The sequence below is a fragment of the Callorhinus ursinus genome, unplaced genomic scaffold (genome assembly GCF_003265705.2).
Source record: "Callorhinus ursinus isolate GAN/ISIS: 27379988/994484 unplaced genomic scaffold, GSC_fseal_2.0 scaffold5, whole genome shotgun sequence".
NCBI lineage: Eukaryota > Metazoa > Chordata > Mammalia > Carnivora > Otariidae > Callorhinus > Callorhinus ursinus.
In genome coordinates, this window is record NW_027397067.1 from 41669278 (window position 1) to 41813456 (window position 144179).

The following is a 144179-nucleotide window of genomic DNA, read 5'->3' on the forward strand; positions in this document are numbered from 1 at the left end:
CTTCCCGCAGAGCAGGGAGCCCGATGTGGGGCTTGATCCCAGGATCCTGGGATCCTTACCTGAGCCGAAGGCAGATGCTTAACAACTGAGCCACCCAGGCGCCCCAGCCAGTTTACTTTCTAATTTATTTGGTAAAAGTTTTCCGATAGGACTAGGAGAAAAGATAAAATAATCTTTAGTATGGGGTTATAGTTTTCTTGGTTATGAATGTAATTTTTTTATAACTTAAATATTTAGTGCTACAAATGCAAACTGGAATTCAGCATACAATGAAGTGATACCAGAATATTGTAGTAATACAATATCAAACAGTGTGGTAATAATGGAGAAGTGTCATATAATTTGTGTTGGTGGGAATGATTATAACCAAGGTTTTTCAGTTTGACAGTTCTGAATCATACAAGCAAGAACTGCTGTGGGCAGTTGACTCTACTGTCAGGAATTTAGTATAGCTTTCATGGAAGAAGTAGTCATCTGCTAGGCTGAAGACTATTCATGTAATAAGCAGTTCAGGGATTTAAAATGCAAATATGCTTACCATTCTTTTTAGCATGGCAGAAAATTATAGTGCAGTGAACATCAAGGAAAAATAACCATTCAGAACACCTGATACAATTTGTTCTGATTTATAAATTTGTTTTTCTAAGAATTTTTTCTTAAATTTGAATCATGTTACTTTCGAGCATGTTAAGAAAACTCTATTATAGAAATTTTCAAACTCAAGAGATTCTATTTTCCCTACTTGTGACAATATCAATGTTTTGCCCGTCTTGTTTCATCTATTTCAGTTTACCCTATACTCCTCTCCTGGAATTATTTTTTATATATTTTATTTTTTCTTTTAGTAGGCTGCACATTCTACCCACTGGGCCTGCTAGGCGCACGCAAACCCCCCCTCCCCCAACATTTTGAAGTAGAAAACCTAGGGGTAATTTCTTCTTTTCTTTTCTTTTTTCTTTTTTTTTTTTTTAAGATTTTATTTATTTGACAGCACAAGCAGGGGGAGAAGCAGGCTCCCCGCAGAGCAGGGAGCCCCATGTGGGACCTCATCCCAGGATTCTGGGATCATGACCTGAGTCAAAGGTGGAGGCTTAACCGAACTCCCCCAGGCGCCCCCTAGAGGTCATTTCTTTCACCTATTATTTGTGTGCCAAGTATATCGTTAAGCACCTTATTCTCAAAGCACTAATGACTTTAAAGCAGGCAATTTAGTTAAAACACATGTGTCAATGTTGATAACCCTCTTTTACCTTTATTGCCTTAAACATTTCATTGTTATATCTTTAAGAGATTACACTGAAGGAGACCTAAAGGAAGAATTGACATTCGTCTATGAATTTTTATTTAACATTTTAGATTAATGATTTTTGATTTTCCTTAGGTCTTTTATTTATTTATTTTAAACATTTTTATTTTTAAGTAATCTCTACACCCACCATGGTGCTCAAACTCAAAACCCTGAGATCAAAAGTCACGTGCTCCACCAACTGAGCCAGCCAGGCTCCCCAAGTTAATGAGGTCTTTTAAACTACCTTTTTGTTTTTCCCAGCAAAAGCAAAATGCCTTTAATAGGAAGCATTTTCCATTTAAATTCAAAATAACTAATAAACTGTCTCTAGAAATATAGCCAGTAATAACCAAGCTGGAATAGGGTTGCTTCTGGAGAGGAATTCTCATTTGCTGGGTGAAAAGAGTGTGGTGGAGTTACATACTAAATTTGTACCTTCCAATAGAGTTGTACTCTATTCCCATTCAACAATAAGACAAAAGTGTATTTAAAAAACAGTAACCCAAAAATACCTTTAAAAAATAAAAACTTTTGGGGCGCCTGGGTGGCTCAGATGGTTGGACGTCTGCCTTCGGCTCAGGTCATGATCCCAGGGTCCTGGGATTGAGTCCCGCATCAGGCTTCCTGATGGGTGGAGAGCCTGCTTCTCCCTCTGCCTCTCTCTCTCTCTGACTCTCATGAATAAATAAAAACATTTTAGGGCGCCTGGGTGGCTCAGTTGGTTAAGCAACTGCCTTCGGCTCAGGTCATGATCCTGGAGTCCCTGGATCGAGTTCCGCATCAGGCTCCCTGCTCGGCAGGGAGTCTGCTTCTCCCTCTGACCCTCCTCCCTCTCATGTGCTCGCTCTCTCTCTCTCTCTCTCTCAAATAAATAAATAAAATCTTAAAAAAAATTCTTTAAAAAAAACATTAAAAAAAAATAAAGATAATAACTTTTGGGGGCACCTGACTGGCTGAGTCGGTGGAGCATGTGACTCTTGATCTCAGGGTTATAGGTGCAAGCCCCACGTTGGGTGCAGAGATTACTTAAAAATAAACTCTTAGTAACTTTTGTGAATATGCCTCTTTGGAAATTATCTTCTGTTTCTTTGCTGAAGAGCAGAAAATACCCACAATCACAGTGCATTTTACTTGCTTCATCTAGATTTTTTTTTTAAAGTAAAATCAGTGGCCCATGTGGGGCTCCAACTCATGACCTTGAGATCAAGAGTCACATGCTCTACTGATAGCCAGCAAGGCACCCCTCAAATATTATTTTTAAAAATGTTTTATTCTAGGGGCGCCTGGGTGGCTCAGTCAGTTAAGTGTCTGCCTTCAGCTCAGGTCATGATCCCAGCGTCCTGGAATGCAGCCCCGGGTTGGGCTCCCTGTCTCCCTCTCCCTCTGCCCTCACTGCCCCCTCCCCCGCCCTTTCTCTGGCAGGCGCTCGCTCTCTCTCTCTCTCTCTCTCTCTCTCAAAATCTTTAAAAAGAAAGTTTCTCTTCTAAGAGGATCAGTTATGTTGTTGTTTTGTACTTTCATTTGAGCAATAAGATTCCCTTCAAAATAATTACTAGGGGCACCTGGGTGGCTCAGTTGGTTAAGCACTGACTCTTGATCTCAGCTCAGGTCTTGATCTCAGGATCATGAGTTCAAGCCCCATGTTGTGCCCCGTGAGCTTAGAAAAAAAATTTTTTTAGAAAAAAAATGTCCTACATGAAAATTGACTCCAGCCTTTACACTTACTGGGATTCCAAGTGTTTCTCCACTTTCCAAATACATGGTCTTTGTAACGCAGTGGTGTTAGGAACGTTAATACAAAGGCTCTGCAATAATTTTGCAAGGCGGTGTGTGTTTCCTGTGTTAATGTGTTGTGACTCATCAGAGGGGAGAACATAGTTCTCTAATCTTTTCACTTAATCTATTTCTCTAACAGCTTAGATAATACTTTGATCCTCTCTTTTCCAGAGAAATACGGCAAGTCTTCAGATTATGCATATTGTCATACTACAACTACCTCTATTTTGAATGTCATCTGATAATATTAATTAGTATTACCAATGTTTAGTAGTTTGTAATTAATACATGAAGGAAGTGTATTATAAGGCTTGTTTTCAGTAGTGTGTATTATGAGTATTCTGATGTGGTAGGCACCTTGGCCCCCAGTATTTTCATATATCTTTCCCTGTTCTGCAAAGAAAGAAATTTTTTTTTTTTTGAGGGGGGAGAGAGAGAGGAGTGGGGGCAGAGGGAGAATCACAAGCAGGCTCTCCACCCAGCATGAAACCTGAGGGTCTCTTGACCCTGAGATCATGACCTCAGCTGAAACCAAGAGTCAGACTCAACTGACTAAGCCATCAGGTGCCCCTTTAAGATTTTATTTTACTTATTTATTTTATTATTTATTTGACAGAGACAAAGCGAGAAAAGGAACACAAGCAGGGGGAGTGGGAGAGGGAGAAGCAGGCTTCCCAGCGAGCAGGGAGCCCGATGTGGGGCTCGATCCTAGGACCTTGGGACCATGACCTGAGCCAAAGGCAGATGCTTAACAACTGAGCCACCCAGGTGCCCCTTTAAGATTTTATTTTTAAGCAATCTCTACACCTGACATGGGGCTGGAACCCACAACCTGGAGACCAAGAGTCGCACGTTCCACTGACTGGACCAACTAGGCATCCCTCCATTTTACATTTCTAACCAGGAATGTATGAGAGTTCAATTTGTCCACAACCTTTTAAACTTCTTATTTTCTTTTAACCATTTTATTGGGTATGGATTTGATTCCTCATGGTTTTGATTTACATTTCCTTAATGACTATTGATTTCGAGCATCTTAATATGTGCTTTTTAGCCATTTGTACATTTTCTTTGGAAAAATGTTAATCCTTTGTACGTTTTAAAACTGGATTAGTTTTCTTTTTTTTTTAAGATTTTCTTTCTTTGACAGAGATAGAGAGCCAGAGAGCACAAGCTGGGGGAATGGTAGAGGGAGAAGCAGGCTCCCTGGGGAGCCTGATGTGGGGCTTGATCCCAGGACCCGGGATCATGACCTGAGCTGAAAGATGCTTAATGACTGAGCTACCCAGATGCCAGTTTTCTTTCTTTCTTTCCTTTTTTAAAGATTTTATTTATGTATTGGAGAGAGAGAGCACAAGTGGGGAGAGGGGGTGCAGAGGCAGAGGGAGAAGCAGGCTTCCCACTGAGCAGGGAGCCCAACACGGGCTCCATCCTAGGACCCTGGGACCATAACCCGAGCCGAAGGCAGACACTTAATGACTGAGCTACACAGGTGCCCCTAGTTTTCTTATTTTTCAGTTGTAAAATTTCTTTATATATTCTAGATGAGGGACCTTATGAGATGATTTATAGATAACTTTTCCCAGTCTGTGGGTTATCTTCCTTTTCTTGATGGTGTTTTTATTTTTTTTTAAGATTTTATTTATTTGACAGAGAGAGACACAGCGAGCAAGAGAGAACACAAGCAGGGGGAGTGGGAGAGGGAAAGCAGGCTTCCCGTGGAGCAGGGAGCCCGATGCAGGGCTCAATCCCAAAACCCTGGGATCATGATCTGAGCCGAAGGCAGACGCCTAATGACTGAGCCACCCAGGCGTCCCTTGATGGTGTTCTTTAAAGCACAAAGTTTGAAATTGTGATGAAGTCCAGTTTATCAGTGTCTCATTTTCTCATTTATAGTTCTATTGTAATATATAACCCAAGGTTGTGGAGATTTACTACATATTCTTTTTTTTTTTTAAGATTTTATTTATTTGAGAGAGAGAAAGAGCACATGGGGGGGGGGGGTCAGAGGGAGAAGCAGACTCCCCGCCGGGCAGGGAGCCCGATGCGGGACTTGATCCAGGGACTCTAGGTTCATGACCTGAGCCGAAGGCAATCGCTTAACCAACTGAGCCACCCAGGCGCGCTTTACTACATATTTTTGTAAGAGTTTTGTAATTTTAGCTCTTATATTTAGGTATCTTCAACTTGGATTAATTTTTTTTATATAGTGTGAGATAGAGGTCTCAATTCATTCTTTTGCATGTGGATATTACATTATTCCAGCACTATTTTTGGAAAGACAACAGGCATATCTTGTTTTATTGTGCTTTGCTTTACTGCACTTTGTAGATACTGGGTTTTTTACAAATTGAAGGTTTATGGCAATCCTGCACCATCTTTTTCACAGCATTTACTTCATTTCTCTGTTGCATTTTGGCAGTTTTTGAAATATTTCATAGTATTTTGTTATGATCTGTGATCAGTAATTATAACTAGCTGAAACTTCAAGTGGTACTTTGCATTTTTTAGCAATAAAGTATTTTCAAGATATTTCCACTGTGTTTTTTAGGCCTAAAGCTGTTGCACACTTAAGACATTACAGTATAGTCTAGACAAAACATTGTGCACTGGGAAACCAGAAACTTCATTTGACTGGCTGTATTGTGATACTTTATTGCAGTGGTCTGGAAATCCACAACATCTCCCAGGGTTTGCTTTTACATTCTTTCCTCACTGAATTGTCTAGAACTCTTGTCAAAACTCGAATGAACCATAAATACAAGGGTTTATTTCTGGTTACTCAGTTGTATTCCGTTGATCATTACCTACCTTTATGGAAGTAACACACCGTCTTGATTACTGTAGTTTTATAGTAAGTTTTGAATTCAGCAAATGTAACTCCTGCTTTGTTCATTTTCAAGAGAGTGTGGCTCTTCTGAGTCCTTTGCATTTCCTTGTACGTTTTAGGTTCAGTTTTTTTTTATTCTTGTTAAAAAAAACAGTTGGAATTTTGATAGCTACTGAATTGAATCTTTAGGTGCATTTAGACAGTATTGTCATTTTAACAATATAAAGTCTTCTGTTTGTGAACATGGGCTGTCTTTCCCTGTATTTAGATTATCTTTTATTTTTAAGCAATGTCTTTTAGTTTTCAGTGTACAAGTCTAGCTATTCCTATGTTAATTTTTTTCCTAAGTGTTTTTTATGCTATGGTGAATGGAATTACTTTCTTATTGTCATTTGTGTTTTCACTGTAGGGTATAGAAATGAAATTGATCTATTTTATGTGTTGATCTTGTATATTAACTTTACTGAACTGGCTTTTTGATTTTAGTTTTTTTTAATAAATTATTTTCTACATAGGGGTTTACCTTGTCTACATCTTGTCATTTTTTATTTTATAAATTATTTTTGTTGATTCTTCAGTAATCTGAAAGACTTCGGTATTTAGGTTGTTAGAAAAATTCTTAGTCTCATGTCCTGTCAGATACACAATTGTTTAATTTTCCTTAATATGCCTTGTGTATAGCAGGAATCCTAATACAAAAAACAAGGATATGATTCCAAGTTTAGGCTTCATGAGACTGGGTGCTACCTTATAGATGCTGAACATAGTTGTCACTTAAAACCTTACATTTCCAGTTGGATAACTTTTTTCTATTTTGTCTTTGTATTTTGAATGTATTTGACACCTAGATTTAATTTATAGAAGATCTTTAGCCAAAGGACTAGACTGTCAGGACAGAGCATGGAAGTAAGTTGTATACTGTGGAAACAATCTGAGTCTCATAGTCAGTGTGGAAAGTCTAATAACTCAAATACACAGAGAAGGCTTGGTGGTCTTTGTGAATTAGGGTTAGTATCTATCAGGCATTTGACATGAGCAAAATACGGTCTTTGAATGAGTGAATGGTGGTTGAAAAATCTGGGTGGTTCTTCTGGTTTGTTGAAGAGCTAACTGGTTGTGTGACCTTTGGGAAATTATTTAACTCTTGGTTTCTGTTTCTACATCTGTAAAAATAGGAGGTGTGTCTGAGTGATGGCTAAATTTCTGCTCAGGTGTAAAGTTCAGCATTCCCTCTGACTCTGCTCTCCTAGTTGCACATAGATTGACTGTTAGCCTCTAATAAATAGGCTCTCCTCATACAAAGTTGTAAACATCTCGCAAATGACTCATGCAAACAAGTTGAGGATCACTGCTTTATAGATTTAAAAGGTTAAGGGCGGCTTGATGTCAAGTAATATTTTCAGGCTCTAATATTTAAAAAATGATGAAATGGAATGATGGTTATGGAAATAACATAAATTACTTCATTTTATGGTTTATGGAGTAATTTGGTATGTTATATCATTGAATCTGAAGAACAGTTCTGTGAAACTAAGAAGGTGCTATTATCCCCGTTTTGCAAATGATGAAATTGAAGTTCAGAGAAATTAAGTGACTTGCTCAAAGTTAATGTGCTAATAAAAAAAGTGGAATCTGGAACTATATGCACATCTGGCACCATTCCTATTAACCCATCAGTTAGGATTATGTAGGAGAAATAATCTCAAAGATTTTTAGTCCCTTCCATTATGTGTTTACTTGTCTTTGAAATTGGATAATTACCTAGATTTATAAGATTTAATAATCTAAAGCTGTGGGTCTTTATTGCCTTTAAGGTAATAAGGTCCTTTCCCCTGTATATTTGCAGTTACGGCTATCTGGCCACTAATTGTAATGGAAAACAGATTGGGTGGGGTACAGGATGAAACTAATTTCATAATATGGTAATCACTTGAGTTGCCACATGAAGAATGATTATGTATTCACCTGGCTTGTTCTCCTTGGAGGTAATTGCTGCAGATACGCAAGAGGACACAAGCATCAATTTTCCCCTTGTGTTAATGGTGATTGATTTAATTTGTTATGTGTCCCTTCCAATTTACTTACTTCACTACCTTTTTTTCCAGTCAGGTTGGAAGAACTAACTCATGAGTGCTCTAGTACTTTGTGTTTTGTACAATTGCTTGTACATATGGGTAGAACAGTCTATTCTTTGGAGCAATAACTGGATACTTTCTGTCTCTGTGGCTATGGTTCCTAGGAATCCTTTGAATTCATGCCTTTTCATGCCTTACTATTCTGGTAACTAGCCAGTTAATCATCAATGAACTGGGCTTTGGAAGTGGTGCTTTGTGGTTGAGTGACTGTGAAGGTTTAATTCTCTCCTTCCTGTCCCTTTAAGAAACTCAGAACTGGATTTCTGGGGAAGCCTTGCACTTAACTCTATATTGACTGTTCTACTTTTCAACTTTTGACTTTTGTGGAAATGTGGGACAGATCAGCTATGGTGTTCTTACCTGTCTTGGGAGAGATAACTGAGAATTCTAAGAAAGATCATCTTGAGAATATGTTTCCTTAAATAACCAATGTTTTTAGAGTAAATATTGGACATTGTCTATTCCTATTGGTTTACTGTGCTTTCTCTCCCTTTAGCCCCCCAGGTTCGCCCAATAGTCTTGGCTACTTCCCTACAGCTGCTAATCTTAGCGGTGTCCCTCCACAGCCTGGCACGGTGGTCAGAATGCAGGGCCTGGCCTACAATACTGGAGTTAAGGAAATTCTTAACTTCTTCCAAGGTTACCAGGTCAGTAGCTTAAAGAAGAAAAATACACAGTGCCCTTATTACTTAAGTTGATTTGCCTGAAGAATGCAGCCAGGAAAGAAGCAGATTCTCTGAACCTCATGTGTACATGTGCTGATAGATTTGCTTACAGAGGCAAAAAGAACCAGAGGCAATGTCAGAGGGACTAGTCATGTGAGTGCTAACTTCAAACTCAGCCCTTTGACAAGATGAGGGCTTTTCTGTGCTGTTCTACTTGTGTCAACATAATCTGTTGGTGCTCTTTTTGAAAATCGGGCTACTTTGGGAAAGCTCTTCAGAGCACACAGCAGTGTGGGTCTTTTCATCCAGAATAGGGTTGGCTGCTAAGGAGTTTTCCTCAAATTAGTCAAATTCTTGACTAACAACAACAAAAATCTACTTAAACATGAAGTTTGAGTATTTTAAAAAGTGATTAGAGGCCTCTCTGCCTAACCTAGAAAAAAACAAAGGAGACTCAATGAATCTTTAGATGCTAACTTATTAAAATGAGCTGTAGGATAATTAGCCTTTTATGAAATGATCTGCTGTAATTCTTGTAAAACGAGTATTCAATCTTACCGGATTTTTCTACAACTGCCGGTGTCCATCAGTTGTTTTCTGGCTCAAGCTAAAAAATGAGATGTTTCTTGATAAGAGCTCTTTAACAGGAAGCAAAATCTCCTCAGTGCCATCACATCTGAACAATCTTTCTTTCCACAAATGACATAATTACCTAGAACCTGAATTCCTTTCCTGCAATGTCTAAAAATCCGTATCCTGAAGCTTTTTTATTGCATCAATAGGAAAAATTATCTTTCTTCTTGGAGCTGAACTTTGCTTGAGTCTCTAGAGTTGAAAAGTGTTTATAGACATAATTGTCAAATCCTAAAATAAGCCTTGAGCGTTTACAGTACAGCGTTGTCCAGGTTGTGCCTGCAGAGGCTGTTTTCGCTGTTAGAACGGGTTTACAAGCTTGATATCCATGAATCATGGAGGACTGTGGAGCTCAGCTAAAATGATCTCAGTGGAAATACCACAAACCCACCAAGTTACTGTAATGGTCTTATGGGCTTTTAACATAGAGTATTTTCTGGCAAATGAAGAAAATCTAATGAAGGTTGGACAAAAGTATCTTTTTGTTACTGCCTGGCTTAATGCCTATGTGGTGAGAGGAATTGAGGTGAATGACTTAGGCATCGTGATGTCGCATTAGGACCCTCTGCTTCCTGTGGAGGGTAACTGAAACTGCTGATAAGGCGGACTATTGGAGAGACTTTGCTTCTTCCTTAATCCATTATGCTGCCTCTTGGGAGCTCCTGCAGGACTAAACAAAGTTACTTTCTGAAGTTCATATGAGATTATGAAAGGAATAGAGAATTTTACTGAAGGCTATTGAAGAAATTGCTTAATGTGACCAAGATAAACATTTGAGTTTCAATATTTTCTTCCAATGTTTTCCAATTCTGGAAAGTTACAAGCAAAGTTTCAGGTTTTAGGGGTCAGCTGAATTAATTTTCTTTTTTGTTTTGACTAATCAACTTTTCACCTTCAACTGAATAGAGAAGTAAGTGATCATATACATAAATTGGTTATGACATTAAGCAAAATTGCTCTTATTGTGAAGAGTTCTATGGCTGGCTTTTATGGGTATTTATTCTACCAAAAACAAATAAGAGCAGTTATTTCTAGATTTATAGCTAAAAGATGGACATGCTTCAGAGTTGAGATCAAATAAGTTTGTAGCAGTTTATTTTCTAGTAGCTTCTTGGGAATCATTGAAGGTTAGAGTTATCTGGTATAATCAGAAGTAAGAAGATTGTGCAAAATTATTTCATCTCAAGGCATTTGGGCTTCATTCCTGAAGTGCTTGAGTTTATGAACTGGATCAACGAATTAGGATTATGTAGGAACCCGGGGTGCTTGGCTGGCTCAGTTGGTAGACCATGCTACTCTTGATCTCACGGTGGTGAGTTCAAGCCCCAGGTTGGGCCGAAAGCTTATACTTAAAGATTACATAGGAACCTCACCCAATAAGTATATCAAATTATTCCAATGTCTTTAGTAATTTCAGCTTTAAGGCAGTAACTGTGCATGCATCCGAAATCTTTTGTATCACATCACTCTTACGTAAAGGCTCATATTTTCTGTCTTTGAGAGTCCATGTCGCCTTTTTTTTTTTTTCTTTTTCCTGTACTCCATTATTTTGGTAATAGCCACTAGCTATAAGATTTCAGATTGTTTAGACATAGCCTTACTGTAAGAAAAAATCAGTGGAAGATGACTTAAAACTGTGTTCTCTTAAGTGTATTCTGTGTTTGTCTTTATTTACGGTGTATTTCTTGCTATTTTTTATCTAATGGGAGGTTTTCATTTGATTTCTGGTTATTTATGATTATTATATGGTTATGTAAGATATAATTTAAACAAATAGGTGGTAATAATTGGTTGAGTGAATGAAATCTTTTGATAGTTTCTGATTCTGCCTTTAAAAAATATCTTGAGGTAGGGGTGCCTGGGTGACTTAGTCGTTAAGCGTCTGCCTTCGGCTCAGGTCAGGATCCCAGGGTCCCTGGGATCGAGCCCACATCGGGCTCCCTGCTCTGCGGGAAGCCTGCTTCTCCCTCTCCCACTCCCCCTGCTTGTGTTCCCTCTCTCGCTGTGTCTCTCTCTGTCAAATAAGTAAATAAAATCTTTTAAAAAAATATCTTGAGGTAATAATGGCATATGTCATTTTCTATAAACATTATATTTAAATATAATTTTGGATGTATGTTTCTCCTACCCTTAGCAAAATTACTTGTACTGCAGTTTGTTTGTTTTTTTTAAGATTTTATTTATTTGTCAGGGAAAGAGAGAGAGCGCACAAGCAGGGGGAGTGGCAGGCAGAGAGAGAGGGAGAAGCAGACTCCCTGCTGAGCAGGGAGCCCATGCGGCGCTCGATCCCAGGACCCTGAGATCATGACCTGAGCCGAAGGCAGACGCTTAACCGACTGAGCCACCCAGGTGCCCCTTTGTACCACAATTTAATGTTTCTGTACTTCATACTTGGAGAGGGGGTGTGAAGCCAGAAAGGTCGAGGATTTACAAAGAAGGAAGAATTCTGATGGCCAAAGGAAAATGCAGGAAATGGATGCTGCTATCAAATCTGTAATTTTGTAGGGTCACCTGACTGGCTCAGTTGGAAGAGCATGTGACTCTTGATCTCGGGGTTGTGAGTTTGAACCCCACATTGGGTGTGGAGATTTTAAAATATATATGAAAAAGTCTATAATTTTATAAAGTTAAAGTGCCTGGGTTGGGTCCATTTTGATAAATGAGATTTATAGAATAAGAACAGACTATATCAAGACAAGCTACCATGAAAATATTTGGTCAGGAGAATGTCATTCTGGTTATGAAAATAAACCCGTATCTATATTTTAGTTGATGGGCCTCTTTTTCTGGACTGTCTGGTATCCTTTCATAATTCCTTTAACTTTATTTCCTCTTTGCTGGTATCCTTTCATAATTCCTTTAACTTTATTTGCTCTTTGCTTTACCATTTACTGTTAATGGGTTTGCATTTTCAATAGTGCTAGTTTTTGTTTCTTCTCAAAATACTCTAATCAGTATCTCTTTGGGCTTCTCACTGCTGATATTTTTACTTGCTGTCCTCCTGAGAGAATTAGGCTGATATTCCGAGTAACAGCTAATATTTAAAGTTCACAGAGTTGTTTGCAGAGGCTGGGCGTATTGTACAATACCTTGCAAATAGTTGGTACTCAACTCTTTCGCATCTAGTCACACCTGTGGTATCATGGAAACTGTACCCTTAGCAAGATCTGAAAGGTTTGGTGTTTATCGTGTTAGGGTATTCTTTTCTTATCCCTATGTTCAATCGAACGAACTTCTTAAAAGGAAGTTTTATGGTATTTAGACATGTTAAGTAGAATGTGGCGACTTGGGATTTGTGGTTATGTATGTGGCTTATACCAGTGTTTTAACTTGTTTCCCACAGTCTAAATATAGTATAATACTGTTAGTAGATCTATTCAGTTGAAATACTAATCATCCATAGTGGCAGTTTGTCCATCTTTTGATCCTGTTTGTTCTAACTTGCATTTTAGTATGCAGCCGATGATGGATTTGTACACACAAATGACCAGGCCAGGACTCTACCCAAAGAATGGGTTTGTATTTAAGGGCCCCACCAGTTAGACCATCCTCAGAAAAGAAGGTAAGGTACTATGATGTGAAAGCTAAAGCATAAAGTGTCAAACAAAAAGAGAGAGAATCTGAAAGTATTTTTTATGAGTTGGGTGAGAAGTTTCCCCTTTTCTTTAGTATGATGTAGGAGGGTCAGAAATCCTGGAAGAAATGGGAGACTGGAATTCAGTGTGTCACCCAAGGAGACAGTATCTAAGCAACATTTATGGATAATAGTTGTATGTTATTTTGGGCTCAAGGGAAAACTTTTCCATCTGGAAATCCATTTTGCTGTATTTCATGTGGAATGCAGGTTGGGTATGCTTTTTGTTTTTGTTTTAACTGTAGTAAAAATCACATAACAAAATCCATCATTTTAAGTCTACAATTCATTGACATTTAGTGTATTCACAACATGTGTAACCACCATTTCTATCTAGTTCCAAAACCTCATAATCACCCAAAGGAAACCCCATGCTCATTAAGCAGTATCTCTCCTATTTTCTTTCCCCATCGACCCTGGCACCCAGTATGCTTCCTGTCTGCATGGATTTGCCTATACTAGATATTTCATATAAATGGAATCCTACAGTATGTGACTCTTGTGACTGGCTGCTTTTCACTTCACGTGTTTTTGAGGTTCATCCTTGTTGTGGCATGTATCAGTACTTCATTCTGTTTTATGGCTGAATAATATTCCATTGTATGGATATGCCACATTTTGTTCATTTCTCTGATAGACACTTGGGCTGTTTCCACCTTCTTGCTATTGTAAATAGTGCTGAGATGAATATTTATGTACAAATCTTTGAGTACCTGTTTTTAATTCTCTTGGGCATGTATCTAGGAGTGGAATCACTGAGTCCTATGGTAATTCTATTGAGTTGGGTGTACTTTTTTCCCATTTTTTTTTTTCTTTAATAGTGGTAAGTATAGATAACATAAAATTAACCATTTTTAAGTGTATAGTTCAGTGGCATTAAGTACATTCACATTATTATGTAACCATCACCACCATCTAACTTCGTCTTCTCGAACTGGATCTCCCCTTTCCCTCTTCCCTCAGCCCCTGGCAACTACCTTTCTATTTCTGTTTCTATGCATTTGACTATTCTTGGTACCTCATAAATAACACAATATTTGTCTTTTCATGATTAGCTTATTTCTGTTAGCATAGTGTTTTTAAGGTTCATTGTCTAAATCTAGAGGGAAGGAACCCTGATAGTTTTTGAAAATAGTTTTTTAATTGGTAAACTTTTCTTAAAGGATACTGGCTTTCTGTGTGAGACTGCTTGTGAGAGAATGTATTGTGGGGACATGGTCAGGAATTGGTGTGGCTTAATTTCTTCATATTTTATTATTGAGTTTGCTGAAATTGGTTTCCTGGCATACCATCTTCAAATTTTGTTACCATTTTTATGGCTGCGGATCCTATGGGCCTTAACCATATGGATTCTAAATTGGAAAATGTGGTTACTAGTAGTAGAATGTTTACCTTGAAAAATGACAGTTGGGGTCTTACACTCTCCTTCTGAAGTTTTAGAAACCTCAGTTTTGGGGTGGAGGTGATGATTCTCTGCCATTTTCTGTGAGGTTTCAAGATCTCTTGGGTCCCAGAGAGCACCATGCCCAGATACTTTGCAGTGGGAAGTGGGGTATTTTCTAGTCTAGTTCACAGTAATGGGAGCACATTAATCTAGCCTTCTGATACTCTTTTTGGTCCATACTTTGTCATTTGAAATGTTCTTTATTTAACCTCTAAATGTTGTTTATGAATTTGATAAGCATACTATCTATATAGTAAAATGAATATATTGAATTAGAAATGAAACTTTTTGCCATTACATTAGAAATACCCTAAATTGAGTATAACCATTACTCACCTTTGATTCTGTCTTGTGCTTGGGGTCATGACAGAATAGCAAATCAGGTGCTCTGTTAAAACCCGGATTTTTGGGACGCCTGGGTGGCTCAGTCGGTTAAGCATATGCCTTTGGCTTAGGTCATGATCCCAGGGTCCTGGGATCGAGTCCCACATTGGGCTTCTTCCTCAGCAAGGAGCCTGCTTCTCCCTCTGCCTGCAACTCCCCCTACTTGTACTTGCTCTCTCTCTCTCTCTCTCTCTGACAAATAAATTTTATTTATTTACTTGACAGAGAGACACAGCGAGAGAGGGAACACAAGCAGGGGGAGTGGGAGAGGGAGAAGCAGGCTTCCCGCTGAGCAGGGAGCCTGATGCAGGGCTCCATCCCAGGACCCTGAGATCATGACCTGAGCTGAAGGCGATGCTTAACCACTGAACCACCCAGGCGCCCCTAAATAAAATCTTAAAAAAAAAAAATTTTTTTTTGCATTTTATTCTAATATCAGATTAATCTGCTTTTATATTGAGAATTATAAAAAATTTACATGGGGTATTTTGTGAAACACTTGGCATAAGTCATAAGTTATTTAATGATTTCAGCAACTCTGGGAGGTAAGGATCACAAAAGTATTGTGTGCTCATTTTAAAGAATTTGGAACATATAGACAGGTACAAAGAAGTCTAATAATTCCATCCTCCAGAAATAACCACAACGAATATTTCCTTTCAGCTTTTTTGTATGCCCTCATGCAGTTTGGACCTAGTTTCTTTTCCCCTTAACCTTGTAGTATGACTATTGTTTTCAACTCATCTATATTAATAATCAGATTTATCATCACCAGTCATCTCTTACACCAATAGAGTGCCTTATGCTCTTAAACATTTTATACCTCCAGTGCCTCTTGAGTCTTATCACAGCACTGTGAGGTATCGGGGCGGGTGCCCCATGGTTCCATATGACAGATGAGGAAGTGAAACCCAGGAGGCTGGGTAACTTTCAGAGTCATACATCTTATGACCAAGCTGACCAAAAGATCCATCACTTCTAGTTTCAGTCTTGGTACTCTTTTTCATTGAGCAAATAAGAGCATGGCAGAGTAAGTACTCGTAGTCGGCTGAACGGCGGTCCCAAATATATATCCATGTCCCAATCCCTGGAACCTGTGACTGTTACCTTATCTGGCAAAAATGTAAATTAAGGATCTTCAGAGAAGGAATTTATCCTGCATTATCTGGGTGGGCCCTTAATGCAAGAGGCAGAAGGAGAATGGGCAGATAAAGGAGAAGAGGGGGCAGTACAACCATGGAGGCAGAGACTGGGATGATGCAGACATAAGCCAAAAAGCACCTGCAGCCATCAGAAGGTGGAAGAGGCAAAGAATGTTCCCAAGAGCCTCTGGAGGGTATGCATCCTGGCTGATAACCTTGATTTCTGACTTTTGGCTGTCAGAATTGTGAGAGAATAAGTTTCTGTTGTTTTAAGTCACCAAATTGTAGTAATTTTTTAAAAAAGATTTTATTTGTTAGAGAACACAAGCGGGGGGCGGGGGAGGAGGAGTGGCAGACAGTGGGACAAGCAGGCTCCCTGCTCTGTTTAACCAACTGCCACCCAGGCATCCCATAGTAATTTTTAAAAAAGACTTGTTTGTTTGAGCGAGAGAGAGAACGCGCTCTTGCGGGCATGAGCAGGGAAAGCAGGAGAGGGAGAGAGGATCTCCAGCAGATTCCCTGCGGAGCATGGAGCCCAAGTGTGTTGTATAAGTGAAATAGCATAGTGGAACCAATCTGTGTTCAAATTCTGGACTTGCTGATTACTGGTTTAATTGCTCTATGCCTCCATTTCCCCATCTGCCTAATGGGGATGACATGGTAATCTTATAGGGTGGTTGTGTGGATAAATGAATTAATCCACATAAAGGTTGTTAATCAGCAACTCACATGTAGAGTTCATGTTTCCTATAATGTCATGCCTCATTGCCTTTTTTTTTTTTTTTTTAAGATTTTATTTATTTATTTGACAGAGAGGGGCAGCGAGAGAGGGAACACAAGCCGGGGGCGGGGGGTGGGAGAGGGAGAAGCAGGCTCCCCGCTGAGCAGGGAGCCCGATGCGGGGCTCGATCCCGGGACCCTGGGATCATGACCTGAGCCGAAGGCAGATGCTCAATGGACTGAGCCACCCAGGCGCCCCGCCTCATTGCTGCTTATTCAAATATTTTTGTTTCACATTATTTGAAATTTCTTATATTAGAATTTAATTTTTAAAAATTGTCAATGGTTTTAATAGTAGTATCGAGCCTCTAATATCAGAAGAATGCTGTGGTAACTTGGGAACCCAGACTGAGGAATGTCTGTGTGCGTATAGACGTTGTAAAATGGTCTCTCCACAAAGGAGCTGAGTGAAGTATGGAGGTGAAAACATACACATTATCATGCATGGTAATACATAGGGTAGGGAGTTGTGGAAATTCCAGTTATCACAAACTTCACTTACCAGCACTGTACTCTGAGAACTTGCCTTGTGAATGCCAGCTATGTATAAAATAAAAATTTGGACTACCTAAGGCTTTTTTTTAAGACCTTGTGTCATTCAAAATAATTTTTTATAGCTCCCAATAATTGAAAAATTTGGAGACTATAATATTTCATTTTTTTTTTCAGTGTTTGAAAGATGTATGGTGATCCTGAAACCGTCAGATATGACAACTTCTAGCAACTTCAGGGGAAGTTTGTCTATACTCAGGCTGCAGTATTCTCGGCAAACATGATTGGACAGTGGGCTTTTGCCCTATCTTTTGGTATAGAGTAAAAAATTTGAGCCAGTGAAGCCAAATCCTTGTAGCAAGCAGCATGCCTGGCTCCTTGCTGATTGCAAATAGGCATTTAAAATGTGAATTTGAAATCGGGTGACTCCATTACTTCCAGCTAACATGGCATCATTGGTGTTTCCTAAGTTTTAAGTCTTGGACAAAAAAAATACTAGTGTCTACCATCTCCATCAAGAACTCTGTTGTGGAAGCTTCATTTGTGCGTTTCCATTTTTCATTCTCCATCTCCCTGTCTTCTGCACAAGTGTGCCCTCTCACTAAGTAATTCAAGAATAAGGTCTTAGAATCCTTAAGTCACAAACTTAAATAAAAATCGTATTTTCCCACTCTCTTGGCCCTCATGATGTCTTAAGAGTTAAACCAATGAAACTGCCTTTTAAAACACCTTGGGATAAATCAGAAGACCTCACGCACCCACCATCAAACACTCCTAGCTTCAAAGTTCCATCTTTTTTTCTCAGCAGGTACCATTGTAAATAAAAATGAACTAGGGGCCAAAATGCAAAACCAAAAATGAAGCAGCTATGTATAGTTAGTAATTTCTAGTTTAAACTGTAACTGAACATTGTGGCTTCATATGTATTATTTTATATTGTACTTTTCCCATTACTGATGGTTTGGACTTTAATAAGAGAAATTCCATAGTTTTTAATATCGAAAATGAGAGTATTTGAAGTGTATTCTAGAAAGCAAGATACTAACTGAAGTGAATGCTTGTATATATTAAGATAGAGCCTTAAATTTTTCTCTCTAATGCCTTAACTGTCAAATAATTAAGACTTTTGAAAGCCTAGGATTGTAGTCAGCATGCTGGACCAAGCGGTAGACACTAAAGCCGTTATAGCAGGTACTGATACTGTCAGTGTTCAGCACTGTGTGTTTAGCTGTGTTTATGCTAAAAAGTGCAATATTAGACACTAGCTAGTTAGTACGGCTGTCTCCTACAACTCCAGAGAGGAAAACAGGATTTGATAAAGTGCACACGTGTCTTTAAGGTACCCCTGTTGTCCTTGGTTTGGATGCAATGCTCTGCAGATTCCTGTGGCTGCTATTTTTATTTCCTTTGCGTTACTTTGATTAACACCTTGAACGGAGAGCCAAACATTCCCTCTTCCCGGGACCAGCCACGGCCCTCTAACTGCAGTAGGAAAAAAACCAAATACCATTTGGTGTGAAAATTGGTGACACCTGGCACTTAAGATCAGAAAAAGAGTTGTTTATACTTGATGCCTTAAGATGCTGTCTGCCCAAAGCTCTGAAAGACTTTAAGAAAGTAATACCACACTACTGAGTTTTCGTAGAATTGTTACATTTGATAATAAAACCCACCTGTTTAATCTCAAAGTGTGTGTGCTTTTTTTTATTCCTGGAAGAGTTGGGGTCATGGCGGGAGGGCATGGGTAAGCCATCTTTTTCCGAGGTGGTAGGGTTTTTTCTGTTTGCCATAAGGATTTGTAAAAGCCACCAAGGATAAATGCACTCCAGATATAGTTCAAACAACCACACTTTTTTTTAAGATTGATTTATTTGACAGAGCACAAGCAGGGGGAGTGGCAGGCAGAGGGGGAAGCAGGCTAACTGCTGAGCAGAGAGCCCGATGTGGGGCTTGATCCCAGGACCCTGAGATCATGACCTGAGTCAAAGGCAGACGCTTACCCAACTGAGCCACCCAGGTGCCCCCAAACAACCATCCTTTAAAAACATAAATCACTGAAACTTTGATTTTGAAACGTTTAACTGTTAAAGCAGTCAGATCATTTTGTCCTTGCATTTTATTACTGGTGCTCTACTTGACAATTTAAAAACCTAATGTAAGCCACAGAAAACTAAGAAGACGTAGCACTTTGTTTCTGAACCCCACACAGTCCTTTATTCCAATTACTCTTTCTTTGCCCATATGGAGTTGTGCAATATTCTCAAATCCAAATTCTTTCCAGTCTTCAGGCTACAGTCAAGTCTTGGCTGAGGTCTGCTATTTCAGAACTGTTGTGTATTGTCAGGATCACTTGACATACATAATCTTGTTACAGAGCTCAAGTGTATCAATTCTGAATTTAGATTACAACCTCACGGCAGGAAGTATACCTGTATTTCCCTCTGTCTAGCATATTTCCGTTCACTCTGCCCTTGTGAAGCATTCACAGGATAGGAAGTTTAGTTCACCTGGAAAGTTTTTCAGTCCCGGCGATTGCCAATGTCATTTAAAAAAATGGAGTCATTGCTTTCAGGTTTGTACTTCACCTTTGGGTGTCTCTGCCATCATCCACAAGGAGGTGGCAGAGTTCTCTAGGCAAGCTGAGATTCTGATCCACATTCTCTTGTCTCTGGCAGGCTTTTAACATTGCCCAGTCTATTCCCTGCCTTAACCAAAATGTTGCCTGTGCTAAACTTGTTTTTCTATTTACCTCCCTGAGATAGCACACATGTAGCTGATATTCCCATGGCAGATAAAAAATAGGATGTGGAGTAAGGGAAGGAAGAAAAAATGAGCACAAAGAAGACCAGAATATGTAAAAGACCTTAAAGGTCCATCTCTTAGGTTTATAGCTGATTACACAATTTCTCATCTCCCTACTTTCCCCAGCTATTGGGGACATAAAAGTAGAATGATGAACACTGCACCCTTTACCCAGCTTCAACAATGATGAACTCCAGGCCCATCTTGCTTTATATCCCTTTCCATTTTCCCCATTGTATTATTTTGAAGCAAATCCTTTGGGTCAAGTCTAAAATGGATCCTCCAAGGTGCTTGGCTGGCTCAGTAGGAAGAGCGTGGGACTCTTGATCTTGCGGTCGTGAGTTCGAGTCTCATTTTGGGTAGACGTTACTAAATAAATGGGCACCTGGGTGGCTCAGTCGTTAAGCGTCTTCCTTCGGCTCAAGTCATGATCCCAAGGTCCTGGGATTGAGCCCTACATCGGGGTCCCTGCTCCGCGGGAAGCCTGCTTTTCTTCTCCCTCTCCCACTCCCCCTGCTTGTGTTCCCTTTCTCTCTGTCAAATAAATAAAATCTTTAAAAAAATATTGATCTCCAAATTTAAAATTAAGCCACTGTAGGAGGTGATGTTCTTGAGAAGAGTAGAAGAATAGAACTGAACTGGTTGGCGGGTTGGGGGGGCCCGCCTGGATGGCTCAGTTGGTTAAGCGACTGCCTTCGGCTCAGGTCATGATCCTGGAGTCCCGGGATCGAGTCCCACTACGGGCTGGAGTCTGTCTCTCCCTCTGACCCTCCCCCCTCTCATGCGCTCTCTCTCATTCTCTCTCTCAAATAAATAAATAAAATCTTAAAAAAAAAAACGGGTGGGGATGCCTGGGTGGCACAGTTGGTTAAGTGTCTGACTTAGGCTCAGGTCATGATCTTGGGGTCTGGGATCAAGACTTGTGTGGAGCCCCATGCAGAGTCCTGTGTCAGGCTCTGTGCTCAGTGGAGTTGGCTTCCCCCTCTCCTTCTGCCCCTGCCCCTGCCCCTGCTCATGCACGCGCTCTCTCTCTCTCAAAGAGATAAATAAAATCTTAAAAAAAAACAAAAACAAAAACTGGGGATGCCCGAGTGGCTCAGTTGGTTAAGCCTCTGCCTTCTGCTCAGGTCATGATCCCAGGACCCTGGGATGGAGCCCCACATTGGACTTCTTGCTCAGCGGGGAGCCTGCTTCTCCTCTGCCTGCTGCTCCCCCTGCTTGTGCGCTCTCTCTCTCTCTCTCCGTCTCTGACAAATAAATAAACTTTGAAGACCAGAAGGCCACCAGGATGAAATTTGGAAATAAGAGCACTGAGTGGGAGCCTTAAGGAGAAAACCGTTTTTCTACATTTTTACTGCTTCGTTTGTGTTGAGTGAGATAGTAAAAGCCAAGATACCAAAGTGTTGGCCTAGGGAAAAAAGGTTCAGAAGCAAATTACTTGACTTGCCCCAATCTCAGACCTAAATTTTGTCCTTATTTCATTGTAGTTCAACACAATTCCATTATATGGGATGTGGAGGGATATTTGGAGCCAAAAACCAAGCTGGAACTCATTACATGGGAAGAATATACTGTAAACTACAACAAAACAAGCACTGAGAATGTGTATGTCCAACAATAATAAGCATTATATTGGTTAAATGAATCTTCATAACAACCTATTATAGTAGGTACTGCTATTATGATAGACTAGGAAATGGTCAAGTAAAACTTCACATTGCACAGAAAGTAAAGGAAGGGATGTGGAAAATTAGATTTGGAGACTGGATGACGTGGTTAATACTCTCATAGCTGCTCCCTTATCCGCTTTGGCTCTTTTTCCGAGCCCAGCACAAATACCTTTCGTTGTTTATAGTGTCACAAAGTTGGGCTCCAGAGTATTCCTTGAGTCTGCCTTTCTACTTTATTGCCAGCATGCCACTAATTCAGCACCTGAATTATTCAGTAGCTGCATATTGTTGCTGTTCTGAAAGTGAATGTAGATAAATGAGTAACAAAGCTTCTGGTTACACACTTGAATTTGAGGCAGTGTTTTATAACCGCAACCTGTATGATAGTAGAATTAAACACCAAAAACAGGGGTGCCTGGGTGGCTCAGTTGGTTAGTGTCTGGCTTCCACTCAGGTCGTGATCCCAGGATTCGATGCTCTGCGGGAAGCCTGCTTCTCCCCCTCCCACTGCTGCTCCCCCTGCTTGTACTCTGTCAAATAAGTAAATAAATAAAATATTTAAACACCAAAAACGGGTGCCTGGGTAGCTCAGTCATTAAGCATCTGCCTTCAGCTCAGGTCATGATCCCAGGGTCCTTGGATCGAGCCCGGCATCGGGCTCCCTGCTCTGTGGGAGGCCTGCTTCTCCCTCTTCCACTCCTCTGCTTGTGTTCCCTCTCTCTGTGTGTCAAATGAGTAAATAAAATCTTTAAAAAAAAAAAAACACCAAAAACACATTTTAAAAAATTAATGGAGGGGCGCCTGGGTGGCTCAGTTGGTTAAGTGTCCAACTCTTGATTTTGGCTCAGGTCATGATCTCATGGATTGTGAGATTGAGCCCCAAGATGGGCTCTGTGCTGAGCGTGGAGTCTGCTTGAGATTCTCTCTCCCTCTCTCTCTCTAAAATAAATAAAAAATTTTAAAATTTTTAAAAAAATCAATGTGGGGGTGCTTGAGTGGCTCAGTCGTTAAGCGTCTGCCTTCAGCTCAGGTCATGATCCCGGGGTCCTGGGATCAAGCCCCACATCGGGCTCCCTGCTCTGCGGGAAGCCTGCTTCTCCCTCTCCCACTCCCCCTGCTTGTGTTCTCTCTCTCGCTGTCTCTCTCTGTCAAATAAATAAATAAAATCCTTTTTAAAAAGTCAATGTGAATCGCTTCTCAGCCTTTTGGCTAAGATCAGGAGTAGTATCTGTTCCTATCAGTTTAATATCTGATATGTCTTCTATCCAAGGACAATATATTAAATGGACTTTTGGAGTAGGGAGACTACAGGAGTTTGCTCTGTCCACTCCACACATCAACCTGGTATTGCAGTACTTCCAGGAATGGTGCACCTGCCTCCAAGGCAACAGTAGAAAAAAAAAAATCAATGTGAAATTCTCAGCTTATTCTGCTTCTAGCCCCCCTGGTGATTCATCCTTTCCTGCCTGGTGGTATTTCTCACAGTTCCTTCCTCAGCTACCTTTTCCTTCTATTCATTCTCTGGGCAAACTCATTTTCTTCCACACTCTTCTGTGGAGCTACAGACTTCTGTATCCAACACTATAATGGACATTTCCATCTGGACATCTCCCCTGGCAATTCAAATTCGACATGCTTAAAACAGAACTTCTCTCTCTATGATCTCTATGATCTGCTACTCCTGTATTCTTTTTACTTCAGGAAGCAGTGCCGCATACCACTGGATGCCAAAGTTAAGAAAGTCATTCTTTAACTTCCTCTTTCACGGGTTTTTGCCTCAATACTGCACTCCATGTATCAAATTCTGCTTTCTTCTATTGCCGAAATGCTTTTTAGAAAACCTTTTTAAATGACCACAGATCTGATTATATGTTCTTTAAAGATTTTATTTATTTATTTGAGAGAGCAAGAGAGAGTGTGAGTGGTGGGGGGTGGAGGGGAATGGCAGGGGGAGGGATAGAGGGAGAGACAGAGGATTTCAAGCAGATTCTGCACTGAGCACGGAGCCCAACATGAACTGAAACAGAGTCAGACACCTACCAGCTGAGCCACCCAGGAGCCCCCAATTACATGTTCTTTAAAAAAAAAAAAAAGAGAAGCAGTAATTGAGGTATGACTGAGATACGAAAAGCTGCCCATATTTAACATATACAAACTTGATGAACTTGGAGTTAAGTATACACAGGTGAAACCATAACCACAATCCATGCCACAAATATCCATCCCCTCCAAAAGTTTCCTCCTGGCCTCTTTATTTTTCAATGTGTGTGATAATAACACACATAATGATTACATGTTCTTAAAAATCTTCTGATTGAAGGTTCCCATTTGCTGTAGGAAAAAACCCACACATGTATGGCTGAATGATATTGCATGGGCTGAGCATTTTTCAAGGCACTCGTTTCGTGTGCTACATTTTGTTGTACTTTTTCTAATTCTTTGCCATCTTTGAAACAATTTTTTCCCCTCTTACTCCTCTCTTCACTAACTGCTACTCAGAAATAGTTTTCTGAGGAGGGTGTTTCCTGATTCACTGAGATCTCCCTGTAACCAGCTCCCCATACATCGTAACTTTCATCAGAGCAGTGTGTATCTTCTTCCCCACTTCCTTAGTGACTAGCTTGTGCTTGGGATATATATACAATAACTGTTTGTTGAATGAACAAGTTTATGTTCATTCCTGAAGGTGAAAACTAAAGTGATTCTTAAAAAAAAAAGTACATACAGCTTTAAGAATTTTTATAAATTTAAATGTTGCTAAACAGCAAAAATTGTTTTTCTTTAGTACCATTAAAAATCTTAAAATGAGGGGCGCCTGGGTGGCTCAGTCTGTTAGGCAGCTGCCTTCGGCTGGAGTCATGATCTCAGGGTCCTGGGATCCAGCCACACACGGAGCTCCCTGCTCAGCGGGGAGTCTGCTTCTCCCTCTGCGCCCCCCCAACCCCTGCTCATGCTCTCTCTCTCTCTCTCTCTCAAATAAATAAAAATCTTTTTAATATGTTAAAATGTATTAATTGAGTTATTAATGGTATGCTTTTTATATTGGAGTACATATCCAAAGAGAGAGTTTGGTATAAAATTTACCTACACTTGATGATTTCGGCTGCTTCTGCCATCTACTGGACATGTAGTGCTGCTGGCTCAGCAGAATCCTAGTCTCAGCCAGAGTGTTTATCTAAGACTGCAATAGGATTCTAAAAATTTATCTATATTTAAGTCATGGGATAATTGATGTGGTTTTTTTTACTGTATTTAAAAAATAAATGTCATGCCAATTCCCTCTATTACATATTTCATAAATTGTTATATTGCTAAGTCATAATTTTGGTGGGAAACAATCTTCCCCCCCAAAATCGTTATGCTCTTTTGGTTTTAAGATCCCTATAATTTGGAAGTGTGATTAGTTCTCCACACGGCAGGTCTAGATATGCCTGATAAATCATCTGCACTGGCTGTTTGAGAAGTAGTTCAGTGGTAGCTCCAAGGCTGCACTAGGCCAAACCAGGTCTGGCCTGAGCCCTTGATAGCCCAGCAAAACAGCAGAAACAACTTCATGTGTTGGGGCTTTAGAGTGACAGATTTTGTTTCTAAATTAGTGCAATTGAAGTACTCAGAGTCCACCTACTATCTAACTGCCTTCCTTCATCATAAGAAAGAATTTAATCTGTTAATTACATGTTCCCAGAAGGCCTGAAAGCAATCAATGCTAGGTGGCTTTGACTGGGGTAGTCTCAATCCATATAAATGGAACTGCCAGAGTTAGCAAAAACAAAACACCAAGCCAAACTGAAGAAAAAAACCAAATACTCAATTAAATGGGAATTTCAGACAACAACAGATAATTTTTAGTATTAAATATGGCTCAATATTACATGGGACATAGTTACACTAAAGTGTCCTGTATTTTATCTGGCAACTCTAATATAATCCATTTTCACAAATATTTAGAGGGCTTACTATCTGAAAGAAGAGAGGAAAGAATCTTGGTACAAAGTCAGCAACCTGTGTCTACTAAAATAGAAGCTTTGCTGGGAAAATCTCAATAATAGACCACGAAGTTCCAATAATGTTTTGCTTTTTTTTTGTTAAGATTTTATTTGAGAGAGAGAGTGAGCGAGAGAGAGAGAGAGAGAGCAGGAGTGGGAAGAGGTAGAGGGAGAAGAAGCAGACTCTCCGCTGAGCAGGGAACCCCATGCCGGGCTCGATCCTAGGACCCTCAGGATCATGACCTGAGCCGAAGGCAGCCACTCAACCGACGAGCCACCCAGACACCCCTGTTTTGCTTTTATTAATGAGCATTGTTTCATACGACCAGTTTGGTCAAAAATCTCTTCCTAGAGGAGTTTTAACTCTAGAAAAAACTGAACTTTAGAAAATCTAAGATGTCTAATATGTCCAATTAAAAAATATTTAAATAGAACACACATTTTTAAAAAAGATTGTACCTATTTGGGAGAGAGGGAGAGAGAGCACAAGCAGGGGGAAGAGGGCCCCCAACATGGGGCTCAATATTGGGGCTGGATCCCAGGACCCTGGGATCATGTCCTGAGCCAAAGGCAGATGCTTGACAGAGCCACCCAGATACCCCTAAATAGAACATACATTGTTTAATGTATCCCACGTGGGAGGATTATACATTTCACGGTTTGACCCTGTTAGTTTGTATGATTGTCACCCCCCCAGTCAGTGGAAAAGGACAGCAAGTCCTTATGATGAGTGACAATAGGGCAAATGTATTCAGGAGGCATGGAAGCTCAGTTTCAAACAATGAGGAACAAGTGAGGCCAGCTTGAGAAGCAACTCTGGGAGCAACTGACAGTATAAACCTTGACCCCTCTTCTAAAGAAAAGGCACATTTCCCTGTGCTCATATTGATCTCATATTGATCCAAAATCACAATCAGAATTAGTGAACAAAATAGCTTCAAATCAAGGGATAGGGGCGCCTGGGTGCCTCATTCCTTAAGCGTCTGCCTTCAGCTCAGGTCATGGTCCCAGGGTCCTGGGATCAAGCCCTGCATTGGGCTCCCTGCTCAGCCGGAAGCCTGCTTCTCCCTCTTCCACTCTCCCTGCTTGTGTTCCCTCTCTCGCTGTGTCTCTCTCTGTCAAATAAATAAATAATCTTTTAAAAAAAATCAAGGGATAGTTCTCATGGATAGTGCAGAATACACGATTTATGTTGGTCTTCTAAGTCCCACCTACAGCTGATACTAGCTATTATCATTAACTTTTAAGTCAATTCTCAAAATATTTGTCTATAATGTGTTTTCAAAGACTTGAAAGTATGAGGATCAAACACGACCAAAATACAAGCCAGAATATAATGGCAGTAAGGGTGTTACATGTTTTCAAAAACAAATTGATCGCATTTGGTTCGGACTTCACAAAAGAGATGGTGTCTGAGAATAATATAAATATGTTGTTAACCAATGGATAACCAAGGCTTTATTACATAATAAAGATAAAATAAAATTCCATGTCTTTAATAGGAGAAAAGATGAACTGATGCAAAGATTTACTAATTCTGTTCTGTTACTAAGATGAAACATTTGATAGAAGGATGTTTTTGAAATAGGCTTTGCCTGTATTTTTTTTTGTTTGTTTGTTTCAAGTAGGTAAGTCCTCAGGGGCTTTTATTTTATATTCTTCTCATATCTTGGCAGCATACTATACTTGGCATACAAAAAGCACATGATTAATTTCAAGATAGGAACCTCAGGAATTATCTTCAACTCATCATGTATCACATCCAATTTGTCATCAGGTGCTGTAGATTTTATCTCCAGCATCCTTTGAGTCCATTCGCCTTGAACATTTCCATGACCTTATTCCAAGTCTTTATTCCTTACCCAGTTTACTACAATAGCTCCATTTCCATGACTTAATTTCTTAAAACAAAGAAATTTTATATCACTCCCTAAACATATCCATTGCATAGAGAAGGGATCCTCAAACTTCCAGAGGTAGCAGAAAATCATACGGTTTCTTTGAGAGCATATTGTAAATGAAAGAGCATTTGAGAAAATGAGAGGTCTTTAGGTCAAGGTGAGGCAAAAGGCAATGAAAGGACCCTTCAAATTTTGGACTGGAAACTAGCAGTCCATTATTGCAGTGGTAAAATAATCAAGTTATCATCAGAAGTGATCTTTGGACCATGCATCCACTACTCATGCCCGCTGCCATCTGGAAGCAGCTGGTATTAGAGAATTATGGATTGACCTACTGAAAACTCAGGTATAATGCCTGCTGCAAGGCAACATCTTGAGCACTTAGGGTTCTATCTTTTGGGATTATGTATATGTTTTGGAAAAAAATGGCCTATTTCTCTCAGAGCAAAATGAGAGATTGGGGGGAAACAGAATGTTCCACTCTCATTATCCTTTGTGGAAGTTTCAGGATTCAAGGGAAGAACAATGTTTCTACTACAGAACACAATCATGATTCCACTGATTTCTATCTAAAGGTTGAATAATGATTCTTCTTTCATAATTCTGTTTCAGTTTAAGAGGCTATTTTTCCTCTCTACCCACTACTGTTTAGAGCAGGCACATTTGCAATTAAGCCCATCATCACCTTGAGGTGATTACGAAGGAACTATAAGAGGAACAGGCATCACTTTAAGACTCTTGACTTGGAAAACAGTGGCCCTCGGTGGCCACTGTATTGTTCCCCATGAAGTGGAGCTCTTGCAGTTAAGGTCATCTGGTAAGGAGGAACTCTGCTATCTGCTGCCCATTACCCTGGGTCCTGCCATATCTTGCGGTTTTCAAGGTCCTTACAGTCTGTTCTCTGCGTTGATCCGGGTCTTTTCTGGTCTACTGGCAAACTCCACCATGTTTCTAACTCCTGGCCCAGTGTTGTTTAAGGGCAAGACATATTTACAGGCAGTCAAAGGCATAAAAAGAGTTCCTGGAACTGTTTTTGCACAGCACTGAAAAGCGATAGCTTCTCTCCAAATATCCTAACATGACAAAGGTGCTACTAGGAGAATCTTGCTGTCTGCTAAGAATGGGACATCCCTAATTACCCGATGACTTCAGTGACTTCAGTGAGTTCTTGTGCTTTTTTCTCTCACTCCAAAATGAGCATTTTGGGGGCACCTGGGTGGCTCAGTCAGTTAAGCGGCTGTCTTCGGCTGGGGTCATGATCCCAGGGTCCTGAGATCGAGCCCCGCATTGGGCTCCTTGCCCAGCGGGGAGCCTGCTTCTCCCTCTCCCTCTGCCTGCCGCTCCCCCTGCCTGTGCTCTCTCTCTCTCACTCTCTCTGTAAAATAAATAATCTTAAAAAATAAAATAAAATGAGCATTTTGTCTGTTCCTAAATCTACTTCTGAATATTGTCGGAGGAAATTTCCTGGTATTTGTTGGAGAATGCCCGAGGTAACACAAGCTAGGGTAGAAACAGTGCAACAAGTTGAAACTATGTTCCGCTCCTGTGGAATATCTAAATGCATCCTGCTCCCCACATTGACCATAGTATTACTGTTTCCTTAAATAATAACATGAAATGCAAATGTATGTGTTTAACCAGTTTGGGTAGTTATGAACTCTTAAGTTCCAAGTAGAAGCTTCTGTTTTGTAATGATCTTGTACTCTAAAGTGGCCTACGAAACCAAAGCGCCCACCCAGAGCATTTTGCGGCTCCCCTGAAATCGCCAAGCACGCAGGCACCGAAAGGAGTTCGGGGCCGCGGGCTCCAGCTCAGGCTTGCGCCGGCTTCGTCACTGACACCTCGCTGGACCTCAGCTTCCTCTCCGTCACATGGGGCGCGGATGGGGTTTGGATCTGGAAGATGACACTGATGCTATTCTCTGACTGAGTCGAACAACAAAAGCCGCGGAGGGGCCGCGGAGGGGCCGCGGGACTCCCAGCTTTCGGAAGGGCGGGGCGAAAGGGAGAGGCTGCCCCGAGCCCGGCGGAGGAGGCCGGCAGCGCCGGCCGTGGGCGGTGCCACCCGCGTCGTCCAGTCTCCTTCCTGCCCGCGCAGGCCGAGGCGCGCCCGCAAAACGCTCCGGCAGCCCTCCGCTGCCGGCTCCCTGGTTCCTGGGCCGCCGGGCGGGACGCGGTTGGCGGCGACACCGGAGGGGGAAGGGTCAGGAAGTGGGGGCGCGGCGGCCGGGAGCGGTCTTGGGGCTGCTGAGGGGTTCGCGACGCGGAGGGCCAGAGACTCCGGGCCGCGCGGGACCCGGAGGGGAGCCCGGGCCTCCGCGGAGACGATGGCTGAGGAAGAAGGTGAGGGCCCCGGGGTCCAGCGCGCCAACTGTCGCCCGGGATCTCGGGAAAGAGGGGCGGGGGCGCGAGGGGCCCAGAGGCCTGGGCTGCGGGCGGTCAGTGGCCGCGGCTGCGCGCGGGGTGGCTGCGTCGGGGCCGGGAAGGAGCGGGGCGGCGGCGGCGCGGGGACATTTAGGAGCGGAGTGAATGGCCCGAAGTTTTGTCCGCCTCAGTGGGAAGCAAAGGTGGAGCTCAAAGTTGGGAATGGGGAGAGAAAAAGCTGTGTGTGTGTGTGGCGGGGGGAGGGGGTACTGTTTGAGGGGGAGGGCTACTAGCAGACAATTAATGGGGTGGGGGCTTAGAAGATGGAGGCTTAGGTACTGAGTGCATATTTGAAAGTGATAGTGTTTAACCAAACGCCCCTCATTCTGAGTGCCTTCTTCAGAGGTCTGTGGATACCGACAAATACAAAGTCCCGGGGGCGGGGGGCGGGGGAGAAGCCTCACGCCGCGGCTGTAGAAAGAGGCAGGGATTTGGGGTAAACAGGTGAATTGGGAGGGGAAACTGAAGAAGGCCCGTTCATTTATAGGTTAGGGGGAGATGGCAAAGGGTTGAGGGATGTAAGTAGTTTGGGAGGATTAGGAAGCCAGGTTTGAGCGTGAAAGTGGGTGGGCTTAGGGAAATCTTCCCATGCCCCCACAGGGCCAATGCTAAGAAAATTAATCTCTTCAGTAATATTTATTCATAGAAAATGATAGGTACGGGAGAAAAATGGGGAGTTAGAGGAACTTATTAGCTAGCGATAGATATTACAGGAAACATTCATGGCAGGCATAATAACTTCATGATACCCCTGCTAGTTTCAGGAACAGGTATATATGATGGTGTCGCTTGACAGAGCAGTTAGATTTTGCATTCTGGTGGGAAATAGAACTTTTTACCTTCTTGAGTGCAGTTGTGAATGTGATCTCACTTAGATTTAATCCTTATTGAACCAAGAATGCAAGGAGGGAATTTCAAGAATTCAGTGGAAAGCAATTTATTTTTATTTATTTATTTTAAGATTTTATTTATTTGACAGAGAGAGACACAGCGAGAGAGGGAACCCAAGCAGGGGGAGTGGGAGAGGGAGAAGCAGGCTTCCAGCGGAGCGAGGAGCCCGATGTGGGCCTCGATCCCAGGACCCTGGGATCACGACCTGAGCCAAAGGCCGACGCTTAACGACTGAGCCACCCAGGCGTCCCGAAAGCAATTTTTAAACAATTATTTTCTGCCCTTTGGCTTGCTGCTTGTCCCTATGCTCACACTGGCTTCATATTTGCCTCTTCTTTCTTGAGTTTTCAGAGTGTTAAAGCTGATCTAAATTTAAGACACTCTACCTAAAAACAACGTCAAAAACAACGTCAAAACCGATGGCTATTTGTAGTTGGTGAGGAAGAATGTAATTCCATTTGTTACCTTGGTTTTATCTTTGGTGGCAGTAGTTTAAAAGATTTCTTGATATTTTTTCCTTTTCTGAATAGTTGCAGATCTGTGGAGTAGGTTGATAAACTAGCTTGTATGTTTACATTAACACTTTCATGCTTAAGCTAAAGCATGAAAAAAATTAATACTGCAATACTAAAAGTCTTTAATATGCATCATGCAAAATGAGAAATTGTTTTAGATTATAGTTACACTTAATTAAAGGCAGTGTGATGTGGAACTAATTAAAAAGACCATACTATTTTGTGAAATTTATTTATGGGATATAAAATGAAAAGTGGTTTTGGTTGTAGAATTACCGATAATCCAAAAGCAAAAGCAAATACATCTTATATAGAACAACTAATGTATTGATGTTTTGTTAAAATATATTTTCATTCAGCAGTTTTTTAATTCCATAAACATTTGGGTGCCTACTGTGTTAGGTGCTGGGATATAATAATAGTCAACAATGAATAATTACAGTCTTATAATAATGCTAGTAATGGTAATGTTTATAGCAAATATGTCTGTGTGCTAGGCATTATTCTGAGTGCTTTACGTTTGTTTTATTTGGCACTTTTCCAAATACAAATTATCTTAAAATTAGACTAAATGGTCTATTTTACTGGTATCTTGTTCCCTATATCCCTTTTTTGCTTATCATTCACATTCACTTGGGTCCTCTTCATTGTCCCACTGTTACTCCAGGTAAATAGTTTTTTGAGAATGTCGTCTTACAAAAAATGTCTTCCTTGTTGCAGTAGAGGGTCAGGTTGTTCATACTTATCCTTCCTGAAAGAAATGTTAGAGCAAAGAAAGAAGTGACCACCTCGAGTACAGCAGTATTAACATTTCATTTGGAAATTGCTGTGTGTTGTCTGGATGGACATTTGCAGGCCTATTTGTAGTTCTGCTAACGATCTCATGTGAAGATCATTGGACCAGACCTGGAAATAGCAGGTTATTTTTGTGGCTGTGTTATCATTTTCATTTAGTTTGACTTTTGCTTTACAATGCTAAAGATACAAGAAGGAAAAGGAAACTTAAAATCTGTCCTAGAACTTTCCTATCAGTTAATCGGCATCATTCATGGCTTTGGCCTTTGCTGCTTCTCCACCTGGGGATTCCTGGTTTTGTCTTCCAATTATGAAGCTATGAGATCAGTATAAAGGAAAGAAGGTGAAATTTGGATCTAGTCAGTTTTGTTTCTTGGTGACAGGTAAAAAATTAAAAAAAAATTTTTTTTTTTTTTAAACCCAACACTGGGCTTGAACTCATGACCTTGAGATCAAGATCTGAGTTGAGGTCAGGAGTCAGAGGCTTAACTGACTGAGCCACCCAGAGGCCTCCCCTACACCCCCCCAGACTCAATTTTTTGTGAGGGACAGGTTGAAGAGATTGGCTAAAATGAATACTGTATTTCCCAGGTTGTACTTTTTTTTTTAATGTTTTCTTTTTTTTTTTAATTTTATTTATTTGAGAGTGAGAGAGAGAGCCCAAGAGGGGGTAGAGTCAGAGGGAGAAGCAGACTCCCTGCTGAGCAGGGAGCCCGATGTGGGACTGGATCCCAGGACTCTGGGATCATGACCTGAGCCGAAGGCAGTCACTTAACCAACTGAGCCACCCAGGCACCCCCCAGGTTGTACTTTTTGCTCCCACAATTTAATGTCACTGAAACCAACATGTCTTAAAATCAGTTCATACATTTAATATGGTAGTGTTTTTCCCCCCTTTGAAAAACTGCTTAGGGGCACCTGGGTGGCTCAGTTGGTTAAGCATCTGACTCTTGATTTCAGCTCCAGTCTCGATCTCATGGTCATGAGTTCAGGTTCCGTGTTGGGTTCCATGCTGGCCCGGGAGCATACTTAAAAAGCAAAACAAAACAAAACAAGGGGCGCCTGGGTGGCTCAGTCATTAAGTGTGTGCCTTCGGCTCAGGTCATGATCCCACGGTCCTGGGATCGAGCCCCGCGTCCGCTCCCTGCTTGGCAGGAAGCCTGCTTCTCCCTCTCCCACTCCCCTTGCTTGTGTTCCCTCTCTCACTGTGTCTTTCTCTGTCAAATAAATAAAATCTTAAAAATAAAAACAAAAACAAACAAACTGGGCTCCTGGGTGGCTTAGTTGGTTAAACATCTGCCTTCTGCTCAGGTCATGGTCTCAGGGTCCTGGGATCAAGCCCTGAGTTCGGTTCCCAGCTCGGCAGGGAGTCTGCTTCTCCCTCTCCCTCTGCCCCTTGTTCCTGCTTGTTCTCTCTCTCTCAAATAAATAAATAAAATCTTTAAAAACAAACAAACCCAAAACCCCCAAGATACCTGCTCAATATCTTAAAATGTATAGCATCTTAGAACCAAAAAGATATAGTGTTATAGATCCTTTATAGATAATTTATTTGTATGGCCCTTGATTGTTGCTAATATAGATTCTGGAAAGATGGTTTTATGAATTATTTGGGAATCTGTGCAAAATTTTTGTATAAGCTCTACTTCTATAAATAAAATCCATTATATGTACTAAGAAAACACTTTAATGTCTCTGTAAAGTGATTGATTTTATGAGGAAATTTTTTTTTTAAGATTTTATTTATTTATTTGACAGAGAGGGACACAGCGAGAGCAGGAACACAAGCAGGGGGAGTGGGAGAGGGAGAAGCAGACTCTCCACTGAGCAGGGAGCTCGATGCGGGGCTTGATCCCAGGACCCTGGGATCATGACCTGAGCCGAAGGCAGACACCTAACAACTGAGCCACCCAGGCACTCCTAAGGAAGTTTTTTAAAAAGGAAAATGTTAGCTTTTTGTAAAGAACACTTTTTGTGTGATATCTCCTTCCCAGTCTATCTTTATCTTAAATGTGTGCTTTTAACCTCTCTATAATAAAAAAGACCTACTTAACCCATTTGTAAACTACTTTAACAGATTTGTTAGCTTGCTTTCTGAAATTATCCAGTTAAATTTTCAAAAAAAATTTCAATACTATCAATGTGTTTGATCTTACAAGTGTAATGACTGAGTAAACTTCTTGGGGTTTTGTCACCCAGTTACTGCGTCCCCTCAGCCACCTCCCCTCCAGCAACCCTCAGTTTGTTTCCTGTAGTTAAGAGTCTCTTATGGCTTGTCTCCTTCTCTGATTTCACCTTATCTTTTCCTTCCTTTCCCCTATGTTCATCTGTTTTGTTTCTTAGATTCCACAGAAAAGTGAAATCATATGATATTTGTCTTTCTCTGACTGACTTATTTCGGTCAGCATAATACCCTCTAGTTCTAGCCATGTCATTGCAAATGGCAAGATTTCATTCTTTTTGATAGTTGAGTAATATTCCTCTGTGTGTGTGTGTGTGTGTGTGTGTGTGTGTGTGTGTACACACCACATCTTTTTTTTTTTTAAGATTTTATTTATTTGAGAGAATGAGAGAGAGAGAGAGAGAGAGAGCATGAGGGGGGGAGGGTCAGAGGGAGAAGCAGACTCCCCACTGAGCAGGGAGCCCGATGCGGGACTCGATCCTGGGACTCCAGGATCATGACCTGAGCCGAAGGCAGTCGCTTAACCAACTGAGCCACCCAGGCGCCCCCACACCACATCTTCTTTATCCATTCATCTGTTGATGGACATCTGGGCTCTTTCCTTTTTTTGGTTATTGTGGACATTGCTACTGTAATTATTGGGGTGCATGTGCCCCTAAATCCTCATTTTTGTTGGGTGTTTTTAACTTTTGCTTTATCCCAGAGCAATTAAAAAGGCATCACGAAAAAGAAATACAGTAATATTTATTAATTGACCCAGATTTGTATGCAAAAATACTGAAAATCTGGGATGTTTGGGTGGCATAGTCAGTTGGGTGTCCATCTCCTGGTTTCAGCTGGGGTTGTGATCTCAGGGTCATGGGATTGAGCCCCGCGTTGGGCTCCATGCTCAGCATGGAGTCTGCTTGAGATTCTCTGCCCCTCCCCCAGTGTGCACACACATGCTCTCTCTCTCTCTCTTTTTCTCTAAAAAAAAGAACTCAAAATCTGAGGCATGGCTTTCTAATAATGTCATTTTCTAATCTGTTCACTGGCTTCAGTACTTAAGACAATTACAAAATAAATGATAGCTTAGAAATGGTTAAAAGTTAGACCAGACTGAATCCACTAAATATAGTTACTATTTTTTAATCACAATGCCAGTGTTTAAAGATATTTTAGCAAACTTGAATTTGCTCTGAAGCTATTTTAAAAAATGTCTTTTTTAGGGAGGGCCTGGCTGGCTCAGTTGGAAGAGCATGATACTCTTGATCTTGACAGTCATGAGTTCAAGCCCCACATTGGGTACAGACATTACTAAAAAAAATAAATTAAAAAAATATAGATTTGTTTTTTCATTTTCCATAGTAAAGCTAGAATCCTTCATCTGATCAGCAGCAGTGGATTCATTCTCCTTCTTTGACTTCTCTTTTTAGGTTCACATTTCACAGCATAAGGTCATCCCTAAAAGAAAAGAGAAAACTCTCCTCTGCTCCAGTAAGGAGGAAATAAATTCTTGAACCACCTTATAAGCTTGGCAGGACAGTTTGTACCAACATGACAGTCATAGTCTACCCTTATAAGATAATTAATTCTGGGGGCACCTGTGTGGTTCAATTGGTTAAGCATCTAACTCTTGATCTCAGCTCAGGTCTTGATCTCAGGGTCATGAATTCAAACCCTACATTGGGCTACATGCTGGGTGTGGAGCCTACTTTAAAAAAAATAAAAAGAGGGGGCGCCTGGGTGGTTCAGTTGGTTAAGCGTCTGCCTTCGGCTCGGGTCATTATCCCCTGGTCCTGGGATTGAGCCCTGCATCGGGCTCCCTGCTCAGTGGGGAGCCTGCTTCTCCCTCTGCTGCTCCCCCTGCTTGTGCTTGCTCTCTCTGTCAAATAAATAAATAAAATCTTAAAAAAAAGAGAGAGAGATAATTAACTCTAGGAAGGAAAAGTAGTTAGGTTTACTATAGTAAATTTTTGTTTCATTTGGAATTTAGTTTACTGGTTTGGAGGTACTTTTTTTTTTTTTTAAGATTTTATTTATTTATTTGACAGAGAGAGCAGGAGAGCACAGGCAGGGGGAGCGGCAGAGGGAGAGGGAGAAGCAGGCTTCCTGCTGAGCAGGGAGCCCGATGCGGGGCTCGATCTCTCAGGACCCTGGGATCATGACCCGAGCTGAAGGCAGTTGCTTAACTGACTGAGCCACCCAGGCGCCCCTTGGAGGTACTTTCTGCTTTACATTTTTTATTAGACATAAAAGGGTAGTCTAACATTGGGAAATTTTCTGACAGTTTTCCACATATAAGGATATGCCTATTTCACATATCTAAATCTGTAAGACTGTACGATGATAATAACACAGCACTGTGAAATTCTGCAGAACTTGCAGGATTGTTTTAAAAATGAAGTATAGTTTTGTGATGAATGTATTTTATTATATTCAGATTTTTAAAAAATTGTTTCATTGAATGATGAGTGTGATACTCTCAGGTAATTAGAATAATATGCTAATGTATTAAATAACACCTTGTTCCCCAGTCATTCTGGAAAGGGGTTTACTTATTTTGGGATATTTTGAAAATAACATGTATCTCAGGAGAAGAGCTTGTTGGTTTATCAATAGGACTCTGAAAGCACAGGTGAAAGGGAGAACCTAAATTTTTTTTTGGTATGAAAGACAGTCTTTCTGTCTAAATGAATTATTTATTTCATTGTGAAAAAAGGTATCTTTGATACTAAAAGGTCTCCATGTGACTTTTGCCTTAGTATAATAAAAGTTTGGGTTCTAGATTAGAACAACTTGATACACATGTTGCAATAATGTCTTAAATATTTTAAGGACCAACAGTAGAACTGCGCCAAAGAAAAAAGCTGAAGTCTTCAGAAAATAAGGAATCTGTCAAAGAAGAGAAAATCAGTGACACTCCAATTCCTGAAAGAGCTCCAAAACGTAAGTCAGATAAATTTGGAGTTTTTGTGCTACTACAAAAATGGCTTTTTATATGCTAGGTATTATATTTTATATTAATATTTTATCAACTTTTTTTTTTAAGATTTTATTTATTTGACAGAGAGAGACACAGTGAGAGGGGAACACAAACGGGGGGAGTGGGAGAGGGAGAAGCAGGCTTCCCACCGAGCAGGGAGCCCGATGCAGGGCTCGATCCCAGACCCTGAGATCATGACCTGAGCTGAAGGCAGACATTTAATGACTGAGCCACCCAGGCTCCCCTTGTATGAATATTTTAAATGTGTGTACCTGTTTTGAGATTAATTACATGGTATTATCAGTCAACTTTGGTTTTGCTGTAGAACAAACCCTTAATCTCACTGGCTTACAGAAAACACTTATTTCTGACTAATGTTCCATGTTGTGGCTTCAGGTTGGCTGGTGTAGCTTCATGTGTCATGAAGGAACAGCCCCTACTTGCGACATTTTTTTTAAGACAGGAAAAGAGCAGGAGAACAGGCAGAGTCATGCCGTATGTCTTAAATTTTCTGCTGAACTGGCACTCTGTCATTTGAACTTATATTCTGTTGACCCAGGGAAGTCATATAATCAATCCAGACAGTGAGATGGAGAAATATACCCTGACTACAAGGAAGGGATGGAGAAGTATACCTTGACTACAGGGAAGCGTTGCAAGTCACATGGTAGTGGGCAGAGATGAATACTTTTTATAGGAAAGGATAACATAAGTGGGAATAATAATATAACATTCTACCACATTCTTTCCTTTTGGTCATAAATATTTACTTTTCTCCCTCAAACAAAATACACTCACTACCTCTCTGACCCCAAGGAAGATACTGTCTTACCCAGTCCTGGCAGCAGTCTTACAGATTTTACAGTTTCTTACAGATTTTAGCCCTAGGCCTTTTCCTTTTGCTGATTTTGTTTTGTACTGTTCACTATAATAAGTCATTGCTGTAAATATTCTGCAACCTGTGAGTCCTTCTAGCTAATCACCAAACATGGGGGTGATGTGTCTCTCTCAAATAAAAAATGAATAAAATCTTTAAAAAAAATTTATTTTTTAGGATTTTTTAAAAATTTATTTATTTTGACAGAGAGAGAGAAAGGGAGACAGCGAGAGAGGGAACACAAGCAGGGGCAGTGGGAGAGGGAGAAGCAGGCTTCCCACTGAGCAGGGAGCCCGATGCGGGGCTCAATCCCAGGACCCTGGGATCATGACCTGAGCCGAAGGCAGACGCTTAATGACTGAGCCACCCAGGCACCGCCCAAAAAAAAAAAGATTTTATTTATTTATTTGAGAGAGAGAGGGAGAGAGCGTGCATGGATGAGCCAGGGGGTGGGCAGAGGGAGAGGAAGAAGCAGACACAATGCTGAGCAGGGTGCCTGACATCACCAGGACCCTGAGATCATGACCCGAGCTGAAGGCAGATACTTAACTGTCTGAGCCAGCCAGACAGCCCTGCACAGAGTTTTTATTGGTGGCTAGTCATGTACCTGTTACCTACCACATACCAAAACTAGATTCCCAGAAGGAAATCAGTGAGCATAAACCACATTGTTTGTACAAACAGGCCGGGCACAGTAAACTGACTGATGAGAGAATGGTGGGAACCCTCCTGAAATCCTAGTTCCCAGATTCCAGCAAAGAGCCTAGCTTGCAAGCCGGCCTTTCTCCATAAAGCAGTTGCAGGGCTGCTATGTTAATTTTTCTGCACATGCCCCCTCTCCCAGTGTACACTCTTGGGCAGGGACAGGATGAGTAAAATAAATGCTTCCATTCAGAAAGAGGAAGAGAGACACATCAGCCACTGGTCCATAGCAGTTTTGAAGTCCTACCAGATAAATAGGGCTCCTTACTCCGGGGTAGGGATGTTTCTTGATTAAGCCCCAGTTGTTTTCCTTGGGAGTAGCTTCCCAGCTCAGTGTTCTCTGTGGTCCTTGGCTCCACCCTCTGGAGGTCCTTCTTTTTCTTTTTTTTTTAAGATTTTATTTATTTATTTGACAGAGAGACAGTGAGAGCGGGAACACAAGCAGGGGGAGTGGGAGAGGGAAAAGCAGGCTCCCCGCTGAGCAGGGAGCCTGATGCAGGGCTTGATCCCAGGACCCTGGGATCGTGACCTGAGCTGAAGGCAGACGCTTAACGACTGAGCCACCCAGGCGCCCTGGGCCTTCTTTTTCTGTTATCCTACTGAACTATATATGAAGATGGCTTTGGAGAACATGCCATCCTTAGGGGCTGAACAGCCTTCTCATTGCTTCCTGCTGAGAGTTGAAGAGAGTTGAAGGCCCATTTATTTTTTTATATGTTTTTTATTTTTTAAAGATTTTATTTATTTGTCAGAGAGAAAGAGAGAGAGAGCACAAGCAGAGGGAGCGGCAGGCGGAGGGAGAAGCAGGCTCCCCGCTGAGCAAGGAGCCCAATGCAGAACTCTATCCCAGGATCCTAGGATTATAACCTGAGCCAAAGGCAGACGCTTAACCAACTGAGCTACCCAAGCGTCCCTGAGGGCCCATTTATATATTTTTTCTCAAGTAAGATAAAGGCAGTGGGTTATCTACAGAACTAGTTTTTGGGGGTAGCAGGAAGAAAATTTTTTGGAAGCTGGAAAAATAGTAATCCATATTATGCAGTGATAAATCCTGTGAATAGTTGCAATTTTAATACTACTTTTTTATGATTTTAGGTAACAGGATTGTAAAACAGGAATGTTACTGCAGTGCCTTGGTTATCACTTGCATTTGATTACAGGAAAGAGATGAATTTAGAACAGAATTAGCCTATTTGCAAGCAGGAATGAAGAGGAAAATAGAGAATCCAAAATTTCTGGGACTTGTAGTGTTGAGTTAGAACTGTCTATTTTAGCTAATAAAATCAAGAAAATTGAGAAATACTTTGAGCAACAAAGACAATGACTACGATGAATCCTTAAGGCAATGACTAAATCAGGGGCAAGGTTCTCCCACAGAGTTTGTTAAAAATATATGGATGGATGAAGGTATTTCCTAGAAAATTAGACAGGGTGTGGTTCCACAGAAGCCTAATAAGATCAAAATACATGTAGTTAAACCTTTTCAGAGACTCATCTAGAAAAAAAATTGTAAGTACAGTAGTCCCCCCCCCAGTAGTTTCAGTTTCCATCATTTCAGTTATCTGTGTTCACCACAGTTTGGAAGCAGATAATCCGCTTTCTGATGTGTTGTCAGAAAGTTAATAGTAGTGTAACACTACTTCATGGTACCGATGTCATTTTCCTTACTTTATCTCATCACTGTCATTTCACATCATTACAAGGAATAGGGTGAGTACAATACAGTAAGATATTCTGAGAGAGAGAGAAACCGTGTTCCCAAACTTTTATTATAACATACTGTTATAGTTGTATTTTATTATTAGTTATTGTTAATCTCTCACTGTGTCTATAAATTAAACTTTATCACAGGTATGTGTGTATCGGAAAAAGCATAGTGTATCTAGGGTTCAGTACTATCCACAGTTTCAGGCATCCACTAAAGATCTCAGAACATATCCCCCACACACAAGGCAGGGGAGGACTTCTGTATAGTTGTTGGAACATGGATGGAGCTGACTAGAATCAAGTAGGTAAAAAGCTGACAAAATTGTTCGTTTCTTTGCAGAAATAGGTAATTTAATTTTTAAAAATTAAGGTATAGGCATGCCTCCTTTTATTATGCTTTGCAGATATCTTTTTTTTTTTTAATGAACTGAAGGTTAGTGGCAGCCTTGTGTCGAGCAAGGCTAACAGCACCATTTTCCAACTGCATTTGCTCATTTCCTATCTCTATGTTACATTTTGGTAAATCTCGCAGTAGTTCAAACTTTATCATTTTATCTGTTGTGATCTCTGGTCAATGATTATGACTCACTGACAGCTCAGGTGATGGTTAGCATACTTTAGCAAGAAACTCTTTTTAAAATATGTATGGTTTTGGGGTTTTTTTTTTTTGTTTTTTTTTTTTTAAAGATTTATTTATTTATTTGAGAGAGAGAGAATGAGAGAGATAGAGAGCACGAGAGGGAAGAGGGTCAGAGGGAGAAGCAGACTCCCCGCAGAGCAGGGAGCCCGATGCGGGACTCGATCCCGGGACTCCAGGATCATGACCTGAGCCGAAGGCAGTCGCTTAACAACTGAGCCACCCAGGCGCCCTGGGGGGTTTTTTTTGACATAATGCTACAGTGTAGTATAAACTTAACTTTTATATAACCAGTAAACCAAAGAATTCACTTAATTCACTTATGGCAATATCTGCTCTATTGCAGTGGTGTGGAACTGAACCTGTAATATCTCTGAAGTATACCTGTATAATTAGCTTACAATAAAATGCACAGAATCTTAGGCATTTAATTAAATGAGTTTTGACACTGGAGTACAGCTGAAACAAGATACAGAACATTTCTATTATCCCAGAAAGTGTCTTTATATCCTCTTGCAGATTTTCCCTGTATCCCCCTCAAGACAACCACTCTTCTTTTTTTTAAAGATTTATTTATTTATTTGTCAGAGAGAGAGAGAGAGAGCACAAGCAGAGGGAGTGGCAGGCAGAGGGAGAAGAAGGCTCCCCGCTGAGCAGGGAGCCCTATGCGGGGCTCCATCCCAGACCCCGGGATCATGACCCGAGCCGAAGGCAGACACTTAACCGACTGAGCCACCCAGGCGTCCCAACAACCACTCTTCGTATTAATTCATTTTGCATGTCATAGAATTTCCTATAAATGGAATCATACAACATGTATGCTTTTGTGTCTGGATTTTTTCACTTAGCTCGGCATGTTATCCTTTAAAAATATCATTTTGAGATTCATTCATGTTGCTATAATTTTTTATTCTGTTCTTGTTGGACATTTGAGTAATTTTCAGTATTTAGCTATTACGAATAAGGCTTCTGTGAACATAGTTCTACAGATCTTTTTGTGGACGTTTGTTTATATTTCTGTTAAGTAAATATCTAAGAGAATTGCCTGCTAAATTTTTGAGAGAGATGTACTGTTAAAAGAACTGTCAACCTAGATTAAAAAGGATGTAACTATTCAGGTCTTAAAATGATATAAACATGCAGGAAACAAGCTGGATAAGCTGCTCTTAGGGCGTCTTTCTTGAGAAGCAGTGAGTGTGTTTTGCCTTTGGGAGGGAAGTAAGTATTTGTGATGAATGGGGCAGACCCTGGTAGACTCTTTTATTGTTTGCAAATGTTTGCTCCCTTCCCTAAAGTGAATTATCCAGTTCTTCCCGTTGCCATGTGATTTGGAGTGTGTCTCTGAAGCAGTGTGTACTTTGCTCCCTCATTGTCAGGCTTATTGATGTGACTTGCCTAGACCAATGGAATGTCTGGAAGCAACACTGTACTAGTTTTGACCAGAAACTATAAGAGGCATTGTATGCTCTGCCTGTTCTCCTGCTCTTTTTTTAAAGATTTTATTTATTCATTTGAGAAAGAGAGAGAGCACAAGCAAGGGGAGTGGCAGGCAGAGGGAGAGGGAGAAGCAGGCTCCCCGCCGAGCAGGGAGCCAGACTCGGGGCTCCATCCCAGGACCCTGAGATCATAACCTGAGCCAAAGGCAGGCGCTTAACGGACTGGGCCACCCAGGTGTCCTGTTCTCCTCCTCTTATCCTCTGTCATGAGAATAGCTACTGGCCCCAGTCTGGGACTCTGAAGAAGATAGAAGAAGAGCCACAGCTAATCTGAAGTCTGAAATTGGATGGAGAGTCACTGGAGACCCAAAACCCACAAGTAGCATAAGTGAGAAATAAACCTGTATTTTGTAAGCCACTAATAGTTTGGGATAACTTTTTTTTTTATCATAGAAAAGCTTACTAATAGAGTGGTCATTTAAAACATTTTGGAAAATACAATACAAGAAAGATAATTAAATAATGTAGAGCTAACTACTGTAAAATAGTATTTTCCCCCTGAATACAAAAATATTTTTAGGGTAGAAAATGTGGAAAATAGAGAAAAGTATAATAAAAATACAATGTATAAATAACTCCAGTAGAACTACTCTTAAAAGTTTTGGCAAATATTGCTTATATTTTTTTCAGTGCACTTATACCTTACTTTTTTTTTTACTTTTTTGTGAAATTGAATCCTACGTTTCTTTTCCTAACATGTCCTTAGCTTTTTCCTTTGCTTTAAATATTACTTAACTATGCCCTGTATTATTGGTATTGATATTTATGTAGTGCTCTTTTTTTCTTATTCCATCTTTGACTCTTCACAAAAAACTTTGAAAACAACATATTTAGTATTAAGGTAAGGCATTTATATGTAGGATTTGGTTTACATACTTTTTATAATAGCCACTGATAATTAGGATTAACTTACCGTTATCTAAGACTTAATGAAAAATAAAATAAGGGCACCTGGGTGGCTCAGTTGGTTAAGCCGCTGCCTTCGGCTCAGGTCATGATCCCAGGGTCCTGGGATCGAGCCCCACATCGGGCTCCCTGCTCATGCAGGAAGCCTGCTTCTCCCTCTGCCTGCCGCTCCCCCTGCTTGTGTTCTCTCCCTCTATCTCTGTGTGTCAAATAAATAAATAAAATCTTAAAAAAAAAATTAAAAAAAAAAAGAAAAAACAAAATAAAACAGGAAAATATACACTTTCAGAAACTTTGAAGCACTTTTGCCAGACTGCCACCACTGATAAGTTTTTTTTACCAGTTTTTTTAGTTCATATTGTGTCAACATTGCTTTAATTAACTATCATATATTTTTGCATGTATGCTTCTGTATTTCAACAATAATAGCTAGTTTTTACTGAGCTCTTACTATGTGCCAGGCCAAATGCTTTACACATGCTATTGAAAACAGTAATTTTAAAACAATTTTATCCTACTGATAATAATATTTGATTTTTGGGTACTGTTTTTCAAGCATTTTGAATGTAATTCTTATTGCCTTAGTGATATCTAACTACTTAGTCTATTTAATGTCTCTAGTGTTCCATGAAAACTAATATTTATTAAATAATATTTTGAAAATGGCTAAGATTTTAGTTTAGCTAAGCTCATAAATCAGCAAGTTGAGTTTTACGGACCTGTCAGTCATTTGGTAATAGAACATTGGGCTTTGGGCCCTTAGGCCTGTGCTCATTATACCTAATAGCTAGAGTAGAGCAGGACTAAATCACCCTGTGTGTAGAAAATTCACATGTATTTTATATTATTTCATCAAGAAGTAGTTACATATGTATAACAGTTGCATATGATGTTTTAAATACATAATCATAAAAAATCATTGAATTATATATACTTTAAATGGCTGTAATCTATAGTATGTAAATTATTCCTCAATAAAGAAAAAAATTCCTTGATAAGGAAAAGCTGTTGATAGTAATTCTGAATGAACCTGTATTTTTTCTTAGATGTTTGTTAGTACATTCCTTTTATTCTTTCTTTTGATTAATAGACTTTAATTTTTGAAATCTTTTTTGATTTATAGAAGAATTGGACAGATAGTACAGGGTTACCTTCTTACATCCTCCTTCTGCCCACACACAGAGTTTTCCCTATTATTAACGTTTTATATTAGTATGGTATTTTTGTTATAGTTAATGAACCAATATTACTGGTATATTAATACACTATTTTTAAATAAGATCCATACTTTATTCAGATTTGCTTAGTTATTACCTAATGTCCTTTTTCTGTTCCAGGATCCTACGTGACATTTAGTTGGCATGTCTCCTTAGACTCCTCTTGGGTGTGGCAGTTTTTTAGGTTTTCCTTGTTTTTAGTGACCTTGACAGTTTTGAGGAATACTGGTCAGGTATATTTAGGATGTCCTTCTATTAGAATTTGTCTGCTGTTTTTCTCATTAGACTGGGGTTATAGGTTTTGGGGAGGAAGAACACAGAGTTAGAATGTCATTTTCCTCCCATCTTATCAAGGGTACATACTACCTTTTGATTACTTTTTAAAAATAGAAGTGCATTAATATAAATATCATCTACATCTGATTACTTTTAATATGCTTTTTCAGATGTATTATTTCAGCGCTTTGCAAAGATTTTCATTGGCTGTCTTGCAGCAGTTACTAGTGGTATGATGTATGCTCTCTATTTATCAGCATACCATGAACGGAAATTCTGGTTTTCCAACAGGCAGGTAAGAAGAAAGAATTTTGAGCATATGGAAGTTGTTTTAGTATTTAATTTTAATCTAAGTAATGTGTTTTTCAGGGAGCCAAAATAGATGTGTGATAAGTATGACAAGTGCTTTCTTATTTACAGGCATTAGAAACAAAATGGTGCAGGAGCTATTTTGAGAACATAGTCACAGCATCAACCTTGAAAAATTTAATACAATGTATTTCCAGGCCTTGGAATAGAAACTATGAGGGTGCTTTCCTTCATGCAACTAATTTATCAGGGGCTTTTGATGACAGTGAAATGTTAAGGAGTTTAGTCACACTTTGAGTAGGTTTGGTGGTTTACGTAGTTTACATTTCAGAAACAATCTGTAGAAGTTTCAGCAGTAAAATACTTTAATTTTTAGATTACATGATTAGAATATTTTGGGGCATAGAAATGATTAACATGCATGACAGTATTTATTAAAATGTCTCTTCATATTAGTATGTTTAATGTCTGGTTTTAAATCATGTGTATTCCACAGACCCTTTAGTCACCATAGCTACTTACATAATTCATAATTTAGCCTTTGAGTAAATTTGTTCTCAGACTTCCCTTCACAATCAGATACATCTTTCATGCATTGATAAGGTTCACAGTGTTATCACTTGACTAAAGAGTTTTATTTTCTTTTTTAGTCCAAACTGTTTTGTTGTTGTTCTTATTTTTGAGCAGTAGTCAAGCTGACTGACTGTTTTTAAGCCATTGATTGACCTGATCCCACCAAAACATTTAGCTGAATAATTACCTGTATTGATTTGACGAAAGCTTTTACTATAGCATATCCTATTTCCTTGAAAATGTTATGCATATTAATAACTATTAGTAGTTTTCAATACTGGATGTATAATAGAATCATCTGATGAGCTTTTAAAAAGCTCACAGATTCTTAGGGGGGGTAGCAGGGAGTGTCTAGGATCAGTGTTTCAAAATATGTCCAAGCAATTCTGTTGTGTAGGCAGAATTGAGAACAACCAAAGGTTTAAAAATAATAGAAGGCATGCATCAAAAAAACACTGTTTTTTAAAACACAGTATGATTCAGGAACATTGACTTTACCTGGGAGCTTTTTCAGAATTGTAGATTCTCAGGCCCCACTTTAGAATCAGAATCTAATCAGAGATCTTTTAATAAGATCTCTAGGAGTTTCATATGCACATTAAATTTGAGAAGCATTGATCAAAAGTTCACATCTTTGAAATCTTAGAAAGAAACAAATGTTTCCATTCGTAAAGAATCATTTTAAGGAAATTTATTTATCAGAGTTTTGTTAAGGAAACTTATTTCGATTACTAAGCTTTAAATGAGGAAAAAAAATTCACTGGTCAAATAGATCTAGGAAAGATTTCCTCTTGGAGATTCACAGTTGCATAAGGTATCCTGAAACTCTGAGAAGTCTTACAATAAAGAAACCCATTAATTTTCTTTAATGCTGTCTTTGCATAACTTATTTAAGTATAGAACTCTTTAGGTAACTCCCATTTATGTCTTAGGAGATTCTGTTGATCAAACTTAGGAAAAACTGCTCTGATATTTATTGTTTTGTATTAATTGATAAATATACATGAAAATAAAGGAGTTTCATTTTCAGAGACTGTAGATTTACAAAAGCTTGATTTGTCATGAAATGTACAAGGTTTTTCAGTGTTTTTGAATTTTGTATATTCTTGGTTCTGTATAGCCCAATTTTTTTATAATAAAAATTTTTAAAGGATTTATTTATTTTTAGACAGTGAGAGAAAGAGAGAGCATGAGTGTGGGGGAGGAGCCAAGGGAGAGAATCTGATACAGACTCCCGGCTGAGTTGAGTGTGGAGCCTGATGTGGGAGGCTCTTAGGAGCCACGACCCTGAGATCATGACCTGAGCTGAAATCGAGTCGGATGCTTAACTGACTAAGCCATGCAAGCACCTTGTATAGCCCAATTTTAGGAACTTAAGATTTAGATATATTTCTGAAAGTTCTTTTTTTTTTAAGATTTTATTTATTTATTCATTTGAGAGAGTGAGAATGAGAGAGAGAGCACATGAGAGTAGGGAGGGTCAGAGGGAGAAGCAGACTCTCTGCTGAGCAGGGAGTCTGATGTGGGACTCGATCCTGGGACTCCAGGATCATGACCTGAGCCGAAGGCAGTCACTTAACCAACTGAGCCACCCAGGCGCCTCTGAAAGTCCTTTTGAAAAGCACTGATTAGGTATCTGTTGCTCTGGAAAAGAATTAAGGGCTTACAGTTCTGGATATATAAGGAAGTGGATAAGCAATAGAAAATACTGATTTCTTCTTAAACTTCTTTTTTTATTATGGACTTTAACACCTCAACCATCATTTTTTATTCTTGCTATCCTTAGGGCATTTTTTCTGGTTTTCCTTCTAGATTTTCCTTATATATAATAGGTAAATGACTCATGAGCTACAATCCATTTTTTTTTAAGATTTTATTTATTTATTTGACAGAGAGAGACACAGCGAGAGAGGGAACACAAGCAGGGGGAGTGGGAGAGGGGGAAGCAGGCTTCCCGCTGAGCAGGGAGTCCGATGTAGGGCTCGATCCCAGGACCCTGGGATCATGACCTGAGTCGAAGGCAGACGCTTAACGACTGAGCCACCCAGGCGCCCCTACAATCCATTTTAAACCTTAGGTGTTTCTTTTTTTTTTTTTTAAGATTTATTTATTAGAGAGAGAGAGTGTGTGTATGAGCAGGGGGAGGGGCAAAGGGAGAGGGAGAGAATCTCAAGCAGACTCCGCTGAGCACAGAGCCTGATGCAGAGCTTAGTCTGAGGATCCCTCAGATCATGACCCAAGCCAAAATCAAGAGTTGGACACTTAACTGACTGAGCCACCGAGGTGCCCCAAACCTTAGGTGTTTCATTAAAATATTGCCCGATTATTGAAAAGTTTAACCTCCTTAATGTGGCCACTAGTGATTAAAGGAAAATTCAAACATGTCTTTGAATAAAAGGATAAGTAAATAGCATTAATTTAGAAGATGAGGAGAAAGAAGATTGCAGTTGAAATTTAGGATACTGGTATTTGAATAATCATTTCATTTTCTTTTAGGAGCTTGAACGAGAAATTACATTTCAAGGTGACAGTGCCATTTATTACTCTTTTTATAAAGATATGTTAAAAGCACCCTCATTTGAAAGAGGTATGATAACCACATTTGTTTTTGTTTTTGCTTTTTTTAAATTAAACTCTACCCCCAACATAGGGCTCAAACTCAGGACTCTGAGATAAAGAGTCGCATGTTCTACCAACTGAGCCAGCTAGGTGCCCCCCACATTTGTATTTTTTTGAGAGAGAGAGAGAACTTGAGAGGGGGGAGGGTCAGAGGGAGAAGCAGACTCCCTGCTGAGCAGGGAGCCCAATGTGGGACTGGATCCTGGGATTCCAGAATCATGACCTGAGCTGAAGGCAGTTGCTTAACCAACTGAGCCACCCAGGCGCCCCATAATTTAAAATATTTAATGACCTCTGAATGACATGTTTAATTATTGTAAAAGCAGAATAAATAATCTGGAGAAAAATTTTTCTGTCTTTAGGTGTTTATGAATTGACACACAATAACAAAACTGTATCTCTGAAGACTATAAATGCAGTGCAGCAAATGTCTCTATATCCAGAACTTATCGCCAGTGTTTTATATCAAGCAACTGGTAGCAATGTATGTTTTCTTTTGACTTTAATATTTATTTTCTTACATTTTGCAAATAATTAAAGTTATTTAATGTCCTATTATCTCCTCTTTCTTTTTTTTTTCCCCAATTAGGAGATTATTGAGCCAGTATATTTCTACATTGGCATTGTTTTTGGATTGCAAGGAATATATGTTACTGCTTTATTTGTTACAAGTTGGCTTATGAGTGGAACATGGCTAGCAGGAATGCTTACTGTTGCATGGTTCATTATTAACAGGTAAGAAGTGTTTTTTGAATTAAGTTTTACAGTTTTGTTTTATGGCTGTGGTATTTGGTTCTAAAAATGCCACCCCCCAAATATTCCAAACCCTAATCCCCATTTGTGAATCTGATGAGATACCATTCCTGTGATTGTTATGTTAAATGGCACCATTGACCTTAAGGTAGGAAGATTACCTGGTGGACCTGATCTAATGAACCGGATGAGCCCTTAAAGGTGGAGATCTTTCTACACCTGGTGCAGAAGGGGAGGTCAGAGATAGTTGAAGCATGAGATGGATTGCTGTGCTGTTGCTGGTGTGAAGTGAGGAGGAAATGAATTTTGGCAGGAACCAGCGAGCCGGTGAGAGGACTGCAAGCCCTGATGAGAGGAGCAGCCCTGGCTGAAGCTTTGATTTTAGCTTAGGGAGACCCTGAGCAGAATATTCAAACATGCTGGGGTAGGTTTGTGAGCTAATAAATTTATGTTGTTTTAAGCCTATACATGTATGGTCATTTGTCGAGCAATTGAAGAATAATACACCTACTTTCTGTCTCTCTTTTTTCAGACATAGTAACATTGGCATACATAGATGTGCCTTTTCTTTCCTCTTTTATTTAAAACTGATGACACGATTTCATGAAAAGAAGGAAGAGGCACCAGATATATCACTATTAAGTTAATCACCACAGATAAGGATTCTGTATTAATCTATCACGGAGTGCTTTGAATTAATAAACCCATTCCTTTTGGTAATCAAAGCAGCCTCAGTTCTTTAATTGTAAGTAAAAAGAGTAGGCAATGGGTCTTCTTTGAAATGGAGGGCTGATTTGAGACATAAAAATTTTCTTGGCATTGGTCAGTGTCAAAAGTTTAGTTTTGAAGGATGGGTATTCTTTCTTTCCATAACACTTTTCTCCCCTAATACTTACCATGACTAAATTTTTAAAGATGAAACATTTCTTCTGTTACAGCATTTTCTTTGCCAAATAAAAAATACGCTACTTTCAAATTATTGAGACTCAGCATTAAGGGCTATAATCTCTTACTGGGCTTTGTTTATATTTAGAGTCACATGCTGCCAGTAATTTGATATAAAGGATATTTTTTTTTTAAAGATTTTATTTATTTGAGAGAGAGAGACACAGTGAGAGAGGGAACACAAGCAGGGGGAGTGGGAGAGGGAGAAGCAGACTTCCCGCTGAGCAGGGAGCCCGATGCAGGGCTCGATCCCAGGACCCTGGGATCATGACCTGAGCTGAAGGCAGATGCTTAACAACTGAGACACCCAGGTGCCCCAATATAAAGGATATTTTAAAAATCTTCCTTAAGGGCACCTGGGTGGCTCAGTCGGTTAAGTGTCCGACTCGATTTCAGCTCAGGTCATGATCTCAGGGTCATGAAATTGAGCCCTGTTTTGGCCTCCGTGCTCAGTGTGGAGCCTGCATAAGATTCTCTCTCTCCCTCTGCCCCTCCCCATCCCAGTTGCACACTCTCTTTCCAAAAAAAAAAAAAAGCTTCCTTAGAAGTTTTCAAATATAGTTGTTCAGCTTTATGGATTAAACATATTTAATCTTTTTCTTTAAAAAAATTATTTTTATTTTTTTTAATGTTTTAAAAGATTTTATTTATCCATTTGAGAGAGAGAAAGAGCACAAGTGGAGGTGAGGGGGAGCAGCAGAGGCAGAGGGAGAAGCAGGCTCTCCGCTGAGCAAGGATCCCAATGCGGGGCTTGATCCCAGGACCCCGAGATCATGACATGAGCCAAAGGCAAATGCCCAACCAACTGAGCCACCCATGCACCCCCCCAATTTTTTTTAAGTAAGCTCTATGGCCAATATGAGACTTGAACTCAAGACCGAGATCAAGAGTCTAGTGCTCTATTGACTGAGCCAACCAGGTGCTCCTCCTTAATTCTCTTTAAATCCTCTATAATCGCTTTTTTTGTTATTGAAGAGATGGAGTTAGTTGTCCTACAGAATGTCCCACCTTACGGATTTCTCTCGTTGCTTCATTGTGGTGTCATCTAGCTTTTCACTCTATTCTTTGTGTTTTTATAACCTGGAAGTTATATCAAAGGCTTAATGAATTCAAGATAGCAATTCTACTTCAAATATATCATAGATGATGTGTTTTTCATGTTCCATGATACTAAAAGTTACATGGTATTTACGTGGCCTACCCCTAGTGAGTGTGAGATTGACTGCTGGTTTGGGGGATGGCAGATTTCTTCATTGAATAGTATGACTAGAAAATAATTTGTTTGGTATGTTAGGATACCAAATGAATGTCCTTTTCAACATTAATCATTTACCTAAGGGTTATAATTCCAGTTGCTAATCTTGGCTGAAATTAGTGATTACATTAGGGTTTATTAAATTATATTTTTCTTTTTTTAAAGATTTATTTATTTATTTTAGAGAGCATACATGCACATGAGTGGAGGAGGGACAGAGAAAGAGAGAAAGGAAGCTGACTCCCCGCCGAGCAGGGAGCCCAACTTAGGGCTCAGTTCCAGGACCCCAAGATCATGACCTGAGCCAAAACCAAGAGTTGGACACTTAACCAACTGAGCCAAACAGGTGCCCCTTAAGTTACATTTTTCAGTTTTCATTAGCTACATTCTTTATTCTTCAAAGGTAGAATTTTTCTTTATTTTCTTTATTTTTTTTAAGTAGGCTCCATCCCCAGCACAGGGCTTAAACTCACAACCCTGAGATCAAGAGTTGGCTGCTCTACCAACTGAGCCAACTAGGTGTCCCTAGAGTATTCATCCCTAGACTATTTCTTTATTAACCAGGGTTCTTTGGTTACCTTTAAATTCAGTTACTATTAGAAAGTCAGAACAAATGCTTAATTTCACTTTACCCATTTCTAAGAAATTGTTTAATAGCTGTCTCAGATAGTGATAAAACAAACTTTCTTTGTTCTCTTTTTTAAAAAAATATACTTTTGGGCGCCTGGGTGGCTCAGTTGGTTGGGCGACTGCCTTCGGCTCAGGTCATGATCCTGGAGTCCCGGGATCGAGTCCCACATCGGGCTCCCTGCTCAGTGGGGAGTCTGCTTCTCCCTCTGACCCTCCCCTCTCTCATGTGCTCTCTCTCTCTTTCTCTCTCTCTCTCATTCTCTCCCTCAAATAAATAAATAAAATTAAAAAAAATATATACTTTTAATATGTTTATATATATAATACATTTTATATTACATGTTTTATATATATGTGTGTGTGTGTATATATATATTATTTTATTTATTTATTTATTTTTAAAGAAGGCTTCTGCGCTCAACATGTGGCTTGAACTCACAACCTTGAGATTTAGAGTTGTGTGTTCTACTGACTGAACCAGTCATGTGCCTCACTGGTATTCTCTTTTTTAAGCATGTTTTTCTCCTTTGGGATTTTCATTGATTCAGTAGGGCTAAATCCATTACCATCATTTTTGTTGCTCAAATTGTCACAACTTTGGTTAATACAAGACCTTTCAGGCTAACTCCTGAGTTCTTTTAACACATCTTCATTAACCTTTGAAAGCTTTCTTGTTTTCTGGCTCAACAAGGTAAGCAGGCTCACCTTATACATTCCCTGTCAACAATTTGGAATTAGCCACTTCTCTATGGAGCTTTAGTTCCTTTTAGTATATTATTAGAGAATCTGGTGTAAATGCTAGGGGGATAAGATGATTTCTTGTTACATCAGAAAAGTGCTTGTTAGAGAATATTTTAAGTTGCCATGTACTTTTCTAAAATTTTATTAGGATTCATAGTAATTTAATAGCCCAGTCAAAGTATTTCAGAATTCATAGACTAGGTCTAGGAGGTCTTGCATTTTAGAATGAAATCTATTTAGTACAAAACTGGCATTATTATAATAATAAAAGGATGACTTTCTTGATTATGTGATGTGTTAGTTATTGCTGCATACCAAATCAGCCTAAAACTTAACAGCTTAAAACAATAAACATGTCAGTTTCTGATGGTCAAGAATCCACAGTGGCTTAACTGGGTGGTTCTGGTTCAGGGCCTGTTATTGAGGGTGCAGTCAAGAGTCGTTTAGGGCAGGGTACCTGGGTGGCTCATGGTTGAGCATCTGCCTTTACCTCAGGTCATGATCCCAGGGTGCTGGGATCAAGACCTGCATCAGGCTCCCTGCTAAGCGGGGAGCCTGCTTCTCCCCGTTCCTCTGCTGTTCCCCGTTTGTGCTCTCTCGCTCTCTCTGTCAAATAAATAAATAAAATCTTAAAAAAAAAAAAAAAAAGTTGTTTAGGGCTATAATCACCTGAAGGCTTGACTGGCCTGGCCTGAACCATCTACTTCCAAGCTCGCTCATGTGACTTTTTCCAAGAAGCCTCAGTTATTTGCTGGTTGTTGGCCTGGAAGGCCTTAGTTTCTCATCACATGAACCTCACCATAGAGCTGCTCACAACTTGGCTGCTGGTTTTCTTTAGAGTGAGTGATCCAAAAGCGTGTGGAGTGAGTGTGCCATAGTGGAAGTGAGAACTCTTTTGTAACCTAATACCAGAAATGTTATGACATTATTCTGCTATATTCTATTGATCATGCACTGACTTTGGTGCACTGTGGGAAGTAACTACACAGGGTGTTAATACATTGCAGACCATCTTGGAGACTGGCTCCCACAGGCAGTGAACTCTTTCTTTAAGTGGGCTTCATACCCTCCACATGGGGCTCAGACTGAGGACCCTGAGATCAAGAGTTGCATGCTCTTCCAGCTGAGCCAGCCAGGTGCCCCAGTAGTGAATTTTTAATACTCATTTTGTTTAATTTCTAGAGTTTATCAGAAATTTGAGGAGGAAGCCCAGGCAACTGTTCCATGTAAGAATAACAGCATTAAAGAATAATAAGACTCCTTGCCAAATAGAGTATTTTAGAGATCTTAGAATTGTAAGGTAATTGTGGTGCCTGGGTGGCACAGTTAAGCCTCTTACACCTGGTTTTGGCTCAGTTCATGGTCTCAGAGTTGTGAGATCGAGCCCCATGTCCAGCTCTGAGCTCACTGCTGAGTCTGCTTGAGATTCTCTCTCTCCCTCTCCCTCCGCCCCTCCCCGTTTGCTCCTGATCTCTCTCTCTCTCTCTCTCAAATTAAAAAAAAAAATTGTAAGGAAATTATGTTATTTCATGGTACAATGTATCATGGGTAGCTGGAGCAGGAGTTAGGTAGAAAAATTAACCTGATATATTCTGCAATTGAAACATTCTTAGCAGGTAGTTTTTGTTTGCTCTTTGTTCGTTTTTTATTGGTATGTATTTTATGCTGTAAAATATATTTTAATGCTGTAAAAGAGAATGTGCTTTTTCTATTCACCAGCTCTTGTTTAAGATTTATTTGAGAAAGAGAGAGAGCACGAGCGGTGGGGAGGCCAGAAGGAGAGGGGGAGAGTCCCAAGCAGACTCCACGCTAAGCATGGAGCCCAACATAGGGCTCGATCTCACACCCTGAGATCACGACCTGAGCCAAAACCAACCAACTGAGCCACCCAGGCACCACTATTCACCAGCTTTAGAGTTTATATATGAATGCTTAGAAAAGTATAAAAAGATATTAGTCCATTCCATTATATTATGATTATTAGTGTTGTTAACTGTATTTTTTGTTACATATTCCTTAATACCAGAAGGGGAAAGCAGGATTGTAAAACCAAAAGACATAGGCATACTAGAAAATTCAGGGAAATTTTAGGAAACAGCACTGTATAGACAGTAGTGGGGGAAAAAATCAGGGGCAAATGACTCTCTTATAACAGATGTATCACCAAAATGGGCTGACCTGAGACCAGGCTTCACATATAAACAATATAGAAGAGTCCCTACTGATCTTCTCATCTACAAATATATACCTGGGTATCACTTCAGTGGAAACATCTTTGTATTTGAAGGGCAAAGAAAAAAGTATGTGTGATTAAAAGTGTATATTAAAGTTAGTGTTTGGGGGTGCCTGAGTGGCTCAGTCAGTTAAGTGTCTGCTTCTGCTCAGGTTATGATCTCAGAGTTCGGGGGTCGAGCCCTGCATCAGGCTCCCTGTTCAGTGGGGAGCCTGCTTCTCCCTCTGCCTCTGCTGCTCCCCCCCTGCTCCTGCTCTTGCTTTCTCACTCACGCGCTCTCTCTCTCAAATAAATAAAATCTTTAAAAAAATAAAGTTAGTCTTTGTCCCCCCCAAAATAATTGTACATTGATAATAATAAGGAGGTAAGATGCAAGGAAATGCACATGTCCTAGAGGTATAGCTAACAAAATAATGGTGACACACCATGCTGGTTCTGTTGTGATGCTACTGGTATACTCAGAATGCTCATGCAGGGGTAAGCTTTTTCAGTTTTAGGTGGAATTCCTTTCCCAGGAATTCCATTTTATTGAAAGGCAGTAATCCAGAAAAGGACAATAATACAAAAAATTAGAAAACCATCTAAATATAAGAATGGTTAGGTAAATTGTAATACATCAGTGCAAGGCAATATGCTGCCATCAGAAGTTGTACTGATACTGTGTAAATGTTTTTCAGCTTTCACACAGTATACATTGATATGCCAAACTGTTTTATATGTTCCCAGCTCAACATTTCTCAACCTTCAGTTCTGTATTTTCATGGGTTCCATGTATTGACTTAAATAATTTGAATTATAATGCTGTTTACATATAAAATGAAACTAGGTAATGCTCTAAATGCTTATGCTACTATAAAACCGAAACCAATTTACTAATGAAATAATCAACCAGGAAAATAGTAACTGAAAAGATGAATTTAGGGCGCCTGGGTGGCTCAGATGGTTAAGCGTCTGCCTTTGGCTCAGGTCATGATAAAAAAAACAAAAGATGAATTAAATGTGAAAAATGGTATTTTGCTAAAACCAGATTTCTACTCTCAGCATAAATAAAGTACCCTTCCAGCAGGTTCTTTTTTGAGTGTGGCAAGCCTGCACAGGTGAGTATTGTGAGATGACTCACTTTTCATCATGTTCCTCTCCTCAGTCCACTCTAAAATCTTTTTATTCCACAGTGTCAGTGTATCATTTTGTTTTTATTTGGCAATACATCATTTGGTATTAAAATCATCTATTTTTCCTGATTAACTCAAGCTGAATGAAGTAGTCCTGTGTTGCCAACTAGATTGTTAACACAAACATGGAAGTGAGCACTGAAATCTTTTGGCAATAGTGAATTACAAGGTAGTCATCCAGATGATCCAGATTATGCTTATATTATGATGTGTCTAAAATGAAAACTCAGGGGGCTCCTGGCTGACTCAGTCAGTAGAGCCTGTGACTCTTGATCTTGGGGTCGTGAGTTCAAGCCCCACATTGGGTGTAGAGAATACTTTAAAAAAAAATGAAAACTCAAAATTAAACTCAGAGCTTGCTAATCTCTGTGAATATATCTATAGGCCTATGAACCCTAGGTGATTTAACTACTTATTTTGAACTGCTTGTTTGTGCTGCTGCTAGACTCTGCCACTGGGGAGAAAAAGTGGGTCTCATTTGATTTTGTCCTTTCCTACCATTAGCCTTCTGTTCCTCACCACCACCAAGCATGATGAAGGCAAGAGAGAGTAGCTCAGGTGTTCAGGAAGGTAGCAATGGGAAGGCCTGACCAGGTGAAGAGAATAACTGACTGAGCTCTTACTCAGTTTGTGTTGCAATGACTTCCCTTCTCCAGTGCAGAGTTGTAAAGATTTCCCTGCACTGATCTGTGACTTGGGCAAGGGTAGTAAGTGAACCTTCAGAAAGGTGAGTGCCGGGTCCAGCTTCCCAGTTCTGGGCTGATGGAGTGGCTGGTGGAGTCCTGAATTGAGAATAGATATTCTCTCTTTCCTCCCCACTTCCTGCCTCATGACACTTGAATCTCTTATTTGTCTTTAGAGAGTTAACTTTCATAATTTTTCAGGGGTATTATATGAAAATAGATGGTCTTTAGAATGCTTGATGTTCAGTTGGTGGTACTGGGACAGTAATCTGGAAAAGAAACCTTATTGCTCAAATACTAAAATAAACTCCAAATGGATTAGCATTGAAAGTAAACAGTGAGGGGCACCTGGGTGGCTCAGTCAGTTGGGCATCGGCCTTCGGCTCAGGTCATGATCCCAGGGTCCTGGGATCGAGTTCTGCATCGGGCTCCCTGCTCAGTGGGGAGTCTGCGTCTCCCTCTGCCCCTCCCCACTCTCATACTTTCTCTCTCTCTCTCAAATAAATAAAATCTTTAAAAAAAATCTTAACTGTAAAATAAAAAAAAGTAAACAGTGAAACCAGTAATTACTATACAGAAACATTGATTCATGTTTTTTGTTATTTTTGGTGCTAAAAAGGTGATTTTATTAAAGCACGGGGACAGGACCTGTGGGCAGAATGAGCTGCCAACATTGGTTCATGTTTTAAAATTTTTGCAAAAGGTAATATCAGAAACACTTTAAGTGTATGACTGTAGAAATTAGATTATAATAAAATCTATACCATGATGTGTCATGACCATTAAATATTCTTGAGGTATATTTATGGATACATATGTTATGGAAAGATGCTCGTAATATATCATTAAGTGAAAAGTAATTCATTACAGAATTATAAAAGAGCCAAGATCTAATATCATTTACTAGGTTGTAGACACACTACTAAGTTCTTTACAGCTTTTATTTCATTTGCTTTTCTTGTGTGATCCTGTTTTTTTGTATATATATATTTAATCACATATACATTTGTAGAAGACAAGTTTTTTATAATACTTTTTAACAGTTTTATTGAGGTATAACTGACATAAAATGTGTATATTTAAAGTGTACAATTTGATCAGTTCAGGCATTTAGATACACTCATGAAACCATCAACAAAATCAATATAATAAACATCTGTCACCCCCAAAAGTTTCTTTGTTCCCCCCTGGTAATGCTTCCTTCTTTCCTCTCTTCCCACACCTCTACTAACTGTCCCATTGTCCCCAGGAAACCAATGATCTACTTTGTCATTATAAATTAGTTTGCATTTTCTAGAATTCTACTTTATTTTTTAAAGATTTTATTTATTCATTTGACAGAGAGAGACACAGTGAGAGAGGGAACACAAGCAGGGGGAGTGGGAGAGGGAGAAGCAGGCCTCCCACTGAGCAGGGAGCCCGATGCAGGGGGCTCGATCCCAGGACCCTGGGATCATGACCTGAGCTGAACACAGACGCCCAACTGACTGAACCACCCAGGTGCCCCTAGAATTTCATATAATGGAGTCATACAGCATATACTTTTTTGGTCTTTCTTTTCACTCAGCATAATTATTTTGAGATTCATGTATGTTGGGCATATCAATAGTTCATTCCTTTTCATTGCTAAGTAATATCCTATACCATAATTCAATTGAACTAAATTACATGCAAATATATTCCTCTCCATTATTTAGGAGAGTTATACAGCAATTTTCATAAAATTTTTAAAGCAGTAGTACCTTTGTTTCTGTGTGGAAAAGAGCTATTGAGTGTATGAATTCCAAATTTAATGATTGTCAGAAAGGTGGTCTTCTTGAGGTGTGAGGATATGTACAGGAGACAACCTACTGTCAATGCAAATTGAGGAGAAACTTAGGAAGAGCCTGGAAAGACATTCTGTATTTGTGATTGTGGGAATTTTTAAAGGTTTCTGGATATATCACATGAAGGTCTGCTGTAATGGTAATTCCAGGTAACCTGCTGATTGAAAAGATTATTAAACTAGATATCAGAAGATATGCATTGTAATCCCAGTTGCGCCACCTAGTAGCTGTATGACGTTGATTAAGTCATATCACCTCTCTGAGATTCATATTCTTTAAATAAGGGAAGATAAGAACTTTGGGTCTCTCTCAGTCCTGCTAATTATGTAATGCAGATTGTACTCTAGAGAAGGGTAGCCATCTCATTAAGGGAAGAGAGAGTGGGAGCTGAAATCCAGTGTCCTCTGCAACAAGCTATGTGCCTTAACATAAGGTGTATCTGCTCAGAGCAGGGGTGCCTTTTTCAGATTTTCGTAGAGGCCTGCTAATTCACCAAGCAGTACACAGCAGCACTGAGTCTTCCTGGAATGGAGGGACTAGGGGCTGGATGAGATGCTTAATTTGCCCAAAGATGCTGTATAGATAGTGGCGGCTCTGTCTGTTCTTACCTCACAGGATTGGTATAGAGAACAATGAGATTGTGTGAAAGTGCTTTGAAAAGTTTTGTATTACACAAATATAATGTCTTGCTATTTTGCTGTTCATCTGTGGTTTACTTTAGGGTAGATACAACAAGAATTGAATACTCCATTCCTTTAAGAGAAAACTGGGCACTACCATATTTCGCATGCCAAATTGCTGCACTTACAGGCTATTTAAAAAGCAACTTAAATACTTATGGAGAGGTAAGATACAAATTTATTTGTCACAGTTAATTTTGATGTGTTGCAAATGTGGTATAAAATTTTAAAGTTAATCATATTAAACAGTTATAATTGGTGAAGCCTAATAACTACATCTATAAAGAATATATTTAGGTAGTCCTATTATATAACACTGTTAGTCTAGTCTGATAGATGGTAAATTATTTTAAGGAAAAGGATGTTATATTTCAGTGCAGTTACTTGACAAATATATGAAGAATATATTATTTTGAAAATTAATTTGTGTCATTAATTTACCATTTTCTGTAATATTGATGGCTTTTAGTCATTGCAAGTAAGGAAATACTAATGTAGATGCAAAGAGTGACTACAAACGGCAGTAATGTTAACTTTTATGGCACCACTGCCTATTTTCTCTTTTCTGTTTTTCTGGCAACCACTGCTCTGTTCTCTATCACTATGATTTTGTCATTTTGAAAGGTTATAACAAATCGAATTATGTAGTATGTTATCCTTCAAGACTGGCTTTTTTCATTTAGCCTAATGCCCTTGACATCCATCCGAATTGTTGCCTTCTATCAATAGTTTGCTCGTTTTCATTGCTGAGCAGTATTACAGCAATATGTGTATTTTATTTTATTATTATTTTTAAAGATTTTATTTATTTATTTGACAGAGAGAGAGACAGTGAGAGCAGGAACACAAGCAGGGGGAGTGGGAGAGGGAGAAGCAGCCTTCCCGCCGAGCAGGGAGCCTGATGATGCGGGGCTCGATCCCAGCACCCTGGGATCATGACCTGAGCCGAAGGCAGACGCTTAACGACTGAGCCACCCAGGCGCCCCAGCAATATGTGTATTTCAGTCACATATTTTTTAGTTTGCTTCCCATTCTTGAGGCTAGATCTTGTGGTCCCAGTTGCATAAAGATATCGAAGCTCAGATATTTTGTGCAGTTATCTGGAACCATCTAGAGACATCTGTGGTTGATTACTGAAACACATTTAATGTGTCAAGTAATATGTATAAAATAGTTCACAATAAAGACATAGTTGAAAATGAAGTGAGCAAGGTAAGGGGTAGATAAGAATGCACAGATTTTTGAAAATGTTCAAAGGAACAAAACTAGAAAGGAAAAACATAGCTAATTGTGCAGATTGTGTTTGACATATATTTCTGTCTATCTCACTGCATGTCTTTAGAGTAGTTTGAGAATAAACCCTTAGAGGGGCGCCTGGGTGGCTCAGTTGGTTAAGCGACTGCCTTCGGCTCAGGTCATGATCCTGGAGTCCTGGATCGAGTCCCATATCAGGCTCCCTTCTCAGCAGGGAGTCTGCTTCTCCCTCTGACCCTCCCCCCTCTCATGTGCTCACTCTCCATTCTCACTCTCTCAAATAAATAAATAAATAAATAAAATCTTTAAAAAAAAAGAATAAACCCTTAGAATTAGCAATTTGCTTCATTATACTGTAGTTTTTTTCCTAGTATCCTTGAAGTAATATCCACATGTCTAGTAGATTAATTAGGCTGGATCTAGATCTGAGCCTTCATTGATTTCTGGAACTGGTTTCTCTGGGGATGATGGTTTCAGGCCTTGTTATTACAGTTCTGGTTGTTCCACATTAGAAGTTTCCAGAACACTTTCTCTTATAGCTGTGGTGATATGGGGAGCAGAAGCTATGTGTTCTGTCAGTGCTAACTAAGCTCTTCGGGGCCTGGCAGTTGGTATTTGTTCTTTGACCAACTGGTAGAATTTTTCCATCTCTTACATTTTGTTCTCTGGTCTTAATCTTATTCAGGGTGCTGGAAAATCCTTATATCTGCTGATGGCCTGAGGTATTTCTGACTCTGAAATTTATCATTGAGTATAGTCAGCTGAGTCTGAAAGATTAAGTTTTAGAGTATGGTTGTTATCTCAGGTTTGACTAGACCCTTATTGCCCTTCTCTTTTACTATTCTTACCAGAACAAAGTCATTTGACATCATGGACTGTGTAATAAGCTGAGATGTAAACAGACTATTTAAATGGAAACTCTTAGGAAAATATGAAGCACCACAGAAGTGAAAATATTTTCTAGGGTAAATGGAGTTACTTTCACAATAACAAAAGCCCATCAGCCAAGTCTAGAAAAAGCCACCATTTTCTTATGTTTATTACTTTACCTCTTTTGAGATGAAAGTGTACTGAATTTTTTTCCCTTTGTCATCCTGAAATTCTCAATATGATGTTGAACTTTAAAGGACAAGTGGTTGATTTCTGTCTGTGTGCTTTATTGAAGATCTTATTGTTTACATAAGGGTTTAGTAATAATTATGTAACTTAAAAACAAAGTTTCTAGGATTATATAGCTTAAAGTAAAACCAGTAACAGAGCTTCAACTTTGAGGTAACAACCTCATAGATTTTTATAGTAATAAAGCTACTGATATTTAGTTTCTTTCTTTTGTTTTCCCTAGAGGTTTTGCTACTTGTTGATGAGTGCTTCAACTTACACATTTATGATGATGTGGGAGTACAGCCACTATCTCTTATTTCTTCAAGCAATATCTCTGTTCTTGCTAGATAGTTTTTCACTGGAGCAAAGTGACAAGGTATTTTGAATTTTGAAGTTGTGATTTTAAATCCAGAGAATAAATGTTTTTATAGTGTTGTATCTTAAGATCATTCAGCTTCTAAGCTTTATTTTGAAATGTTTTAATAGGCCCTGACTTATAATTCTACTCAAAAGATTGCTAAACTAATTCTCCCTGCCCTTTTAGAAACACTTTGAAATTCCCTTAAAGAAGGTCTGCTTAACCAGTCAACCATGTGCTGCTTCTCCATTTCTAGCCCTTGCGCCTTCCCTTTCTATTTCTTTAAAAAAGAAAAAGTGAAATATAGAACATGCACAAAAAAGTATATATGTATGCTGTGTATATGTACCATATAGAATAAAATATGAGTATTTGACCATCCGGGCCAAGAAATGGAACATTGGAAAACCCGGAAGTCTGGGTTTCCACATCCTGCTCCCTCCCCAACCGAGGCTCGCTGTCCTGAATTTTGTTAATCCTTTCCCCTGTTTCTTTATGGGCTTTACCACCTATCTAGATAGTCCTTAAAAAATATGCTGTAAACAATGTATTGTTTACTTTTATCTGATTTGCTTTTGAGATTCACTCATGATGATGTACAGAGCTAATTTCATTCATTTTTATTTATTTATACATTTTACTGTTAGTAGACACTTCATTTTTTTCCAGTTTACTGTCCATATAACCAGTGCTGCTGTAAACATTCTTACGTGGCACTAAGTGCAAGATTTCTCTAGAGTATGTATCTCATAGTGGAATTACAAGTCAAAGGATATGTGCATATTCAACCTAACTAAATACTAAGCCTTTGTCCAGAATGGTTATAGCAGTTTATATAAGTGCCATCAGCATTTGGTTCCTTTCTTTGTCTTTTTCACCCCTCTCTCATCTTTCTTTTATTTATAAACATTTATTAAGTATTTAATATATTGTCCAAGCCAGAAATTTGGGGATCTTCTTGTTCTTTCTTTTCTTTATCCTGTATATTTAGATGATCCAGAATCCTGATGAATACAAACGTTTAGGTTAATTGAATAAAGAGAATTGAACATAAAGAATCATTAATGAAATATAATGTCATTATCTTGTTAATTGAAAGGGTAGTAAGAACCCAAAAGTATCACAGAGGTAGCAGTTTGCAGGAAGCAGCTACCACCACCAGAGCTGAGGGAGCAAAGGGGAGAATTTGGAATTATTAAAACTTCAAAACTTAGAGGAGGGACCCCTGTGGAGCTGAAACTCAGACTTCTAATGCGGGGCCCCTGCCCAGCTTTGCTGGTGTGTCTGAACTGGAAAGAAGGGCCCCGTGGAAATGGAACCCAGACCTCTGTGATTGGGGCTCTGGCTAACTGGCCCTGGGGTCTCGGGGGCAAGAGAATGTGATAAAGATGGTTCTTCAAGTGTTGGACAAACTGCACCTGCATTCAGCTGCCTCAACTAGAAGGAATTGCTCTGTTGGAGTGAAGAGGTACTGCAGATAGGATACTGCCGATAGAATACTCACAGGAACTGCAAAGCAGACAGGGGGCCACCGGCTTCTTCCTCCTCCAACCTTGTAACCTCTCTCTAGCATTTCATATTGGCAGAGTTTAATAGTGAGCCAACTGGAAAAGCAGAAACATAGATTGCAAAATCTCCAGCCCCAGCATTACAAGGCAGGGGGTAGAGGGACAGGTTGGGACTAAGAGACAGTCACTCAGTAACTGGCACACATCTGCAGAACCAGCATCCAAAATCAGGACATAGAAAATTTGCAGCACCTGGAGGATCCCATTGTGCCCTCTCCCAGTCCTTGCCTCAGCCTTCCAACAGTAAGGTATTTCTTTTCTTAATGACTCTGGCCTCTTGGGGATATTTTTCATTCTTTTTCTTTTTCTTACCTTTACCACTCTGCCTTTGATTTTACCCCCTAACCAATGCCTATATTTTGTCTTAGTTTTCCCTTTCCAAAAGGAATTAATCTTATGATAGATAAAATTACTATATTATTGAATTTTAGAAAAGAAATCTTCTAAGACATGTGGCTTTCCTGGGAGATCTTCTATTAGGACATTGAATTTAACTTTCTTATGCTCACTGTTAAATGGACCAAATCTAAAAATACTTGTCTCTAGGGTGCCTGGGTGGCTCAGTTGGTTAAGCGACTGCCTTCGGCTCAGGTCATGATCCTGGAGTCCCGGGATTGAGTCCCACATCGGGCTCCCTGCTCAGCAGGGAGTCTGCTTCTCCCTCTGACCCTCTTCCCTCTCGTGCTTTCTATCTCTCATTCTCTCTCTCTCTCAAATAAATAAATAAAATATTTAAAAAAAAATAAAAAATAAAAAATAAAAAAATAAAAAAATAAAAATACTTGTCTCTAGTGCTGCATTTCATGGCAGTATGTTTTCACTAGGTGAGTTTTTGGAACTGCTGCTAAAGATTAATTTTTGATTTATGCAGCTTGATGTTGTATGGATGGATTTTAGTAACAGGGCAAGCAAAGTAAAATTAAATCAGGGTGAAAGCAAGTACATTCAGGCTGATTTAGATGTCCATGGTTTTAAAACTTTTTACTTTGTTTATGAAAGTTATTTCTAAGACTAATAAATTCATTATATACCATAACATTAAAAATACAGATTGAACATTTGTAGGATACTATCCTAAATTATAGTTGGGCATTTATTTTATAATTGGAGTTAAATCTGTTCTAAATAAAACTAATGAAAAGACGTACAAATAAAATTCATTTTATTCACATTTATCTTATTTTGTCCCAACAGGTTCATGAAGTTTATAAAATCTATATATTTTCTCTCTTTCTGGGATATTTACTGCAGTTTGAGAATTCAGCTTTATTGGTGTCTCCTTTATTAAGTTTAGTAGTGGCCTTAATACTTGCTAAGTGCCTTCAGGTAAAGAAAATTGCCTTTTTCTCATTCTTGCAGTGAATTTTTTAATTGTTAATTTTTCATACCTCACTTCTTTGTTCATGATTTTTTCCCCCACAGCTGAATGTGAAGAAAGGAACTTGTATAGCTAAAATAATGAAAGTGATTAATTTTTACTTGGTGTGTACTCTGACAGTGACACTGAATATTATAATGAAGGTAAATGACTCTGTGTGTGAGATTCATGTAGTAGAGTGAGTTGGATAATATACTGGCCTAAATTTTAATGAGAATAATGAGATAGCAAAATAATAGAGTTTGTACAGTAAAATTTTGAGTTGAACAATGATCATACTTACAGGAAAAATAGGATTCTAATTCTTTTCTAGATATACTTAAAAGATACACTTTATTTTCCATTTATTTTAAAATGTCATCATTACCCAATTAACTAACATTAAGTAATTTAGTAAATTGAGATGAGTAAAAGTTTTGAAAAGAGTGGGTAAGTTACTCAGAGCGCCTGGGTGGCTCAACGGGTGGCTCAGTCATTAAGCGTCTGCCTTCGGCTCAGGTCATGGTTCTGGGATGAAGCCCCGCATTGGGCTCCCTGCTCCACGGGAAGCCTGCTTCTCTCTCCCCAACTCCCCCTGCTTGTGTTCCCTCTCTCGCTGTGTCTTTCTCTGTCAAATAAATAAATAAAAATCTAAGAAAAAAAAGAGTGGGTAAGTTACTTAAGTCATGCAGGGTAAGTGGAAATCTTACTACCCCATTATAGTTTTATGATTAACTATAATGTGATTGACTTAGGTCAGTAGATCTCCTTGCTTCGTAGTTATACCATGTATTATTTAATTCGTTTTTAATTTGTATTTTTTATTTTATAGTCCTGTGTTTTCTATTTCTAGACAGAAACATATTGCTATGAACATAGCTAATAGTTCTTTGTTGTAACTAGTGCTTTTTTCTTCCAGATGTTTGTCCCACACAAAGAAAATGGGCACATGCTGAAATTCCTTGAAGTAAAATTTGGACTAAATATGACTAAGTAAGTTTTACATTATATATAAATTTACTTAACTCCATACCACTTAGAAGATAAAGAGCAAAAATAATCCAAGGAGTAGTATACACGTAATTATATACCACTTAGAAAATAAATAATTTGGAATATTATAATATCTAGAAGAAATATAACAATATTTTTTCTCATTTAAAAAAATTTAATTTAGGGGCACCTGGATGGCTCAGTCAGTTAAGCATCTGCCTTCATTCGGCTCAGGTCATGATCTCACGGTCCTGGGATTGAGCCCAGCATCAGGCTCTCTGCTCAGCAGGGAGTCTGCTTCTCACTCTCCCTCTGTACACTCTCTCGCTCTCAAATAAATAAATAAAATCTTTAATAAATAAATAAAATCTCATTTAGGTGTTTTATAAATTAGATGTCCTTAAGCCTTAATAGCATCACAGTGTTTTGAGGCTACTTTCTCCCTTGTTGTGGAACAATGATATAATGTAAAGTCAGAATAAATTAAAGATTTAAAATGAGTAAAAAAAAAAAAAAAACCAATGTAATTTTTTTAAAAAAGATTTATTTATTTGAGAGAGAGCGAAAGTGAAAGAGTTCACAGGGGGAGAGGAAGAAGCAGACTCGCCCCTGAGCGGAGAGCCTGATGTGGGGCTTGATCCCAGGACCCTGAGATCATGACCTGAGCTGAAGACAGACGCTTAGCTGACTGAGCCACCCAGGTGCCCCAAAACCAATGTAATTTTAACCAGTACATCAGCAAAATGCTTGCATTATAAAGGGGTGGGCAGTAAGATATCTATTTCATAGCAAAGAATCTCATTTTGGGTCATAATAGTGGATTAGATCAGAAGCCAACTAATTTTTATCCGACTGAGCCACCCAGGCAACCCTAGAAGCTGACTTTTTAAATTCAAGAGTAATGTTGTGCCTTGTCTTTGTTAGTTAAATTCATTTTTTAAATCTAAAGTGAAATAAATGACTTATGTATGATGTCCACTTGCATAACAGAAAATATATATATATTTATGTTTTTTTTTTTAAGATTTTATTTTATTCTGACAGAGAGAGACAGCGAGAGAGGGAACACAAGCTGGGGGAGTGGGAGAGGGAGAAGCAGGCTTCTCGTGGAGCAGGGTGCCCGATGCGGGGCTCGATTCCAGGACCCTGGGGTCATGACCTGAGCCTAAGGCAGATGCTTAACGACTGAGCCACCCAGGCGCCCCCAGAAGATACATATTTAAATACACATTTTTCTAGTTCATATAATATACCTTAGAACCTTATTATCATTTGCTATGATTACATGGGATTTTAGATGCTGTGCATGGAATTTCATGTTGTGATATATCACAAAGTGTTGAAACACTGGAGAAATCTTCTGAAGTGCAAGTCGTATATGGATATCTACTAAGGTAAAAGGATCCTTTAAGAGGCCATGTGCTCCATAAGGGCAGCACATGGCCTCATATATATATGTATATATATATATACACACACACACCCTATATATATATACCCTATCTTTTTCAGGTATATATATAGGCCTGACATTTAGCAGGCAATTAGGAAAAATTGGTTATAGACTTCCATAATTGACTGGCCTTTTCCCCTGACTTTCTCTTTAACCTTGGAAGACTCGAGAATACATGTAGGATTAAGGGCTGCTTTTGTCTAGTGTTTCTTAGTTGATGTTATGTCGTGCCCCTTTGCTCAGCATGTCAGGTACTAGATTTATCTCACAGGGTAATACACTAGGTGTTTTAATAAGACATGATGTCTGTCCTTAAGAATATTGACATCTCATTAGCTAGTTTTTATACAGTTAATTACATGAGTAGTATAAACAGTAAATGCCTTGGGGCACCTGGGTGGCTCAGTCATTAAGCACTGCCTTCGGCTCAGGTCCTGATCCCAGGGTCCTGGGATCGAGCCCTGCATTGGGCTCCCTGCTTCACGGGAAGCCTGCTTCTCCCTCTCCCACTCCCCGTGCTTGTGTTCCTGCTCTCGCTGTGTCTCTCTGTCAAATAAATAAATAAAATCTTTAAAAAAGAAAAAACAGTAAATGCCTTATGCTCAAATGTGCCAACTGGATATTAGGATTTGTAGTTCACCAGAATTTTGGGAAACATTTCTGTTGAGACAGACTTTCAAGAACCACTAAAGAAATGTTAAGTATTTATTGGATGTGCAAGATACTAGGCCAGGTATTCTGGGAGATACAAAAATGACTATAATCTTAAAGTAGCAAGTTGCATTAAGTACTATAATAGAGGGATAAGTGCCATGGGGATATGGGGAAGGAAAGATTGAGACTGGGGGATATGGGAAGAATTCATTAAATTGAGATTTGAATTGGATCTTACAGAATTAGTAACTTTAATAGGTAGACAAAAAAGACATGATTCATCATATGATCATATGTACAAAACATTTTGATGGCAGCCTCTTTGATACAGCTGTATTACTGCTTGACACATTGTGAAACTTTAAACTTTTTCTAAACCCAGTGATTTGGGATGCAGGCATTCTTCGTCCATCCAAGAGCTCTTCTGAAGATCATTCCATCTCTTTATCTCTCTTCCTAGGCTAGGGATTAAGGATAAAATGGATGTTGGAGATGGATCAGGTGTGAGAATGCAGATAAAATCAGATATAACTAGGAATCTTTTTGATCATATTTAGCTTAAGGTAAAAAAAAGTGTATCCTGGGTGCGCCTGGGTGGCTCAGTCATTAAGCGTCTGCCTTCGACTCAGGTCATGATCCCAGGGTCCTGGGATCGAGCCCCACATCGGGCTCCCTGCTCAGCGGGAAGCCTGCTTCTCCCTCTCCCGCTCCCTCTGCTTGTGTTCGCTCTCTCACCGTGTCTCTCTGTCAAATAAATAAAATCTTAAAAAAAAAAAGTATATCCTGGTTCTTATAGCTCAAAATGTTTATGTTTCAAATTTTTTATGATTTCTGTCTTAATAATTAGATTACTCTTTTTAAAATGGGTCCTAGTTGAATTACTTTCATCCATATAAAACAGGACTGTCCAGTAATAATGTAACATGAGTCACATGTACAATTTTCTAGTAGATACATTTAAAAAAGTGAAAAGAAACAGGGAATGTAATTTTAATAATACATTTTATTTAATCCAGTATATTAAAATGTTATTCTAATGTATAAACAGTATAAAAATTATTAATAAGCTATTTTGTATTCTTTAGTCCTTTTCATTCTTTTTTATGTTTGAAATCCAGGGTGTATTTTGCATTTGAGGTATATCCATTTGCACTGGCCACATTTCAAGTGCTAATAGCCACATTGTACCTAGTAGCTACCATATTGGACACTAAAGATATGGAGGTTGGACAGCTGAATTTTTTGTTGTCTTCCAGATAAAAATAGAAAGTGAAACTTCCTTGAAACCATTTTGGGTTCTAGATACGGTCTTATAAAGGGTAGTGCTTTGCTGTTACAAGTGAATAGATTTAGAAATGTGTTTTTTGTTTTGTCTTAGTTTTTATGGTGATAAAAATACTTTTATGTATAGTAGGTTATACCATCTATGATTTTAATATCATCCTTGTTGTTTTCTGTAGGAATTTTACAATGAATTGGCTCCTATGTCAAGAATCCCTGCAGGCACCATCTCAAGATTTTTTTTTGCGATTGACACAGTCTTCTTTATTACCTTTCTATATTTTAGTGTTAATTATTTGTTTTCTTTCTATGATGCAAGTTATTTTTAGGAGAATTAAGTAAGTACCTATGAGAATCAATCACATTGCTAACTAATACATTATGAAAATAAATAAACTATCTATTTTTAATATCCTTCCAATATTTGTGTATTTGTTTTAGAATTTCTAGATCCATTCTCTTGTTATCAACGTGTAAAATATCGTAAGTTAACCAGATAAATTTCAAATTTTTTATACATCTAAATATATAATGTCCAAATTTAATGTAGAGTTAATACTGAGTTAAATTGTTACGGACTCGAGTGCCTGGGTGGCTCAGTCGTTAAGCATCTGCCTTCGGCTCAGGTCATGATCCCAGGGTCCTGGGATCGAGTCCCACATTGGGCTCCCTGCTCAGCAGGAAGCCCGCTTCTCCCTCTCCCACTCCCCCTGCTTGTGTTCCTGCTCTTGCTATCTCTCTGTCAAATAAATAAGTAAAATCTTTAATAAATAAATAAATAAATAAATTGTTACAGACTCATTTACTAGTTTAGTCGTATTTTTACTTAATGTAAGAATACTTTTTTTCTATATAACCTAAATGAAGCTAGTAGTGTGATTTTAAATTATGAGGACTTCCAAAATATTTTTGTCATGTTTAAAAGTAGGTTGTGTGTAGTATTTTAATTTTAAGAACTTAGCTATTCAAATTATGATTTAACTATATTGATTTAGTAACCACTAGTTGAGTGATAATTGATCTTGGAAAAGGAACCTAAAAATATATTTTTAAAATTTTTTAAGATTTATTTATTTGAGAGCAAGAGCGCATGAATGAGTGGGGGCAGGGGCAGAGGGAGAGAGAGTCCTAAAGCAGACTCCCCACTGAGCATGGAGCCCCACCCAGGGCTCGATCCCAAGACCCTGAGATCGTGACCTGAGTTGAAATCAAGAGTCAGCTGGTTAATTGACAGCAGGCAACCCAGGCACCCCCTAAAAATTGTTTTTGTCATATTTCCTGAACTTTCATATTTAGTCTTCACAGAGTCCATTGTCTTCAGGTTCTAAAAACCATTTCAAAGACTTGGAGATGTGTAAGTTAGATATTTGACTAACAAGATACTTTCAAATTTCTAGGACCACCTATATATTTTTTTTTAATGAGGAAAGTTAAGATCTTTGATTTTTCAAATACATATTTTCAAAATAGTAAAAAAACATATTTCCTTTGTGTAGAGGCAAGTCCTTGAAAGAAACTATTACTCTTGAAGATGGACGAATTGGAGGAAGGCCAGAAATAATTTATCATGTGATTCACACTATTTTATTGGGCTCTCTTGCAATGGTTATAGAAGGGTAAGTGTACTTTATTGGATCTATTTGTTTTTACAAAGAATTATCCTTTCTAATGCTAATAAATGGATACTTTCAAGAATATTATTTATGAAACTATAAAAACTCAAAATCTACAAACTTTCTTAACCTAACTGGAGTTTATGGAGGTTGTTATAGTATAATGAACTGACATTTACTTATTCACTCATTTGTTTGAAAACTATTGAATTTCTTCCAAGGGCCAGGCATTGTACTAGGTGCTGGAGGTACTGTGGTGAACAAAAGTGGACACACAATCTCTAAACTTATGTGACTTATGACTTATGTTAATAGAGGTAACAAATATTAATCACACACAAAAAAATTACAACTTTGATAAGTGAAATAGAGGTAAATGAGCTCTGAGGCTAAGGGTTCAATAAATGATACCCTTTTCCTTGAAGTCTGGACTCAGATGAAAAATAAGACATAGGAGTATAGAATGATTTTGAACACCCAGTTTCAGTTTGAGGAGGGGCTTTCCCCACACCAACAATAAGCCATTGTTCAGGCACCAGCTGAGTGTCCTATAATTATAGTATGACTTAATTCTGGCACTATCCACCTGGAGATAGCATCAGATTCCACAGTTCAAGGGTTCAGTCCTACAAGATTCCACCCCCCGCCCTTCAGGTGCCAGTTGCAAACCCAGGTTATCACCTGTGCTTCTGACCAATTGGCTATAAATCAGAAGTTCCCAAGACCCTCTCTTTGGGTTCAGTTAATTTGTTAGAGCGGCTCACAGAACTCAAAGAAATATTTCATTACTAGATTACTAGTTTATTATAAAAAGATAGAACTCAGGAACAGCCAGATGGAAGATATGCATAGGACAAGGTTTGTAGGAAGGGGTACGGAGCTCCCTTTACCTCTCTAGGCATGCCACTCTCCCAGTCTCCATGTGGTCACCAACCCAGAAGTTCTCCAGACCCTGTCCTTTTGGGTTTTTATGGAGGCCTCATTACACAGGCATGTTGATTAAATCATTGACCATTGGTGATTGAACTCAACCTTCAGGCCCTCTTCCCTCCCCAGAGGTTTGGGGTGGGACTGAGAGTTCCAACCCCCTAATCACATGGTTGGCACCACTGGCAACCGGCCCCATCCTTGGGTACCTTCCAAAAGATAACCATTAACACAAGAGCCACCTTTCCAATTTCATCATTTAGGAAATTCCAAGAGTTTGGGAAGCTGTGAGCCACGAGCCTTACAAAGACCAAATATATGTGAGAAATATATTTGATCATCTGCATGATTCTGATTCTGATAAAGGTTGCATTGGAGAATACTTCATGTGTGACCAAAGGGCTCTACTATTTTCCACCCCAAATTGAGCTTAGTCCTCAAACTTCAGGCCATCCCTTTTGAATGGGCAGAGCCTTGGTAAGTTTATGCACTTATCTACACCCACCTTGCAAAAGTAAGATACAAAATGTGGAAGCCTACAAATGTTTGAGCTGGGTATGCTCAATTCTTTCTCTTGCACACAAATCAGATAAATCACTGCCATGAGGACGAGCCATTAAGGTTCTGAGGTGGAGGGTTAGGAGGGGAAGCAGGGAGAGAGGAAGAGTATTGATCCTAGTTTAAGATTTCTCAAGTTAAATTTCCATTAATTATGAATATAGATACTGAATCACAGTCATTATAGCAGTACCCATTGTGTTTTCCCCAACAGAAAGCTTAGCTATTTTCTTACTAATTTTTTATTTTGAAATACTGTTTATATACATCACAACTTCAAAGTTACAGTTATTAGATCTGCATTTAATGTATTAAGAAGTGCAAATATTGCTGTATAGGATTTATTTTTATTATTTGTTATTAGTATTTCAGTATAATTGGTTTCCTTTGTAGGCCTATGTATTTTATGTATTTACAAACATTTTCTTATAAGACATTCATAGACTTTATCAGATTGCCAAACCCATGACTAGTAGGAATCTCTTTATTGAAACATGAAGCAAGAATGGTGGTTCACTCTAATAATTAGCATTCCATAATGCCTAATAAGTGGGATGAAGAAATGTATTAAGCCATGAATATTCTGAGTGATTTACGTTTTGATTTTCATTTCATTGCCTTGTAGTACTAGAATTTTGGTGCATGGTTTGCCTTTTTTTTTTCCCCTTTGTACTCTCTCAGTTTTATTTCTTTCTGCAGAAAAACTTTTTGTTATTGGCACTATTCTTTATTGTTGGATGTACTATTTTAAATTCAAAATCCTTTTTCTGAACATGTAATCTGCATTGTTCTATTTTTCATCCTTCTTTAATTTACTCACTAGGCTTATAATACTGTAGATCACCTATTCATACAAATAAGATGCATAGTCACCCAGAAGGTGCCAGGCACTCTACTAAGTAGAGAGTAGGGATTAAAGAAATACAAAACCGGGGCGCCTGGGTGGCTCAGTCGTTAAGCATCTGCCTTCAGCTCAGGTCATGATCCCAGAGTCCTGGGATTGAGCCCTGCATTGGGCTCCCTGCTCCGGGGAGCCTGCTTCTCCCTCTCCCACTCCCCCTTCTTGTGTTCCCTCTCTAGCTGTGTTTCTCTCTGTCAAATAAATAAATAAAACCTTTAAAAAAGGGCGCCTGGGTGGCTCAGTTGGTTAAGCAACTGCCTTCGGCTCAGGTCATGATCCTGGAGTCCCGGGATCGAGTCCCGCATCGGGCTCCCTGCTCAGCAGGGAGTCTGCTTCTCCCTCTGACCCTCTTCCCTCTCGCACTCTCATTCTCTCTCTCAAATAAATAAATAAAATTTAAAAAAAAAAAAAAAAACCTTTAAAAAAAATACAAAATCTACTCTTTCTTTTCAAAGAGTTCCTATCCTAGGTAAGTAAACCAAGAGTTAGAGCAAAGTAAAGTACTATGAGAAAGGTATACAAAGGGTGCTTTGGTCACTCAGAGGGGAGGTACTAACTCAGTTGTAGAGGGTGGCTAGAGGAAGTCAGTTTAAGGAAGATTTCCTATATGGGGCGACAGCCTTCAGAGATAAATAGAGATTGGCCAGGCTGTCCATTTTCTCATGTGCCTGTGTGTGTGTGTGTGTGTGTGTGTGTGTAAGTAATTATCTAGACAGAATAAATATTCTTTGGGAACTGATAGTACAAGGTGAATGTAAGGTCAGTATGAGAAATATGTCTGGGGGTGCCTGGGTGGCTCAGTTGGTCAAATGTCTGCTTTCGGCTCATGTCACGATCTCAGGGTCCTGGGATCAAGCCCCACGTCGGGCTTCCTGCTCAGTGGGGAGCCTGCTTCTCCTTCTCCCTGTGCCGGTCCCTCACCCCCCACTCCTGCTCTCTCTCTCTCTCTCAAATAAATAAATAAAATCTTAAAAAAAAAAGAATTATGTCTGGAAAAATAAGCAGGGACCAGATGAAGTGTTTATATAGAAATTTGATATCAGATTTGCTTTTTAGTAAGATCTCTCTGGCAGCAATGATTGAGAAAGGTTTGAGAAAAAAGATTAAAGGAAGATAAGCCAGTTAAGAATCATAATAGAATTTAGAAGTGAGTCACAATGGAAATGGAGGAAAGAACCAAAACTAAAATATTTGGGAGTTGGAAACTGAATAAGTAGCAATAGGGACTATGGTGGAGAGACTCTAGGAAGAGTTGCAACTCTGAAGCCAAAAGAGGAGTTTTTAAAGGGGTACAGCACCAGGGAGTAGAAGGCAGAGAGGTAAGGGTGGACTTCAAGGAGTCTAGCTATAAAGGGAATCAGAGTCTAAGGCAGCACTAGATGGGTGCGCTTGTGTCAGGAGGGAGAATCTTACGTGCATTAGGGGTTGGAAACACTAAGATTGTTCTGCAAACTCTGGCTAGAACACTAATTATATTTAGGGAAGTCATAGGAGAAAAACTGAAAAGGTGAATCAAGACCATATTTTTTGAGGGCCTTGAAAACCATTTAGATGAGTTTTCATTTATTTCAGTAGATTCTGGGGAACCACTAAAGATTTTTTAACAGAAAGTGTCTTGTAATTATGTTTGAAGAAGATTCATTTGGCATTTGGTTGGAGGAGAGTCTAAACGTAGAGATGGTAGGGTGCCTGGTTGGCTGAGTTGGAAGAATATGCGATTCTTGATCTCAGGGTCATAAATTTGAGCCCCAGGTTGGGTGTAGAGATTACTTAAACAAACAAAAGGTAGAGATGTTAATTAGCCGTTATTGCAATAAAATGAGATGACTACAGAGAAATCAGTGGGTTGGACATAATGGTCTAATCTCTAGAACAGGAAGTTGATGTTCCAGGAAATGTTATATATGTATAATTCAATGTGAATGGTGTCTCCTGGAGTTACAAACCAGACTCTAGTTTTGATTCTGGCTGACTTGAAAAATAGCAGGAATGAGGAAGTTAGGAGGAGATACTAGTTGACCAGAGAAAACTAATGCAGTTCCTTTGTCTTAGTGACATGTATTCTATATACATCCACCTCTTCTGTCAAAGTCCAAGTTAGTATTCATTTTTTTAGAGATTATTTATCTATTTATTTTATTTTATTTTTTAAATTATTTTATTTATTTATTTGACAGAGCAAGAGAGGGGACACAAGCAGAGGGAGTGGGAGAGGGAGAAGCAGGCTTCCAGCTGAGCAGGGAGCCTGATGCAGGGCTCGATCCCAGGACCCTGGGATCATGACCTGAGCCAAAGGCAGACGCTTAACGACTGAGCCACCCAGGCGCCCCGGTTAAGATTTTCATTTTCCCTTAACATTGTGGTATTTTCATGGGTAGTAGGACAGAACTCAGAAAAGAGGAACCAGGGTGTGTGGCTGCTCAGTCAGTGGAGCTTGTGGCTCTTGATCTTGGGGGGGTCGTGAGTTTGAGCCCTTTGTTGGGTATAGAGATTGCTTAAAAAAATAAAATCTCTAAAAAAAAAATGAGATAGTAATGATGTTCATAGGATATCTCATGTGACTCCTTTTGTCTTTTCTAGCTTGAAATACCTCTGGACTCCTTATGTATGTATGTTAGCAGCATTTGGTGTATGTTCTCCTGAACTTTGGGTGACACTTTTCAAGTGGCTTCGATTACGAACTGTACACCCCGTGTTGTTGGTGAGTCATTGTTATTTTGGGTTAAGTACTTGTTTCTTTTTCAATTATATAAATGGAAACCACATTGAATACAGTTGAAATAGCATGAGTAAATCACATTATGAGTTGCAGGTGAAAAAGAGATCCTGTGAAAACTTTTTTTTTTTTTTAAGATTCTATTTATTTATTTGACAGAGAGACACAGCCAGAGAGGGAACACAAGCAGGGGGAGTGGGAGAGGGAGAAGCAGGCTTCCCGCGGAGCAGGGAGCCCGATGTGGGGCTCGATCCCAGGACCCTGGGATCATGACCTGAGCCGAAGGCAGACGCTTAATGACTGAGCCACCCAGGTGCCCCAAAACTTTTTTTTAATGTAATTTCTGATTATAAAGGCAATGCATTTAAATGCAGACAGGTAAAATAAGGTAAAAATATAAGTGAATCAATAGTGTTAGAGGCTATTAAGAATTATTTTTTATAATATCATTCTTGGTTTGACTTAGAACTATTATATGTTTTCAATGCAAATAGAACATTTTTACTGTGCCTATAAAGTTCAATGTCCTTACAATACAAATTAATTTTATCAGGTAGATTATAGTCTCCCATTCATAAAAACGAACAATAAGAAGTATTGATAGGGTGCTGTTGGAACACAGAGAAGGGGTACTTAGTTCAATTTTGTTAGGGATTCAAAGAGTTTTCGATCTGAGATTTGAAAGATGATGACTTACTACTCAAATGAAAGGGAAAGAAGGGTATTCATGGTAGAAGGACTAAACACAGAGAGGCAAAGAACATATTGTAATCAAAGGGAATAAAAGCAGAGGCAAGGAAAAAGCATGATGTATTTAGTTTCCTTGTCACATAAAATGTGAGATGGTGGTGGTCAAGAAATGAGACTGGAGAAGTCTAGGAGGGTAGGGTCATGGAGGCCTTTTGAGTATTATGCTGTGATGCTTGTGGTCTTATCCTGTAGGCAGTAGAAAGGCATTGAAATGTTTATGCGAGGGTGTGAGAGAGTCAGACTTACATTTTCTCTCAGTTTATGCCTATAGTTCTTTGAAGGATAGATTTAAGGGTGACAGACTCAGGCCAGGAAGAAGGCTGTTGCCCAAGTACTGACCATGGTGGATGGAAGTGATAAAAGCTTCAGTATATTGAGTGTTCACCACATGTCAGGTACTGTTTACAAAACATTTCACGTGCTACTCAATGCTTACAAAGACCCTAATGGTAGGGGTGCCTGGGTGACTCAGTCGCTAAGCGTCTGCCTTCGGCTCAGGTCATGATCCCAGGGTCCTAGGATCGAGCCCCACATCGGGCTCCCTGCTCTGCAGGAAACCTGCTTTTCCCTCTCCCACCCCCCCGCTTGTGTTCCCTCTCTTGCTGTGTCTTGCTCTATTAAATAAATAAATAAAATCTTTAAAACAAAGACCCTAATGGCTAAGTTTTATTATCTGTATTTTGTAGTTGAAGAAACTAAGGCTTAAACTGGTTAAATAACCACATAGCTTGTAAATGTGGAAACCATGATTTACACCCAGGTTTTTCTGACTCCAGAGCCCATTTACTTAATACTGTGCTATACTGGAGTGAAAAAAATAATAAGAAGAGAAGGTTAATAAGACTTGGTGCTTCATTAAATATGGAAATAAAGAAGGAGGAGAAATCATAGATATTTCCTAGGTCTCTAGTTTGTGTGACAATGGATTGTGGGGTCATCAGCAGACATGGGACGATAGGAAGAAGAACAGGTTTTGGCAGGGAGGTGATGAATAATTATCTTTAGTAGTAGTCATATTGTGTTTTGCCAGTCTTTTTCCAGAGAAATTTATATGTTCGTATTTTAGCATACTTGTATATTGACATATACTGGCTGTTTTTCCTGTGTTAATTCATTGTCTTTTTGTTGTTAGCTTTTTAGGTGGCACAGTTCAGTGTCCTTTGTAAACTCTTAAACTTAAATTCCTGGCAGAATTGTCAAATATTGATTTGTTATTTGAAATATACTATAAGTGTTACCTTTTTTATGCTCTGCCTTTAATTTATATAGTAAATATGTATGTCTTACTTTATCTCCAGCTTAATATGTCTTAAATTCATTAGTCTTCACTATTCTTGCTCTGTGAACTAGGTTCCACACTGACTTCAGTTTCTCTGACTGAAAGCTTTATAAATAAGAATCTGTGATTGGTCATGGAGTCAATGTCTAATACTTCTAGTACATTCTTAAATGTATTTATCCATAATCATTTCTGTTTCAATGTTTTAGGCTCTTATTCTGAGTATGGCTGTTCCCACTATAATAGGTCTCAGCTTATGGAAAGAGGTAAGAAAATCAGATTTTTATATTATTAAAATGCACTTTATCTTCAAGGTAGTGATAAATTTACGTACATGTAGCATATTTATATTGAGACACTATTGTAACAACATAAAGTGTGATATTCTTAGTATGCTTAATTTTTTGTCAGTAGGAACATAAAAGAAGAGCTAAAACATTTTTAGAATGCCGTGTGATGCATGTAGTCTAATGCTGTTAAAATTCGGTTTATAATTGTCAAAGGAAATTACTGAAAAAATAAGAGATAATATTACAAAAGTATTTTGGCATGAAAAACCCACAGCTAACATCATACTTAATGGTGAAAACTGAGAGGTTTTCCTCTAAGATCAGGAACAAGACAAGGATTTCCATTCCACTTTTATCCAGCATAGTCCTGGAAGTTGGAAGTCCCAGCCATAGCATTCAGACCAGAGAAAGGAATAAAAAGCATCCAAATTGGTAAGGAAGAAGTAAAATTTTCACTGTTTGCAGATGACATGATACTATATATAGAAAACTCTAAAAACTCCACCAAAAAACTACTAGAACTGGGGTGCCTGGGTGGCTCAGTTGGTTATGTGTCTGCCTTCAGCTCAGGTCATGATGGGATTGAGCCCTGTGCATGGCTCCATGCTCAGCAGGGACTCTGCTTTCCCTTCTACCACCCCTTTGCCTCCCTGTGCTCATGCTCTCTCTCTCTCTCAAATAAATAAATAAAATCTTAAAAAAAAAAAAACAGAAAAGGGGCGCCTGGGTGGCTCAGTCGGTTAAGCGTCCACCTTCAGCTAGGGTTGTGATCCCAGGTCCTGGGATTGAGCCCCGTGTCGTCAGGCTCCTGCTTCTCCCTCTTCCACTCCCCCTGCTTGTGTTCCCTCTCTCGCTGTCTCTCTCTCTCTGTCAAATAAATAATTAAAAAATAAATATAAAAAATAAAAAATATTAAATATTAAAAATAAAATATTAAAAAAAACTACTAGAACTAGATAAATGAATTCAGTAAGATCACAGGATACAAAATCCCTGTACAGAAATCCATTGCATTTCTGTACACCAATAATGAATGAAGCAACAGAAAGAGAAATTAAGAAAACAATCCCACGTACAGTTACACCAAAAATAATAAGATACCTAGGAATAAACCTAACCAAAGAGGGGAAAGACCTGTACTCTGAAAACTATAAAACAATGATTTAAGAAATTGAAGATGACAAAGAAATGGAAAGACATTCCGTGCTCATGGATTGGATGAACAAATTTTGTTAAAATGTTTATACTACCCAAAGCAATCTACAGAGAGAGTGTGAGAGAGCGCACAAGCAGGGGGAGCGGCAGGCAGAGGGCAGGAGAAGCAGGCTTCCTGCAGAGCAAGGAGCCCAATGCAGGACTCGATCCCAGGACCCCGGTATCATGACCCGAGTTGAAGGCAGACGCTTAATAACTGAACCACCTAGGCACCCCTAAATAAAATCTTTAAAAAGAAATGGGGATTAAGAGCACACTTATCTTGATGAGCACTGAGTAATATATGGAATTGTTGAATCACTATATTATACACCTAAAATGAATATAATATAGTATGTTAACCACACTGGAATTTTAAAAAAAGTATTTTGGCAACTCCAAAATTTAAATATTTATAAGATATTATAAATCCTTTAGTTTATTGTAATGTAACATGAAGCTAATTGCCAGTAAACCTGTGAATTATTTTACCTGCAATTAATTAATTGTGTGCATGAAAGATACAACTGATGATTAATTGTTTGGTAATGATAAAATTATTTATTGAGTCTAGGCAGTAAATTAAACATAAAATATATTTATTTTTAAGAATTTATTTGAAAGAAAGAGTGAGCATGAGTGGGGGGACAGAGGAGAGGGAGGGGGGAGAAGCAGACTCCTCACTGAGCAGAGAGCCCAATGTGGGGCTTGATCCCAGGACCCTGAGATCATGACCAGAGCCAAAGGCAGATGCTTAACTGACTGAGCCACCCAGGCAACCTTAAAATAGATTATTTAGATTATTTGTACTGAGAAGGATGAGCTGCTCACTGAAAGACAGTAAAAAGATCCATGACATTTTTCCCATGAGAACAATGTTTCAACATTGTTGGTCTTATGTTAGTCTCTTAGTCTTTTGAAATACTCTGTAACAGTTTTAAACTTCCTGGATACTTATACAGAAATTTTGTTTTGCATTTTAGTTTTTTCCAAGATTAATGACAGAATTAATGGAACTGCAAGAATTTTATGACCCGGACACAGTGGAACTTATGACCTGGATAAAGTAAGAATTGAAGTGCTTTTAAGACTGTTGCTAAACTATTAATTAATGATTGCATGCTATCTAATTGACTCAGGGGAAATAATAAATGCTTTTCCAAATTCTCAGAAGACTCAGAATTTTACCTCCATGCTTTTAGGGATATTTAGTTTTTGATTGGACCTATAATTTGAATTTTCTAATTGAACTCTCCATTGAAAATATAGTATTGAGGGGCACCTGGCTGACTCAGTCAGAAGAGCATGCGAATCTTGATGTCTAGGTCTTGAGTTCAAGCCCCATGTTGGGTGTAGAGATTACTTAAATAAATAAAAAAAAAAATTTTTAAAAGAAAGAAAATATAGCATTGATAAGTTTGAAATTTGAGACTCTTGCCCTCAGACACCTAGAAATGTGGAATATAAATGAACAAATATTCCTTTGGATAGTCAAGAGGATGCTTCTTTTGCCCTGGGTTGGAGGTGGATGAGTGGTAGATTGCTAGTCTTGGTAACCAAGTTTACCAAAATTTAAAATTTTAATTTTTATACCCATGCATATTTTAATGCCCACACAGGACAGAAGATGTGGTCTTGGGCCAATGGATGCAGTGAATTGTAATTGAGACACCTTTTTCCCCTCTCCCAACACATGCATATAACTAAGAGACTCTCAGAGGGCTATAGTATCAGTGAAAGGATAGACTAACAAATTACTCATAGGAGTACTAGAAGAAGATAAGAAAGCATGTCTTCCTTGGCTTCAGCTCTTGGTCAAAAAAAGTCTCTCCTCTGAATTTGTAGCAGTGGATCTGAATTCACATTGGTTTGCAGTTTGAAATTATACTTGTTTAATTCAGGAAATCCCCAGTCAAGAAATTACCATAAAAAGTGGTCCTGGGGTGGTTTGGAGTGCCTGATAGGTTCTCAGACCGGGCTACCCAGGTTTCCACAGATAAGACTTCATGAAGATGAGCTCTAAAATTACAAAACACATGAGGAAACAGTCCAACATACTAAGAATCAGCTGTTGTTTGAGATAAACAGCAGAATTAGACCTCTAGCAATTTTTTTATTTATTAATTTACTTGAGTAATCTCTACACCCAATGAGACCCTGAGTTTGAGTTGCATGCTCTTCTGACTGCACCAGCCAGATGCCTCAGACCTCTAGCAATTTCCTTTTTTTTTTTTTTTAATTTTATTTATTTGACAGAGAGAGACACAGCTAGAGAAGGAACACAAGCAGGGGCAGTGGGAGAGGGAGAAGCAGGCTTCCCGCGGAGCAGGGAGCCCAATGTGGGGCTCGATCCCAGGACCCTGGGATCATGACCCGAGCTGAAGGCAGACGCTTAACGACTGAGCTACCCAGGCGCCCCTCTAGCAATTTCTGATAATAAAATTTGTTTATGTCAGTTTTTGATGCGTAATAGACTACCACAAAATTTAGTGGCTACAATGATAAACATTTGTTATTTTGTACCATTTTGACAGTCAGCTGAGTCAGGGCAGTGGGGAAGATTCTTCTGGCCTGGGCCAGCTGATCTGGGACTGGGTAACCTGGCATGGCCTCTCACATGTCTAAAGGTATCAGCTGAGGGGATGGAATTGACTTGGCCATGGGCCTGGGCTCATTCACAAGGTAGTGGTTATAGAGTTCCCAAGAGCAGCAAAAGAGCACAGATGCCAATGTCAAGCATTTTTAAAGTCTGCTCACTTTATGTTGTTCTTTTGGCTGAGGCAGGTCACATGACCAAGACCAGCATTTGCTCCGAGAGCGTAGGTATGGGAGAAGAATCATTGCGGCCGGTTTGCAACTAGTCTACCCCATGGGTAGACACTATGAAATAACTACACTGAAAATTATTTAAGGGGTGCCTGGGTAGCTCCTGGGATTGAACCCCGCATCGGGCTCCCTGCTCCGCAGGAAGCCTGCTTCTCCCTCTCTCACTCCCCCTGCTTGTGTTCCCTCTCTCACTGTGTCTCTCTCCGTCAAATAAAATCTTAAAAAAAATTATTTAAGACATAAAAGAAGAAACTAAAACATGAAAAAGGAATGAAACACTATCAAAAATAGCCAGGAAAATATGTGGGGGAGACAAAAATGTTTCTAGAATAAGGAACAGGCTTATAGAAATGAGACTTGGTCTTATTATAAGGTCTTGTTGCTGTAAATACACCCTTCATATGTCTAAAATTTGTTTTCTTTTGATCACCCTTAACTATTGTGGCGGTTCCATGGTGTAATGGTTAGCACTCTGGACTCTGATCACCCTTAACTATTGCCCATTAATAATCTTTTGTGAATTGTATTTACCATTGTGGAACCCTGACTATATAGCTTTGCATTGTTATTAACAAAAGAGGAAGTTCAATCTTGGTGTGTGATTTATCACAATATTTTTAAAACCAGCACAGGGGCCTGAATATTGAATATTGTGCATCAGGCAATCGGACATATATGTTACCGTGGTGTAATCATCCTGTTTCATATTTGTTTCCCCATTACTGGGTATACCCTGAGGACAGTGGCTATGTGCTGACCTTTATTTCCAGAGCTTGGCATTGTCCCTGGCATGTTGTAGGTAAATGTTGAATACAGGAAGTGATTAAATAAGTAAAGACAATCCTTCAGGATCTGCTTTTAGTTTTTTAAGTGGCATCTGTCTGGGACTTTGGATCATGGTTCAAAGTGGAGAACTACATGTGTTATCTGAAGACAGGTGCATGGTAAAGGTAGGGAGGAAGCAGGGGGGTGGATGGATTGGGAAGAAGTTGGGTTATGGTGGTTAATATTTGCAGAAGGATAAATTTGAGAATTCACATTATCATCATTGAATTGATTACACCATATAAGGTAGTAAATTCCTGTCACTATATATACCCTGCATTATTTTTTAATTGTATTATTACCACCTGGCCTATATGTTTATTGTCCTCCCTCTAGTCTCTCTCAAAAGCAGGGACCTTGTCTCCACCCCCTGCTTTAAAAAAATTTCTGTATTTTCAGCATTCAAAACAGTTCCTGGCACATAGTAAGTGCTCCATTTTTTTGAATGAATTTGTAAATGAAGTAAAAGCTGACATTGAAACTCAAGTATACAATACATTGTTGAGTTGCCTGCTATTTCAGAGTTGGTATAAATCAGTGATCTAAATAGTATACTTACCTTTCCAGTGTGTAAATCTGTGTGCCTTTTTACAGAAGGCAAGCTCCAGTTGCAGCTGTGTTTGCTGGGAGTCCACAGTTAATGGGTGTGATTAAATTATGCACTGGATGGATGGTGACCAGCTTGCCTCTTTACAATGATGATGATCTTCTCAAGAGAAATGAAAACGTAAGGCGTTTTCGATTACGCATTTGGATCATTTTAACATTGCTCTTTATTTTAGTGTAGCTCTGTAATGATGTATATGTTCCTGGTTAGCTAGGAAAATCCAAACAATTTTAGGAAGAGTTAATTAGCTTTAGTTTTTAAAAAGCTGTGTAGTATGTTTAAGCAAGAGGAGAGCCAAAATTAAAATACTAACTTCTTTTTTTATGAATAGTATTGATGTTTCTAGGAGAAACGTTTAATTTTCCTCAAAGTTTCAAGGGAACTGCCATGTCCTATTTGGAAAATATCGTTGTTCTCAATCAAATTATTGAAGGAAGGCAGGCTGTCAGTTACTATCTTGATACATTTTGTCTTTCCAAGCTAAAATTCTGTCTCACTGTGGTTTATTTTTCAGTGTGGGCTGTTACTGATGACTTAGTATAACATTAGAATGATGATCTAATTACTTACGGTTCAGAGAATATATTAATTTGAATGTTTAGTCTGGACATAAATGGTAACTTCATATCTGAGAGCAGTGACTAAATGAACCTGAATTCCAAATATTCTGTTTTTCAGTTGGAGAGAATTTCATATGGTTTTTAATCATGCTCTAAGCTAAGGAGGTAGTATTGCAATATAGAATTTAGCCTGTAAGAATGCAGACTCTGGAATTAGAATACCTGGACTCAAATGCTACTTCTGCCATGTACTAGCTCTGTGACTTGGAGCAAGTTTCTTTTTTTTTTAAGATTTTTTTTAAAGTTTTTATTTAAATTCCAGTTAATTAGCATACAGTGTAATATTAGTTTCAGGTGTACAATATAGTGATTCAACACTTCTAATCTCTACACCCAACATGGGGCTCAAATTTACAACCCCAGGATCAAGAGTCACATGCTTTACTGACTGAGCCAGCCAGGACCCCTCTTTTCTTTTTTTCTTTTTTTTTTTTTATTTGCATTTCCACAATAGCTTTTTTAAAAAATGGAGGTATAATTGACATGTAACATTATATTAGTTTCATGTGTACAATGTAATGATTTGGTATTTATATATATTACAGAATGGTTACCACAACAAGTCTAGTTAACATCCATCACCATACATAGCTATAAAAAATTTTTTTCTTAAAATGGGAACTTTTAAGATATACTCTCCTAGCAACTTTTTTTAAATGTTCAATACAGTGTTATTAACTATAGTCACTATGTTCTACATTTATTTTGTAACTGGAAGTTGGTACCTTTTGATTCCCTTTACCCATTTTACCCACCTCCCACCCCGTACATCTGCAACCACCAATCTGTTCTCTGTATCTGTGAGCTTGGTTGTTTTTGTTTTTGTTTTTAGATTCTACATGTAAGTGAGATCATATAATATTTGTCTTTCTCTGTCTGACTTATTTCACTTAGCATAATATCCTCAAGGTCCATCCATATTGTTATAAATGGCGAGATTTTATTCTTTTTTGTGGCTGAATAATTTCCTGTTTATAAATACACACATATGTACCACATTTTCTTTATTCATTTATTGATGGACATTTAGGTTGTTTCTGTGTCTTGGCTATTATAAATAATGCTGCCATGAACATGGATGTGCATATATCTTTTTGGATTAGTGTTTTCATTTCCTTTGGATAAATGAATTGTTGGATGATATGGCAGTTTTCTGAGGAAACTTCATACTGTTTTCCATAGTGGCTGTACCACTTTACCTTCCCACCCACAGTGTAAGGGTTCCCTTTTCTCCACAGCCTTGCCAACACTTCTTATTTCTTGCCTCCTTGATACTTGCCATTCTAACAGATGTGAGGTCGTATCTCATTATGGTTTTGATTTGTATCTCTCTGATGATAAAAGATGTTGAGCACCTTTTTTTTTTAATTGAGCTCTATGAGTTCTTTATATATCTTGGGTGTTAACCTCTGAGCAGATACATGATTTGCAAATATTTTCTCCCATTCATTATGTTGCCTTTCATTTTGTTGATGGTTTTCTTTGCTATGCAGAAGTTTTACTTTGATGTAGTCCCACTTGTTTATTTTTGCTTTTGTTGTCAAATCCAAAAAAATCATCGCCAAGACCAATGTAAAAGAGCGTGCCGCCTGGGGCACCTGGGTGGCTCAGTCAGTCGAGTGTCTGGCTCTTGGTTTAGGCTGGGGTCATGATCTCAGGGTCCTGGGACTGAGCCCTGCATTAGGCTCTGCACTCAGTGGGGAATCTGCTTGAGGATTCTCTCTCTCTTCCCTCTCCGTTTGCCCCTCCCCCTGCTCTCTCTCTTTCTCTCTGAAATAAATAAATCTTTTTTTTTTTAAACATTTTATTTATTTGAGAGAGAGAATGAGAGAGAGAGAGCACGAGAGGGAAGAGGGTCAGAGGGAGAAGCAGACTCCCCGCCGAGCAGGGAGCCCGATGTGGGACTCGATCCCAGGACTCCAGGATCATGACCTGAGCCGAAGGCAGTCGCTCAACCAACTGAGCCACCCAGGTTCCCCTGAAATAAATAAATCTTTAAAAAATAAAAGAGTTGGGGTGCCTGGGTGACTCAGTCAGTTAAACAGCTGCCTTCAGTTCAGGCCATGATCCCAGGGTCCTGGGATCAAGCCCCACATCAGGCTCCTTGCTCAGCGGAGAGCCTGCTTCTCCCTCTCCCTCTGCCTGCCTCTCTGCCTACTTGTGCTCTCTCTCTCTCTGTCAAATAAATAAATAAAACCTTTAAAAAAAAATAAAAGAGTTTACCACCTATGTTTGCTTGTAGATGTTTTATGGCTTCAAGTCTTTAATCCATTTGAGTTAATTTTTGTGTATTGTGTACAATAGTGGTTCAGTTTCATTCTTTTTGCATGTGGCTTTGTAGTTTTCCCAGCATTGTTTATTGAAGAGATTGTCCTTTTCCAATTGTATTTTTCTGACTCCTCTGTTGTAAATTAATTTACCACGTATGTGTGGGTTTATTTCTGGGCTCTCTATTTTGTTCCATTGATCTATGTGTCTGTTTATCCTGAAACCATACTGTTTGGATTACTATAGCTTTGTAATATAGTTTGCAGTTAAAGAGCATGATTTCTCCAGCTTTGTTCTTTCTCAAGATTGCTCTGACTATTCAGGGTCTTTTGTGGTTCCATTCAAAATTAGGATTATTTGTTCCATTTCTGTGAAAAATGCCATTGGAATTTGATAGGGATTACGTTGAATCTATAGTTTGCTTTAGGGAGTATGGATATTTATTTAATTTTATTTTTTTTAAAGATTTTATTTATTTATTTGAGAGAGAGAGGCAATGAGATATAGAAAGCACCAGAGGGAAGAGGGTCAGAGGGAGAAGCAGACTCCCTGCCGAGCAGGAAGCCCGACGTGGGACTCGATCCGGGACTCCAGGGTCATGACCTGAGCCGAAGGCAGTCGCTTAACCAACTGAGCCACCCAGGCGCCCCTGGATATTTAAATAATATTAATTCTTCTAATCCATGAGCATAGAATATCTTCCCTTTCATCTGTGTCTTCTTTGATTTCTTTAATTTTGAGAAGTTTCTGAATCTGAATCTAGGAAGTTCTTACCTCCTAGTTATGAGAATTAGAGATAAATGCACCATGCCTAAAACATAGTAAACCTTAAATATTAGTTATTATTATGTTCTTATTTACTATTAAATTGTACATGCACACATACACACATAGAAACATAGAAGGTACAAAGAGGAGCTCAAAAGCAGGAACAATCAATTCTGCTTACAGAATCCAAGCCTTCATAAAGGGCATTCCATTGATCTGGGCTTTGAGGGATTAGTAGAAACATGTTTGGAAAAAGAATGCATATGATTCCAGGCTGAAAAAGTAACAGCTATGAAATTTGTATAGCCATGAAACTAGAAAATAAAATGAGGCCAAATTCTGAGGGACCTGGACTGTCCTGCTGAAGAATTTAGACTCACCCTTGAGGCGTTTGGGAGTTATCAAAGACCTTTAATAAACCTCGGAACGGAATGCTCAGATTTGTTGTAGAGACTTAATTACGGTCAGAGCAGAAAACAGACTGAAGCAGGGAGAGGTCAAAGATGAAGGGATCTACCTGGCGGTGATATACCTGAGAGGTAACCGCTGCCTTCGACTAGTGTTTTCTGTTACTTTGAAAGGGTAGAATCGCTCAGACAGAACATATATCATATATTCCTGAACTTTATTTCTTGTGGATTTCTTTGTTGTCTTACTATTAGTCTTTTCCTAATACAGAATTTCAGACTCACTTAAAGATTTTATTTAATTGACAGGGAGAGAGAGAGACAGCGAGAGAGGGAACACAAGCAGGGGGAGTGGGAGAAGGAGAAGCAGGCTTCCCGTGGAGCAGGGAGCCCGATGCGGGGCTTGATCCCAGGACCCTGGGACCATGACCTGAGCCGAAGGCAGACACTTAACCAACTGAGCCACCCAGGCGCCCCTAGGTCAGACTTTTAATTAGGTTCTAATTAAATTTAAACATTTTAGAGTTTTATGTTTTATGTGACTTGACTATGAGACTAGGCACCAGGAATACTGCTGAACATCCAACAATACACAGAACAGTCTCCCTCTGTCCCAACAAAGAATTATCCAGCCCAAAATGTCAGTAGTGCTGAGATTGAGAAACCCTATCTATCAGTGATGTTATTGCCATTGCAAAGAGGTGTTTTTTTTTTTTAATGCCCCATGAATATGTTACAGTTTCTCAAAATTTTAAAATAGAAATGTATGTGAAAAACAGTAAATAGATACAGGCTGGATAGAACTATTTCCATTGAAGCATATTTAAAAGTAAAATGAGGGAGAAATTTCCTCTTGGTTTATTAGCATTCTGTGCACCACAGAATATTCAGGTGAGTATCTCTGTCGTATTGGTGGACGTTGGACCGCAAGGTGCTGGATAGCCGGCAGCCCTAACATGTAGTAGATGGCTGCTGAGTATCAGATAGGTCGGGATGTTGTCCAGTCTAGATTTCAAATCTCAGTAGTTTTAGGGTATATAGTATGTGGTACTTTGGGCTGGACATTTGTGATTTTATTATTTTCTGAAGGATAGCAAGAGCTACTCCTATGTTAGCATTTCAGAAGAACTGAAAAACCTTATTACTTAATAAGATCCAGAACTTACTATCTAATAAGGTCAGCAGACTTGTAATGAAAAACACTATGGAATCAAGACATGAGTTTTATTTTATTTTCTTTTATTTTTATTTTAATGATTTTATTTATTCATTTGACAGAGAGAGAGCACAAGCAGGGGGAGCAGCATAGGGAGGAGAAGCAGGCTCTCTGCTGGGAGGGAGCAGGGATCCCAGTGCGTGACTCGATCCCAGGACCCTGGGGTCATGACCTGAGCCGAAGGCAGACGCTTAACCAACTGAGCCACCAGGCTCCCCAAGACATGAGTTTTAAGCATTCTTGCTCATTCAGTATTTTGTGACAGTGGTCAAATTATGTTTAACCTTGCTGATTTTATCTCCTGTATAAATGAGTATGAAATACTCTGTACATGGTAATAAAAATTGTAGAAACTATTATAACTCAATAATAAAAAGACAAGCCAATTAGGAAATGAGCAAAAGCCCATTTGCAGCAATGTGGATGAATCTTCAAGGCATTATGCTAAGTGAAAGAAGACAAAGATAAATAACTATATGATATCTCTTACATATGGAACCTAAAAAAGCCAAACTCATAGGAACAGCCAAAAACAAAGAAACATAGAAATAGTAGAGTCATGGTTACCAGGGGCTGGAGGGTAGGGGAATGGGGAGATATTGGTCAAAGTGTACAAACTTCCGGTTATCAGATGAGTAAGTTCTGGGGATCTAATGTACAGTATGGTGATTATAGTTAACAATACTGTATTTACATTCTTGAAAGTTGCTAAGAGAGTAAATCTTAAATGTTCTCATAAAAAAAAAAAAGAAATGGGGGTGCCTGGGTGGCTCAGTCGGTTAAGCGTCTGCCTTTGGTTTGGGTTGTGATCCCAGGGTCCTGGAATTGAGCCCTGCGTCGGACTCCCTGCTCTGCGGGGAGCTTGCTTCTCCCTCTGCCTGCCACTCCCCCTTCTTGTGCTCACGCTCTCTCTCTGTCAAATATATAAATAAAGTCTTTAAAAAAGGAAAAAAAGAGAAATGGTAATAATGTGACACAATGGAGGTGCCAGCTAATGTTAGGGTAAGTAAGCAAGCATTTTGCAACATTTAAGTGTGTCAAACCAATACATTGTACACCTTAAACTTGCAGAATGTTATGTGTCAATTATATCTCAATAAATCTGGGGGGAATATGGCCAAAGGACTTGAAGGGACATATCTCCAAAGAAGATATACAGTGGACAGTGAATGAATTATGAATATAAGCTTCTTGAGGGAAGGAATCAAGTCTTAGTGAATATCTTTATTTTCCATAGATAGTGCTTAATACTAACTCATAGTAGATGCTCAATGTATAGTTTCAAATAACAAGTTTTAAATGTTTTAAAATTACTGTTTTAATTATATTCTTTCAGATCTATCAAATCTATTCAAAGCGATCTGCTGAGGATATTTATAAAATACTGACATCCTACAAGGCTAATTACCTAATTGTAGAGGATGCTATCTGCAATGAGGTGGGAACCATGAGAGGCTGTAGGGTGAAAGATTTATTAGACATTGCAAATGGCCATGTAAGTAACCATTTGAGAGGATCTTTTTGACAAAAAATGACTTTTTTAAACTTTTACTCATCAAACTTTATTTCTAGAACTTAACTAAGAATATAATTAAAAGTTATATAACAGTGGGGGAGTGCATTAAAAGTAGTTTGAAGTATTTTTTCAATGTACAGAAGAAAATTTGGGCATTTTTGCAGAAAAAAATAATTTGACCAATACCTGGGTTCCTTATTCGTTTCCTATACTTGTTCATGTCCCACATTTATGTGCAGAAAATGGCATAATTTGATTTGAATGATTATTTTACCTTTTTATAATAATCTAAAGAGCAGCTGGTTACATTGTCACATTATTATGTTGAGAATTTTCTGATAATTTGATCCATAGCTAGAAAAATTGCTTACTAAATTATCACAGTCTCTGATAGCCACAAAAATTAGTGTATTCAGAGCTACTTTGGTTTTTAGGATTTAGCTGTATTTTAATTTTTCAATGATTTTGGCTGTTTTACCAAGCTTTTTTACTTCTCAGCCTGCAATGTATACATGATATATCTGACAACTAAAAGAAGGACAGGGGAGCTTGTATATCTGGTAATTAGTGTTGTCTGGAATGGGTGCCTTTAGTCCTGGGAAAGTTGGGGTTGGATGACCTTGGAAGAATTTCATCTGGCCATTCTGAGTTGACATGCATGTTCCAGTCAGGTTGCAGCCAAGATTTTTTCTATCTCTTCCTAAGTAATAGCTCTTTCTCTTATTGTCCCAGACCAGTTTGGAGGTGAGAAATGAGTTTTTCTGATTTCCTCCTTTGTCTTTCTTCATGACCCCTTCATCCTGTCATATAAACGTATTCTGTGTTCTGCTGCATGTATTTTGAATTTTCTCTGTTGGTACTTGATATCTGTGATCTTTGGCCTAATTGGTGACAAAATGGAATTTTACTAAACATCAGGTATTCAGTAATTACTGCTGTGTTGCTACCTGCTATCTGGGGCCTTTTAATTCTGATCTTGGCTATCTCTCTGCTCCCTTTAAAAGATCGAATTATTTCTTCTTTCATGTAATACCAGGCATGGACTTAAAGCTACTCCATCTTTTTACTCTAAAAGTTGGTTCTCTGACATCTTTCCTAAGCATTAGAAGAATGTTTACTATTTTAGTATAGAAAACCCTTCAAGCTAGTTAAGCTATCTTAGTGAACATCGTTAAGGTAAGAATGTAAAGGTTTGCACTGGATAAGTCACAAAAACTTGCTTACTAGGTAATTGTGAGTCATTTCTACATGAGGAGAAAACTTTGAATATATATTAAGAATATGTCCATTTCTCAATCTTAGTAGGCTCTATGATAAGTCAGAGGAATGATAATGGACTAGGGAGATAGTCTTCCATATTTGAGGATTTTAAAATCTTTTTGAAAATCAGAAACACTTTATACTGGTCTCAATCCCAAGGGCAAGCTGAAGAGTTTAATGGAGATGGTGACTCTCTTATAAAGAGAGTTCTAGATTTGCTAAACAGTGTGAGATAGTCCATGTGTAGCAATAATGTATTTTTTATATAAATATAGTCACTTGTACATTGATTGTGTTTCTCCTATAAACTTCATAGCCTTTTTAATAATGTGTTTCCTATCTTTTGATAGGTGGTTTGCGAAGAAGGTGACAAGTTAACCTACTCAAAATATGGGCGATTTTGTCATGAGATCAAAATTAACTATTCTCCATATGTGAATTATTTCACTAGAGTATACTGGAACAGATCCTACTTTGTATATAAAGTCAACACTGTGATATCCTTTCAGTCTTGAAAGATAGCAGAGCCTTCATTTCAAAGACTTCCATCACTTGAAATAAAATGTGATTTTCTTCTTACCTACATGGTGTCTTCTAGAAATCAGAGTATGGACATTTGAAATGTTGCTGCTGCTTTTTCCCTCCTGCTGTTAACTGGATTCAGAGTTCTGCAGGGAGTAGAACATCAAGCATTACTGTCCTTTGGTAAAATGTCAAATCTACCACTCTGTAATATTCTGGTCAGGTGTTTTCCTTATACAATGTCACATGGTCTTTAAAGACTTTATCTTCTCAACTGTTATAAAATTGTCCTCATAAATCTTCATTCTGTCATAACATAGGTCTTGAATTTGAATATGTTCAAGGTCAGAGTATATTTCTCAAACATAACATTTAATAAATATGTCATTTAATGTCATATAATTATAGACTAGAAGGAAGGAACTCTTCTTACCCTCAAGACAGTTTCTGAAGGTATTTCATGGTTTATAATAGAATTGAGATATTATAATATTACTAATTTAAATGTTAGCTGAAAATATGTGACATTTAAATTAAAATTTGTTAACTGTATAAAGGAATGTGATTTTGAAGGATGTACATAAAGGTATATCCAGATTTTCCATGATTTGCTTTCATCTGCTGCTTATATAACTGTGCACTTTCTTAGTAAAATATAGTACATGGTATTGCATTTTATTTTACAACTATTAAGTGGTTAACTTTTTTCACTTATGCCCATAAATTTAATACCAATTTAATCATGATAAAACAGTAACTCTTGTTACCTAAATATTTTTTAAAACAGATATTTAAAAGAATGTTCAGGTTTTTAAAAGATATGGAATGGGGTATACAGTCTATTCATATACTTTATACTGAAGTATTAAGTGAAAAATTAAATCTTTATCAGAATAAGAATATTCTGATACTAATGACTAAAATGACATAACACCAAAATGAACAATTTCTGGAGATGGGGCAGATGCTATTAAAAATACTTATACATACAGGTATGTTTATTATAAAACACAGTGCTATTATTTATGAAACTATGGTACAGTCTTCAACATTAAGAACAAAATGACAAGAACAAAATGACAGTTATTATAAAATTCACAACACAGTTTCACAACCTAAATGCTACGTTCCTTTAGGGTAAGTGTTTTCATATTTTTAATTATTTATTAAAAGAAATTCTTAAATGATTAGTTGGGCTGTATAAAGAGATTTGGGATAGATGTATCATTTTAATAAGACAGGATGCATGTTTAATTTTACCTTACACATGTTTAGTGAGCAGATTTTTAAAATTTTCACTTGTTAGAGTGCTGTAAAAATTATAATTTCAATACTCTAAATTACTACATTAGAAGGGAGCATCTTTTCATTAACTTTATTTTCTGTATTTTTTTTTTTTTTAAGTACAAAAGCACATGCATTCTTAGATTAGCTCTAGGATGTTTTGCTTTATTGGAACTTCAGAATAATTGTTTGATGGCAGTGTCATATATCTGGTGCACTAGTTTTATTGGTTCTCATTTCATGCTTTTTATATAATTTTTAACAATTATATTAACATAGTTAAAGGCAGGGCATTTCAGGTTCTCTATACATCTTAATAGTGAGTCACTAGTATTTAGCTTCAAGCCTTATGAAAACATTACTGTGGGGACGCCTGGGTGGCTCAGTCGGCTAAGTGTCTGCCTTTGGCTCAGGTTGTGATCCCAGAGTCCTGGGATTGAGCCCCACGTCGGGCTCCCTGCTGAGCAGGGAGTCTGCTTCTCCCTCTCTCTCTGCCTCTCCCCCTGCTTATGCTCTCTCTCTCAAATAAATTGATAAAATCTTAAAAAGAAAAATATGACCGTAGTTACCTAAGTGTACAGCGAATAGTCACCTGGTAGTCCTTGTGATCAGAGCATGTAAAACATTGCAATTTCAAAGTCAGCTTGCATATTTTGAAAGGAAAATAGAATAACTTATGTAGCATGAAATATTTAATTGAATTTTTATTGATTTATATTATCAAATATGCTGAATTAGTTTTGATGTGTGTTTTTTGTTTTTAGCTTTTGACATATACGTATTAGTTGCTTTTGCTTCTGTCAACTTATTTCTTAAATAGATTTGGAGAAACTTTTAATTTTTTAAAATGATAAATATTCAGTCAGCATCAGTTGAAAAGGAAAATGTAAGCTTTATTACAGAAGTGATAATATTGGATATGAGAGATTAGCTTACTTCTATTTTAACTGTAGTTAAAACAGTAGTAGTAGAAAATTGACTGAGGAGCATTTAATTAATTTTCTCACTTATTTGTAGAGTAACAAATGATTAAAAATTCTGTAAGTAATTCCATTTGGGTAATTTACAGTTGTTAGATTTGACAATAAAAATCTATGAAAGGAGCAAAGTTTATGGTTTTAGGATGGAAGGAATTTCTCAAAGAAATACAAAACATACTTTGCCCTTGATGTTGCAGAACCATTGAAATAAGTGCCTTAACTTCTGTTTACTTTTTATTTTTCAAAAAAATATTATGGACTTTTTTCCTTTCTGTAAGAAGATTTTCGTATCTTTTTCCTCATCATTAAGCACAGAGGAAGACTCCTCACTATGCTATTTTCAGTATTAACTTTAATTCATTAATAAGCAAATCTTTGATAAGGGTACCAGTGGGATTTCTAGCCTGCTAAATTTATTGAGCTTCCCAAATGCCAAACAATCTAACAAATAAAACTTAATTGATAAGGTATATGATATTGACTCTGTGCTGGTTTATATTTTTTTCCAACTTTGGCGCCTATAACTTGGTGCTTTTTGTTAGACTAGTAGGATTTTACAGCCTAGGGAGTATGCATTGTACTTCAGAACTAACTTTTTTCTTCATTACTTTTTGTGTACATAGACAAGGATAGACATATATATAAAAACAGCATGTTTTTTCAGGACATTAACCCAAACCACCAGGTAGCCTCACTGTTGTGGCCCTCTTCCATGTACTCCAGATCGATTCAAGGAGAAGCAGAAATGGAGGTCAAAGTGTGTTATAAGTTGGGGCTGGAAAATAATGCTTTAAAAAAGTAGGTTATTAATTTCTTGAAGGGCACAGTGAATAGCCTAGCCATCTTACTAAACTGTTTTGTTTTTGAAAAATCACTTGTTTTTTGGTCCTTTCTATTTTTGAACTGTTAAAACATTTTATTGCCTCTAGTGGATAGATAAAAGTAGTGCCTCTCTTTATAAAATTGATGGGGTTTCTAAAAGTTGTATGTAAGTCAAACATTTTGGTAAATTTATTTTAAATGCATGAATATTTAAAGATCATGTGTTATGAATATTCTGTATATTTAAGAACCTTTTGTAAAGCAAATAACTACTTCCTAATTTACATCCCAATATATTCTTTCTTCATTTGTCCACTTTTTAAAATATATAGGCTCTATTGTTGCTATTTGCTAATAGTTTTAGACCCCAATATGTATTGAAATTACAATTTTGAAAAGTTGCAAGTAAAATTGAACAATTTCTTATTAAAATAATAACTCATTATTAACTTTTTGAATGTTTAGAGTTAACACTTTAAATAAAATTAGATGTGAAACTTGCAAAGAATATATTTGATCCAACTATTTTCCATCCATTAAGGTTTCTAAACATTATACTTACTTGTTTTCTGTAATAAAAAGGGTCATTTAAGCACCAGATTTGCCAAATTTACCATAAAGTCATCTTTGAATTGTTTGCTTATGTCCCTTAGAATTGGCAACATTTTGTCTGACTTCTGTAATTCTGTGTGCAGTTCTATGAGAGATACCCTGAACATCTGGCCACAATATTTAGTGGATTAATGGTATCAGATAGAAACATGCATTCCAAACTTCTAGTCTGAAATATCTCATGAATAACTTTTTTATATTTTAAGTTAATAGCTTTGTACAGCTATTTAGCAAAGGTGAATATAGCTGCTTTTATGTATGTTGACTTCTGAATCATATCTGTAACAATGTATAACAGATTAAATGTGTTCCTCCTGTACTCAAGTTCCCTCTTTGCAAAAGAATAAAAGTTAATTTCAATAAATATAAATCCTTTAAAAGAGTTGGGTTATAAACTAGTTTACTTCAGATTTTGTAACATTAAATGTACTTTTATCAAGAATGAAATTATTTATTTCATGCTTAATTACACTCCTTGTTTTGTTTCTATAATAAAACTTTTTAGAATTTTAAGTTGTCTTTTATTTATATATGTGTCTTTTTTGTTGTAGCTTTAATGAGACATAATTTATATACCATTCAATTCACCCATTTAAAGTTTACAATTTGACAGTTTTTAGTATATTGAGTTGTACAGTTATCACCATGATTAATTTTAGAACATTTTTATCACCCCAGAAAGAAACCCCATACCTTTGGCTGTCATCCTTAGGCAACTCTTACTAATATACTTTCTGTGTCTATATTTGCCTATTCTGGACATTTCACATAGATGGACTCATGATATATGGTCTTTTGTGACTGGCTTCTTTCATTTAGCATAACATTTTCAAAGTTTATTCATGTTGTATGTATCTTTTTTTATCACGAAATATTCCATTGTATGGATGTACCACATTTTGTTTATCCATTCATCATGGTGGATGTTTGGGTTTCCACTTTTTGGCTGTTATGAACAATGCTGCTATGAACACTTGTGTACAAATTTTGGAGTAGATATAGGTTTTCATTTTTCTTTTTTTTTAAGATTTTATTTATTTATTTGAGAGAGAGAGAGAATGAGAGATAGAAAGCACGAGAGGGAAGAGGGTCAGAGGGAGAAGCAGACTCCCCGCCGAGCAGAAAGCCTGATGCGGGACTCGATCCCAGGACTCCAGGATCATGACGGGAGGTGAAGGCAGTCGCTTAACCAACTGAGCCACCCAGGCGCCCCGGTTTTCATTTTTCTTGAATATATGTCTAGGAGTAGAATTTCTGGGTTATATGATAACTATGGTAAATGAGGAACTGCCAGACTGGTTTTCAAAATGGCTGTACCACTTTAACAATCCCTGCAACAATGTATGAGGTTTCCAGTTTCTCCCTATCCTTGTCAACACTTGCTTATTACCTTGCTTCTTGGTTGTAGCCATCCTACGGGATGTGAGTGGTATATTACCACATTTCAATTATGGCTAATGATGTTGAGCATCTTTTTATGTGCTTACTGGCCATTTGTATATTTTCTTTGAAGTAATGTTCATTCAAATTCTTTGCCCATTTTTTTCAAAAATTGGGCTGTCTTTTTATTATTGAATTGTAAAGGTCTTTATTCTAGATATAAGTCGCTCATAAGATACATGATTTGAGGGGTGCCTGGGTGGCTCAGTTGTTAAGCGTCTGCCTTTGGCTCAGGTCATGGGCCCAGGGTCCTGGGATCGAGTCCCACATTGGGCTCCCTGCTCGGCGGGAAGCCTGCTTCTCCCTCTCCCACTCCCCCTGCTGTGTTCCCTCTCTTGCTGTGTCTCTCTCTGTCAAATAAATAAAATCTTTAAAAAAAAGAAAGAAAAGATACATGATTTAGAAATACTTCCTTCCATTGTTTGGGTTTGATTCACTTCCTTGGTAGTGTCCTTTGAAGCACAAATGCTTTTAATTTTGATTTTATTGTTAATCACATTTGATGTTATTGATAGAGCATTTAAAAAAATATTTTAAAGAGCGGGGAGGGGGCAGCTAAGGGAGAGAGAGAACCTCAAGCAGACTCTATGCTGAGCTTGGAGACCCATGCAGGACTTGACCTCAGGACCCTGAGATCATGGCCTGCGCTGAAATCAAGAGTTGGATGCTCAACCAACTGAGCCACCCAGGCACCCCGATATAGCATTTTTACTATGATGTGTTTGAAGTAGATCTGCATGTATCCTACTTGGGGTTTGTTGAGCTTCTTGGTTATATACATTAAGAATTTTCTTTAAATCCAATTTGCAACTTCTTATATTCCTATTATACATATGTTGGTGTGTTTAATGGTAACCCATATTTCTCTTAGGCTCTGTTCAATTTTCTTCATTTTTTTCCTTCGTTCTTTGAATTGTATAACCTCTATCAATCTATCTTCAAGTTTGCGAATTCTGTCAGTTCAAATCTACTTTTGAGCCTTTTGAAATTTCCATTTGTGTGTGTGTGTGTGTGGGTGGGCGTTTGCACATGCACGGGTGCCTATTCCATTTTTATCTCTATTGATGTTCTCTGTTTATAGTAACTGGATCATAGTCCCCCTCCCATCCCCTGGAGCTTGTTATTATAGTTGGCTTCTTTATTTCCTTAGTTTTGGCTGTACTATTTTAGTGATGTCTGTTTCCTCCGCATTATGGCGCCTCTGATGTTGGTCCTCAGACATCACTGCCTTGAGCATGTACACAGTCACCCTGGGGTGACAGTGGTTTTAACAGGGCTCCTTACTGTCTCTTTCCTTGATCTTATTCAGCTGTGAAACTCTACTAGTCAGCCCTTGATTGTTCTATTGTTTTCAACAATCCCCTGGGGCATAAATTGCTCCACAACCTGATCCAATGAAATCCTGTCTACTTTGAAGGGGTAGTTTTGGCAGGGACAACCCATGATTGTGGTTCGTTCTAATGCCAAGAAGGCTCTTCTTTGCTGTCTCTTTCCCTGCTTGCCTCTGGTAAACTATATGGGCTATGATTTAGCTTGTATCTTTTATGAAGCTACCAGCTTCTTAATTGCTTCCCACCAAAATCTGTGGTTTTGATTACCCTTAAGCTTGAACTTCCCTACACTCTGTTTCAAATAAAGGCACTTCTTTTGGAGATACCTGTGGAGCTCTCTGTTTCACATCCTGGTTTTCTCTGTAGACAAAAATCACTGAGCCACAGTTCTGGAGCCTGGAGTGGAGGCAGAGTTACGGGTCTCAGTGGCCCTCCTATGTTAGGAGCAGGCTTCTGGGTAGAGATGATAGCCTCTCTGCTCTGGCCGTGGCTCTTCCAGTTTGGAACCTTCACCCTACAAATTAGCTGGGAAGAGAATGACCAGTGTGCCATGCCTGAGATAGAGTCTCCCCTCTTAAGAGTGGGGGCTGGTAGTGATGAGAGAAAAACTCTTTAAAGGCCTAGTACACAAGGGAAACCATTTTAGATTTCCTTCTAAGTCAATATGACTGTCTATAAACTTTGTTCAAAACCAAAAGCCTGATTTGTGGCCTAGCACATATGCATTGTACATCTGCTTTGTGAACGAGCAACGTAAAGGAAAACAATCTTGTCCTTGAGCTATCTATCGACCAATGTTACTAGTCCCAGCATTCCTTTATGATAAAACTTGTGATTCCTGCCTGTATGCTAACCTATAATCTTTTGAGCTTTTACAAGATGTGAAAAAGTATATGACCCTGTGAAAACTGTTCATTTTCAAGAACACTTTCTTTCTTTCTTTCTTTTTAAGACTTTAAGTAATTTCTCCACCCAACATGGGGCTCAAACCCACAACCCGGATGATCATGACTTGCATGCTTCACTGACTGAGCCAGCCGGGCACCCCCAGAACACTTTCTTCTCTGTGAAGAGTGTTTCCTGGGCAGCTGTGCTAACTTGGGCTCTAATAAAATTCTTTTTTCTTTTAGAGATTCTAAAAGGTTTTTTCAAGTTGTGTTGACCAGTGAAAGAAGGTAACCCCTAACCCCTTGGCCTCACTTGCTTGAAATTTAGGCTTTGCAACACATGGCTGGGAGAAAAAAATTTAGGTGGCCTGCCCCTCCCAGAAAGGTACTGTAGCCCTCAACAGGGCACTGAGTGGGAGAGGTAGCCCTGTATCCTTGTCTGTACCCACCTGGAGTGTATTTGCTATCATGCTGAGCTGAGGGGTGGGGGTAAGGGGGTGGATAGTGGTTCAAATGCCACATGAGTTCAATGCTATAGACTGTGACTGTTCTTACCGAGTTTTAGTAGATTTTTTTGAATAAATATCTCTTCACTTGCCATACGCCCTTAGGTCAATTGCCAGAGATTTTTAAATGGTTGTTTTTTTTTTTAAAAAAAATTGTCACCAGCTAGGCTTGTTTCATGGGAGCTCCTCACACTGCCGTTCCAGATGTGGGACTGTGTACATGAACTTTAAGGCAATTGGTGACTGGAGAAAAATTTAGCAGATCATTTACAGTAATAACTAATTGGCTTTCTTTTTGGTAATCTCATTGGTAAGGAAATAGAATTAATTAACAGTTATTACTTACCTGAAAAATTATGACTAGGGCTATCGAAATGAGGGACTGGCTATTTGCAAATCTGATAAACTAAATGTCAAAGCAATGAAAAATGGGCTCAAGTAACTGCTGCAAATATTCAGTTATAATCCTATTTAGTGGTTTTTATAACCACAGTGACAAAATAGAGTGAAATTAGGGTAATGTTTACCCCACAGGGTAATTGGTGAGAAATAAAAATTTGATACGAAGTAAAACATTTTCAATTCCTGCCAGGTAGCAAGTGTTTTGTAAATTTAAGCTACTATTATCCGAATATCAAGTTCTGGTCCAGTGCCTGATACATAGCAATGTTAACACTTTCATAGCTCCTAGTCAGTATTATCTTTTAAAATCATTGAGTAGGGGCACCTGGGTGGCTCAGTGGGTTAAGTGTCAGGCTTTGGCTCAGGTCATGATCTTGGGGTCCTGGGATCGAGCCCCATGTCGGGCTCCCTGCTCAGGGGGGGCGTCTGCTTCTCCTTCTGCCCCTCCCCCTGCTTTGTCCTCCCTCTCTCTCTCAAATAAATAAAATCTTTTAAAAAATAAAATAGAATCATTGGATATTGTATTAGAAATTAAGTCTGCAAAAGTTAACCCTGAGGGTTGGCTTATTAAATGAAATCTAAGTATATTGGACAAAGAAACTTGCAATAATAATAAATCTATCAAAGACATTATCCATTTGTGTTACCGTATTTTTGATCTCTAGTATTTCTTTTGTTTTTTTCTTAGGGTTTCCATCTCTCTGCTTACATTGCTCATCTGTTCTTGCATGCTCTCTGTCCATTAGAGCCCTTAGCATATTAATCATAGTTGTTTTAAATTCCTTTAAATTATAGATAATTCCAATATCCCTGCTCTGTCTGGTTCTGATGCTTGCTCTGTTTCTTCAAACAGTGCTGTTTGCCCTTTAGTATGTCTTATAATTTTTTTCTTGATAAGCAGGCATACTCTGGGTGAAAGGAATTGCTATAAACAGGTTTTTAGTAATGTAGTGGTAAGGTGTTGGGGAGGGGGAAGCATGCTGCAGTCCTATGATCTGGTCCTGGACTCTTAGTGAGCCCGTGCCTCTAGACTGTGGACTTCACTAGTGCTTCTCATTCTTCTCCCTGTAGGTGGGACATGATGGCCAGAGTGGGCTAGGGTTGGATATTTACCTTCTCCCAGGTCAGTTAGGCTCTGATGAAGCCCTGTTAAGCTCTGGTTAAATAGTTTCTTCTTAGGGCGGAATTCTTCGTATAATTTTGGATAGCAGTGCTTCATCCAATATATCTTTTGCAAATATTTTCCCCCAGTCTGTGGCTTGTCTTCCCATTTTCTTGACATTGCCTTTCACAGAGCAGAAGTTTTTAATTTCAATGAAGTTCAGCTTATCAGCTATTACTTTCATGGATTGTGCCTTTGGTAGTTTATCTAAAAAGTCATCACCATATCCAAGGTCATCTAGATGCTCTCCTATGTTATCTTCTAGATGTTTTATGATTTTGTGTTTTACACTTAGGCCTATGATCAATTTCAAGTTAATTTTTGTGAAGTATGTAAGGTCTGTGTCTAGATTTGGTTGTTTGTTTGTTGCATGTGGGTGTTCCAGCACCATTTGTTGAAACAACTATCTTTGCTCTATTGAATTGTCTTTGTTCCTTTGTCAAATATGAGTTGATTGTATATATGTGGGTCTCTATTCTGTCCCATTGACCTATTCATCTATTCTTTCACCAGTACCACCCTGTCTTAACTACTATAGCTTTATAGCCTTGAGGGGCTTTCAGGAAGACTGAAAAAAGATACCCAGGAAAAACAATCACACCATGAAACTATTTAGAACAAATCTTACTACCTTAGGTCACATGCAGAGCTCTAGACAGGAATCAGAGAATGTAGACTTTAGCTTTCCTGCAGAAAAGAAGCCAATAGTAGGTCATTGGGATGAGTAATGATGAGTCAGTTTATTATATATGCCACAAGGATGATCCAACTTTTAAAAATTATGCGTACAGTTGAATAGAAAAAAGACCCGAAGGATATGTAGGCTTTCCTTGCTTTAACATACACCGATGTCAGCTACCATGGTTTAGTTAACACCAGTCCTCCAGCAACACAGTTCAAATTTTAGTTACCATGGTATAGTAACTGTTCTCACATAAAGTACAAACTTCACTGCCAGCTCTTCAGTCCACAAGGCACTCTGTACATAACAGATTCAAAATCTCTGATTGGTAACTGCACATCTGTTTCCCAGTTCACACACAGACAGCAAAGCGGGTGATGATGTCACCTCCGTGTCTGCCAGTGAGTGATAAACCCAAGTGATATTTTACAAAAATGGGTAATTGAAAGAGGGAATTAGCCAAACAAAGATAAAAGTGCATCAACGAAACAAAAAGTCATGTTTGAATGAATTTTGAACCAAAGGTACATAAAGTTATAGAATAAATACCTGACCATGGATATATCAACACTGCCACTGGTCAGAGATTCTAGATATGCTGCTGCCAAAGGAGCTTCGTGAATGTATTGATATGAGAAAAGATGGAGATGTCCCAGAGGAAGTCACACTAACAAAAAAAACTTAAGATTAAAGGAATTCTCAGAGATATTTCATGACACTGGAAACCAAAAGGTAAAATTATGAAAGCTGATCCGAGCTTAGAAAGGGTTATGAGAATTTGCCAAAACAGAGAACACATGCTTGCTCTGTATCACGAGTCATATGATGAGAAGAAGGCAAGCACTGTTGAAACTACTTTTGATAAGTTTCTTATGGAGAAATAAAATACTTCAATACCCAAAGTTTTTAGTGTTTAAATTATAATATACTAAATATTACTTCTTCCATTCTTTTACTTTCATGTTCACTTATAACCACCAGTTAGAGAGTTTTTTAATGTTTTGACAAAATTTTTCAAAGTTTTAAAATTTAGAGGTGCCTGGGAGGCTCAGTCGGTTAAGCTTCCGACTCTTGGTTTCAGCACAGGTCATGATCTCACGGGTTGTGAGACTGAGCCCCATGTTGGGCTCTATGCTTAGCGGGGAGTCTGCTTGAAGAGTCTCTCCCTCTGCCTCTCCCCCCACTCACGCACCCTCTCTCTCTCAAATCTTTTTAAAAAGTTTTAAAATTTATTTATTTATTTTTAAAGATTTTATTTATTTATTTGACACAGAGAGAGAGAGTGAGCACAAGCAGGGGGAGTGGCAGGCAGAGGCAGAGGGAGAAGCAGGGGAGCCTGCTTCTTAACAGAGAGAATGAGTATATATTTATACATGAGAGTCATAAACGGGGGAGCCCGATGTGGGACTCGATCTCAGGACTCCGGGATCATAACCTGAGCCGAAGGCAGTCGTCTAACCAACTGAGCCACTCAGGTGCCCAAAAGTTTTAAAATTTAAAGATCATGGAACAATAGTAACAGTTTCCATTGATTATCGAGATCATTTTTGCATCATTTCAGCTTGCATGGTAATTTCTATGGTTCTGCACTACTGTACAAAGCAAAGACTGCTTGTATACCAGAATGTTGATAATGGTAAGGTGGTAGAATTATTGGCAATTTGTAATTTATTCTATTTGTTTGTATTTTCTAAGTTTAATTCCATAAACATGGATTGATTTTGTAATTTATTTTTATTTTTTATTCTGTAATTTAAAAAAGCAACAAAACGTTATAAAAATTTTAGAAGAATAAAACTACAATATTGCTGCAGATATAAATATTTGAAAATGCCTGTTAAGTCTTTTTGGGGAGGGGGTGTGGGGAGGAGGGTCTGAGGAACTAACACCTATCTTTTGTGGTTAAATACTATCAATATAATGGAAACATCATGATTGGTTAAACCTCACTGTCTAAAAAAAGCAGAATCAACAGCCCAATATTTTAATTGAAAAATCAATGTGAACTGATTATGCAGCTTAGTTACTACCAAAAGTGGCAGTAGCAGCAACAGTTTGATTCACCACCATTTCTCAAGTGTACCCATTTCATCCAGATTTGTTGTTGTTGTTGTTGTTTTTAAGTAATCTCTACTCCCAAGGTGGGGCTCGAACTTTTACAACCCCAAGATCAAGAGTCGCACGTTCCACCAACTGAGCCAGCTAGGCTCCCCTCATCCTGATTTGGTTTTTTAAAATGTTTTCTGCAACAAAAGAATAAAGACTTGTAGTTAATTCCACATCTCGAGGCAGGGAAAAAAATCAAGATGGAGGTAGAAGGGTGTCACCTAATGGAAATATAAGTCAGCCCAAATTATGACCGTTTGAACATCAGTAAGAAAATAGTAAATATAGTAAGTTGAAATACATTGAGTCTATGAGAGGCCAAAGTTCATCATGATCCTTAAATGGGTAAGTTAATACAAAGTGTACAATTTGGTGGTTGTGATATGAAAGAAGGATAGATATAACAGGATGTGATGGTAGTAGGATATACTTTGTTGTTGTTTAAATAAGTAAGGGACGGTTAATACACAGGTAGTTCACTTCTATTAAGTTTATGACTCTCATGTATAAATATATACTCATTCTCTCTGTTAAGAAGGATGAGTCTATCCTACGACCAGCAATTGCACCATTAGGTATTTATCCCAAAGATACAAATGGAGTGATCCAAAGGGGCACCTGCACCCCAATATTTATAGCAGCAATGTCTACAATAGCCAAACGATGGAAAGAGCCCAGGTGTCCATCGACAGATGAACAGATAAAGAAGAGGGGATATATATATATATATATATATACATATACACACAATGCAGTACTACTCAGCCATAAAAAATTGAAATCTTGCCATTTGCAATGACATGGATGGAACTAGAGGTATTATGCTAAACGAAGTAAGTCAATCGAAGAAAGACAATATCATATGATCTCACTCATATGTGGAATTTAAGAAACAAAACAGACGTTGATAGGGGAAGAGAGGAAAAAATTAAGACAAAATCAGAGAGGGAGACAAACTATAAGAGGCTTTTTTTTTTAAAGATTTTATTTATTTGACAGAGAGAGATAGCAAGAGCAGGAACACAAGCAGGGGGAGTGGGAGAGGGAGAAGCAGGCTCCAGGGAGCCTGATGTGGGGCTCGATCCCAAGACCCTGGGATCAGGACCTGAGCCGAAGGCAGATGCACAACAGACTGAGCCACCCAGGTGCCCCAAGAGACTCTTAATCATAGGAAACAAACTGAGGGCTGCTGGAGGGGAGAGGGTGGGGTGATGGGGTAACTGGGTGAGGACATGAAGGAGAGCACATGATGTAATGAACACTAGGTATTATATAAGACTGATGAATCACTGACCTCTACCTCTGAAACCAATAATACATTGTGTGTTAATTGAATTTAAATAAAAAAATAAAAAATTTTAAAAAAGAAGGATGAGGGGTGCCTGGGTGGCTCAGTCTGTTGAGCCGTCTGTCTTTGGCTCAGGTCATGATCTCAGGGTCCTGGGATCGAGCCCCATGTTGGGCTCCCTACTCAATGTGGGGCCTGTTTCTCCTTCTCCCTCTGCTGCTCCCCCAGCTTGTGCTCTGTCAAATGAAGGATAAAATCTTAAAAAAAGAAGGGTGAGTATGAGGAACTAGAGAAAGTCAAGATCATAATTCAATGATTCTAAAGTGCATATTGTTCCACATTTTAACATCTCTAAAAGTGGCATGTATCTTATAATAAATGATGTCATAGATTTGATATGTAGATTAATCCCAGAAAAAAACAGAACCCACATCAAGAGAAGGAAACACTGGGGTGCCTGGGTAGCTCAGTTGGTTAAGCGTCTGCTTTCAGCTGAGGTCATGATCCCAGGGTCTTGGGATAGAACCCTGCATTGGGCTCCATGCTCAGTGGGAAGCCTGCTCCTCCCTCTGCCTGCCACTCCCCCTGCTTGTGTTCTCTCTCCCTCTCTCTCTGGCAAATAAATGAATAAAATCTTTTAAAAGAGAAAAGAGAGAGAGAGAAGGAAGAAGCCCTGATCAGCACTGATGGTCATAAAAAGAAGGCATTGTTCCAAGATGATGGCTCAGCCAATGTCCTCAAGGGGGCGCTAACTGTTCAAATTGAGTCCATCACCTAGGAGGGGAAATCTCTAGATAACCCTACAGACCATGAGATATTAATTGAGGCACAAATAACTTTACATTAATGCAAACAATACCCCAGAATGGTGGATAGTGCAAAGTTTATTGGAAACATCTCATTTCAAGGAAGATATCAGTTTGTGGAAATAAATACATGATTATATATGTGTGTGTGTATATGCACACGTAGCTACATATATCCTATGAGAAAGGTATTAAGCTTAAATGTCTTATGAGCAAGCAAAGGTCAAATATAAAAATGGACCCAGCCAGTTGATTGTAGCTTGCATTTGAATCATCTAAAGAAAGGTAACTAAGGGGCGCCTGGGTGGCTCAGTCCTTAAGCATCTGCCTTTGGCTCAGGTCATGATACCAGGGTCCTGGGTTCGAGCCCCGCATCGAGCCCCGCATCGAGCCCCGCATCGAGCTCCCCTCTCCTCGGAAAGCCTGTCTCTCCCTCTCCCACTCCCGCTGCTTGTGTTCCCTCTCTCGCTGTCTCTCTCTGTCAAATAAATAAATAAATAAAATCTTAAAAAAAAAAAAAGAAAGGTAACTAAGTCTGAGTCCCATCCCCAAACCCCTGTGAGCTCCCTTTTCCTTCTGTGTGTTCAAGTGTCTATAACCCTAGGAGGGTATGGAAATCAGCGTTACTATACCTCAGCAAAGTAGCAACACAACTATTGTAACCCTAGGAAGCCATTTGAACAAATACAAGGAGGAAATGAAGAAGTTAATTAGAAGAATGTTAATATTTTAGATTAAAGTATAAGAAGTAATACATTTTGTAATTCTTGTATGATTGGACTGCTTTTTAATGTATTTGAATCAGCCACACTAAATTTGTTAATTGTAGTTGACATTCTTTACAAGACTAAATTGTAACTAATGTTTAAGTATTTAAGAAAAATTAACTTTTGAACATGTGCTTATTAGATATATAGATTTAACTATGTGAGCAACAAATAAAGCATGAATAGTAGTGAATGCTCCCCTGCAAGCACAGGAAATCCTTGGAAGACAGAGAATTGTAGCCACAGGTACATGGAAGGGATTAGTACTCTCAGTAACCCCTTAAACCAAAGGACACTTGTGAGCAGACTGTATGTGACATGCATTGGAGAGTGAGACCACATTAAATCCTTTTAGGACAAGGTGGACGAATGAATGAATGAACTTTGTAAATTGGATGCACTGGTAATTAAAGAAGATGACTGAGCTTTTATAAAATTGTACAATTCTGGTCAGAATAATTTTCCCAAAAATCCCAAATGTCCAGAGGAATACTACATAGCCTATAATAGTAAATTAGCTCATTTTATAGCTGAGACTGATTAATTCCTTCCCTTGCTACAAAACTCATGATGGTATTCAAACATTCTTCTTTCCTTTAGTTATAAAAGATTTCTCTCAGAAGATGCTGGTCCTTAGTAACTACTGTCCATACTGTGGATCCTAAAGGCAATGGCATGTCAGAAAGGTCAAGAAAAGGGATTAAGAATGAGGGCAGGGGCACCTGGGTGGCTGAGTTGGTTGAGTGTCCAACTCTTGATTTTGGCTCAGGTCATGATCTCAGCGTTGTGCAATCGAGCCCCGCATTGGTCTCCATACTCAGGGTGGAGTCCGCTTGTCCCTCTATCTCTGTCCTCCCCCTGCTCTTTCTCCCTCTCTCTCCCTCAAATGAATAAATAAATAAAATCTCTATTAAAAAAAAAGAGGGGGGCGCCTGGGTGGCTCAGTTGGTTAAGCGACTGCCTTCGGCTCAGGTCATGATCCTGGAGTCCCGGGATCGAGTCCCGCATCGGGCTTCCTGCTCAGCAGGGAGTCTGCTTCTCCCTCTGACCCTCTTCCCTCTCATGCTCTCTGTCTCTCATTCTCTCTCTCTCAAATAAATAAATAAAATCTTTAAAAAAAAAAAAAAGAGGGGCGCCTGGGTGGCTCAGTCCGTTGAGTGTCTGACTTCTCAATGATCTCAGGGTCCTGGGATCAAGCCCCACGTCGGGCTCATCCCTCACCCTCTGCCCCTCCCCCCCACTCATGCTCGCTTGCTCTCTGTCATTCTCTCTCAAATAAATGAATAAAATATTTTTTAAAAAAGAATGAGGGCAGAACACAGTCATATCCATAATTTTATTTGAGCCTGATGACAACTCTATGAAGGTCAACGTTACCTTCATTTAGAAATGACAAAATAGAGGTTCAGAGAGATTGATTTGCTCGAGTTTCCACAGCTGTGCCAGAGCTGAATCCAGCTATCCTGTTTATTTATTTATTTATTTATTTTTAAATATTTTATTTATTTATTTATTTGAGAGATAGAGAGAGCACATGAGAGTGGGGAGGGTCAGAGGGAGAAGCAGACTCCCTGCTGAGCAGGGAGCCCGATGCGGGACTCGATCCCGGGACTCCAGGATCATGACCTGAGCCGAAGGCAGTCGCCTGACCAACTGAGCCACCCAGGCACCCCCAGCTATCCTGTTTAATGTTCTCTTCTCTGTACCATTCCCTGTGGAAAACTCAGGATTTAGCTTGAGTCTCAACAAATGTTTCTCAATTTCTTGTTCTTCTTATGGCCCCCTAGGAGGCCTTTTTAGAGATCTTTTTTGGAATGGTCTCCCCCATAAACTGTGTATCTGTTTATGTACTAAATGTATATTGTGCTTTTTACGTAAAAAAAAGAACCTGGCACCCCTCCAAGGACCAGTCCTCACCCCTTTGGGTCTGATATCACCCCTTGAGAATGCTTGGTCTAGAGAGCCAGTCTCTTTCACTGTTGATTTAGGGGAGAAGGTGAGCACGGCTGGTCTCTTAGGGAGGTTCAAGCACTCCCTGGGCAATCCTGCTGGGTCATAACTCACACCCTAGGAAACACAGTTTAAAATCTTCTTCTTCTTCTCCTCCTCCTCCCCTCCCTCCTTCTCCCCTCCCTCCTCCTCCCCCTCCTCATCTTCCTCCCCCTCCTCCCCTCCCCCTCCTCTTCCTCCCCTCCCTCCTCCTCCCCTCCCTTCTCCTCCCCTCTTCCTCCCCCTCCTCCTCCTCCTTCCCCTCCTCCTCCGTCTCCTCCTCCTCCCCTCCTCCCCCTTCTCCTCCTCATCTTCCTCCCCCTCCTCCCTCTCCTCATCTTCCTCCTTCTCCTCCTCCTCCCCTCCTCCTCCTCCTCCTCCTCCCCTCCTCCTCCTTCCCCTCCTTAGTTACCTTTCTTTTTTTTTTTTAAGATTTTATTTATTTATTTATTTGACAGAGAGACACAGCGAGAGAGGGAACACAAGCAGGGGGAGTGGGAGAGGGAGAAGCAGGCTTTTCCTCCCCCTCCTTCCCCTCCTCCCCTCCTCCTTCTCCTCCCCCTTCTTCTCCTCCTCCCCCTCCTCCTCTTCCTCCTCCTCCTCCTTCTTCTCCTTTTTTTGAAAGTGAGAGATGGAGACAGAGAGAGCTTAAGTGAGCACGTGAGCACAAGCAGGGGAGCAGGAGGGAGGGGCAGAGGGAGAGGGAGAGGGAGAGAGAGAATCCCAAGCAGGCTCCATGCCCAGTGCAGAGCCCGATGCAGGGCTGGATCCCTCGACCCTGAGACCACGACCGGAGACCACCAGCCCAGCCGAAATCAGATGCTCAACCAACTGAGCCACCCAGGTGCACCACACTGTAGTTCTTTTAAGAAGCAGATTAGGAGTCATCCTTGGCCATGGATAACTTCAGTGACCAGCAAGGAAATATGTCTTTCTGGGGCGCCTGAGTCGCTCAGCTGGTTAAGCATCTGCCTTCGGCTCAGGTCGTGATCCCAGGGTCCTGGGATTGAGCCCCATGTCAGGCTCCCTGCTCAGTGGGGAGTCTGCTTCTCCCTCTCCCTCTACCCCCCTGCCCCCGCTCGTGCTCTCTCTCCCTCTCTCTCTCTTTCTCTCTCAAATAAATAAATAAAACCTTAAAAAAAGAAAGAAGTTTTTCTCTTTCCAGGGTAGAATTGTAAATTGTACTGTGAATTTTTCCTTGGTCTAAATTAGGCATTCCACTATGTTGTTCTAGGAATTTCTACGGGAATTTTGTTGCTGTAATGTTAATACTATCTACTTAAGTTCAGTATATAATCATTTGGAAACTGAAATTATGTTGTGGCAATAAGATGAGCCTTGAGTTCAGTAAAAAAGTAGACCCTTGGGCGCCTGGGTGGCTCAGATGGTTAAGCGTCTGCCTTCGGCTCAGGTCATGATCCCAGGGTCCTGGGATCGAGTCCCGCATCGGGCTCCCTGCTCCTTGGGAGCCTGCTTCTCCCTCTGCCTCTCTCTCTCTCTCTGTCTTTCATGAATAAAAAAAAAAAAAAAAAAAAAAAGTAGACCCTTGAAAGCCAGGAATGTTTCAGTCCTCTGAGGCAAGGCCATCCAGCCCATGGACTGGGACACGTCATGCAGAGGTGCGCTGTGGCCTGCAGCATTGTGCAATGAACGCCCTGTGGGAAAGGATGACTGACATATTACAGGGACAGAGCGTTCTCGTGAGGCATTTTCCCACACTGGGAACCGGCAACAGTGAGGTATGCCAAGTTTTAGGGATTATAAACCACAGAAACGGTCATGGTCATGGACAGAAACAAATCTCCAGGAATCTGAGAACAGGAAACTTGGGATAGGGAACAACGCTGCTAATTCTAAGCCCAGCAATAGGTCTGAAATGGATACTAAAAAAATCTTCAAGGGGTGCCTGGTCGGCTCAGTTGGAAGAGCAGGTGACTCTTGATCTCGGGATCGTGAGGTCAAGCCCCACGTTGGGTGTAGAGATTACTTAAATAAACTTAAAAAGAAACAAGCAGTTAGCTACTCTCTGTCTCATTGAAGCTAAACTTGGTCTCTTATCTCCGCTTCTCTTTGCGTGTCTGCTCCATTCTCTAACCTCTATAGACCCGCTTCTTCTGCCTACAGGTGACTGCTTCCAACCCCCAGTCCTCACAATCCTCCAGGTTCTGTGCCCACCACAAGCTAGCATTAGTCTCTGGGCCTCTTAAAGTATCCATGGGAGGCATGTGGCAGAAGTCATAGCCTACTGACCAGCCAATGGGCTGCCCGCCTTCGGGGAGTCGAGGGTCCCCAGCTCTCCTAGGAGATCTTGGGAGGCCACCCACCGCAACTGTGGGAGTAGGGTATAGCAGCGTCCCAGAAATGACCTGCTTTCCTTCTCGGCGCAGATGAAGCCACCAAAAGAGCAAGGGCTTCGTTCCTAGTTAGGGCCAAGAGCTGGGCTGCCTGCATGTTTGCCAAGGGGATGTGGCTCTTGGTGAGAGTGCTGCTGGGCTGGCGTCATTCCAGCATGTAGGTTTCGAGTTCCGTGTGCCAGGCTGGTGGCTCCTCATCTCTAGTCCTCCTGTGTTTTTCTCCTGCCATCTGGGTTGCATGCTTGGTGGGCAGCTCCATGGAAGAGCTTGCCTCTGGACAGTAAGAATCTGGGGTTTGCTGCCGCCACGGGCAGGCAGACGTCACAGCTTCCTGATGCTACTCCTCAGTCAGCCACACCAAATCCTTTTCCCTGTGTGGGCTTGTGGAGAAGGCATGAGTGTGGGGGTGCAGAGCACTCTTTCCTGCCTCACTGCTAAGCCTGCCTCCTCCGGACCAAGGTAATAGGGCTCCTAAAGAAGTATATGAAGGAGTAGAGATTACTTAAAAAAGAAAAGAAAAGAAAAACCATACGTAGAGAAGTTTCTGAAGGAAATGTGTCAGTTCTGGGTTGGCTGGAATAACAAACTGAATTACTTTTGTTTTGTAGAGGTCCTTCATGGATTTTGTTGTTTATTGGGTACAGTTGAACTTCAAGCTTGTTACATGTGGTTGAGAATACCTTTCAGGTGAGTGCTGACATAGTGCTTCTCAAACAATCTGTGGTGAAGAACTAGTTTTTGTGTGTCTTTTAATTTCCAATCCAGACTAATAGATGGGTCTGCTGTTTAGGACTAGTTGGCAGCTCACACGACAATGTGAACTCCCCACCCAAGCTCCGCAGCACCGAAACTCTTCTAGAAGTGCTGGACTGGATGCGGCCACTGATCATGCACGTGGATGTCAGGATGATGTCCAATTGCTGTAAACACCTCTCAACACGTATTGTCAATCCAGGACTTCGCTCAACACAGACCAGTAACAAGCAGTGGGAGGCATGACACCAGTCTGCAGAGCACACTTTGAACACCTCTGTTCTCTGATTTTGTGTGTGTGTGTGGTCTAAAAGCAGGGTATTTAAAGCAATCACATTATTTGCTACCACATTCTCATCTGTCCTGATTCTGAGATTGTCTGGCTAAGACTTTGGAAACTCTGCTTATGCCATAGTATTGAATGAAGTCAACGGCTTACAAATTGCTGAGTGTCTGTCTTACTGACTTAGGATTCTTCAACCGCATGAGGAAACAGAGTAAAATATGGCCTTTGTGCCCTGGTTGATATGTTAACATGACAATATGGTGCTAGCTACTAAGAATGTCAGTAAAGTTCTAGGGTCCAATTCTAAAAGTGAAACTTGAATTTTTGTCTTACCTGTATGCAGAGGGATTGTTTTATTTATTTTTAAAAAATATTTTATTTGTTTATTTGACAGAGAAAGAGGCAGGAGAGAGGGAACACAAGCAGGGGGAGTGGGAGAGGGAGAAGCAGGCTCCCCACTGAGCAGGGAGCCCGATGCGGGGCTCAATCACAGGACCCCGGGATCATGACCTGAGCCGAAGGCAGACGCTTAACGACTGAGCCACCCAGGCGCCCGGGAGTGTTTGTTTTAAAGCCTAAGTGTAGAAGTATAGAACTTGGAGATAAACCAGTGAGAGACCAAACTGAAAGCTCCCATGACTTCTTGTTCTCCGGATATCCGGCTGACAGAATGGAAGTCACAGACCCCCAGCCAGTCAGAAGGGCTGTGCCCCTTCTCCCCATGGAACCTGGAAATGCAGAAATGGAGGCAACTGCCTGGTCCAGTCCCTGAACAAGTTTGTCTGCCATTGTAGAAAGGGTCATAAAGGAAGGTACTGGGTGGTTGGCCAGGTGGAGGCGGAAGGACCTCGGGGACTCAGCTCTGGCTTCCTTGCGGTCATCAGCATATGCTTGTTCCCTTTCTTAAGTAAATAGGGTCTACAGGCAGCTATCCATTCAGCTAGAAATTACTCAGGAGTAACACAAAGATAGAAGTTTACGACATGAACACTGCCTTATATGAGCTTTAAGTTCATTGCTGGTTGTAAAACCTAGAACACAGCAGTGAATCATGTTTTAGGAGCAATTTAGTGAAGGTGAAGGTCAGATAAAGGAGAGATTAAGTAAAGGTTTGTAGCTCTGGTTTATACTATTTACATGCATATGAAATGTAGGTGCTACATGTTCGATCAAACAATCTATTTATTTATTTATTTATTTATTTATTTTTAAAGATTTTATTTATTTATTTGAGAGAGAGAGAGAATGAGAAATAGAAAGCACGAGAGGGAAGAGGGTCAGAGGGAGAAGCAGACTCCCCGCTGAGCAGGAAGCCCAACGTGGGACTCGATCCCGGGACTCCAGGATCATGACCTGAGCCAAAGGCAGTCGCTCAACCAACTGAGCCACCCAGGCGCCCATCAAACAATTTATTTAGTTAGCAAATATTTATTGGGTGCCTCTTATGTATCAAGGACTGTACTAGGTAAACAATACAACCACTCTCCTGCTCCTCCCCCCCACACATCTAAGAGCTCAGAGTCTAGCAGGGAAGTTAGGTTGCTAATTAATTGCAAGCAGGTGAGTTGAGGGCCAGGCTGCTGACGCTCAGGGCTTGGCAGCATGTAGTAGGGTGCCTACCTGGTCAAGAGTCAAGGGAAGGCCCCGGAGAAATTAAATATAAGCGTAAGGAAGTAATTTTTTTTTTAAGTTAGGAAGTATTTATTTTTGTTTATTTATTTTTTTTTTTAGTAAGATCTACACCCAACATGGGGCTCAAACTCATGACCCTGAGATCAGGAGTCGCATACTCTACTGACTGAGTCAGCCAGATGTACATTACCCAGCAAGTAACGTTTGATAGCTACAGGATTCATTATCTTTCTTGAAAGATCTGTTTTTGGAAGTCCCTATGAAGATGTGATTCAGTTATATGTAGCCGGATAGCTTATGTAAAGAAGAGATAACTTCCAGTCATAAGCCTCATGTCATATTCCTTCTTCCACACTGGGAAGTATCAGGAAAAGGTGATCTAGAACAACTAGTAGATATGGACACTACCCCCAATAACCACAAGATGGCAGTGTAACCACTAACATAGTTCTTTACCCCACCAATATTTATTATTATTATTATTATTATTATTATTATTATTATTATTATTTTAAGTAAGCCCTATACCCAGCTTGGGGCTTGAACTCACAACCCAGAGATCAAAAGTTGCATGCTGTACGGACTGAGCCTGCCAGGGGCCCCACCCCCAAAGTACTTACTGAAAAAAGTTGTTTGTTTTTTTAAAGATTTTATTTATTTGACAGAGAGAGACACAGTGAAAGAGGGAACACAAGCAGGGGGAGTGGAGAGGGAGAAGCAGGCTTCCCGCTGAGCAGGGAGCCGGATGCAGGCCTCCATCCCAGGACCCTGGGATCATGACCTGAGCCAAAGGAAGACGCCCAACGACTGAGCTACCCAGGCGCCCCCGGAAAAAGTTTTAAATTACCTGTTCATAATTGAATTTCGTGCATTTGCTTAAAAAAAAAAAAACTTAAACATATAACTGAATTCAAATGGATTTTTACTGATGTGATTATCAGATGATGTGAAAAACATCTTTATCATTAGGGTGCATAATGGTAATAATGCGTTGGGGCTCCTGGGTGGCTCAGTCAGTTGAGCATTTGACTCGGTTTCAGCTCAGATCCTGGTCTCGGGATCATGGGATCCAGCTTGTGCTCAGCTCCGAGTCTGCTTGAGATTCTTTCCCCTTCTCCTTCCGCCTGTGCTCCTTCCCCTGCTCACTCTCTCTCTCTCAAATAAATAAATAAAATCTTTAAAAAATTAAAAAATAGTAATACCTCTATGCATTTTTTCCCCCACTGTAGCTCTAGTTTCCTATACTATGTTGTCAGTGGCAGAGGCCCAGATTTCAGAAGGATAGAGTCTGTGACCTAGCTGAAAAATAAGAATGCTGCAGGGACGTCTGGGTGGCTCAGTCAGTTAAGCATCTACCTTTGGCTCAGGTCATGATCCTAGGGTCCTGGGATTAAGCCCTGAGTCAGGCTCCCTGCTGAGGGGGAGCCTGCTTCTCCTTCTCCCTCTGCCCTTCCCCCTGCTCATGCTCTCTGTCTCAAATAAATAAATAAAATCTTAAAAAAAAAAGAGTTCTTTATATGATTCTTGCAACTTTTTTTTTTTGTAGGTTTATCACTATTTAAAAAGCAAACCAAACAATCAACAGCAAATATCTTTTTGATGGAGTGGTGAGTTTGGGCTCTGGGATCAGATAAAACGGACTCAAATTCCCTATTTCTATTAACTAGGTGTGTGATACTGGGCAAGTCACTTAACTCCCCTGAGACTAAGTTTTCCTCATCTATAAGATGGGCATAGTACTGCTAATGGTACCTATTTCTTGTGGGGTTGTTATGAGGCTTAACTGAGATGGTATGTGTAAAATACTCAGCATAGTGCCTGGTTCATAAGTGATAAATAAAGTATTTATGAGTTATGTTTACTGATGTTTACCATATTAAAAATTAAAACTAAGAAATTTTAAAAATACTTAATTCCCTTAAAAACCTCAGGGATCCAGGGACCAAGGTTGGGCTTAGAACATTCTAGAAACCCACAAAATCCAAAATGGTGGTGTGGTCCAGTGGAGCTGGGGATGCTAAACTCATTTAAAAATAAAAGTCTGTTGGGGCGCCTGGGTGGCTCAATTGGTTAAGCGACTGCCTTAGGCTCAGGTCATGATCCCGGGGTCCTGTGATTGAGCCCCGCATCAGGTTCCCTGCTCGGCGGGAAGCCTGCTTCTCCCTCTCCCACTCCCCCTGCTTGTGTTCCCTCTCACTCTGTCTCTCTCTCTCTCTCTCTCTCTGTCAATTAAATAAATAAAATCTTTAAAAATAAATAAATAAAAGTCTGTTGAATCACTATATTGTATATCTGAAACTAATATAACACTATATGTAAACTAACTGGAATTAAAATAAATAAATAATAAAAATAATACAAATCACAAGACTATTATATGTTGACATAATTTTTATGCAAAATAACTTTATTTTCATTTAAAACTCTGGTAAGGAGATGGCTTTGTTTTACATTTTTGCAAATCTCTTTCATGTATGACTAATAGAAGACAGTGGGTTCTCATATCTGCTTCTGTTTTCTAACTATTACTGTAAGTTCTTTCGGTAAAAATATATGAAGAAAATCCAGCTCCACATAGACATGTAGTTGAAAAGGAGTGTTTTAGGGTTCTTTGCTGGCTTAGTTGGTAAAGCGTGTGAGTTCAAGAGCCATGTTGGGTGCATAGCTTACTTAAAAAAAAAAAAAGAAAAAGGAGTATTTTAAGTCTTTTCAGATAATTGTGGATTTTCTTCTTTGATACTACACCAAAACTCAAAAAAGTGGTTTTTTTTTTAAAGGTTAGTTGCAATTTGGAATCTGCAATCATGTCGATTAACTTTTCAAACTCTGCTCATTGAATATTGATGAGCCTGAATATTTTCTTCAGTGTTCTAACTTGGATTCAGATATCTTTTTTGTAGGTTGCATTATCCTGGCCTCAGCCCAGTTTTCTACTGGACTGTTTGGTTTGGTTTTGTTTGGTCTTTTCTTATTAAAGAGGCACATAGTGCATGGGGTAAGATTTTAATCTCTGCAGTCATGCTGCTTAAATTTATGCTTAGTCTCTGGCACTTAATAGCTGTGTAACTTTAGGAAAGTTTTAAAAATTTCTCTGTGCCTGTTTTAATACCTGAAAATGAAGATCATGGTGAAACCCACCTCACAGGGCTTGAATGAGATAATATACATGTTATGGACCGAATGTTTGTGCTCCTCCCACTTATATGTTGAAATGTTGAAACTCTACCACCTAACCTGATGGTATTAGTAGGCAGGACCATTGGAAAATAATTAGCATTAGATGAGTTCATAATGGTGGAGACCTCCTGGATGGGATTAATGCCTTTAGGAAAGAACTTGCTCCCTTCCGCTTTGTCAGTTGAGGATACAATGAGAAGCTGGCCATCTGCACCCCAGAAGAGAGCTGTTACTAGAACTTGTGAGCATGCTCATCTTGGACGGAGCCTCCAGAACTGTGAGAAATACATTTCTGTTGTTTATTTTATTTATTTATTTTTTAAAGATTTTATTTATTAATTGACAGAGAGAGAGAGTGAGAGCGAGAGCAGGAACACAAGCAGGGGGAGTGGAAGAGGGAGAAGCAGGCTTCCCGCCGAGCAGGGAGCCCGATGTGGGGCTCGATCCCAGGCCCCTGGGATCATGACCTGAGGCAAAGGCAGACGCTTAACTACCGAGCCACCCAGGCACCCCATTTCTGTTGTTTAAAAGCCATTCCCGTTTATGGTATCTTGTTTAGGAGCCCGAATGGACTAAGACAATGCATAAAGTGCTTAAATCAGTGCCCACAGTGAGTTCACAAATGAGCATTTGCTACTATTATTAGATTTTTTTTTTTCTGTATACGAATCATCCATCTAAAACTCAGCGCCCTCTGGACATTTCCATTCTGACACCTGAGACATGGTGCATATTCAAACATTTCCAACATGAATTTCAAACCCATCCCTTAGCTATTCACTGTACTGGTAAAGGACAGAGACACAGGTCAGCTATCCTTATCGCTGGAGTCAGGAACATGGGATCCATCCTTTCTCCCCTCATCTTTTTATGCCTAATTGGTGAGTAAAACATGCCAAATCTTCCATGAAAACGACTGTTTAATCTCCCCATTTGTATTTTATTAATTTAGTCCTCATGGTTTTATTAGCCTAATACATGAATGATTCCTTTAGAGCCTGGGATAGAGTTGCACTAATTGGGGGTAGTGACCCAGGGATGGTTTTTACAGTGAGAAGAGAACACGGAACTTAGGGACCCCTGAATGCAAGAGAGGCCGCACAGAGCCGGGAGAGAGGGTTGGGCAGGAAGAGAAGAGTAAGGCAAGGATGGCCACTTAAGTATTTGATTTACTTTCACTTATGGAGGAGTTACTTCCATTTATTTTTCTTAAAACTTATGAACGCCTTCCTCCTTCATTCTGGCAAAGACCCGAAGCAATCGGTCTTTTCCTTGCTGTCCCATGTTGGAAGCAGCCCGGACCCAGCTGAAAGTCCACCAACGCTGTGGCTCAGCCTCAACTTTGTTGGGAAATCTTGGGCAAATGATAACTCTGGAACCTCAGTTTCTTCATTGGTTAAAAGGTGTATAATTGTTTACAGGAGAAAAGTAGGTTCATGTGTATGAAAATAATTTGCAAAAAAAAAAGCACTGTATGAGATCAGGTCACATGGATGTTGTAAATGTCAGGCCTTGTTTGTTTATTTATTTGTTTTTAAGATTTTATTTATTTGACAGAGAGAGAGACACAGCGAGAGAGGGAACACAGGCAAGGGGAGTGGGGGGAGAGGGAGAAGCAGGCTTCCCGCGGAGCCCGATGCGGGGCTCGATCCCAGGGCCCTGGGATCATGACCTGAGCCGAGGGCAGACGCCCAACGACTGAGCCACCCTGGCGCCCCTGTCACGCCTTGTTTAAAAGGCCTAACTGGGGGCACCAGGGTGGCTCAGTTGGTTAAGCTTGTGCCTTGCGCTCAGGTCACGATCCTAGGGCCCTGGGGTGGAGACCCTGCGGGGCTCCCTGCTCGGTGGGGAGTCTGCTTCTCCCTCTGCCCTTCCCTGCTTGTGTTCTCTCTCATAAATAAAATCTTAAAAAGCTTAACTGCTTTATCTCATTTACCTGTATTATCTCAAGCTCTGCCTTGAATTCTTTTATCAACCCTAAGATTAGGCACAAATATGGAAACTAAGGTTCAGAGAGTTTAAACAGCTTAACCTAGACGAGTTTGCGCTCTTGACATAGAGCGTATGCACGACCTACGAATACACTTTCTCCTATTTTGTTAATTTAAAAACATAACATTACAGAATGGAGGTAAATGTAAAATGGGATTAACAGTATCTCTAGCTGGGATATCAAGAGGATTAATTAGGCGCTAAATATTGAGAGCTAGTCCTGAGAAGTAGCAGAAAAGCTGGATCTCACTGCGGGCCATCATTCTGTCATCCTTCGAGGAAGGATGGTCAGGGACGCTAGTGCCCAAGCCAGTAGGGCACCTCGGCTGGCCGAGAGGACCTAAGTGGGAGGAAATCTAGGAAATGGAAATGGAGAAATTGAAAGCACCGAAGACAAGCTTTGCCTGGATCACAGTTTACACAGGTAGTCTTCGCTGTCTTTTATGAGGACACTGACGCCCGCCGTAATCTTGGATGAGGCTGTTCTATTTTCTTTTTTTTAAGATTTTATTTATTTGACACAGAGAGAGCGACAGTGAGAAAGGGAACACAAGTAGGGAGAGTGGGAGAGGGAGAAGCAGGTTTCCTGCGTAACAGGGAGCCCGATGCGGGGCTCGATCCCCGGACCCTGGGATCACGACCTGAGCCGAAGGCAGAAGCTTAACGACCGAGCCACCCAGGCGCCCCGGCTGTTCTATTTTCTTGCTGAGACTCTCCCAGGAAAGGGTGAAAGCCCACTTGCGACCCAGCTCCTTGCCAGTCGTCTCCCATGGCAACCGGGGAGGAGGCGTGATCTAAGGGTTGTCCCCGCCCCCTTTCTCTACAACTCGAACAACGATTGGCCCGGAGGCGCGGCGGGGGCTCAAGGAGGCGGATTTAGGTTCCCCAGCTCCTGCTGGGCCGCGCCGCCATTTTGAGTTGTGTGGGTTTCCAGGGCGTCCTGAGTGTGGCCTCGCCCCGGGAGGTTCCGTAGATCACAGGCTAGAGGCACGCGTCCGAGTGTCAGGTTGGAGCCGGGAAGCGTCCCTGGGGGTAGCGGCGGCGGGGGCAGGATGAGCGCGGAGGCGGCGGACCGGGAGGCGGCCACCTCCAGCCGGCCCTGCACCCCGCCGCAGACCAGCTGGTTCGAGTTCCTGCTGGAGGAGTCGCTGTTGGAGAAACATCTGCGCAAGCCCTGCCCGGGTAAGCGCGGCGCCTGCACCCGGAGGGGACTGGGACCCGGCCGCCGGCGCCGGCCGCCTGGCTCTCGCCCGCACCTCCTCGGCCACGAAGCTGCGGGCCCGGGAGGCGCGAACCGGAGTCGAGCTCTGGCCGGGTCCCCTCGCTAAGCATTAAGCATCCCAGAGCCGGGGCACCGCCGTGCAGGGCTTAAAAAAGCAAAACAAAGGCCCTCCCGTCCCCCTCCCGTCCCCCTCCCGTCCCCCTCCCGTCCCCCTCCCCCTTGGTCCTTTTACTGTTTGGGGTTTTAGCATCTGCGAGGTGGTCTTGTGAGATTGCGTGGGTTGGGGAGGCTGGCTCTGACACACCCCTATAGAACTCCGGCCGGTGATCAATTTGGAGACGGAGAGAAACTGCGGTTCTGGTGCTGATCCTGACGCTAGTTATATTTATGTTTTGTTTCTCAGCGAGGGGATTTTACCGACCATACATATATACATACGCACACATATATCTGTATATTCCAGAGTTGGGCTGTAAATTAAAATGAGGAAATCTCTAAGAGTAGGAAATGCTATACAGTTGTAACATGGTTTAATGATGATCATGATTAATACCCCAGTTAATGAGTGCTGTTAGGGAAGGAGGAGAACTGCAGGCATTTCTGGAAAGAGGTACTGGCATGAAAACGTAAGTTTCTTATAGTATTTTGCTCATAAAGTTCATAAAGATGTAGCTTGTTCATTTTACATCAGCCTTAACTATGGAGACAACTCTGCCAGAAGTTAGTGGTTTTCACTAAAACCGCCTGTATCATATTATGTGTTTTTAATTCACTGCTTTTCATACACATTTACTAAGTGCTTTCTAGGTGCCAGCCTTGCTTTTCATCTGTTACCTCATTTAATTTAGCCTTCATAATCTCAGGTAGGTGGTGGTATCTTCTATTTTGCACTGATGGAAACAGGTGCAGAGAGGAAACTTGATGCAGGTCGCACTAATTAAGTGTTAAAACAGTTCTAAAGATGACATGTATTTCCTCTAATCGACATTGGTTATTTGCTGATATGGAAACCTAAAACCATTATTATGTTCTTATTTGGAAGGTGTTTTCTTCTGCACCAGTCTGATACCCTTTCTCCTTACCACCCTTCCTGATCTTCCCTGTAATCCCTAAGCATACTTCTTAGAAATCATAATCCTTAGTTATAACTACAGAGCTGTCGGGGTTCCCTTTTGTGGCCAAAAACCAGTAGAGTGAAACCTTGTGCATCTTCACAATTAAAACTTAAATTTAAGAATTTATTTTCTTTTACATCCTAGATCCTGCACCAGTTCAACTTATTGTTCAGTTTTTGGAACAGGCTTCCAAACCTTCAGTTAATGAGCAAAACCAGGTGCAGCCTCCGCCTGATAACAAGAGAAATCGTATTTTAAAACTACTTGCTCTTAAAGTTGCTGCACATTTGAAGTGGGATTTAGACATATTAGAGAAAAGGTACACAAGATTTAAAAGAAATCTATTTTTGAAGTACTATTTAGATATTTTGGGTTATTTCTATGTATTCTTATAATCAGCCCTTAAAGTGCAAAATATTTTTCTATATATATTCTTGGTAAAATATGCAACTTTTTCAAAAGGTATAAAATATTTGAATGTTGGATGAATTTAAATCACCTTTTAAAGTATAGATTTATCCATTATGAGGTAGTTGATCATTATTACTTGATGTGGTAACTAGGGAACATGCACACCTAAACAGTTTTAAATGTTTCAGTTTATTTTTACATATCTGAAGAAAATGAATGAAAATTAATGATAGTTATTACATAATACAGATGATTTGCTGTTAAATCAGTTATTTTTTACTGGTCATAAATCAATCACTATCTCCCAAACTATCAAAATATCTTACAGTCAGTGCTTGTTAACAAATAAGTACTATCAAGGCTACGCTTAGAAAATGATTTTTCATCCCCCTTTTCTCACAAGTTAAAGAGAAAATACCTTGTAAAATTCAGAAACTAGGAAATGGGAGGGGAGACAAGTACTTCTAACATTTTTGTGTAACTTTTGTTGTTTTTCTCCCAATTTTAACTAATCTCTACACCCAGCATAGGGCTCAAACTCACGACCCCGAGATCAGGAGTCGGATGCTCTACTGACTGAGCCAGCGAGGCGCCCCTCTCCTTGTGTATATGTGTACATACATATATATACGTATATGTATATATATACACACACATGTTTATATTTTAAAGATGTATTTATTTTAGAGAATTAGTGGGTGGAGAGGGAGAGAATCTCAAGCAGACTCCCTGCTGAGCAGTGAGCCACATCCCACAACCCTGAGATCATGATCTGAGCCAAAAACCAAGAGTCAGAGGCCCAGCTGACTCTGCATCCCTTCTTTTTCTTTTTTTTTTTTTTTAAAGATTTTATTTATTTATTCGACAGAGAGCGACACAGAGAGAGAGGGAACACAAGCAGGGGGAGTGGGAGAGGGAGAGGCAGGCTTCCCGCCAAGCAGGGAGCCCGATGCGGGGCTCGATCCCAGGACCCTGGGATCATGACCTGAGCCGAAGGCAGACGCTTAACGACTGAGCCACCAGGTGCCCCCCTTCTTTTTCTTTTTTTCCCCACATAACAATATGAACATTTCCCCATTTTGTATTTCTGGAAATAATTCCATCATGTGGAGAATTTATTAACTGTTTTCCCATTTATATTTAGTTTATTTCTACTTTTTCACTCTAATAAATCACAGAGCCTTAAATATCTTTGTCCTTAAATTTTTATCTGAATTTTTGGTTATGTCCTTAGTACAGATTATTAAATTGCTGACTCAGATGGCATAAACATTTTTAAATCCCATGATGCATATTGCCAGATTGCATTCCAAGAGAGTTGTAGTAGTTTATGCTCTCATTGGTAGTGTTTAAACACCTTTTCACCAGCCTTCTGCAGCAGTAAGCATTAGAATTAAAGAATTCTTTAATCTGAGGGAGAGCCTATCCATTAATAGACTGGAGGCATATCAAGAGATAGTAATGTGTACAAAGAAAGTATGATGTATATGATACAGTTGGAAATTGAACACTGATGGGATATTTGATAAGCAACTGAAAACTTTTTAGATCTGAAATTAATACTGTGAATATGTTAATTTTGTAATTTTTTTTTTTAAGATTTTATTATTTGACAGAGAGAGAGAGAGAGATAGGGAAGGGAGAGCAGGAACACAAGCAGGGGGAGTGGGAGAGGGAGAAGCAGGCTTCCCGCCCAGCAGGGAGCCTGATGCGGGGCTCAGTCCCAGGACCCCGGGGTCATGACCTGAGCCGAAGGCAGACGCTTAACAACTGAGCCACCCAGGCGCCCCAATTTTTTAAAGTTTTATTTAATCTCTCCATGCAGGGTGGGGCTCAAACTCATGAACCCAAGATGAAGAGTCACATGCTCTTCCAACTAAGCCAGGCACCCCTATTGAGTTAATTTTTTGGAGATCTGTTCTGAAACACACAAGGAAGAAATGATTTAATGTTAAAAATTCGCTTCACAATAGTATGGGAAGAAGGGAAGTAAGAATAGAGATGAGCATCAGTTGCTAGTTGTTGAAACTAGGTGATGGGCACATAGGGGTTCATTATATTCTGACTACTTTTGTGTATGTGTAAATTGTTTTCATAATGAGATTTTAAAAATATTTTGAAATTTAATATTTTCATATAAGTTGTTGAGACAGGTGAATAAAATGGCCCTGTGGATTTAGTCCTTTAGCAGTGTAATTATTTTCAGTGAAAATACTGAATTGTGTATTTTATGCTTCTTATGCAGACATGAACCTTTTGCTTCTTTCTTTTAAGTTTGTCTGTTCCAGTATTGAATATGCTACTAAATGAATTGCTGTGTATCAGTAAAGTTCCTCCTGGGACGAAGCATGTGGACATGGATCTGGCCACTTTACCTCCAACCACTGCCATGGCTATCCTTCTCTACAACAGATGGTAAATTTTTTATAGACCTCACATGTGTAGGGCAGCCTCTGTTTAATTGCACTCTGGCTTTCAGGGGTATGCTTTTTTTATTTTTTTAAGTTTTTATTTATGTGAGAGATTGAGAGCACAAGCTGCGGAGGGGAGAGGCAGAGGGAGAAGCAGACTCCCTGCTGAGCTGGAAGCCCGACTTGGGGCTCAACCCCAAGACCCTGGCCCCGATCATGACTCGAGGTGAAGGCAGAGGCTCAACTGACTGAGCCACCTAGGCACCCCTCAGGGGTATGTTTTAAGGGTCCCCTATACCCTAGAGATCCTCACAGGATCTTAAAAACTGTGAATCTGATGGTGGAGAAAATTGACTGCATAGATAAGAGCATTCTGATAAAAATGTGGATGATTTATGAAGTTTTTATCTGAATTAAAACTTCAGATAATTTATAATATACGTTCTAAGGAGTACTTGGAAAAATAAGTGACATTTATAATATATTAAATTTTCTTTTTCTTTTCAGGGCAATTAGGACAATTGTTCAAAGTAGTTTTCCTGTCAAACAGGCAAAACCTGGACCTCCTCAGTTAAGTGTGTAAGTTGGCAGATATGACCCTTGGTTGGCACTTTTTTTCATCAGAGTTTTTAAAAAAATGTTCTTGCAAGTTTTTAAAAAACCCCTGGCACACAAGGTGTAGAGTAGAACCCAGAGGGCAGAAGGCCTGCATGCAGGTAGGTTTGGAGGCGTTGGAACGGTGAGAGAATCAGGCAGGGCTCTGGACATCTAGAAGAGAGAGAGCTCTGGAAAGCTGAGGGGGCGTGCTTTGTGAATTGTGCCTTTCATCTTTGGTAAGTGTTAGCTCACTTCCAAAGTAGTAAGATTTTTTCATATAATTAAATTTATGTGAAGGTGTATTTGTTTTGTATATAGGGAAATTGTTTTAATATGTAAAATTGATTTAGGAGTCCAAAAGTTAATTACTGAATTTATCTGTATGTGGAGTTTTAAACCAAATTCTTAAATTCTAGGTAGCAGCTTACCCGATTTGGAGCTAGAGAGCATAGTTTCTAACTTGATATAAATGAGCTTTTGCTGCCAGTAAGTTTTAGTCTTAAATTGAGGGTTATTGTTTTTAAAATTTTTATTGTTATGTTAATCACCATATATTACATCATTAGTTTTTGGGTTTTTTTTGTTTTTTTTGTTTTTTAAAGATTTTATTATTTATTTGAGAGAGAGAGAATGAGAGATAGAGAGCACGAGAGGGAAGAGGGTCAGAGGGAGAAGCAGACTCCCCGCTGAGCAGGGAGCCCGATGTGGGACTCGATCCCGGGACTTCAGGATCATGACCTCAGCTGAAGGCAGTCGCCCAACCAACTGAGCCACCCAGGCGCCCCACATCATTAGTTTTTGATGTAGTGTTCCATGATTCATTGTTTGCGTATAACACCCAGTGCTCCGTGCAGAACGTGCCCTCTTTAATACCCATCACCAGGCTAACCCATCCCCCCACCCCCCTCCCCTCTAGAACCCTCAGTTTGTTTTTCAGAGTCCCATCGTCTCTCATGGTTCGTCTCCCCCTCTGACTTACTCCCCTTCATTCTTCCCCTCCTGCTATCTTCTTCTTTTTCTTTTTTCTTAACATATGTTGCATTATTTGTTTCAGAAGTACAGATCTGTGATTCAACAGTCTTGCACAATTCACAGCGCTCACCATAGCACATACCCTCCCCAATGTCTATCACCCAGCCACCCCAAGGGTTATTTTTTTAAACACAAATCAAATGGGAAAATAATGGTTAAATAAGCATCATAATTGAGGTTTTTTTTGTTTTTTTTTTTTAAAGATTTATTTTAGAGCAAGTGGGGGGAGGGGCAGAGGTAGAGAATCTTCAAACAGACTCCCTGCTGAGCACTGAGCTTGGCTGGGGGAGGGGTTGCTAATCCTAGGATCCTGAGATCATGATTTGAGCAGAAATCACAAGAGTTGGATGCTTAACCAGCTGGGCTACCCAGGCACCCCGAGTTTTTATTTATTTTTAAGCTTGAAAAGAAATAGCATTAACATTTTTATTTAAATTCCACCTCACTTTGAAGAATAATGATTTGAAAAGCATCAAATGTTACTCAAAAGATGGAAAATTCTAAGCTTCAATCATTTCTCTTTTAGTATGAATCAGATGCAACAGGAGAAAGAGCTAACAGAAAATATTTTGAAAGTAGTGAGTATCGGCATCAGTTACACTTTCATATTTCTGGGGTGCATGCGGAGTATATTCACATGGTTCTTCTAACCTTAGGTATATGAGGGTTGGCAAGGTCTAGAAGAAATGACATTTAGGTTATACTGTTAGAACTTAGTTTGGTAATAACTGTAAGTTGTACAACTTTACAGTGTTAATGGTGGTTCTTCACCATTAATTCTTTTGTTGAATTTTTGTGATACTTGAACAGGTAAGAGAAATCACTCTTACAGGTGATGTTTTTATATTCTTTAATATTCTTCCAAAATTCTACAATAAACACATATTAATATTTTAAAATTACTTCTGTAGTCAGAAAAATATAGCAGTTATTTTTTAATCTAGTTAATAAAAAAGTAGAAATGTGGGATTTACCATAATTTAAAAATGATCTCTGTAATTCTTTAACCCTACAGTGTGCCAGAGATACTATGTAAAGTCCAGGAGCTGGGAGAGGAGAGGGAAGATAAGAAATGTTCTATATCTGTGTAGAATTAACATGCTATAGTATTTTGAATGTGGAAGAAAAAACCTGCATCATTTTATTTTTGTTACTAGTGCCTACTAAATGGCCAACACAATGATGTATACAAACATTTCTTGACTAAAGCGGTGGAAGCAAATCTTTACAAAGTATTTTTCTTTCAATTTTCTGTTTAAAAAAAAATATCTTTTCCACTTCATATTTTCTAATTTCACAATAGGAACTCTTACTGTATTTTTTAGAATTTAAGATAACGATCTCAAACAGATCTAATTACACTCTTGCTGTGTTAAATGTTTTTAATGGCTTAGTACCACAAGCTACTGAGTATCCTGTGAATATATTTTGGTTAATTTTCTGTGATTTCTGTATTTTAATAATTTTTTTGTTGAATTTTTTGTAGCTAAAAGAGCAAGCTTCTGATTCTATTTTGGTACTAGAGGCAGCCCTTAAATTAAACAAGGATCTTTATGTCCACACGATGCGAACACTAGATTTATTGGCAGTGGAGCCAGGCATGGTAAATGGAGAAACTGAGAGTTCTACCGCTGGATTGAAAATCAGAACTGAGGAGATGCAGTGCCAGGTATTTATATCTATTTAATCAATATGTGGCAAATTTTTGGAAAATCTTAATGAGATCATTTTGGTATTTTTAATTTCTGCCTTTGTCTCTCTGATTTTGATTTAAGACGCTATTAAAACTTTGCATCATATTTATTTTTTAAAAGAGTTCATTTGAGAGAGAGTGTGAGCACGTGCACAAGTGGGGGGAGGTTGGGGAGGCAGAGGGAAAAGCAAACTCCCCGCTGAGCAGGGAGCCCAATGCTGGGCTCCATCCCAGGATCCTGGGATCATGACCTGAGCCGAAGGCAAACACTTAACCAACTGAGCCACCAAGGCACCCTTTTGCATCATATTTAATTTGTAAGTTTTTTAAGACTTCACTTAAATTTTTCTAAAATAAATGGAAGTTTTGTTTGATTTATTATCTCTGAAATCATTTCCCAGTCGTGTTTAGGAAACAGTTTAAATATTGAGAATGCAGTGAGCATGTAACTGATTTTTACAGTTCATTTGTATTATTAGATATTTAATTAGACCAAAAAAAAAAAAACCCTGCAAAACAAATACTATGCTTTGAAAAATATAGGCTCCTAGAGAAAGTAACTAGTTTTTTTTTTTTTTTTAAAGATTTTATTTATTTATTTGAGAGAGAGAGAATGAGAGATAGAGAGCACGAGAGGGAAGAGGGTCAGAGGGAGAAGCAGACTCCCCGCTGTGCAGGGAGCCCGATGTGGGACTCGATCCCGGGACTCCAGGATCATGACCTGAGCTGAAGGCAGTCGCTTAACCAACTGAGCCACCCAGGCGCCCGAAAGTAACTAGTTTTTTAAGGATCTTAAAGTTGTTTGCTTTCTGTAACTCTGGGCTCTAATCCCTTTGACAGCTTTTAGTTGATATTGTGAGAAATTATGTATTCATGTTGTCTTTTTCTCTGTTGGATTGTAAACTCTCTGAGGTGTCTTTTTTAATGTGTATTTCCCATCTTCCTCACTTTTTAGCACAGAATCTTGAGTATAATAGAAATTTTAAAACATTCAGAAACTGCCTAAAGAGCCACGAGGATACTGTATTTTATATTCCGTGTTCTTTTCTTTGTGTGAGTTGGCATGTCATCTTTTTTTTTATTTATTTAACAGTTTGGCAGTTTCTTTTTTAAAAATTAAAGTAAACTTTACCCCCAAAGTGGGGGTCGACCTCACAACCCTGAGATCAGGAGTCTCATACGCTACCCACTCTGCCAACCAGGCACCCCTTGCATGATTTCTTTAATCACTGTTTCCCATTCTGAAATGGGCAGGATTAACCATGACAGTGTTGGGAGGTGCCTTTTCAGATTAGCTGGTTGCAGAATTGAAGGTAGTTTTTCAGTGCCTGTTGAGATGGAGTCACAGTTGGAATAGAAGTGAGGATTGCAATTGGTAACTTCTTTAAATTGTTAATGGAACTTGCATATAGGAGAGATTCTGGTACCATAGTGTCTTATAATCACTGAGAGTCTGTTTGAAAAATATTGGTAATACTTCTGATTTTCACCATAGAGTGGGTGATGTAACATGAAAAACAAAACTCTTAACAAAACATCTCAGTGTGCTAGGTAAGCTATCAAATATTCTCTTAATTACATAGCTGAGTCCTAATTCTGTGTCTTGAATGGCAAATCAGTAGCAATACTCACTTCCTGGCATGTTAATATTTAAAGTGCATTCTTTGTATTACTAAAATTTACCTGACTCAAAAGGAATATCTTTACATTCATTCCCCAGTAAATCTGAAAGTATTTCCTGTCCTTCAGGGCACTTTTATTATCAGACTTTTTGTTTTTAACCTATTGACTACCTCTTAATTACAGAATTTAAACTTGTTTTATTTTTTTAATTAAGGGCTCAGACTCATGTCCCCGGGATCAGGAGTTGCATGCTGTACTGAGCCAGCCAGGTGCCTCTAGAATTTAAGCTTTTTTTGTTTGTTTTGTTTTGTTTTGTTTTTTAAGATTTTATTAGAGAGAGAGAGAGATTGAGCACAAGCAAGGGGAGTGGCAGGCAGAGGGAGAGGGAGAAGCACACTCCCCCTGAGCAGGGAGCCTGACACGGGGCTTGATCCCAGGACCCTGGGATCACGACCGGAGCCGAAGGCAAGACACTCAACCGACTAAGCCACCCCGGTGCCCCTAAACTTGTTTTAATGGGGGTGCCTGGCTGGCTCAGTTGATGGAGCATGCGACTCCTGGACTAAGTTGGAGCCCCACATTGTGTGTAGGGATTACTTAAAAATCTTAAAAAAAAAATTAAAAAAAACCCAAACTTGTTTTGATGGCTAGTTAATATAGTAAAACTTGAAAATATCGTTTTGGTATCTTGTACTCTGTCTTTGCCTGGAAAGGGGAATTATATGAAATTATAATACGTGTGCATGTGTGTATAAATACCTGTATATCTATTTCCTTTTTTTTTTTAAACTTCTTTAGCACCCCTTTGCTTCAGGTGGGAGGAAGCACTCTAGGATGAAAATCAGCCAGACATTTAATGTGGACTAAATAGTGGAAGGCAGTATCCTAGAGGCGGAGAATTCATCCTGATTAGCTCAAGAAGACAGAACATATATTTATGTATTGTATAGATATTGCGTATTAGTAAAGAGTAGTTCTAATGAATATCACACTGTTACAGCTTAGGAGTTTGGAGGAGAAATAAGTATCCGTTGGTTAAGGTTGGTTTTGGTAGATGGAAATAAAGGGTGTGGAATGAAGTTTATTTCTAGGATCTGATAGGAATGGGGAATTGAAAAGGCTGGTGTGGTTGAAATTGAAGAGAAGTAGTAGAATGAGAGATTTGGAGAGAGAAGTTAGTCCTGATTCTGAGACCCTTAAAAATCAGGCCAAGGAATTTGAACTTTCTCCTACTTGGGGGAATAATTTGAAGACTTTTTAAAGAAAGATCTGTTGGGGCACCAGTGTGGTTCCGTTGGTTGAGTGTCTGACTCATGGTTTCTGCTCCGGTCATGACCTCCAGGTTGTGGGGTTGATCCCCACGTCATGCTCAGCACAGTTTGCTTGAGATTCCCGCTCCCTCTTTCTCTCAAATCTTTAAAAAAAAAAAACAAAAAACTGTCAGCCATGTGTAGAATAAACTTGAGACAGGATATAAGGAGCTGTAGGGATCTGGGTTTGAGCCTGGGCTCTGCCGGTACTTGGTTATATGCCTTTAGGCAGACATTGTCACTTTCTGGGCCTTGTTCCTGTTCATAAAATGTTCAAGTTGAATTAAATAATCTGAGTCTTTGAGTTCTGCATTTGGTGAATCTAGGCATCAGTTTAAGAAGGTTCTTGAAGAAATACACAAATTCTGTTAGTACTTTTTCAGTTGTCTTTTTCTATTCTTTTATAGTTCAAATTTCTCGATATTTCACTCTGGGCAGTCATTTGCTCTCCCCCACTTTAAAAAGAAGTGGAGATTGGGGCACCTGGGTGGCACAGTTGGTTAAGTGTCAGACTCTTGGTTTTGACTCAGGTCATTCTCTCCCTCTGCCCCTTCCCCCACTCATGCACATGCTTGGCACTCTCTCTGTCTCTAAAATAAAATTAAAAAAATAAATAAAATAAATGGAGATGGCAGAGAATCCATTATGGTGGTGAGTGGCAGCAACAGTGACAGTAACCTCTGGTTTCTAGGGGCAGCCCTAGCAAGAGTATATAGCTCGCTGTTGTTCTCTGTGTAGAGCTGGTGGCCGCAGGTGATAAGAGCTTTGGAGTCTAGTGTTGAGACGGCTGCAGTGCTTCCTAGGTCAGTTTGGGCTCTCATCTTGGCTTCTTGCCTCCCTTCCCCTTTTGGTTTTCCAAGCCTGATTCTTTGGCCCAGAAATTCTAAAGGCCCCTGAAATCTTACCAGTTAAATCTATTTTGTGCTTAAATCAGTCTGCTGGATTCTGTTGCTTGTGGCTAAGAACGTTGTTTCATTGCTCACTGAAAGGTGTTTTGTTTTTTTTTTTTCTTTATATGTACCTGTTTTGCTGAGCTAAACATAATTTTGAGTTTTGTAAGCTCTTAAAAATGAAAAGTTACGGGGCACCTGGGTTGCTCAGTTGTTAAGCGTCTGCCTTCGGCTCAGGTCATGATCCCAGGGTCCTGGGATCGAGCCCTGCATCGGGCTCCTTGCTTAGCGGGAAGCCTGCCACTCCCTCTTCCACTCCCCCTGCTTGTGTTCCTGCTCTCACTATCTCTCACTATCTCTCTCTGTCAAATAAATAAATAAAATCTTCCAAAAAAAAAAAAAAGTTACTAAGCAGATTGGTGTTCATTACCATTTTAGGTGTGTTATGATTTGGGTGCAGCATACTTCCAGCAAGGCTCTACGAATTCAGCTGTCTATGAAAATGCCAGAGAAAAGTTTTTTAGAACCAAAGAACTAATTGCAGAGGTAAGTACAGTGATAACAGGTACATAATATTCAGTCCTTAAAAAGTCTATATATTTTTTCGCTTTACTTTTTCTGATGATAATAAAACAAGTGTTCGTTGTAGTACATTTGCTAAGTTTTAAAAAATACTGAGAACATTTTGAAAATCTGTAATACTTCTGCTTAGAAGTTAACCCTTTTGTCATTTTAACTTATTTTCTTCCTGTTTTCATTCTTTGTTTTTATATAGATAAGCCTAGACTAACTATATTTACTATATTGTTACCATGCTTAAGTCTTTGAATAGACGTTTAAAATGTATTCTGCTGTATAGATGTACTGTGCTTTACTTCATTTTCCTAATATTTGGGCATTTATGTTTGCTGTTTTTATTTATTGTAAAGCTACGGTATTTCTATCTCCAAGCATAATTTTTTTTTCTTTTTTTTAAAGATTTTATTTATTTACTTGACAGAGAGATAGCGAATACAAGTAGGCAGAGAGGCAGGCAGAGGGAGAGGGAGAAGCAGACTCCCCACTGAAAAGGGAGCCCGATGCAGGGCTCGATCCCAGGACCCTGGGATCATGAACCTGAGCTAAAGGCAGCTGCTCAACCGACTGAACCACTCAGGTGCCCCTCCAAGCATAAGTTTTTGTTTGGTTTTTAGATACTTTCAAGTTAAATTCCTACAAATGGAATTATCATGTCAATGGTTATTAATTTTGTAAAGGCTGTGAAACATAAAACCAGGTTGCTTTCCAGGAACATTTCTCTCAGGGTACTCTGATCTGCAGTGCAGTGTGTTTTTTCTCTCCAATTGCTAATTTGGTTGGGTGAAATAACAGTAACTTTAAAACATTTGCATTTCCTTAATTCTTAGGGTGAACTTTTTCATACGTTTATCACTTGCGTTTTTATTTTTATGATTCTGGCAACTGAATTTTAAAGTATGTAGGTTTTTATGTGCTTGGTGCCTAGAACAATTCCCATTTCAGTCTCCTCTCATCAGAGAAATACGATAAAGGTTCAAGAGATTTACTTTAAATCTATTCTAGACCTATTGGGAATTCCCATTTTACTTTGTTCAGGCGTCTCATCAGATTTGTTTTTCTCTTACGTATTTTTAAATACTTTTATTTAACAGTATTTGCTCTTTGTTAATGTCTTAATTGTCATACCTACTTAGAGTAATGATGATGTCTACCTTTTGTATGTTGGCCTGAAAACTATAAACCAGGAGTCAGCAAACTTTTGTAACAGGCCAAATAGTAGATATTTTAGGCGTTGTGGGCTATATTCAGTTTATGTTGCATATACTCATTGGTTGTGTTGTTTTGTTTTGTTTTTTTCCTTTACAACCTTAAATGTGGTTCTTAACTCAAGAGGTCTACAGAAATTGCCATAGGCCGGCTTTGGCCTGTGAACAATAGTTGGCTAACCCGTGCTCTAAACTTTTAACCTTTTCGGGGTTTTTTTTGGTTCCTCTAGCCCTGAATTTTCCATTATGTTTTCTTGTACTGTTAAAATGCATTGCGTGGATACTAGACTGTTGTTTCTGTCACATTGATGGATAATGATGTATACTTCTTACTTTACAGATAGGTTCATTATCTCTTCATTGTACCATAGATGAGAAGCGGTTAGCGGGCTATTGTCAAGCATGTGATGTTCTTGTCCCTTCTGATAGTACATCTCAACAATTGACTCCATATAGTCAAGTCCATATTTGTTTGAGATCTGGCAACTATCAGGTAAGATGTATGATGGGGATGTAATAGGGTAGTTGAAAAGCTTTGGAAACCAGACAGAAGGGAGTTCAAATTCTGGCATCACCATTTACCAGTTGTATGATTTGGGGCAAGTAAAACAGATTGGCCTCTAAAATGGTGGTAATAATTAACTGATTTCATAGGCTCTCTATGAGAATCAAGTGAGAAGTTATAGTTTATAAACTAAGTGCACTATACAGATATTGACTCATTTTGATAATATCCTTTTTTGAAAGTATAGAATTTGCCCGTGTTAAGTAAATTCTTTAAGAAACTCTGTAAGCAGAACTTTCAATTTTTAAAATTAAAGGTAGAGAATTGTTAGTTTTGTGGAGCCTTAAGTCTTGTGTCTGACTTAAAAGTATGGCCTTGTAGCGCAGCCTTTTTTTTTTTTTTTTTAGATTGTATTTATTTATTTGACAGAGAGATAGCGAGAGCAGGAACACAAGCAGAGGGAGTGGGAGAGGGAGAAGCAGGCTTCCCACTGAGCAGGGAGCCCGATGAGGGACTCAGTCCCAGGACCCTGGGATCATGACCTGAGCCAAAGGCAGATGCTTAATGACTGAGCCACCCAGGTGCCCTAGCGCACGCAGCCTTGTTAGCCACTACAAATATTAAGACTGAAGAAGAAAGTGAGCTAAGTATTGTTGGTATATGGATGGTCTGTTACAGAGCTTGCTTTACCAATGAGTCTGGTCGTTATCTCAATTTTACCCTTGCAAAGGGCTTAAATTAGTCTCAAGATTTTTATTGCCTCCTTTGGGTATATATTTTTAGTTTTATAATGAAAATCACTGGGAATTAGCATTTGTACTTTTAAAATCTTTATTGGAAAGCCTTCATTCTAGAAAATGAGTAGAGCCTTCATGTTAACTCAAACTAAGAGTCATGAAATAACAAAGCTACAGCATATCTTTAGTTTTGTCTCTACAAATGGACTTTTAGCCGAACTTTCTATTTTTCTTTCTTATTTTTTTTAAAGATTTTATTTATTAGAATGAGCATGAATAGAGGAGAGAGGGAGAAGCAGGTTCCCCACTGAACTGGGAGCCCGACTCGGGGCTCAATCCTAGGACCCTGGGATCATGACCTGAGCCAAAGGCAGACACTTAACCAACTGAGCCACCCAGGCGCCCTTTAGCCAAGCATTTAATTAATTTTAAATAGAATTTTTTTTTAAGATTTTATTTGTTTAAGAGCAAGAGAAGGAGAGACAGAGTTTAAGTGGGGAGGAGAGGGAGAAGGGGGTTCCCCACAAAGCAAGGAGCCTGATGCGGGGCTTAATCCCAGGACCCTGCGATCATGACCTGAGCCGAAGGCAGACGCTTAACCATCTGAGCCACCCAGGCGCCCCGGAAGAGCCAATATTTGTAAATCAGAAGGTATTGTAATGAGTAGCTAGGAAGAGGAAAATCGCAATTTTATTGCAACACTGAAATTTATCATTTCAGTTATATATACACAGGAGTATAGTAGAAATCCTATTCAGCCTGTTTTTACAAATAGGGTTCTCTATATAAACTGTATAGTTTTTGTGCTGATCAAGTAGTTACTTGATGGCGCCTGGTGACTCAGTCAGGTAAGCATCCAATGCTTGATTTTGGCTCAGGTCATGATCTTGGGCTTGTGAGATCCAAGCTGCGTTCCAACCCCGCACTGGGCATGAGCCTACTTAAAATTCTCTCTCCCTCTGCCCCCAATGAATGAATGAAAGAATGAATGAATGTAGTTATTTGAACAGCTGTAACAAATGTGTCTTCTCGCATGGGGGAAGAGGCTGTCTTTCTCTGTATAGGCATACACTGTTCATGTTTTGCTATGGAGGTGAAACAGTGTTGCTCCGTGGTTGTGAAACCACTTTTGTCAGTACTTTTGTGGTGGCAGCAGATAAGTTTTAAATGTTTCGGCATTCCTCTTCCCTTTCTCCTTACATTATCACTCCTTTTTCCTCCTCTTACATTGCTTGATAAAGAGCCGAGACAAAGTCTGTATGGAATGATACAGGTATTTTCTGTAATTCACTAGCTTCTATATTTGAAAACATTTAAATTTATTATAATTGTTTCTTTGCATACTTTTTCCATTTATTTTAACTGCTTTAGTATTTTTAGAAGTTTGTTGTATGAACCTGTTTAAAGTGGATGAGAAGCATTTTTACAACTTTTTTTTTTTAAGATTTTTAAAAGTTTATTTATTTGAGAAAGTGAGCACAGAGGGGGAAACAGAATCCCCACCGAGCAGGGCTCGATCCCAGGATCCCGAGATCATGACCTGAGCCACCCAGGCACCCCATGTTTTTACAACTTCTAAAAGTATACCTGAATTGCTTCTTATAGATTGATTTCTTCCTTCACCTCTCATTTTGGTCCATGATCTTCAGTTTGAAAAGGCGGGGTTGGAGGGTGGGTGGCTATTTTTATCCTCAATCTAATTTTAAAGTTTTAGAAAAGATTTTCCTAGTAAGATATTTTCATGATTTTCTTCAATATATATTTTCATTAGAGAAAGACTTTTTTCTTTTTGGAAAGACTTTTAAAGTAAAGAAACTTTGCCATGATTTTTGAACTGGATGCAATTTTATGCCTGTGTTCTAGGATGTAGTAAAGATTTTCATTGAAGATAACTTAACCTTCAGTTTACCTGTCCAGTTCCGGCAGTCAGTACTAAGGGAACTCTTCCAGAAAGCGCAACAGGGGTAAGTAAGTAAATTGAAGAATTACATTCTTATTTTTGGATAAAAGAGCAAGTGCAATTTGGGTTTATCAAAAATGTACCTCCAAATTACCTCTAAGTCTGTGACAGTAGTTTCACCTTTATTAGTAAATGGGAAATTAACACAGCCCAGAGGAGCCACTTTAATGTTCATCTAAGCCATTTTAAAAGCACTTAGGAAAAATTAGCAGAATTTGGTTCTATTACCTAAGCTGTAATTAAATCATCCATGACAGATTTAAAACTTTTCTGTTCTGCTCTATCCCCACCCTTGACATGTGCTTGAATAACTTAAAATCTTAGCTCGCAAGGATAAATAACTCATTCTTGTGAATTTGGTTTTGTAATATATACCTTTCTTTTATTAAGAAGAAATATTAGTGGGTCTACTTCTGTATTCTACAGAAATGAAGATCTAGATGAAATCTGTTTTAAAGTCTGTGCCTGTAACACAGTCCGTGATATATTGGAAGGTAGAGCGATTAGTGTTCAATTTAACCAGCTATTTCTTAGACCTAATAAAGAGAAAATAGACTTTCTTCTTGAGGTAAGACTTTTTTCCCTTTTTGATTTGTTATTTTGCTGTAAACTTACCAATGACTTCTTAGTTGCCAAATCCAGTGCCCTCTTTTCTCTCTCCATCTGACTTGTAGTGTTGGATACGCCTGACCTCTCTCCGACCTTTTCTTCTGCTAGAGCTCTTTGCTAGTTCTCCATTACTGGGTTTTCCTTGGTCTTTCATCGACGTCTCTTTTTCTCTCCCTTTAGTGTTTCTGTTTACAGTAGTTTTGTTTTTGGCTCACTAATCTTCCCATATCATTTTTTAATTATTTAAAGCTTCAGTCACCTGTTGACTAAACATTGCCAAGTCCTAACTCTAACCTCTTCTGTGAGCTCCAGAATCTGTGTTCGTGTTACATCTTTCTACCTCTTTAACTGTCTTGATGTAACAGACATTGAGAAAAATACATAAAGCACAATTAATACCACTTAGATCCAAAAATACAACATCGCCAACACTCTAGAAGTCCTTTTTATGCCCTTTACCAAACCCTCTCCATCTCCCCTTGAGGAAACCACTGTCCTGCCTTTTGTGATAATCTTTAAAGAATATTCTTTAATTTGCCTGTTTTGAACTTTATAGAAATGAAGTTGATACAAAATGTATTTTTTATTTTCCTTCACGAAACATGTTTATTGGATTTTTTCCAAGCTGTATGCATTTATAGTTGATTTTTTTTCATTGCTGTAAGATGTTAACCCCTTAATGGATATATGATTTGCAACTATTTTTGACCTTTTTATTTTGTTGATGGCTTTCTTTGCTATGCAGAAGCGGATGTAGTTACATCTGTCTGTTTTTTGTTTTGCTTTTGTTGCCCTTGCCTTTGGAGTCAGCTCCAAAAAAAAAAAATCATTAAGACTGAGGTCAAGGAGCTTATTACCTATGTTTTCCTCTAGTTTTATGGTTTCAGGTCTTATATTCAAGTTTTTGGCCATTTTTAGTTAATTTTTGTATATGGTATGCAGTAGTGGTCCAATTTCATTCTTTTGCATGTTGCTGTCCAGTTTTCCCAACACCCATTTGTTGAAGAGATTGTCTTTTTCCCCATTGGGTATTCTTTTCTGCTTTGTCAAAGATTAATTGACCATATAATTGTGGGTTAATTTCTAGGCTTTCTGTTCTGTTCCATTAATATGTGTGTGTTTTTGTGCCAGTATCATACTGTTTTGATTATTATAGCTTTGTAATAGAAGTTGAAATCTGGAATTGTGGTGCCTCTAGCTTTTCTTTTTTGAGACTGCTTTGTCTTTTCAGGGTTTTTTGTGGTTCCATACAGATTTTAGGATTGATCTAGTTGCGTGAAAAATGCTGTTGGTATTTTTTTTTTTAAGTTTTTTTTTATTTATTTATTCATGAGAGACAGAGAGAGAGAGAGAGAGAGGCAGAGGGAGAAGCAGGCTCCCAAGGAGCAGGGAGCCCGATGCGGGACTCGATCCCAGGACCCTGGGATCACGACCTGAGCCGAAGGCAGACGCTTAACCATCTGAGCCACCCAGGCGCCCAATGCTGTTGGTATTTTGATAGGAATTACATTAAATGTGTAGATTGCTTTGGGTAGTATAGACATTTTATTTTATTTAAGATTTTATTTTTATTTATTTGACAGAGAGTGAGAGAGCACAAGCAGGGGGAGCAGCAGAGGGAGAGGGAGAAGCAGGCTCCCTGCTGAGCAGAGCGCCTGAGACATGGGGCTCCATCCCTTGACCCTGGGATCATGACCTGAGCCAAAGGCAGACACTTAACCAGCTGAGCCACCCAGGCGCCATATTTTTAAATTTTGAAAAAAACTTTAATTCCAGTTAACATACAGTGTTATATTCGTTTCAGGTATACTACTGTATAGTGATTCAACAATTCCATGTATTATTCAGTGCTCATCAAGATAAAAGTACTCTTAATCCCCTTCACCTTTTTCATCCATCCCCCACACCCCTCCCCTCTGGTAGTCCTCTAGATATTCTCTGTAGGTAAGAGTCTGTTTTGGTTTTTCTCTCTTTTTTCTTTTGTTCATTTGTTTAAGTTCCACATGTGAGTGAAATCATATGGTATTTGTCTTTCTCTGACTGACTTCGCTTAGCAATATACTCATTCTATCCGTGTTGTTGCAAATGGCAAGATTTCATTCTTTTTTATGGCTGAGCAGTATCCTATTGTATATATACCACATCTTTATCCATTTATCTATCAGTGGACATTTGGGCTGCTTCCATAGTTTGGCTATCGTAAACAATGCTGAAGTAAACATGGGGGTGCGTATATCCTTTCGAATTAGTGTTTTTGTATTCTTTGGGTAAATACCCAGTAGTGCAGTTACTGGATTACATGGTAGTTCTGGTTTTAAGTTTTTGAGGAATCTCCATCCTGTCTTCTGCGGTGGCTGCAAAAATCTTAATAACTACCTTGGCTTGTTTGTAGTAAATTCGGCTAGGTCATGGCTTTTTTTTTAAATTGAGATATAATTGATATATAACATTAGTTTTAGGTATATGTTATCTTTTTAAAATACATACTGCAGGATTTAGTTTGTAATATTTTAAGGTCTTTTACATTCGTGTATGAGATTGATACATCTATTTTTTTTTTCATGTCCTACCTTTGATTTTGGTACCAAGGTCATGCTTACTTCATAAATAAATTGGGGTATCTTTTTTCCTTGCCTGGAAAAGTTCCCATAAAAATGAACTCATTGCTTCTTTAAGTGTTTGGTAGAATTTACCAATGAAATATTTGGGCCTGGAGGTTTTTTTGTGTAAGGGAAGATTTCTGGCATTGCTTCAGTTTCATCAGTGGGTATAGAGGTAGTCTATTTTTCCTGATTATTTTTAAGAGGTTTTTTTTTTTTTTAAAGATTTTATTTATTGGACAAAGAGAGAGGGACAGTGAGAGAGGGAACACACGCAGGGGGAGTGGGAGAGGGAGAAGCAGGCTTTCCGCAGAGTGGGGAGCCTGATGTGGGGCTCGATCTCAGGACCCTGGGATTATGACCTGAGCCAAAGACAGACGCTTAACGACTGAGCCACCCAGGCGACCCTCAAGAGGTTATTTTCTAAGAATTTATCCACTTAATCTAAATTTTTTTTCATATTAACATTCTTAGTTTATTGATCCTCTCATGAAAAATCTGCACAACCACCACAGATAAAGCCACTGCAGCATCTTTACTCCTTCTGTTGTCCAATCTCCAGCTCACTTCTTTTTGCCAGCACCAACGTTGGCTTTTGCAGTCCCCCTGACTTTCTTCATTCTGTTCTTGCGTTCCTTTCGCTGTTTTCTTGATGTCTTTTTCTTCTCATAAAGGCCATGTCTTGCAAGTCTGTGTTTGGGTTCATTTTTCTTTGCATAATCCAAGGAATCATAAATCATGCCAAAGCCGGTTGTCTTGCCACCACCAAAATGGGTTCTGAATCCAAACACAAATATGACACCTGGTGTGGTCTTGTACATTTTGGCTAGTTTTTCCCGAATTTCTGTCTTAGGTACCGTTGCTTTTTCAGGGTGAAGAACATCAATGACCATCTGTTTCCGCTGAAGTAGTCGGTTAGTCATGAACTTCCTGGTCCGGATAGTTACTGTGTTGTTCATGATGGTGGCGAGGCTTCAAGCAGCGGGGGAGGAAAAGACTAAATTTTTTTTTAAGTAGGCTCCATGCCCCATATTGAGCCCAATGCAGGGCTTGAACTCATAACGCTGAGATCAAGAGTCAGATGCTTAACCAACTGAGCCACCCAGGTGACCCCCCCTTCACCTACATTTTTAAGTTTATTAAGTTTTTAAAATGTCTATAGCATTGGGGTGCCTGGGTGGCTCAGTTGGTTAAACATTTGCCTTTAGCTCAGGTCATGATCTCAGGAGTCCTGGGTTTGAGCCCCGTGTTGGGCTCTCTGCTCATCTGGGGAGTCTGCTTCTACCCCCACCCCTCCACTTGGGCTCTCTGTCAAATAAACAAATAAAATATTTAAAGAAATGTTTACAGCATTTATAGAGATGCCCCCTATTTCAAGTTTTAAGAATTGAGCTTAATTAACACATTTGTTACATTGCTTATCAGAAGTTAACACCTGTTCCCTAAGTTTCATGACACATGTACAGTGCATCACTATGTATGAATAAGCTATCATGAAAGCATATTCAGGTATTACTTATTACAAGATCGTTAATATAGTGTGGAGCAAAATTATTACGATGTAAGCATTTTGCACATCAAGATGTTCAGATGTGCTATATGCTGATAATCTATTCATCTGAGCATAGAACTTTTACAATGCTGTTTCTGAGCATGGTACTTGAAAAATTATTATTATTATTATTATTTTTTTTAGAGAGGGAGGGAGAGAGGTGGCAGAGAATCATAAGCAGGCTCCACACCCAGCGTGGAGCCTGATGTAGGGCTCAGTCTACAATCCTAAGATCATGACCTGAACCTAAATCAGGTGTTGGATGCTTAACTGACTATGCCACCCAGGTGCTCCTTTTTTCCCCTCCCTTTTAATAACAGCTTTATTGAGGTATATCGCATATTGTACTGTTCACCCATTTAAAGTGTACAATCCAGTGTTTTGGTTTTTTAAAGTATGTTCATAGATTTGTACAACTGCTACCTCAGTCAGTGTTAGAACTTTTCATCCTCCCTCTTCTACCCCACAGCAAAACTTCTTATCCATTAGTAGTCATCCCTCATTTTCCCTCAGTCCCTTTAACCCCAGGTAACTACTAATCTAATTTTGTCTCTGGATTTGCCTATTCTGGGCAGTTCATACAAAAGAAAATAATATTTGGTTCCCCCCCCTTTTTTTAAGATTTCATTTTAGAATATGAGTGTGAGTGGGGGAGGGGCAGAGGGAGACACAAAATCCCAAGCAGACTCCACGCCAAGTGGGAAGCCCAACGCAAGGCCCTATCCCAGGACCCCGAGATCATGACCTGAGTCAAAAGCAAGAGTCATACACCCAGCTAACTGAGCCAATCAGGCACCCCTTTGTGGTCCTTTTTTTTTTTTTTCCTTTTAAATTGACTTTAGTAAATGTTTTCAAACTTCATCCATATTGTAGCATGTATCAGTGCTCCGTTATTTTTTGTGGCTGAATAATACTTCATTGAATGGATACATTATTCATTGTTCATTTTGTATGTCTATCAGTTGATGGAGTTTAGGGTTAAATTCAGTTCATGGCTATTATGAGTAATGCTGCTATGAACATTCTATATTTTTTGTTAACATATTAGGGAATATTTGACAATTTCCAGAGGTTAGGGACTTTTATACTGATTGCTTTATTTTGGTTTCTTGTTAAGTAATATATGGGAGAAGTCTTAATCTGATGAATAAACTCAGAATATTATGAGACTGTTATTTGCAGATAACTGACATTTCCACAACTAGTTTTTGTTTTTTAATTTCAGTTTATTTTTAAAACCTTGGTTACCTTCTTAATCATTGGTTCTATATACTTTAGCTGTTACTGATCAATTCAGCTATCTCAGATGAATCTTCTTTCACTTTTCTGACTGGAGCTACTGTAGAGTTTATCACCTCATAGAATTGGTTAACGTACTTTATACATTCTGGGAAAACTCTATACCGTGCTAGGTAGGTTATTCTTTATTTCATGTAAATACCTGCAGTTGTTGATACATTCCAATCCCTCTCCCCATAATGATTCTTATTCACAGTCTCATCTTTTAAATTACTCAGATAAATCTGTGATTGATATGTGCCTGAAGGAGAATTTGGTTGTTTTTAAATGTAAACTTTCAAACCGTAGGATATGTTTTTTAAAGTGCCAATATTCAAATAAAAATTACTCAAATTCCTAGGTATGTTCAAGATCAATAAATTTAGAAAAAACTTCAGATTCTTTGAAGGGAAACATGGCTGCTTTTCTAAAGTAAGTGCCTTTTTTTCCCCCTTAACTTTCATTACTTTTTGTATTTATCCTGCATGTCTTATAACCAGGCAGTCATTTGCGAGCCAGTTACGTTCAGATTTGTGTAGTGACACAAAATTCAGGATTGATATTACTCTTTTTGTATATTTTGACATTGACTTCACAATTTTAAATAAGGACCAAAAATTTTTTAAATCTATTTCAAATATTATACAGTTTATGAAGTGGTAGTTTGTTAAATGGTTTATTAATAAAGATTGGTTAATATGATTGTTTTTCCCAAACTAAATTATAAACTTTTTTTGTTTTACAATATTTTTACTGATCTAGGAATGTGTGTCTGGGGTTGGAAGATCTGCAGTATGTTTTCATGATTTCTTCACATGAGCTTTTCATTACATTGTTGAAAGATGAAGAACGAAAGCTACTTGTTGATCAGATGAGGAAGAGATCCCCTAGAGTAAATCTGTGCATTAAACCTGTAACTTCATTTTATGATATCCCAGGT

General features: G+C 39.2%; 3 protein-coding genes and 1 non-coding gene across 15 annotated transcripts in view; all 4 read left to right on the plus strand.

Annotated features, from left to right (window-relative positions):
• Window positions 1-18881, plus strand: part of ESRP1 (epithelial splicing regulatory protein 1) — a 57929-nt gene extending 39048 nt beyond the window's left edge. For 5 of the 9 annotated variants that reach the window (XM_073892972.1, XM_073892974.1, XM_025870847.2 and 2 more), the window contains 3 exons: window positions 8526-8676; window positions 12780-12889; window positions 17381-18881. In XM_073892972.1, the coding sequence (XP_073749073.1) occupies window positions 8526-8676; window positions 12780-12854 (226 nt within the window). In that variant the 3' untranslated portion in view covers window positions 12855-12889; window positions 17381-18881. The remainder of the gene's footprint in view (window positions 1-8525; window positions 8677-12779; window positions 12890-17380) is intronic. The other 4 variants (XM_073892976.1, XM_025870848.2, XM_073892977.1 and 1 more) reach the window with 3 other exon arrangements.
• Window positions 18882-22864: 3983 nt separating this feature from the next.
• On the plus strand, window positions 22865-23053 carry LOC112823755 (U2 spliceosomal RNA). The gene has a single exon (XR_003208126.1). It is a non-coding gene; the product is annotated as a U2 spliceosomal RNA (small nuclear RNA).
• A 6469-nt stretch (window positions 23054-29522) lies between these two features.
• Window positions 29523-96863, plus strand: DPY19L4 (dpy-19 like 4). Of its 4 annotated transcripts, XM_073892980.1 has the most exons (20): window positions 29523-29904; window positions 37186-37296; window positions 45322-45446; window positions 48530-48620; window positions 49015-49136; window positions 49242-49387; window positions 59612-59735; window positions 62167-62301; window positions 65046-65177; window positions 65274-65372; window positions 66128-66201; window positions 69769-69927; window positions 70031-70072; window positions 71086-71205; window positions 76169-76289; window positions 78543-78599; window positions 80801-80883; window positions 84063-84195; window positions 90691-90849; window positions 92481-96863. In XM_073892980.1, exons 1-20 carry the CDS (start codon window positions 29889-29891, stop codon window positions 92643-92645), a joined length of 2214 nt encoding a protein of 737 aa, XP_073749081.1. In that variant the 5' UTR covers window positions 29523-29888; the 3' UTR covers window positions 92646-96863. The 4 variants fall into 4 exon arrangements, with proteins under 4 accessions (XP_073749081.1, XP_025726631.1, XP_073749082.1 ...); XM_025870846.2 differs by lacking the exon at window positions 70031-70072 and having other exon boundaries at window positions 29612-29904; XM_073892981.1 differs by lacking the exon at window positions 45322-45446 and having other exon boundaries at window positions 29879-29904.
• Window positions 96864-120796: 23933 nt separating this feature from the next.
• The window catches only part of INTS8 (integrator complex subunit 8), a 51467-nt gene continuing 28084 nt past the window's right edge, over window positions 120797-144179 (plus strand). The window contains exons 1-12 of the mRNA XM_025870849.2: window positions 120797-121092; window positions 122392-122566; window positions 124933-125073; window positions 125577-125648; window positions 127225-127276; window positions 128185-128367; window positions 132653-132760; window positions 134339-134491; window positions 137104-137204; window positions 137627-137768; window positions 143601-143671; window positions 144002-144177. Of these exons, the coding sequence (XP_025726634.1) occupies window positions 120963-121092; window positions 122392-122566; window positions 124933-125073; window positions 125577-125648; window positions 127225-127276; window positions 128185-128367; window positions 132653-132760; window positions 134339-134491; window positions 137104-137204; window positions 137627-137768; window positions 143601-143671; window positions 144002-144177 (1504 nt within the window). The 5' untranslated portion in view covers window positions 120797-120962. The remainder of the gene's footprint in view (window positions 121093-122391; window positions 122567-124932; window positions 125074-125576; window positions 125649-127224; window positions 127277-128184; window positions 128368-132652; window positions 132761-134338; window positions 134492-137103; window positions 137205-137626; window positions 137769-143600; window positions 143672-144001; window positions 144178-144179) is intronic.

What these genes read in the sequence shown, in the direction of transcription:
- DPY19L4 (XM_073892980.1), top strand. An exon ending in TCTGGTTTTCCAACAGGCAG is followed by an intron (nt 45,447 to 48,529) that starts GTAAGAAGAAAG and finishes ATTTTCTTTTAG; the next exon opens with GAGCTTGAACGAGAAATTAC. An exon ending in ACTTAAATACTTATGGAGAG is followed by an intron (nt 59,736 to 62,166) that starts GTAAGATACAAA and finishes TGTTTTCCCTAG; the next exon opens with AGGTTTTGCTACTTGTTGAT.